This window comes from Mastigoproctus giganteus, chromosome 5 (genome assembly GCF_048544385.1).
Source record: "Mastigoproctus giganteus isolate SK-2022 chromosome 5, ASM4854438v1, whole genome shotgun sequence".
In the NCBI taxonomy this organism is placed as follows: domain Eukaryota; kingdom Metazoa; phylum Arthropoda; class Arachnida; order Uropygi; family Thelyphonidae; genus Mastigoproctus; species Mastigoproctus giganteus.
The window spans coordinates 156,960,494-157,104,672 of NC_143579.1; the positions used below are offsets into that span (position 1 = coordinate 156,960,494).

The 144,179-nt window shown below is 40.9% G+C and overlaps 1 protein-coding gene across 1 annotated transcript; it reads left to right on the plus strand.

The window, feature by feature from the left end:
* The first annotated feature begins 21,079 nt into the window (after window positions 1–21,079).
* On the plus strand, window positions 21,080–95,460 carry LOC150085786 (uncharacterized). Its single transcript, XM_090374250.1, has 3 exons — window positions 21,080–21,207; window positions 85,535–85,745; window positions 93,529–95,460. Exons 1-3 carry the CDS (start codon window positions 21,156–21,158, stop codon window positions 95,075–95,077), a joined length of 1,812 nt encoding a protein of 603 aa, XP_090230376.1. The 5' UTR covers window positions 21,080–21,155; the 3' UTR covers window positions 95,078–95,460.
* Window positions 95,461–144,179: the final 48,719 nt, after the last annotated feature.

Consider the following 144,179-nt stretch of genomic DNA (forward strand, 5'->3'; position numbering starts at 1 on the left):
CTCACAATTCCAACCCAGAGACTTCCGCATCATCAGGCAGCAGAAAATTTGCAAAAACCGCATTCTGCTGAGACGAAAGTATCAGGTCTAACAAGCATGGATACGGATGATTCTATCGGTCAAGAAGAACTGCTTGAAATACATGCAGAAGATGATATGGACGACAGCAATGAATCGGGACGTCCCACTTTTCCCCGAAGAGAAAAACCAAAACCGGACCGTCATAAACAGTCAACATATAAAAAGCAGTCAGATACATCTTCCACGAACAAAACCAAATAATGGAACACATCATTCAATGGAATTGTAGAGGTTTTCGTAGCAACATCGATGATATTAATGAACTAATTCACTGCTTCAATCCGGTAGCTATGTGCCTACAGGAAACCAACTTGACTCCCCAAGTTTCCACCACAGTCAAAAATTACACTATCTACAGACAAGATAGATCTGACACTAATAGTGCTCATGGAGGAGTAGCCATCCTGTTGGACTCAAGAGTTCCTTCCAGATGCATTCCATTGCAAACCTCTTTAGAAGCTGTTGCCACACGCATAGTAATTGGAATCACCGTTACATTGGTCTCAATTTATCTTCCACCAAATCGTCCATATTCTATCCAGGAAATCGAAGATCTCATGTTGCAACTACCAGTTCCCTTCTGTCTACTAGGTGACTTTAATGCTCACCACCCATTATGGGGTTCTTCCAGCTTAGACAGGCGTGGAAAACTTGTTGAAACGTTAATAGATAGACAGGATCTAACGTTGTTAAATACTGGCTCTCCTACCTATGTTCATTTTCCTACCGGATCAACCTCTGCAATAGACCTTTCCATTTGCTCTCCAGTGCTCTATCCAAGTATCCAGTGGGTAACTCTTAACGACCCTCACAACAGCGATCATTTCCCAATAATATGCAAAGTTCAAACTTCCCGTTCATTACCAACAGACAATCCAGTAAAATGGAAATTTCCGAAGGCTGACTGGATAAAATATAGCTCGCTTGTCTCGTTCGACAACCATATCATACAGTGCTCTTCTATCAACCATGTTACTGAACATATAACAAACCAAATATTAACAGCTGCAACTGCTGCAATTCCACAATACCAAGTCAGGAAAAAGCGAAAATTAAACTATTGGTGGAACGAAGAGTGCAACAATGCAAAAAAAGAGAAAAACAAAGCTTGGAATCAATTCCACAAACATCCAACCACTTCCAATCTTATTAATTACAAGCGACTTAGAGCAAGAGCCCGTTATATCAGACGGAAAGCAAAAAAAGAATCTTGGATTAAATCCGCTTCCTCAGTTAATAAAAATACAGACATCAGACTGATCTGGAATAAGATAAAATTGTTAAATGGCAAAATTCCTCCAACATCTACTCCACTAATTAATTGGAATGGACAGGAACTCTCTACTCCTGCAGAAATCGCAAATGCACTAGGATCTGTATTTTCCCAGTTGTCCTCCTCAACTTCTTATGACCAATCGTTTCAAAAAATTAAAGGTGTAACTGAAAAATCCAAACTGAATTTCACTGACAGATGTGCACTAAAATATAATCAACCATTTACCATGGTTGAACTCCAGCATGCTCTTACCAACACAAGAAACAGCGCTGCTGGCCCTGATGGGATATTTTATATAATGCTCAAAAATTTAAATACAAAGTCACAGTCATCACTGCTGTTCTTCCTCAATCGAATATTCACTGAACATACATACCCAAGCTCCTGGCGTCATTCCTACGTTCTGGCTGTCCCAAAACCTGGTAAAGACAATTCTGTTCCTCAAAACTACAGACCAATTTCACTTACCAGCTGTCTGAGCAAAACCCTCGAAAAAATGGTTCACCACCGTCTGACTTGGTATCTTGAGTCCCAAAACTTAATCAATAACAATCAATTTGGTTTCAGAAAAAATCGATCATCATTGGACCTTATGATTAAAGCCGAAGCAAACATCAGAAATGCATTCATCAAAAAGGAGCATCTCGTTATGGTCTGTCTGGATATTGAGAAAGCCTTTGACACCACATGGCGTTTCGGCATTTTAAAGGATCTACATTCTCTTGGCCTGAGAGGAAATTTGCCATATTTCATCAAAAATTTCTTAGAACAAAGATCCTTTCAAGTTCGTTACCAAGGAATTCTCTCTAAAAACTTTGCTCAGGAAGAAGGAGTCCCTCAAGGGTCCGTTCTCAGTGCCACTCTATTTGCAATTAGAATTAATCACTTAACTGAACTTATTCCGAAAACAGTAGACTCATATCTTTATGCCGATGATCTCACAATTTCCTGCCACTCTCAAAACATGAACTACATTGAGAGACAATTGCAGATATCAATAAATCAGATCCAGATTTGGATGACACAAAACGGTTACAGACTATCCAGCCAGAAATCTACTGCCATTCATTTCTGTACCATACGTAAAATGCATCCTGATCCTGAACTCCATTTAGATAACCATCTTATTCCAATAGCAAATAGTATTCGTCTACTTGGCTTAATTTTTGACTGTAAGTTAAACTATCAAAAACACATTGAACATCTCCGGACAGCTTGCCAAAAAAAAATGAACATACTCAGAGCCTTATCAGCAACAACCTGGGGAGCAGATCGCTACACCTTGCTTCACTTATACAGATCCATAATTAGATCTCGTCTGGACTATGGCGCACCTGTCTTTGATTCTGCTAGGGAAAGTGTCTTATCTCGTCTCAACCCTATTCAACATTCAGCTCTAAGAATAGCTCTAGGTGCGTTTAGAACATCTCCAGTGCAAAGTCTCTATGTAGAAGCCTACGAAGCTCCTCTAAACATCAGAAGAAAGATGCTACTATTGAACTACGCCACCAAGATTCAAAGTCAGTCGACGCATCCTAATTGGTCAATATTTAATGATCCGCCACTCACCATGTTTTATAGAAACAAGCCACATGCAACGAGGCCTGCAGGTATTAGGTTAATGGAACTAGCAGAAAATTGGAATATACAACTCAATAAAGTCCACCAAGAACCTACAGATCACGTTCCTCCATGGTCTGTCATCTTGCCGTATTGTGACTATTATTTCCACCAATGGGGAAAACACTCTTTAACGGGTATTAACATCCAGCAGCTCCACACTGCACATTTACAAAGTTATCCTGACTTTGCGAAAATATATACTGACGGCTCAAAGTCTGAGAATGGATCAGGTGCAGCAGTGGTATTCCATGACACTATCACTTCCGTGTCACTTCCGACAGAATGCAGCAGTTACACCACTGAACTATATGCCATAAAACTTGCTCTGGAAAACATTTCCCATCTCTCAATCAAAAAGAGTATAATCTACACAGACTCGCAAAGTGCCCTATTAGCAATGCAAAAGATTTCCCCACCTACTCATCCGCTCCTACAGCTAATCAGATCAGAATTGATTCGTCTCCGAGATCATCGGCAAAATGTTGTCTTCTGCTGGATCCCAGGCCATACTGGAATACCGGGAAACGAAATTGCAGATGATGCTGCCAAGCATCCATCCAGCACATCCCCAATGAATTTTCTGGTCCCGTTCAGGGATTACAAAGTACATATACGTAATATATGTAAGGAACGCTGGAAACTACAATGGCAAACGCACATTCACAACAAACTCCTTGAAATTAAACCTATACCGCAATTATGGGCCTCCAATTTTCGTACAAACAGACAAGAAGAGGTCGTCCTGGCCAGAGCCCGAATAGGCCACACCCATTTGACCCATCTATTTCTGTTATCAGGTAATGACCCTCCACAGTGTTCACATTGCCACAAGCCACTAACAATAAAACACATACTCTTGGAATGCATCTTGTACAACAACTCCCGTCTAATTTCATTCACTTCTCTCTCAAACTTACAGGAATTGTCACTTAGCCACATCATAGGCGAAAACTCAAACATTACAGAATTCTTTCTCTTTCTGAAACGAATAGGTTTATATAACCGTTTCTAACTGCTCCCATAGAAACCAATAAAATTAGTATTAACTACTATGATAGGTGCAATATGGCCTTTGTAGCTTTTGCACCAGAAAAATCCAAGCACAACAACAACAACAATCTCCATCCCGATCCGGAATTACAAATAAACAATATTCCAATCCCGCTTGTAAGTACCATTAAATTCCTTGGAGTGATATTAGATAGCAAGCTGAATTTTCAAGCTCACATCTCTCATTTAAGAAATACATGTCTAAAGCATCTGAATATACTGCGATCAGTCTCGGCTATGTCATGGGGCGCTGATCGGTATACACTATTGCACCTTTATAGAACTTTAATCCGGTCACGGCTAGATTATTGTTGTCCGGTGTATGACTCTGCCAGGAGCACTACTTTACAACGTCTAAATATTGTCCAGCACAGTGCTCTCAGGACTGCGTTGGGCGCTTTTAAGACTTCTCCAATCCAGAGTCTCTATATCGAAGCACACGATCCTCCATTACATCTTCGTAGGAAATCATTATTGCTCCACTATGCTGCTAAGATCCAGAGTCTTCCATCTCACCCCAGTTGGGAGTATCTTTATAATACTCGGTGGGATTTGATATATGACAGCAAGCCAAATGAAAACAGACCTGCTTCACTAAGGATTAAAGAGCTTTCTCAGAGTTGGAATATCAATTTAAGCGATATTTTTCAGAACACAACTGCTCCTGTTCCACCTTGGACATACGTTTCTTCCTCCCACGATACACATTTTTTGGAGTGGGGAAAGAATACTGTACCTTCCTTTAATATCAGGCAGTTGCACTTAGCTCACACTACTCTGAACTCCCATGCCTGTAAAGTCTATACTGACGGATCCAAAACAGCTACTGCGGTTGGTGCAGCTGCAGTTTTTCCTTCTCTAACGGTTACAGCTTCACTACCATTAGTCTGCAGCGTCTTCACAGCCGAATTATATGCCATCAAATTAGCACTCAGTAAAATTATTGAACTTTCCATCTCACCTGTCATAATTTACACTGACTCGCTCAGTGCTGTTTCTGCCATAAGGAAGAATTTTTCATCTTCTCATCCTACCTTGAAACACATTCATTCTCAGCTATTTTTCTGCAGTGTGTCTAATCAATCAATCAGTTTTTGCTGGATCCCTGGCCATTCTGGTATTCCGGGAAATGAAAGTGCGGATCTTGCAGCTAAAAATCCTCATCCAGCTGGCCCAGAACATCTTCAGGTTCCTTACACTGATTATAAGCCTGTTATTCGCAAAGCAAGTTACGACAATTGGTCACAGATCTGGAAAAGTAACACCAACAATAAACTTTACCAGATAAAGCAAGAACCAAAGCTGTGGCTCTCAGGCTTTCGACAAAACAGACGAGAGGAAGTAGTACTGGCAAGACTCAGAATTGGACACACTCATCATACTCATCTGTTCCTGCTACTGGGAGAAGATCCACCCCAGTGTTCATCCTGTGACAGTCAACTTACTGTTAGGCATTTCCTCTTCGATTGTCCCCTATATTCAACCATACGGTCAAACACTTTTCAGTCAGTCTCTAGGTTGAACCTCTCACATGATTTAACTCATATCCTGGGAAATGAAGCAAACATAAATGAACTTGTAATATTTTTAAAACGTATTGGACTATATAGGAGTATTTAATTTAACACCAACAGTGCTATATTTCGACTAAATAAACTATGAACAGACACAATTTGGCCTCAGTAGCCCTTGTGTCGTTAAGCTAAATAACAGCAACAACAACATTTCTGCTGAATTATATGCAATTAAACTAGCTTTAGAAAATCTCTATTCTGACAGTTCCTTAAAATCAGTTATTTACACTGATTCACTCAGCTCAATCATGTCATTATGTAATTCCTCAGATAAAGTTCACCCTGTTCTTGATGAAATCAGAAGCTTATTACTGCAAATTAAAGAACGCAACCAACTGGTCACTTTTTGCTGGATTCCAGCCCATTCCGGTATTTTAGGCAATGAACTGGCTGATAAAGCTGCAAAAAACCCAACTACATTTGATTTAACCAATATCCCTGTTCCAGCATCAGATTATGCACTAACCGTTCATGCTGCTTGCCTATCACAGTGGACAGCACTCTGGCACTCTCAGACTAATAATAAACTCTTTCAGTTTAAACATGATCCAAAAATTTGGCGCTCCAGTATCCGTACATCGAGACAAGAAGAAGTAGTCCTTTCAAGGGCCCCTCGACGTGGGCACCTGTACGTGGTGAGGGGACCTCCCAGTGATGCTGCTGGTTTTCCAGATTAGCATCACTGGGATCTAACGCCCATACCTTGGTTCCAGGGTTACATCTTTGGAATCCGGCGTGTGCAGCCGTGCGCCGCGACCCGTGGAAGCGGAAAGGGGGATCCTGGTGGTTGAGGGGCCCAGCCTTAATACACCACTTTGGCCCCTGCTTCGACGAGACGGGTGGTCCCGGACCGGCTCGACTGGGATCAATCGGCGGGTGGTTTTATACTGCTAGGGTCAACTGCGTTCCGATAAGTCTCCCTCCCTATGGTCCTGGGACGGGATAAAGACTTATTGGTAACGTGGGTATGGTGTTCTAAGCGAACTCGGCGTCCCATTCGTGTACGCAGTACCTGCTAGTTCACGATTCTGCTAGGGAGAGCGCTTTATCTCGCCTCAATCCTATTCAACATTCAGCTCTCAGAACAGCACTAGGTGCGTTCAGAACATCTCCAGTGCAAAGCTTGTATGTTGAAGCTCATGAACCTCCCCTAAATATCAGGAGAAAGATGCTGCTGCTGAATTATGCAACCAAGATCCAAAGCCAGATGACCCATCCTAATTGGCCGATACTCTACAATCCACAGTTTATGACCTTATACAGAAACAAACCACAGACAGTTCGGCCTGCTGGTATTAGGTTAAAACAGCTAGCAGAAGATTGGGATGTACACTTCAATAAAATTTTACGAGATCCTATAGATCCTGATCCTCCATGGTCTGTCATCACACCATCTTGTGACAATTATTTCTACCAGTGGGGTAAACACTCTCTATCAGATATTAATATCCAGCAGCTACACATAGCGCATACTCAACGTTATCCTGACTTCGCTAAAATTTATACAGATGGATCGAAGTCTGAGAGTGGATCAGGCGCAGCAGTAGTACTCCCAGATACTACCATTTCTCTATCTCTCCCAACAGAGTGCAGTAGCTACCCAACTGAATTATATGCCATAAAGCTTGCTATAGAAAGTATTTTCCATATGTCAATTCAAAAGAGCTTAATTTACACAGACTCGCAGAGTTCCTTATCAGCCTTGCAAAACAATTCCCCGTCTACTCACCCTCTATTAAAGCTCATTAGAACAGAGTTGATACGTCTGAGAGAGTGCCAACAAAAGGTTATTTTCTGCTGGATACCTGGTCATACTGGAATACCAGGAAATGAAATTGCGGATGATGCTGCCAAACATCCATCTAGAGCAGCCCCAACAAATTTCTTAATACCGTTTACTGATTATAAAATGAAGATCCGAAGTATATGTAAAGATCGATGGACTCTACAATGGCAAGCACAAATTCATAATAAACTTTTTCAAATTAAACCTGTACCAAAATTATGGGCCTCTAGCCTCATTACTAACAGACAAGAAGAAGTAATCCTAACCAGAGCCAGAATCGGTCATACTCATTTAACTCATTTGTTCCTCCTCTCAGGGAATGACCCTCCTGAGCGTAATCATTGTCATACACCACTTACAGTGAAACACATACTTCTAGAATGTACTCTGTATCATAATGCTCGACTAATGTCATTCAGTTCTCTAGCAAGCTTAAAGGTACCATTGTCACTTAGCCATATCATAGGCGAAAAATCAAACATCGCAGAATTCTTCTCCTTCCTAAAACAAATAGGAATGTATAGCCGTTTCTAATTGCTTCTACATGAAACAAACAGGCAGTATGAACCACTTTTCTAAGTGCAATATGGCCTAAGTAGCCATTGCACTTAAAACCCCATAAACAACAACAACTGCTAGTTCACGAGTGGGCGCCCCCTCGTAGGGCTCCGTGGTGGGTGAGGTACTTAGGCATCAGACATTTTTCTTTACTCTCATGAGTAATTTAAATCCAATTTCTTCTGGGGCCCCAACAAGGCCCCTACCTAACCGATCAGATGAGAATGACACCAATTCTGCCAAAAGAGCCAGAACTGAGGATAAACCACCATCTATAACTCCGCTTTTCCTCATTCTCCATTCCACCGGAGAGCAGTCAATTGGGAAGATGTCACCCTTCTTCATCCAGAAAGGATTAGAAGGGTTGGCAGGATCACCAAAATCCGTTAAACGGCTGCGTTCTGGTGATCTTTTAATCGAAGCTTCAAACACAAAGCAGGCAGAAAGAATGTTAAACGCGACATCCATAGGGGGAATACCGATCAATGTAACACCCCATAAAACTTTGAACTCTTCACGCGGTGTCATTTCAGAGTGGGATCTTCTTCATGTCTCTGAAGAGGAGATCTGCTCTGAACTAAAAGATCAAGGAGTGACAGCTGTAAAGAGAATATCAATGCGGAAGGAAGGGAATCTCGTCCCTACCCGAGTTCTCATCCTAACATTTAACACCCCACGGCCTCCAAGTTCCATCAAGGCAGGGTATTTAAACTGCCCAGTGAGGATCTATATTCCAAACCCACTGAGGTGTTTTAAATGCCAAAAATACGGACACTCACAAACGGCTTGTCGTGGTAACCCTGCCTGTGCTCGATGTGGTGCAAAAGACCACGAGAGCAAGGAATGTTCAGCTTCTAAACCGATCTGTGAAAATTGCCAACAAGATCATCCTGCCTACTCCAGAGCATGCCAGCGGTGGAAGGATGAAAAAGAGATCCAGAAATTGAAAACGGAGCTGAATATCTCCTACCCAGAGGCAAGAAAACGCATTCAACCAATAAATAGCGGGAAACCTTCATATGCCCAGAAGGTTTCTGCGAAGTGCACTATCGGTACGCAGACTGAGATGACTGTACCACCAAGAGAGTCATTCACACCGATTGCCCGCTATTTATTGAGCTCACAAAAGCCCACCAAAAAAACGCAGTCAGCTGCCACTCCTATATCCGTACCTCCCAACGCTCCACCACTACCAAAACCAAGTGGTAAAGAGCCAACAGTAATAACAGAAACAATGGATGTCGAGCACAAGGAGGTACCGGATGAATCAGTTTTGGAACTCTTTGCGGAGGAAGAAATGGACACGGGACAGCGTCCATTCTTCCCCAAAAAAGATAAAGCCAAGACTGATAAAATCAAGCCCTCAGCACTTCGGAAGCCGCCTGATGGACCTACCAAGCCAAAATAATGGCTAAATTCCTACAATGGAATTGTCGTGGATTCCGGCGAAATACTGATGACATCAAGGCCCTCCTGCAAAAGCACGAGCCAGTTTGCTTTTGCTTGCAGGAGACGTATCTAAAAGCAAATGATGATCTCACCATGTATAACATCACAATCTTTCGTAAGGATAGAATTGCGGATGGTCCTGCTCATGGAGGAGTGGCTATCCTTGTGAGTAATCAGACCCCAGTTCAGCCCTTGCTAATTACATCCAGCATAGAGGCTGTTGCAATTCGCCTTACAGTGGGATTTTTATTAACAGTCTGCTCTATTTATTTGCCACCTGGGACTGACATCTCCCAGGAAGACCTTGATGATCTTGTAACGCAGTTGCCACCCCCTTTCTTACTTCTTGGGGATTTTAATGGACATAACACCCTGTGGGGTAGTGCTAACATCAATGGAAGGGGACGGGTCATAGAGCGTATGCTCAATGACAATGCCCTTTCCCTTGTAAATACTGGAAAAAACACCTTCTTCCACGGCCCCGGGTGCCAAGCGTTATAGTGATCAAGCAATTTCCTGAGTGATTATTAGAGCGTTTTCTCAAAGATATAGTTCTGTTTCAGTTATAAAAGTTTTCTTACTTTCCTATTATTAGGCAACTTAGTCTTACAAATCGTAAGCTAGTTTAAGAAAGGAAAAACACCTTTCTTTTTTTCTTTAAATTAACGTACTAACTTTTATACCGCTTGGTCACTCTAGCGGCACTGCTCCTGCCTCCCCGTGGCGGGGCCGGTAACCTGGGAGGAGAAATTCACTCTCCCAGGGCTGAAAGGAGCAAAGATGGATAAAAATATATATCCACCTATAGAGCCATTGAGCTCAAGACGAGACAATATAAATGACAATGATAATGACTTCTCTCAACCCAAGAGGCTGAGAACAACCCCTCAAGAGGAGATACCATCATTCCTCATTCTACACTCTCTCTCAGAGCAGCCTCTGAGTAAGTTATCGCCATTCCTTATCCAAAAATGTATTGAGTCTGTTGCAGGTTCACCGAAAATGGTGAGGCGACTTCAGTCCGGGGATATTCTTGTAGAGACCAGTAAAGCGCAACACTCTGCAAAGTTATTAAAGCAGACTACCTTTGGTGGACAACCAATAAAAGTCACTCCCCATGCCACCCTAAACTCCTCGAAGGGTGTAATTGCAGAATGGGACTTAGTAAATGTATCAGAAGAGGAAATAGTCCAAGAGCTTCAAGAACAAAAAGTAATCCAAGCAAGGAGAATCCTGACTCGGAAAGATGGTATTCTTGTTCCTACAAGGAGTATAATACTCACTTTTAGTTCTCCTATCCTACCAACATCTGTCAAAGCTGGCTATCTTCATTGCCGTGTGCGCCCTTACATCCCGAATCCAATCAGGTGCTATAAGTGCCAAAAATATGGACACTCCCAAACTGCATGTAGAGGTGAGGCAATATGTCCAAATTGTGGATCAAAGGAACATAATCAATCCGAATGCACTGCTACTCCTCATTGCCCAAACTGTAAAGGTAATCACCCAGCTTTTTCCAAAATATGCGAACTATGGAAACAAGGGAAAAAAATCCAAAAATATAAAGTTGAGAATAAAGTCACATACTCAGAGGCAAGAAGACAAATACTCATAACAGAACCAAAGCGTACATATGCCACTGCTGCTAAACAATGTCAGTCAGTAGGTATTCAAACAGATGTTACAGTTCCTCCAAATATATCCATCGCCGATTGGGCACGTTCCTTGCTCTCTGCTTCCAAACAGTGTCCTTCACAGCAAAAAGCTGAACAAGCCAGTAACACCCCAATTACCATTCCAACCGACGTGCCTCAAACAGCCAAACCAAAAGTGGCAGAAACTAAAGTTCTGAACCCACCAGTAGCTACGGGCATGGATGTTGACCAACGCAATGAATCAGATGATGGTATATTAAAACTGCATGCGACTGATGAGATGGATGTCACACGTCCCTACTTTCCAAAAAAAGAGAAAGGGAAATTGGATCGATCTAAGCAAGTTTCAACTAAAAAGCAGTCAGAAACAAAAATAAACAATAAAACCACTTAATGGAAAGATTCCTCCAATGGAATTGTAGAGGCTTTCGCAATACAAAAGACGATTTATATGATCTCATCGACCGGTATGATCTAGCAGGCATAGCCCTACAGGAAACCTACTTAAATGCAAGAGTGTGTCCCACCATTAAAAATTACACCATCTTCAGACGAGATAGGAGAATAGACTCGCCAGCCTGTGGAGGAGTGGCAATTCTTGTTAGAAACAACGTTCCATCGAAACATATTGCTCTTCAGACCCCTTTTGAAGCAGTGGCAGTGCGTATTGAAATTGGCATCACTCTTACAATAGCGACAATATATATCCCTCCTAATTTCTTATTCACTTCAGACGACCTAGAAAATCTAATAGACCAGCTACCATCTCCGTTCTGCTTGCTCGGAGATTTCAATGCACATCATTCGCTGTGGGGATCTCCAACAATTGACAAGAGAGGTAAGCTAATAGAATCCTTTCTTGATGCTTATCAACTCACCATTTTAAATACTGGCGAGCCAACCTACATTCATTTTTCGACTGGATCCATGAGTTCAATAGACCTCTCGATCTGTTCTCCCTCCTTATATACTATTATGGAGTGGTCTGTTCTTAACAATCCAATGAACAGTGATCACCTGCCAATCCTCTGCAAACTCCAAACACGAGCAAACTCCCCTTCCCCACGTCGCTCCATTTGGATATTCCGTAGGGCACACTGGAGTGAATATGCCTCTCATGTTCAATTAGATGATAAAATTATACAATCTCAGACCATAGAAAATGTCACGGAACACATTACTACTCAAATATTACTAGCTGCCACCATTGCAATACCAAAATCTTTACCAGGGAAACGGAAACACAGTAACTACTGGTGGAACCAAGATTGTACGCATGCGAAACGGGAAAAAAACAGATCTTGGAATTTATTTCGTAAATTCCCCACAACTAGTAACCTAATTAACTTCAAAAGACTAAGAGCCAAGTTCCGCAAAATAAGAAGAAATGCAAAGAAAGAAGCCTGGATCAGCTTCTCCTCAAGTATAAATAAGGACACAGTTAGTAGAATCATTTGGAGGAAAATTCAAACGCTCAATGGCAAATATGTCCAGTCCCCAGCTACAATACTAAATTGGGAAGGGAAGGAGTTGTCATCACCAGCAGATATAGCAAATGCCTTAGCTGAATCATTTGCCAGCATATCAGCAATATCCACCTTTAACCCAACCTTTCAAAGAATTAAAGAATCTGCAGAAAAGCGTAAGATTAATTTTTCTACGGCAGTTTCACATCCATACAACCATCCATTCACATTCGCAGAATTAGTAGGGGCACTCAATAAAACACCAAATAGTGCTGCTGGTCCAGATGGGGTCTATTATATAATGTTAAAGCAACTTGACAACAGAGCAAAAACAACATTGTTAAAATATTACAACCGTATTTTCTTAGAAAATACCTACCCACTCTCCTGGCGTCACTCAATTGTTCTAGCCTTCCCGAAGCCAGGAAAGGATCGTACCTTTCCGCATAACTACAGGCCAATATCACTGACTAGTTGTCTAGGAAAAGTCCTTGAAAAAATGGTTCACAGGCGGCTAACGTGGTTCCTGGAAGCAAACAACTTACTAAACAGCAGCCAGTATGGATTTCGAAAGAACCGGTCCACGCTAGATGTGATGATAAAAGCTGAGGCAAACATCCGAAATGCCTTTATAAGGAGAGAACATCTAGTCATGATCAATCTCGATATTGAGAAAGCCTTCGATACCACCTGGCGATATGGTGTACTAAAAGATCTCCATTCTTTCGGCTTGAGAGGTCAGTTACCTCAATTCATACAAAATTTTCTATGCAACAGAACGTTTCAGGTAAGGTATATGAACAATTTATCCAAATCATTTGAACAAGAGGAGGGTGTACCGCAGGGTTCTATTCTAAGTCCAACATTATTTGCAGTAAGAATTACAAACATGACACGGGAAGTACCAAATACAGTAGAATCCTATATGTTTGCCGATGACCTCATTATCTCCTGTCAATCCCAAACTATGAACATCATTGAAAGACAACTTCAAATTTCCATAGCTAAAATAGAATCATGGGCACTGCGGAATGGTTATTCTTTAGCCGAAAAAAAATCCACTGCAATTCACTTTTGTAAAAAACGAAAACTCCACCCGGATCCAGAAATATTTTTAAAAAACAGCCTGATACCTGTCACTAACAATTTTCGTCTGTTGGGGCTACATTTAGATAATAAACTTAATTTTGCTTCCCATATATCTTACCTTCGAACCACGTGTCTTAAAAAACTGAACATCCTAAGAGCCGTTTCCGCCATGTCCTGGGGTGCTGACAGAAGCTCTCTTCTCCATCTCTATAGAGCTTTAATAAGATCACGCTTAGATTATGGATCACCTGTCTATGACTCCGCTAGGAACAGTTCCCTATTACGACTGAACACCATACAGCATAGTGCCCTTAGGATAGCTGTGGGAGCCTTTAGAACATCTCCGATCCACAGCCTGTATATTGAGGCAAATGAACCTCCACTGCACCTAAGGAGAAAATCCTTATTATGTAACTATGCACTAAAGATTAAGAGTATTCCATCACATCCTAGCTGGCAGCACTTGTTCGACCCTAAATACACCATGCTATATCAAAATAAACCTAATGAGAATCGCCCAGCAGGGCTTCGACTGCAAGAGCTCATGATCAGTTGGAACATTAATTTTCATAATGTCTTCCAAGACCTTGGTACTCCCGAACCTCCCTGGACTGAATTCGTACCTCTCTGTGACAATTTCTTTTTAAGATGGGGGAAGACATCCCTGGCTAATACAAATTTTCAACAGCTCCATAAATCGCATTCCTTGGAAAACTCAGCAAAAGTACATATCTATACTGATGGCTCCAAAACGGATACAGCCGTAGGTGCTGCAGCAGTCTCCTCCAACTTCTCAGTAGCTGTTTCTCTTCCCACTGAATGCAGTATTTATACTGCAGAATTATTCGCAATAAAACTGGCTCTAGATAATATAAACAAGTACCATATCAAGGAATCCTTGATATATTCAGACTCCTTAAGCGCTATCACTGCCATTCAATCTACTTTTTGTCCCTCTCACCCCATTCTTAAAGAGATCCGATCTAAGTTATTTCACTATCAAACAGTCAATCAGAAGGTTACCTTCTGCTGGATCCCTGGTCATGTTGGCATCTCAGGCAATGAACATGCGGATGCTGCTGCAAAGCATCCCGACGCTGGATCTTCCAGACAAATAAAAGTTCCCTACACCGATCACAAATTTGTCATTAAAACAACATGCAGGAAACAATGGTCTCTCCTTTGGAAAACTCAAACCAATAATAAATTACTGCAGATAAAAAAAGAGCCACAACTGTGGACATCTAGTTGCAGGAGAAGCAGGCGACAAGAAGTGATTCTAGCAAGGCTCCGCATCGGCCATTCGCACCCAACTCACCTGTTTTTGCTTATGGGAGAGAATCCTCCTCAGTGTTTCTTCTGTCAGTCGCAGCTCACAATAAAACACATCCTCATAGAATGTCCCCAACTTTCAACAGTCAGAAAATCAAGCTTTAGCTCCCTGTCCAACTTAAAGGAACCATTAACGTTATTTGATATTCTTGGCAATGAAGCAAATTTCGAGGAACTGTTTAATTATTTGAAGCACATAAATCTGTATGATAGACTGTGATCAAAGTGACAAACAAATCCTGAATAGGCACAATATGGCCCAAGAGGCCCTTGTGCCAAAAAAACCCCAATACAACAACAACAACAACAACCTTCTTCCACATGCCTACCCGTACGTTCTCTGCCATTGATCTCTCTATCTGCTCCCCTTCTCTACTCCCTTCTCTCACTTGGGAAGTGGAGGAGAATCCATACGGAAGTGATCACTTCCCTGTGCTAACCTTGTTACACAGTGGGAGACCATGTCTTCCTTTTAGGTTACCACGGTGGAAGTTTGATCAGGCTGACTGGAATGCCTTCCAACATCAGCCAAATTTTGACCTCAGTACAGTCAGTCAGGAGCCTATCAGTGACGCAGTAACGTACATCACAGAAATCATTGTCCAAGCAGCTGCAAATTCTGTTCCAAAAACATCTGCCCGGTTTCCACCATATCCCAAACCTTGGTGGAATTCCCAATGCACAGCAGCAAAAAAGGCTCAAAACAAAGCGTGGGGGATATTCCGTCGATATCCTACCACTGTTAATCTAATAGCTTTCAAGTGTGCACGAGCCAAAGCACGCTACATTCGCCGTCAGAGTCAAAAGGAATCATGGATCCGTTTTACATCATCTATTAACCAGACTACCAATTCTAAGGTAGTCTGGGATAAAATCCGGAAAATGAAGGGAAAATATACATCCCACCCTTCTTCAATCCTAGATTATAATGGATGCGCTATTGCAGATCCAACTGCAATAGCCAATGCTCTTGGGGAAACATTCTCTAACATCTCTGCAACATCTTCGTATTCCCCAGAGTTCCTGGTCCTTAAACATAAACAGGAAAAGCAAGCACTTAATTTTAAGACCAAGGGCCTCTATCCCTACAACGGGGCATTCACTATAGAGGAACTAAAAAGAGCCCTCACTCTTTCCAAAGCAAGTGCTGTTGGACCAGATGGCATCCATTATGAAATGGTTAAACATCTTTCACCAAAATCTATGGATTGTCTGCTCCTTCTGTATAACAGAATCTTTACTGAGGGGCGGTTTCCGGATTCCTGGCGAAAGGCAATCGTTCTTGCCTTTCCTAAGCCAGGAAAGGATCCAAAAGTCACCACCAATTATCGTCCTATTGCTCTGACCAGCTGTCTGTGCAAAATCCTGGAGAGAATGGTTAATTCTCGTTTAATATGGTATCTTGAAACAAATGACCTTCTCTCCAACATCCAGTGCGGCTTCCGAAGGAACCGGTCCACCTTGGACCATCTTATTAGATTGGAAGCATCCATCCGGGATGCTTTCCTAAAACGCGAACACTTGGTGTCGGTGTTCTTTGACATGGAAAAAGCGTATGACACAACTTGGAGATTTGGCATATTAAAAGATCTGCATAGCCTAGGCCTTAGGGGGCAACTCCCCATTTTTATTAAAAACTTTTTGGCCAATCGATCTTTCCAAGTTCGTGTGGGATCCTCACTCTCTCGTCCCTTCAGCCAAGAGGAGGGAGTACCACAAGGATCAGTATTAAGTGTCACGCTTTTTGCCATCAAAGTCAATTCCATCACAGAACAACTTCCTCCAAGTGTAAACTGTGCCCTCTATGTTGATGACTTTAGCATATTTTGTCAGTCATGCAACATGAGGGTTATTGAAAGACAACTGCAGAAAGCCATTGATCGTCTTAATTCCTGGGCACTTGCTAATGGCTTCAGGTTCTCGCCGGAGAAGACCTTTTGTGTACACTTTTGTCGCAAGCGTAATCTTCATCCTGAACCTGAATTAAGGCTCGGACAAAATGTTATTCCAGTAGTGTCAGACACAAAATTCTTGGGACTTGTGTTTGATAAAAAGCTGACCTTTCTCGAACATATTCGTCAGCTTCGTACAAAATGCACGAGGGGACTCAATATTCTCCGCTCTCTCTCCTCAACGCGTTGGGGAGCAGATCGATGCACCCTACTGCGGCTTTACCGTGCACTTGTACGACCCAAATTAGACTACGGGTCCCAGGTATACTCCTCAGCTAGAGATAGTGTCCTCCGATGGCTGGACCCTGTCCACCATCAGGCTATCCGTATCGCTACTGGAGCTTTTCGAACATCTCCTGTCCAGAGCTTATACGTCGAAGCAAGCGAACCATCGTTATCCCTTCGACGTAAGCAGTTGTCTTTAAACTATGCTTTAAAGTTGAAATCCCTGCCAGACCATCCTACGTGGGCATCCGTTTTTGAGCCACGATGGGAAAACTTGTACAATACTCGTCAGACTGCCAACCGACCTTTTGGTATTCGTGTCCAAGAGCTAATCAGAGAGTTTAACATCATGGTAGACAAGGTGGCACAAACACCAAAAGAAACTCTTCCACCCTGGCATGCTCATCCCCCACCGTGCGACTTTTCCCTTAAGAAATGGGTAAAGTCTGAGACCTCATCATCTGTCTACCAGCAGCTCTACTCTGCACACCAAGCTGAGCACTCAGACTTCCTGGCTGTTTACACAGACGGCTCGAAGTCTGAATCGTGCGTAGGATCTGCTGCTGTCTTTCCGGACACTATAATATCTCAGCAGATTCCTCCCGAATCCAGCATATACACTGCAGAGCTGTATGCTATAGAGCTAGCCTTGGATCACATTCGAACTTGTCAATTCCAAAGGTCAATAATATATTCCGATTCTTTGAGTGTATTACAGGCTTTATTATCTCTGAGACACAATTCTCATCCAGTTCTTTGTCGGATTCAGCAGAAGAGACATTCTCTTTATGAATGCAAGTTTGATATCCGCTTCTGCTGGATTCCTAGCCACATTGGGATAAAGGGAAATGATTTGGCTGACGCTGCAGCCAAATCAGCAACACCCACTCATAATCGTTGCCTGTTAGTCCCCTATACAGACTACAGGCAAATAATACGCAAAAAGATATATTCCCAATGGCAAGAACTATGGCACAGACAGAGAACAAATAAATTATATCAAATAAAGCCTGTAATAGAAACATGGCAGTCTAGTCTGCGCAGGAATCGGAGCGAGGAAGTTGTTCTTGCCCGACTCCGCATAGGACACAGTCATCTGACACATTCGTTTCTGCTGAGGGCGGATGACCCTCCTATGTGCGAGTCTTGCGACACCATTTTATCAATAAAGCATATTTTAATAGATTGCGTTAATTTTACCCATGTTCGCAATATATATTTTACCGCTTTTACTCATCCGACTGAGCCTTATACACTCAGTCAGATTTTATCAGACAACGACCACGTGTCGGCAGTTTTTAAGTTTATACAAGCTATTAACATATACACACATATATAAATAACAATTTGACGAGGTAACCTTTTTAAAGGTTACCAGAATTTCTTTGTTGATATTTTAATCGTTTCCTGGCGCAATATAACCGTAGTTGTTTTTGCGCCATTAAAACCGAAATCAAATCAAAATCAAACCTTTCAAGGGCAAGAATAGGACATACCCATCTGACCCACCTTCATTTACTCACAGGAGATGATCCACCACAATGTACACATTGTTCTAATAATTTGACTGTAAAACATATTCTTATTGACTGCCCCTATTATAAACAAGCCAGAACTTCATCCTTGATATCATTGGTTAACCTTCATAAACCAGTAACTCTTGAAAATCTCATTGGTGATAAGGCAAATATTTCCGAATTTTTTGACTTTCTCCGGGAAACTGGGCTTTTCAATTATTTCTGATTTCAGATTTTCTTTTGATCTAGGGAAAACTCACGTTTTAATATAATAAGTGAATAGGCACATTATAGCCTTAGCAGCTTATGTGCCATTAAGCCTCCAGAACAACAACAACAACAAAATCCTCACTGTCGTCATTGTTCCGCCCTACTTACAGTGAAACACATTCTCCTCGAGTATCCTTACAATCATGCTGCCCGATTAACAAATTTTAAATCGGTTTTAACTCAAAACAATTCATTAGAGATGAACCATATTCTCAGTGATGGCGCAAATTATTCGATTTATTTAATCTTTTAAAACAAATTCATTTATATGAACTTATCTGACATATGACTGGAACAAAATCATTTGCAGAATTACTGTGACAGGTGCAATTTGGCCTTAGTTGCCCTTGTGCCAATAAACTTCCATTTAAACCAACCAAACCAACCAACGAGAGGAATTTTAATGGGACTTTTCCACAACGTGGCTGAGTTAGTCAAGGACTGCGTGGTGTTTTCTCCCATAAACTCGGATTGTTTTTCCAACAAACAAAAAATCGATCACAAATCACATGCAATTTACAGACATTATACACGGAGAAATATGGCCTTAGTTGCTGATGCTTCTAAAACTCTACTACAAGTACAATTTCTAATTTAATTTGTTGACGATGGTCGTCTTCTCCCAAGAACACATCCATAATACTGTTTCGATCTTTTAAGATATTTTTGAGCTGAGGTTTCCACAGCTATTTAAGAGCATTTTCAACGATATGCGCCATTCTTTTTCAAACTGACTGGGAAAAACTGATCACGAGATGTTTATGGATGAGAAACGAGGCATTGAGAAGACCTTCAGATTTTATTATTTTTGTTGTTGTTTGTTTGCTATGGTTGTTTAACGGCAGAAGAGCTGCTAGGGCCAAGATGTGCTTATCCAGAGATTGCTTCTCCATGAGCCAAGCTAGTTCATAAAGACATAACGAACCAGAATTTATAATATAACTGGATCTGTTTTAATTAGTTGAAAGATCAGAGAGAGCTCCTGTAAGTTCTTTCAATATTGCAGGTTTGCTATGAGAGGATTGTTTTCGTTTGATTTTGTTTTGATTTGGAGTTTATTGGGGCAACAGCACATAGGCTATATATAATGTGCCAAAAATTGTAAATTAATATAAAAAAAAAACTGTAATAAAAATGGTAACACTAAGGCAATGAAAGTGATGTTTTAATTTTTGATCACTACATCGAAAAATGGTTTGTAAGGTATATAAAAATAGAAAATGATCAAAGAGGTATAAATGATATATAAATATATCATTTATACCTTTTGACCGAGTGTAGAGATCCCAGTCAGATGGTTACAAGCGGTTAAAGATACACACCGTTTTATGTCTAAAACGTGGGAATTCGTGGATATGTATAACTGTTAAAAAGGAGTTGCAATCTTCGCATTTCTGCTAATAATAAAATTAATAATAATAACAAATAAATGAAAAAATAGTATCAATAAAAATTAAAGTATGATAATAATAACAACGACAAAACTCCAAAACCCAGCGTTGATTTGAAACGTGCACGCCAATGAGTATTACTGAGATTTTACTAAAATATTATTCAGGTACAGAAACTTGCAAATTTGCACGCGATTCGAGACAGATTGGTGTTAAGTGCGTTTTTATACGTAATAAGTTCGGCGGTTTAAGTCCTTTTTGACCATTACCCAAAACTGATAATGGTACGAGTTTGAACATTGTGTTCAGGTGGAACTATTTATGAAGATAACGCTGGTAGTCAACGTGTGCCCTTTCAGTGAATGTAAAATGGCAAAAACAAAAGCAGCCAGAAACAAACAGTGTAATAAGGTATTGGTGGACCTTGACTGGACAGTTTGTTGTCTGCATCGTGTGCTACGTAATCGCTAATACGGTAGTTAAATAAGATTAACCGAAACCGTTGCTTCAGACGGTACTCAACAATTCTGCATTACCTGTTAGTCAACTAATTACGCTACACGTGCGCATCTTGCAAACAGGTGGCCCCGATAACGGAAAGAGTAATTTGGTCAGCGCAGCGATTTTGTAGTTGCTAGAAAAATCTGTTTTCCTTGAGGAAACTTTCTTGACGGAAGGAGAGGTGATTTCGGAAGGGAGGGTGGAGATTCACTGGGAGGGATAGATAGAGTCGTTCGAGGACGGTTACCTCTCGTTTGACAGGTTCCAAGTTGGGTCGCGTGCTAGACCTATTTAACCGAGGGAACGTAAGGGACCCAGCTAGTCTTTCGCTTAGTGTCAAATAGGATATTTCTTCCTGTCATGATGTGGTGGATGTACGGAGTTATCTGGCTGCTTTGTCACTCCGGTACAGGTGAGGCTTCTTTCATTTCAAATTATCATTCACGACACAGACAGAGAGAGAGAGAATGAATATTACTGACTGACTCATGCCAATGCCATTAGATTGTTTGCTGATGCGATAAAATAATTGTTGACATTTTTAGAAAGACATTCACTCTGAGTTTCTCTTCCATACATTAATACATTTTTCAAAACGCAACTGTTTCGAGTTCGCGGCTTTATATTGTAATTCTCCTTTAATATATTATTTTCTTTAGAAATTAGCATTTTGTTTTCAAGGTTCCCTTAAAAGTAAACAGCGTAATGTCCAGATACTTTGTTATCTTAAGTTTTGTTAAATTCAAATGGCCTACTTATTTTTTTAACGGGTTGAAAGACAAAATAAGTATTTTGGAGGAGGTTTTTTGGCGACAAGTTAATCAATATAATCAATAATATTTCAAAAATGTCGCGTGATCACTGTATGGTGCAATTGAGTGGTATATTCATTGAGTTGTGCGCTGTTTAGTAGGTGGTTATTATTTCTTTAAGAAATCTTTTGGAATATACACCACAATCATATGAACCATTAAAGACAAATACGATATTTTTGTGTTAATATTTTGAATTATTTTTTTTAACAGAGAAATGGAGCTGCGTGATTAACATCACCCCATGCATCTACTTTTTATTACACAGTTTCTTAATAAAGTATAAAACATTAAAGACTATAAAGGGACTTCTTTAGGTGTTCATTCACTAGTTATATCGAGACGTATTCGCCGTACAATTTGACCCCTTCTCATCAACAAACCTAAGGAAGTCTAAAAACTCTTGACGTAAGCAGTCGGCATCTCTAGTTAATGAAAGATACACAGAATGAGAGAGCAGAGGGCAGCCAACGAATAAACTTCTATAGTGAGAAAGTGATTTCCAATTAGGTCACATCCTGGTTTCGATAGCCTGTGTACAAATAAAGAGAGAGAGATAAGCTGCTTTCAACTGTCGTTGTTAATTTCTCAACAACGAAAGCATAGATACCTCACACATGTGAACGGTTCCACTCATTGGTAGTCGTTTGTGCTCAAAGCACAAATCGCACCCCTAAACTGCATCAAGAAAATGCAAAAAAGAAGAGGGGGTGAAGGTCGTGTTTGATCAATGGTTGACGAGAACTAAAGATTTGGCTGGATTGGATACAGATATACGCCTTAATCGAAAATCATTAAACCAAACTATAGTGAGATAACGTCTACGTCCTATTGTCATATTGAAATCTCTAATCAAAAGTAATCAGGCAAGATTTACATCTTATAATCAGGTGAATGGTATTTGGTTGATTTAGTGTGTGTGTGTGTGTATATATTGGGTTGGAGGTTGAGAAGACGAAAGAAGATATTTGTTGACATTGGACTTGAACTTCTGTAGACTGTAATTTTCAGGAAATACGTATGAAGGAAGGTTGTTCCAGAAAACGGCAGTTGAATGAATAAACGAGGAAGATGAGAAGTTGGTTCTGCGGTTTTGAAGTTGGACAGTAAATGGATGTTGGCTGGTAGCGGCACGTGTTCGGACTGTTTTGAAAAAGAGAGCGGGAATTATAGAAGCCAATTCAGAAGAACAGTGCCCATGGAAGTATCTGTAGAAGAGGCATGCAGCAGAAACAGTACGTCTATGAGAAAGCGAGTGGAGAGACTCTGTTAGAGATGAGTCATTAATTAACCTAACTGCCCTCTTCTGAATGGAATCAAGAAGCCTGACAGAGTGAGCAGCTGTTTGGAAGAAAAGTAACGCCTAGAGCGAAAGAGAAAACCAAGTTTTTTTTAGATGCAGAGGAAGCAATATTTGTAATGTGCTTGTGCCGAGAGAGATTAGAAGTCAGGATAATCCCCAAAAGAGATATATCATTTTGCCTAAAAATCGGAGTGTCACCAAAGTTAAGCATAGGAGCAGAAGAATCCTTTTTGAGAGATATAAGACAAGACTGAGTTTTAGAAGGATTGAAATCAACTAAGTTGTCTTTGCCCCACTGGAGAATTACCTGAAGATCGGCATTTAAGGAATTGGTAGCGGATATTCGAGAAGTTGACACATTGAGCAGGGCAAGTTTTCTCAAAATGGAAAGTGGAATGGATTGTGCTATCATCGGCATAACTATGGATAGGATTTCCAGTCAATGGAAGAAGGTCATTAATATTATTCATCGTAACTTTATTGTCGCCAATTTTAGTCAAAATTGGATCACTCTTTCGTGGTGCTTTCCATTTCCTTTAGTTTGTCGTTCTAGAGAATCCAATATTGCATTCCTATAACTTAGAAGTACTCTTCACTTCAATGATAATTTCGCCGGCATTTTTAAGAATAATGATTCTCCTGTATTCGGTATCTGATTAGCACAATAGTTCTAAATAGTCTGTATAATTTCAAATATGGCTTCATAAAAATGTGCATTCGCTGTGTTGGTATGGAATGCAAGTTTATGCTGGAATTATGTGCAGACAATCAATTCCGAGGATTGGAATACGTTATAAGTACATCTCATTACATTGACCTTTCGCCTCTCTCTCTCTCTCTTCTCGTCTCTTCCCTCTGATATGATTATCATAATGAGGGGAAAGAAGTGAAAGAGAAGGTACCTTGGTCATATGATACGATGAAAACATCTTTGTATTTTGATATCTTTAAAATGTAAAATGATTTTGAGATATTAAGTTTACACAATCTTTCCTTCTTGTGTTTGATTGAACGTTAGTTTTCACAGGAAAGAATTAAGTTACTGATCTAGATTTTGTTGTATATACGTATGAAGGTCATGAAACAACTTTGCTAAATATCTGTGAAAAATTAAAAAGATATGTCCGTAAACATTTAGTACTATTATTCGCATAATCAATATTGTGCATGAAAAAAGGCTTTGGAAAGTACGCTGGATCATTTCGTTAATAAAGGCGCTCAGATTGCAACGTCTCATTTCTTTTCGTTTCCCGAAGTGCAGATCTGTGGTTAGTTATTTTTGAGAACGCCTCGATTGATTCTGCTCTACAACTGAAAAACCAAATACAGTCAAAGCAGTAAAATAAAATACGGGTGCTGATTTCGCGATTGTGGAAACATCCATTTGTAACTCGAGCCAAAACAGCAACCAACCGTTGATGTTTTGCCTCAAACATAGCGTGCGAAATGGAAAAAAACTGTGATCGCCTAATGTTCTTTCGCTTACTATAGGGCTTTGATTTGCGATTAACAGTGGAGCTGTTATAATATACGCCTCCCCACCACCTCTCATCCTCCGTTTTGTATCCGCTAGCGAGTTAGAGCTTTAGAGTCAAACAACATTCCTACTACTGGTTTCGGTCGGAACGGAAAGCTTGTAAATGGGTCAAATACATCTTCAGTAAACCATCCCTAGTGCTTTTTACATTCCAAGAGTGCCGTTAGCTATAGTTAAAGGGATGTTTGTATCTGAGGCGGATCTCTAGGGAATTATGTTTCACTTTGTCTTTGTGCTTGTGTAAGCAGAAACTAGTAATAGAAGACTTGTTCTCAGAATAGATATTAAAAGGAGGTTTGCTAATTTTCATAAGTGAAATGTTTACTTTCTTTCGTTACAACCGTATTGCAATAATTAACTGAAGTTGATTGATTAACATCGTAAACATTTTTGCGTTAAACCTTTTGAATTCTGTTTCTTTCTGCTCGTTCATTAAGATACTTCCTCAGGGGATTGCCAACAGCGATGGAAACAAGTTTACAGCACCGATAAAGAAACACGAAACGGTATAAACAGCTCTTTTGCAACTTTCTGCAAAAGAGTATATTACTCAGTCGTCCCTCTTTGCCAGGATAACTTTTGAAGCAACTAGGAACGAAATCCTTAAGGATGAGCTGTGAACAGAGAAAGTTCACAAAACATGCTTTTAAAGACAGTAAAATAAACGAGTCTAAACTTCAGTGAACCAATTGCTTTGTTAACATTTATTAACACTTTAGACTAGTGTTTCGCAACATTTTTTTTTTAACTACTGCCCTCCAAAGGGCTTTTTTTAGACTATTTTTTTCCTAATCGCTCCCATGAAATTTTAAACAAGAAAACACTTGTTTATCCAATGGAATCCCTGAGTCTGATGCTTCTTAGCTAAACGTTCAGTGTTTGGTATGATGTTAGTAAGTTTAATTCTGAGACCTGAATAAATTCTGTTTCATTCCTTTGTTTATATTTTATTTACTGAACTAAAACAACTTTCAACCATATAAGACGTTGGAAAAGAAAAGTATTTTGGCCACTTCAGACCAAATTGTTGGTTAAAGAAGTTTAGTTGATTTTGATCCCCACAAATCGGCCATTCCACCTTTTTCGAATTTATATTTGCATTCTTCGTTAACATTTTAATTCAATGAGTTCTTGAATTACTTTAATAGCAGACCCGGCATCGCATCCAATTGGATCTCACATCCATGGCTTTACTTCAAAAGAAATTAAAGCTGAAAGTCTATTTTTCATTTTACCTTTTAAAGAACACAAAATCTGAATAATTCTTAAGATCATTCTTGGTGAGAGATTCATTTTTTAAAGCTAACTCTTGCAAATATGTCTTTCAAATATTTCTAGTTCTTCAGTGAAGGATTTTAGTACGCGTTTGCACTATATCATCGTCATTAATTTCTCTCGAAGTTGAAGTGATACTTCATTAAGTTTTCGAAAAATCCAAGCCATATAGTGTATGTTGTTTTTGTGTTTGCTGATCTTCTTTGCAAAATCCGTGTCTTCTTCTCTTTCTAAAAAAAACTAATTATCGTATCAAAAAGGTTTACAAATCTTAGTTTCCTTTACAAAGCCTTGACTTCTGTATGTAAAAGAAGCCTCACATATTTTGGAAATTTTCTGGAATGGCGATCATATTTGCAATGTGACTTTATTTTTTTGATAGTTTTAATAACTATACTGAGAGATTAATAAAGAACGGAACTAATATACGCTGTATAATACCCTGTGTCACTGATGGTGACACAGGGTACCAAATTTTCCAATGGTACTTATTTTTCATCAAACACTGTTTTTATAGCAGCAAAAATGGATGCTCCAGTACAAGTGCAAAGTGTGTTAGTTGTCTGACGGTACCAGGGGTTTCCCTATCTCCGCGTTGGGTACTCTGTTTGTGTAGCACAGAACTCTGTGAAGGCTAGAGATTTGAAAGTGTGTGGGGAGTGGAAGGATGCAGTCAGTTTCTATAGATTTTACAAACAACATCGCTTCTTACAATTTACCATCATCGAAATAATGAACGTATGCCCTTAGAAGAGTCTTATTGTCAGCAACTGTGGATTCATCAATCTGAATAGAAAATTTTCTCATTTTTAGTTTGTCAATTAGCTGCTCTTCAATGTTAACTGACTTCTCATCAATTCGTCTTCGAATTGAATCGTTGCTTAATGGCAATGCTTTTAAAATACTGGAAGTATTTTGATGCATCCCTGTTGAAATTCCAAAGCTGTGGCTCTCAGGCTTAAGACGAGACAGACGAGAGGAAGTTGTATTGGCAGGACTCATCATACTCGCCTCTTCCTATTATTGGGAGAAAACCCACCTCACTGCTCATCCTGTCAGATGCAACTTACGGTCCGTCATTTTCTGGTTTATTGTCCCTTATTTTCAACCATCTGATCAAATACTTTATAATCACTCTCCATGTTGAATATATCACCTGATTTATCTCATTTCTTAGGAAATTACAATAAAAGTTCTTCAATATTTATTTATCTAAAACATATTGGCTTGTACAATTGCATATAATTTAATATCTCTAACTATATGTTGCCTGTAAATAAACAACGAACAGACATAATTTGGCTTCAGTGGCCCTTGTGTCGTTAAGCCCAATACCAACACCAACTGTTGAAATTACAGTTTCTAATGCGGGTCTAAATACAGTCTCGGCAACTGTATGAGCACTACCATTTTTGCAATGATTTCTGCAATTCTATAAGACGCAATCATTCCATCGTCATTTGTTTGTGTGTTCTTCTTAAATAAGGAATTAAGTATTACGTTGCTCAAAATTCTGTTTAATATTTTTAAAATATTCGATATGTTTACCAACTTTAGCGGGATGTATCCTTTTTAAGTGATCTAAAAGTCGTGATGGTTTCATAGTCTCATTTGAATAAGAACTATTACACGTAAGATACTTAGGCTGTCTTGAGTCGGATGGGCTTTCAATAAAACCATAAGCTAGATATTCATCCACATACTGTTGACACTTTCTTTTCAGCACTTGACACGATTGATGATGGGTCGAATAACTATATGGTAGTGTTGTGTACTGTTGTTCTTCTGGCCTTTTAGCCGTTGGTCTGTGGCGACGACTCAGCCCTGTGGAGGCAGCCAAGCACCCAGTAGTTTAGAATTTTATTACTCTGGCAGGCCCTGGCACCTGAAATTTCAGTGGCTAGGGCCTATGTTAAAAAAACAAACAAACAAAAAAAAAACGCAATTTTCAGGGACGAAACGCTGATGGGTTTAAAGGCCAAAAGTGGTAATACACATTTTAATTTGGGCAGCTAAATTTTTCATTGCGTGGGCATATATGAAGTTTAGACAGATTAGGGGGGAGACTGAAGACTGGGGGGAAAAGACAGAAATATGGGGCCAATAAAGAAGGCGACCCCAACAAGGTAAATGGGCCCACGCCCCACCAGAGGGAAGAATAGAGGGCAGTGGGGAGAGGACAGGAAAAGTCCCCCTCCCTGCTCAGGAGAGGAGGTAAAGGTACTCCGCAAGAAAGCAGGGCACATATCACTAAGCACATAGGCAGCAGGGCTGCGTTTGTCGAGTGAAGTCACTTCGTGGTGAAGTCGCGCCAGGGACCAAGTCCCATCCTGTAGGTCGGTTGGGTTCTGTCAAGTGGGTCAGTCCCAACGGTGTCTTGTCACAGCCAGTAGTTTGTCTCCTTCCGGGGTTTCTAGGGTATGTTTTCCGGGGCACGCAGCAAGATCAATCAGATGCCGCAGCTGCCATCTGTACAGTAAGTTTGGTTTCTCAATTTCTGATCACGATCTGGGTTCTTCTTGCGAAGTGGTCTAAGAAAATCTGTTAAAGTTTAGATACTCAACCTTTGAATCCAGGACATGGTGTACTTATCGTTGTGGTATGTACCTCAGTCGTTTTTGTTTGTTGTTTGTTTGTTTGTTATTTGGTTTTTAGGAGCATTAGCAACTAAGGCCATATTGCTCCGGGAATATGCGGTGGTTATTCCCTGACCTATGGTCGGTAACCTGGGAGAAGGAATTCCCTCTTCCAGGGCTAAAAGGAGCAGCGATGGATTGCGATGCATATCCACCGCTAGAGTCGACGGGCTCCAGACCTGTTAACTGTGATTCAGAGCATGACTTGAATCGTCCGAAGAGACAGTGGACTGAAAAACACAGTGCAGATATGCCAGCATTTCTAATAATGCACTCATTATCCACACACCCTGTCGGCAAGTTATCGCCGTTTCTAATACAGAAATGCTTAGAATCGGTTGTTGGATCTCCTGAAATGGTGAAGCGTTTCCAATCTGGAGACCTTCTAATTGAAGCTTCCAAGCCAAGCCACTCAGACAAATTGTTAAAATTGACAACATTTAACAGCATTCCAATGTCAGTTACGCCATATAACACTCTGAACACCTCTAAAGGCGTCATCAGCGAATGGGACTTACTTACTGTCTATGAACAAGAAATAATACAAGAGATTAGTGAACAAAAAATTACTCATGCACGGAGAATCATGATTATAAAATATGGCAGACCAGGTCCATCATTTTATCATTCAGTACTCCGACTCTTCCATCTTCTGTTAAAACAGGTTACCTAAATTGCAAGATTCACCCTTACATCCCAAACCCCATTCGCTGCTTTAAATGTCAGAAGTATGGTCATTCTAAAACAGCATGCCGAGGCGATGCTGTGTGTCCTGTTTGTGGTTCCAAGGAACATTCTCAAGAAGACTATACAGCTTCCACTCCTATTTGTCCAAACTGTAAGGAAAACAACCCTGCATTTTCTAAAGCATGTGACCTTTGGAAAGCAGGCAACAAAATCCAGAAATATAAAGTGGAACATAAAGTCACTTACCCTGAAGCAAGAAAGCAAATGCTACTAACCATGCCTAGCCGATCATACGCATCTGTCACCAGAATCAGCCGCTCAGCTGCAACTCAAACAGATGTGTCCATAGAACCAAGCATTTCCTTTGCCACCTGGGCCAAAACTGTGTTATCAATCAATAAGAAACCTACAGTCAACGAAACCAGCAATACGCCGATCAGCATCCCAACTGATGCTATCTCAATCTTGCCCGAAACAACAAAATCAACTACCTTTGATTTTTGTTTTTTTCATCCTCTGATTGAACATCAGTCAGATGTTCAATTAGAGGTGATGACAAAGTACTCGAGTTACATGCTAATGATATCATGGATGCAAGGCGCCCAATCTTTCACAGAAATGAAAAACCATGCAGACAGAAACCTTCTCAGAAAAAACAGTCAGATCAATCTTCCTCAAACAAATCCAAGGAATAAATTCCTACAATGGAACTGTAGAGGATTACGCAGTAATATAGATGACCTCAGTGATTTACTAACTCAAACTAATGCAGTAGGTGTGTGTGCTTACAGGAAACATTTTTATCACCACATGCTTCTGTCAAATTCAAAAATTATACTATGTTTAGGCGAGACAGGGTTTCTAACTCTCCTGCTCGTGGTGGGGTAGCTATACTTGTGAAATCTACAATTCCCTCTAGACATCTCCAACTACAAACCTCCGTAGAGTCTGCGCGGGTAGCACAGTGGTATCGTCACCGTCCTCCCCACACCGGGTGGAAAAGGCCTGGGTTCAAATTCCGTCGATGACGCGAGGAACTTTAATGGGCTTTTTTCACTCCGTGGCTGAGTTAGTCGGTCTCAGGCGTAGATAGCAAGGTTTTTCTCCCCAGTAACTGGGGTTTTTTCGTCCAGCAAATCGACCATAGAACATACGCAATTTACAGACACAAATACGGGTTAATGTATTTAATTACGGGCAACCCTAAAATAATAATTTTTTTTAAACCTCCTTAGAAGTTGTAGCAGGCCGGATAGCAATGGGAATATCGTTATCACTTGCATCCATTTATATATCACCGAATTATCCTTGCCCCCAGACTGAACTGGATAGTCTTATTACACAACTTCCACCTCCTGTCTGTTTACTTGGTGATTTCAATGGTCACCATCCATTGTGGGGATCCTCCACCATGGATAGTAGAGGCAAATTAATCGAAACATTCCTGGATAACCATAACCTGACTCTTAAATTCTGGCTCTCCAACTCATGTTCAACTACCTGCTGGTGCAACATGGATCAAATTCACATCTACAATAAACAAAAAAAAGAAATGCGCATATAGTCTGGAATAAAATAAGAAAAATGACAGGTAAATATAGAAATAGGCCATCACCAATACTGATCTGCAATGGAATTAGTTTGACTGAACCTACCGTTATTGCAAACACATTAGGCGAGACCTTCGCAAAAGTATCAGCGAAAGATTCATACCATCCGGAATTTCTGATCCGAAAAGAAAAAGCAGAAAAGCATAAGATCAAATTTAAATCAAAAGGTAATGAACCCTACAATCAACCATTTACAATAAACGAACTACACGAAGTTTTGCTCACAGCCAAGCCAAGTGCAGTAGGCCCAGACGATATACATTACAACATGATCAAGCACCTTAAAAAGACTGAATTAGAAAATTTATTGAAACTGTATAACAGAATATTCCAAGAAAATGTATTTCCAAACACATGGTGCCATGCAATAGTACTAGCTTTCCCGAAACCTGACAAAGACCTGACAAATCCATGCAACTATCGACCAATAGCCCTCACCAGCTGTTTAGGAAAATTATTAGAAAAAATGATAAACAAGAGACTGATTTGGTATCTAGAGGAAAATAACATCTTCACAAACACGCAATGTGGTTTTAGACATCATAGATCTACTCTGGACCACCTAGTCAGGATAGAAGCCAACATCAGAAATGCATTTATCAGATCACAACATATGGTTACAGTATTTTTTGACATCGAAAAAGCTTACGATACCACTTGGAGATATGGGATCCTGCGAGATATGCACCATGCTGGACTCAGAGGCAATCTCCCTATGTTTATCCAGAACTTCCTTATGAACAGAACCTTCCAAGTCAAAGTACAAACTTCTTTCTCTAAAATCTACCAACAAGAAGAAGGCGTTCCACAGGGCTCAGTCTTGAGTGCCACTTTGTTCGCCATAAAGATTAATTCGATCACAAATCAACTCCCTCCTTCGGTTTCACATGCACTTTACGTTGATGACTTTAGTATCTCTAGTCAGGCACAGAACATGAGAACTATCGAGAGACAATTGCAATGCGCAATCAACAATATAAGTAAGTGGGCACTAGATAACGGTTTCAGACTGTCAACCCCTCGACGTGGGCACCTGTACGTGGTGAGGGGACCTCCCAGTGACGCTACTGGACTTCCAGACTAGCATCACTGGGATCCAACGCCCACAGCCCAGGTTCCAGGCTTACATCAATGGAATCCGGCGTGTTTGCCGTGCGCTGCGACCCGTGGAAATTCGGAAAGGGGGATCCTGGTGGTTGAGGGGCCCAGCTTCAATACACCACTTTGGCCCCTGCTTCGACAAGACGGGTGGTCCTGGAAGGCCCGGCTAGGATCAATCGGCTAGTAGGCTCGCCTGCGAGGGTCAACCGTGACAATGCCACGCCCCTACCCTCATGGTCCGAGGGACAGGATTCAGGCTGGCGGCGGTGCGGGTATAGTGTCTGGGTAGCCCTGGCGTCCCACTCCCGAGCGCATTTATTGCATGCCGGGTAGTGGGCGTCCCTTTGGGCTCCGTGGTGGGTGGGGAGCCCGGGCACTGAACCATATAAAAAACTCTATGAATCCTGATAAACTACCTTCTTCAGGGGCCCCAACCCGGTCCCTATCTGAAACCATTGACAAAGATCCAGATAGCATTATTGCTAATAAGAGGCAGCGAACCGAACTACCATCAGGGCCAGTCCCAAGGTTCCTAATCATGCACTCAACCGGTGAAAAACCGATTGGTAAAATGTCGCCCTTCTTCATACAGAAAGGGTTAGACGGGTTAGCAGGTTCTCCCAAATCAGTTAAGAGGCTCCGTTCTGGAGACCTCTTAATTGAAACTAAAAATGACAGGCAATCCGAACATCTACTCCGAACAACATCAATCGGAGGTATTCCTATAACAGTGACACCACACAGAACACTCAATTCATCTAGAGGTGTCATTTCGGAGTGGGACCTTCTCGACGTATACGAGGAGGAAATCTGCTCCGAATTAAAACCACAGGGAGTCATTGCCGTCAAGAGAATCACTGCGCGAAGGGATGGTAAAATTGTTAAAACCAGGAGCGTTATCCTGACTTTTAACACTCCTAAACCTCCTGATGAGATTAAAGCTGGATACATCAACTGTTCAGTGCGTCCATACGTTCCGAACCCTTTACGGTGCTTTAAGTGCCAGAAGTATGGACATTCTCAAATGGCCTGCCGTGGAGTCCTTGCATGCGCTCGATGCGGTGCAAAGGACCACGAAACAACAGCATGTTCAGCCGCAAAACCCACCTGTATTAACTGTGAGGGCGAACATCCGGCCTACTCACGAGCATGCCAGAGGTGGAAGGAAGAAAAAGAGATTCAACGGCTGAAGGCAGAGCTTAACATATCATACCAGGAGGCAAGGAAATCGGTCAAACCCCTGAATATCAACAAACCTACCTACGCCCAGAAGGTAGCAGGGAGATGTTCCGTCGGAACTCAGACGGACATGACCATTCCTCCAAAGGAGTCTTTCACTCCCATCGCGCGGTATCTATTAAGTTCTCAAAAACCTGCACAAAAGGACCAATCAGCTGCCACTCCTATATCGGTACCTCCTAATGCTCCACAAATTACAAAAGTAGTTATGAAAGAAAAGAATAAGAAAGGGGACGTCCCACCTAGTACCCAAGAAAAGATGGATGTCGAGCAGAAGGAGGTACCCGAAGAGTCAGTCTTGGAACTCTTTGCGGAGGAGGAAATGGACACGGGACAGCGTCCATTCTTCCCCAAAAAGGATAAATCCAAGACTGATAAAAGTAAGCCCTCAGCACCTCGGAAGCCGCCTGATGGACCCACCAAGCCAAAATAATGGCTAAATTCCTACAATGGAATTGTCGTGGATTCCGGCGAAATATAGATGACATCAAGGCCCTCCTGCAAAAGCACGAGCCAGTTTGCTTCTGCTTGCAGGAGACATACCTAAAGGCAAATGATGATCCCACCATGCGCAACATCACAGTTTTTCGGAAGGATAGAATTGCGGACGGCTCTGTACATGGGGGAGTGGCTATCCTTGTGGGTAACCATACCCCAGTGCAGCCCTTGCTAATTACAACCAGCATAGAGGCTGTTGCAATTCGCCTTTCAGTGGGATTCTTATTAACTGTATGCTCTATTTATTTGCCACCTGGGATTGACATCTCCCAGGCAGACCTTGATGATCTTCTAACGCAGTTGCTTCCCCCTTTCTTACTTCTCGGGGATATGAATGGACATAACACCCTGTGGGGTAGTGCTAACATCAACGGAAGGGGACGAGTCATAGAGCGCATGCTCAATGACAATGACCTTTCCCTTCTAAATACTGGAACAAACACCTTTTTCCACATGCCTACCCGTACCTTTTCTGCCATTGATCTCTCTATCTGCTCCCCTTCTCTGCTCCCTTCACTCACTTGGGAAGTGGAGGAGAACCCATACGGAAGTGATCACTTCCCTGTGATAACCTTGTTACACAGTGGGAGACCATGTCTTCCCTTCAGGTTACCACGGTGGAAGTTTGATCAGGCTGACTGGACTGCCTTCCAACATCAGGCAAATTGTGATCTTAGTACAGTCAGTCAAGAGCCTATCAATGATGCAGTTAAGTACATCACAGAAAATATTGTCCAAGCAGCTGCGAATACTGTTCCAAAAACATCTGCCCGGTTTCCACCATTTCCCAAACCCTGGTGGAATTCACAATGCACAGCAGCAAAAAAGGCTCAAAACAAAGCGTGGGGGATATTCCGCCGATATCCTACCACGACCAACCTTATAGCCTTTAAACGTGCACGAGCCAAAGCACGCTACATCCGTCGTCAGAGTCAAAAGGAATCGTGGATCCGTTTTACATCATCTATTAACCAGTCTACCAACTCTAAGGTAGTCTGGGATAAAATCCGGAAAATGAAGGGAAAATACACAGCGCACCCCTCATCGGTCCTTGAATATAATGGATGTACTATTGCAGACTTTACTGCAATAGCGAATGCTCTTGGGGAAACTTTTTCTAAAATCTCCGCAACATCATCTTACTCCCCAGAGTTTCTGGTCCTAAAGCGCAACGCTGAACAGCAGGCCCTTAAATTCACATCGAAGGGATCCCACCCATACAATGGGCCATTTAATATCCATGAGCTGAAAACAGCACTCGCCCGTACCAAGGCTACCGCTGTTGGACCAGATAACATCCATTATGAAATGATCAAACATCTTTCACCAGAATCCATGGACCGTCTGCTCCTCCTGTACAACAGAATCTTCCTCGAGGAGCACTTTCCGGAAACCTGGCGCAAGGCAACTATTCTTGCTTTTGCTAAGCCAGGAAAGGATCCTAAATATCCAAAAAACTATCGTCCTATTGCTCTGACCAGCTGTCTGTGCAAAATATTGGAGAGAATGGTCAATGCTCGGCTCCTATGGTATTTAGAGTCGAATGACCTTCTCTCCCGCTTTCAGTGCGGCTTCCGAAGAAATAGGTCCACATTGGACCACTTAGTTAGACTGGAAACATCTATCCGAGATGCTTTCCTAAAAAGAGAACATTTGGTGTCGGTGTTCTTTGACATGGAAAAAGCGTACGACACAACTTGGAGATTTGGTATTTTAAGAGACCTATACAATCTCGGTCTGAGAGGCCACCTTCCCATTTTTATTAAAAATTTTTTATCCTGCCGTTATTTCCAAGTTCGTGTAGGATCCTCCCTTTCGCGGCCTTTTTGCCAAGAGGAGGGGGTACCACAAGGATCTGTCTTAAGTGTTACGCTTTTTGCCATTAAAATAAATTCTATTTCAGAACAACTTCCTCCAACTGTAAACAGTGCACTCTATGTCGATGACTTCAGCATATTCTCTCAATCATGCAATATGAGGGTTATTGAGAGACAACTGCAACAAGCTATTGACCGTGTTAACATCTGGGCCACGGCCAGTGGTTTCAGGTTCTCACCGGAGAAGACCGTTTGCGTCCATTTTTGTCGCAAACGTAACCTCCACCCTGAGCCTGAATTACGACTTGGACAAAGCACCATCCCAGTCGTATCAGAGGCAAAATTCCTGGGACTCATTTTTGACAAAAAGTTGACATTTGTTCAACACATTCGTCAGCTACGTACGAAGTGTACGAGAGGGCTTAACATCCTCCGCTCTCTCTCTTCTACCTCTTGGGGTGCAGACCGATGCACTCTACTACGTCTGTACCGTGCACTTGTACGCTCAAAATTAGATTATGGGTCTCAGGTGTATGCATCTGCCAGAAATAGCGCCGTTCGTTGGCTTGACCCCATCCATCACCAAGCCATTCGAATCGCTACTGGTGCATTCCGAACATCACCTGTCCAAAGTCTGTATGTCGAAGCAAATGAACCATCGTTGTCGCTTCGACGAATGCAGTTGTCTCTACAATATGCCTTCAAGCTGAAGTCCCTGCCGGACCATCCCACGTGGACATCCGTTTTCGAGCCACGATGGGAAAATCTTTATAACACACGGCGGACCACCAATCGCCCATTCGGCATTCGTGTTCAAGAGCTACTCAATGAGCTTAACATCTCGGTAGACAAGGTCGCTCGATCACCAAAGGAGCCCCTTCCACCCTGGCATGCACAAACACCAGCATGTGACTTCTCGCTCAAACTTGCGACGAAGTCTAATACTCCAGCCTCTGTCTACCTTCAGCTCTATTCACAACACCGTGCAGAACATTCTGACTTCTTGCCAGTTTACACAGACGGCTCGAAGTCAGAATCGTATGTGGGATCTGCTGCTGTCTTTCCAAATAATACCGTATCAGAGCAGATACCCCTTGACTGCAGTATTTACACTGCAGAGCTGCATGCCATAGAGTTAGCTCTAGATCACATAAGAAAACACCGTTACCAACGGAGTATTATATATGCCGACTCAATGAGTGCACTACAGGCTTTATCAGCGATGTCACACACTAATCATCCAACCCTGTCCCGAATCCAGCAGATAATATACAGCCTCTTTGTAAGTGGATTCGATATCCGATTCTGCTGGATTCCCAGTCACATCGGGATTAGAGGAAATGATTTGGCTGACACTGCAGCCAAATCGGCAGCCCTGACGGATAATCTTGACCTGTTAGTCCCCTATACAGACTACAGGCAAGTGATCCGTAGTAACCTACAATCTCAGTGGCAAGATTCGTGGCATCGACTGATTACTACAAACAAACTATGTCGAATTAAGCCTATGATCCATCCATGGCGGTCCAGCTTACGCAGGGATCGCAAAGAGGAAGTTGTTCTTGCTCGGCTCCGCATAGGACACTGTCATCTAACACACGCCTTTTTGCTGAGGGCTGATGACCCTCCTATGTGCGAGCAGTGCGACACCATTTTATCCATCAAACATATTTTATGTGACTGTACCAATTTTAGAAATGCTCGTTATACCGCTTTTAACCATCTGACTGAGCCGTATACACTCAGTCAGATTTTATCCGACAATGACCATGTGTCTGCTATTTTTAGTTTCCTAAAAACAGTAAACCTTTTTACTCGTATTTAAAAAAAAAAAAAAAAAAATCTTATTATTCTAAGGTTTACTATTGTTACTCGTTTACAGATATTTGTCTTTTACAGTTTATACTTGTTTTTATACTCTGACTTAGTGACCTAATTCATTAGGTCACTGAATGTTTTACTAATTTTGCTGACAAAGTTTTGGCGCATTATAGCCTAAGTTGCTGATGCGCCAATAAAACTCAACTAACTAACTAACTAACTCAGACTGTCAACACAAAAAACAATATGTGTACATTTTTGTCGCAAAAGAAATCTCCATCCTGATCCTGAACTGAAATTAGAAGGCAAAAATATACCAACGCAGCCGAAGGCAAAATTTCTCGGATTAATCTTAGATAAGAAACTCACATTCGTGGAGCATATCCGAGAGCTGCGTAAAAGCTGTACAAAACACCTGAACATACTTAAAATCCTTTCGTCAACAGCATGGGGAGCAGACAGATATTCCCTACTAAACCTATACAAAGCACTAATTAGATCAAAATTGGACTATGGAGCCCCAGTGTACGATTCAGCACGGAAAACAGCTCTGAAATGGCTGGATCCAGTCCATCACAATGCACTGCGTATAGCTACTGGCGCTTATCGTACCTCTCCCATATATAGTCTCTATGCTGAAGCCAACGAACCACCTTTAACTCTTAGGCGACAGCAACTCGCATTGTATTATACATTTAAAATAAAATCTATGCATGCACACCCTACTTGGGAGACCCTCTTTGATCCACGATGCAGAAACATATATCAGAATCGCCAACAAGCAAACCGACCCCTAGGCATTAGAATGCAAGACTTTTTGGCAGTACATAACCTTAATATAGACAAAATAGCACACATGCCAGTTCATACTCCTCCACCATGGGATTCGCATATCCCAATATGCGACTTCTCCTTTCAGAAATGGAATAAAAAAGCGATACCTTCAACAATCTTCCAACAGTTACATGCAGAGCACAGAATTCAATTTCCTGACTATATTCCAATATATACAGATGGCTCAAAAACAGACACTTTAGTGGGAGCAGCAGCAGTATTCCCAAATATAACTTTAACACAACAGCTACCGAAAGAGTGCAGTGTATACACAGCAGAATTACACGCAATAAAAATAGCCTTAACTCATGTACAAGATAAACATTATAAGAGAAGCATAATATATACAGACTCCTTGAGTTCCTTACAATCCATGCAAAACATAGGTACATCCAAACACCCAATCCTTTGGCACATTCGGCAAATAATAACTGACTGCGCCAGAAATGAACAGGACACTTTATTCTGCTGGATCCCAGGACATACAGAGATTGCGGGAAACGAAGCAGCAGACAAGTCAGCCAAAGAAGCCGTACTACAGATCGGAGAGGATATATCAGTCCCGTATTCCGATTACAAGCCTGCGATATGGCGTATTTGCCAGTTGAAATGGCAAGAAACTTGGAATCAACAAACCGCAAACAAATTATACCAAATAAAGCCGAATATTGAAAACTGGACTTCTAGCAGTCGAAGGTCGAGAAAAGAAGAAACAGCACTCACCAGGCTAAGAATCGGCCATACCCATTTTACACACTCATTTTTGTTGCGAGCAGAGGACCACCACGATGCCAGACTTGTGACACCGTTCAATCAGTAAAACACATATTAATAGACTGTCCTACATATACAAATGAACGTAAACAAGCTTTCAAAGATATTTATGAGACACAGGACGCCATTTCACTAACAGATCTCTTGAAAAATAAACATGACTGCGCAGATGTTTTCAACTTTTTTAAAGCTATCAATTTATACCACCTCCTGTAAGGAAGTGAATATAAGCAACAGAATGACACAAGAACGTATGAATCAGGTTAAAATGAACAATTGAAATCAAAAGTAAACACCCCTGAAACACATCACACCGTATGAACTGGCGCATTATGACCTGCGTAGTCCATGCGCCATTAAACCTCAATACAAACAAACAAAAACATCAGGTCAAACTGATGACGTAGAAGAGAGTACAGATCGCGGCCGTCCCAATTTTCCTAAAAAAGATAAAATGAAATATGACCGTCAAAAGGAAACCACTCACAAGAAACAGACAGACTCGCCTTCACTCCTCAATCCCCGATAATGCAGAACATTGTTCAATGGAATTGTAGAGGTTTACGCAGCAATACCGATGACATCTATGATTTAATCTCCCGATATGGTCCTACAGCTATTTGCATACAAGAAACTAATCTAACTCCACAAGTAACTCCATCAATCAGAAATTTTATATTTTACAGAAAAGATAGAAACTCCTCATTATCCGCACGTGGAGGCGTCGCGATTCTAGTTGACAGTAAAATACCCTCTAGAAACATTCCGCTCCAAACCCACTTAGAAGCTATTGCTGTACGTGTATCAGTTGGGCAAATTCTAACTCTAGTATCTCTGTACCTTCCACCTAACAAGATGTGCACGTTTAAAGAACTAGAAGACCTTATAAGACAAATACCACCACCGTTTTGTATCCTTGATGATTTCAATGCGCATCATCCATTGTGGGGATCAGACCACATGGACAATAGAGGACACTTGATCGAGACGATACTAGACCAACTGAATCTAACATTATTGAACACTGGTGAAAAACCTTATCCTCACCTTCCCACTGGATAAATGTCAGCAATTGATTTACCTCTCTGTTCCCCCATATTATACCCTAGTATAGAATGGACAGTATTAAACGACCCACACAATAGTGATCACTTTCCAAACATATGCAGAATCCAAACGCTTCAAACATCATATCCTGATAATCGCTCAAAATGGAAATTCTCCAGAGCAGATTGGGAAAAGTTTTCAACCCGTCTTTCTTTTGATAGCCAATTGATCTGACTACAACCCATTGATGATATCACAGAGCATATTACCAGGCAAATACTGACCAATGGGCCCCAGGTGCCAAGCGATTTATTAGTGACTAAGCGATTCCCAGCGATATATAGAGTGATCAAAAAATAAACAAGTTTCTTTAATTTCCTCGTTAAAATCCTATTATTTTTTGTGAAGCAGCTCTTTATCTTACAAACAGTAAGTGAAGACACAGAAAGGAAACTCACCTTTCTTATTTTTTCTCTTATTCTCACTTTTACTAATCTAACTTACACAGCCGCTTGGTCACTAAGAGGCACTGCTCTTGCCTCCACGTGGCGGGGCTGGTAACCTGGGAGAGGAAAGTAACACTCCCAGGGCCAAAAGAGCAAATATGAGTAGTAAATTAACTACTAGTACTATAGGGCTTCAAGAGAAAGCTCTACCAAGTAGTGAAACAGAAAACACCAAATCAAAGAGACAAAAGACAGATATGGACCCACCAAAAATACCAACATTCATTGTCATACATGCGACAGGAGATCAGACATTAGGAAGTATGTCTCCGTTTGTAATCCAGAAAACATTAGAGGGTCTAGTAGGATCTCCCAAGTCAGTTCGACGGCTGAGATCTGGAGACATACTAGTGGAAACAGAAAATCCCAAACACTCCCAGAAATTACTTTCAACAACAATTTTTGGAAGAATGCCAGTAGTTGTAACACCACACAACACACTGAATTCTTCCAGAGGGGTGATTTCAGAGTGGGACCTCTTAAATGTGTCAGAGGAAGAGCTCACAGAAGAATTAAGAAGCCAAGGAGTTACAGGAGTGAAGAGAATTAATATCCGAAGGGATGGAAATATAATTCCAACAAGAACCCTTATCATAACATTTAATACTCCAAAACCTCCAACAACAATCAAAGCAGGATACCTGAACTGCCAAGTACGACAATACATACCAAATCCACTACGTTGTTACAAATGTCAGAAATTTGGACATTCACAAATGGCATGCAGAAACTCAGCAACCTGTGCAAAGTGTGATTCTAAAGAACACGAGACTACAGTTTGCTCTGCCAACATCTTGAAATGTACAAACTGTAAAGGGGAACACCCAGCCTACTCAAAAACGTGTGAAAAATGGAAACAAGAGAAACTAATTCAGAAATACAAAACAGAACACAACACAACGTACCAAGAAGCAAGAAGAATAATACAGCCACGGACTACAAACAAGCCAACATATGCACAAGCAGTAATCCAATATAAATCAGTAGAAGTTCAAACCGAAATTTCCATGATGCCAAAAGAATCATCTACTGGACTGAAGGCACAGAAACAGGAGAAAACAGTGAATACCTCAATTTCTCTTCACACAGAACAGATATCCACAAATCAGCATCACAACGAAAACCGATCTAAACTTATAAACACCAAAGAAGCCGAACAGATGGAAATAGGAAAAATAAACACAACTGAAGAACCAGTATTAGAAATTTTCACAGAAGAAGATATGGACATGGACCGGCCAAACTATCCTAAAAAAGATAAGACAAAGCATAAGAATGCTCCATTTCGGAAGCAACCCGGAAGCCCTAGAAAAACCAAATAATGGATCAGTTCATCCAGTGGAATTGTAGAGGACTACGTGCCAATTACGACGATGTCCAGTATTTAATAACACAACATACGCCAATATGTTTTTGTCTACAAGAGACATACCTTAGACAACAAGACACCCTTTCAGTGAAAAATTATAGACTGTATAGGAAAGACAGATTAAGAGAAAGGTCAACACATGGAGGTGTAGCCATCTTAGTCCATAACCATATCCCAACCGAACACATTCCTTTAAATAGCAGTATAGAAGCGATAGCTGTAAGAATAACACTGAAATTTAGGGTAACCATCTGTTCAATGTACCTTCCACCAAGACCAAATATACCATTTGAGGAAATAGACCAACTAATCTCCCAACTCCCATCACCTTTCTGTATAATGGGAGACATGAATGGGCATAGTCAACTATGGGGAAACACTGATATCAATAGACGAGGACGGATAATAGAAAGAATAATAGACCTTCATAACCTTTCTCTACTCAATAATGGCAAACATACGTATTTTCACTTTCCTAGTCGCACAACCTCAGCAGTAGACCTAACCATATGCACCCCTTCACTCCTACCGGAATTAAAGTGGCAAGTAATAGAAAACCCATACAGCAGTGACCACTACCCAGTAATCACCATACTGACCAGAAACCTTCCTTGCCACCCAAACAGACCACCCCGCTGGAAAATAGAAAAAGGTAACTGGGAAAAATTTAGAGAACTGGCAATATTTAATCCACAAATCATCCAAGAAACATCGGTCGATGATGCTCTAAAGCACGTCACAGATACCTTAATACAAGCAGCCAAACAAACAATACCCACAACCTCGACTCGTTTTCCATTGCACCCAAAATCCTGGTGGGACGAAAATTGCATGAAAACAAGAAGACAACAAAACAAAGCCTGGAATAAGTTCCGGAGATATCCTACAACGGATAATCTGATAAAATTTAAGCAAGCACGAGCACTAGCTAGGTATACACGGAAAAAAGCCAAAAAAACTTCCTGGATCCAGTTTACTTCCTCTATAAATAGAACAACAAACACAAAAATAATATGGAATAAAATAGGAAAAATGAATGGGAAGTATAAAAACCAACCATCACTAGTATTACATTGGAATGGAGAAAGCATTACCGAACCATCAGAGATAGCTAATATACTAGGTGAAACGTTTGCTAAAGTATCGTCAAAACAATCCTACAATACTGAATTTTTGACCTATAAGGAGAAAACGGAAAAAAACAGAATTAATTTTAATACTAAAAGGATTGAACCCTACAACCAACCAATTACAATACACGAATTACGTCAAGCAGTATCACAAACAAAACCAAGTGCAGTTGGATCAGACAACATACACTATGATATGCTTAAACACCTAAAGCAGGCAGAGATAGAAAACCTCCTTCAACTGTACAACCGCATATTTCTAGAAAATCAATATCCTGAACAGTGGCATCATGCAATAGTATTAGCTTTCCAAAAACCCAATAAAGATCAGAAGGACCCAAACAACTATCGTCCGATAGCCCTCACAAGCTGCTTAAGCAAAGTACTAGAGAAGATCATCAACAAAAGATTAGTCTGGTTTTTGGAGACAACCAACTGGTTCACCAATATGCAGTGTGGGTTTAGACACAATCGATCCACACTAGATCACCTTGTACGAATAGAATCAGAGATAAGAGATGCATTTATAACCTCAAAGCATATGGTTACGGTATTTTTTGATATAGAAAAGGCTTATGACACGGCATGGAGACACGGTATATTACAAGATATCCACGATGCAGGACTCAGAGGACATTTACCACTATTCATTCAAAATTTCATGAAAAATAGAACATTTCAAGTTAGAGTACAAAACACCATGTCAAAATCATATAAACAAGAAGAAGGAGTTCCCCAAGGGTCTGTCCTGAGTGCCATACTATTTTCAATAAAAATAAATAGCATCACAAAACAACTACCACCCACAGTGTCATATGCACTATATGTAGATGACTTCAGTATTTCATATCAAGCACAGAACATGGGAACAATAGAAAGACAACTACAATGTGCAATTAACAACGTTAGTCATTGGGCCCAGAAAAACGGGTTTAGAATATCAAAAGAAAAAACAGTCTGCATGCATTTCTGTAGAAAACGAAATTTACATCCTGAACCTGAACTAATATTGCAAGGTAACACAATACCAGTTAAACCAAGTGTAAAATTTCTTGGACTTATTCTAGACAGAAAATTGACCTTTGTAGAACATATAAAAGAACTACGAATAAAATGTATGAAACAACTTAACATTCTTAAAGTCTTAACAACAACATCTTGGGGGGCAGACCGTTATACCCTGCTCAACTTGTATAAAGCACTAGTAAGGTCAAAAATAGATTATGGAGCACCGGTTTATGCATCAGCAAGAAAGAGCGCCCTCAAATGGCTAGATCCGATTCACCATAGTGCAATTCGAATAGCAACAGGAGCTTTCCGCACATCCCCTATATACAGTCTCTATACAGAGGCTAATGAACCACCACTGTTCCTGAGGAGACAACAGTTGTCATTGTTGTATGCTTACAGGATAAGACCCATAAGAGACCATCCGACTTGGACAACTTTATTCTCGCCAAAATGGGAAAACATATATAGAAACCGCAAAAGAGCAAACCAGCCTCTAGGCATCAGACTACAGGAGCTACTGATAACACATGACCTCAAAATAGACAATGTTGCAAACCAAGAAGGATATATAGATCCACCATGGATAAACCATACCTCAGCCTATGGACTCCTCACACCAAACTGGAATAAAAATACTTTGTCAGACAGCAACTTTCAACAATTGCATGCAGCACATAGAATGCAATATCCCAATCACATACCAATATATACAGACGGATCAAAATCAGAGAACCATGTAGGAGCAGCAGCAGTATTCCCAGATATTACATTGTCACGCCAACTTCCAAAAGAATGCAGTGTCTACACTGCAGAATTAGTAGCAATTCAAATAGCCCTGGAGCATTTCAGAACCACCTACCACTTGAGAGCAGTAATATACTGTGATTCATTAAGTGTAATCCAAGTCATACAAAACACAAGCAATATAACCCATCCAGTACTCTGGCAAATTAAAAGGATACTAACAGGCTACACAAATAAAAAACAAGATATACGTTTCTGCTGGATACCAGGACACAAAGGGATAAAAGGAAATGAAGAAGCAGATAGAATTGCAAAATCAACCAATAACCTTCAAGAACAATATTTCACAGTCCCACATAATGACTACAAGCCAATCATTAAAAATCGCTGTCTAACTCAATGGCAAGAACTCTGGCAAAAACAAACATGGAATAAATTATATGAAATAAAACCAAAAGTGGAGCACTGGAAAACGACCATAAGGAAATCAAGGAGAGAAGAAGTAGTTCTGACCAGATTGCGGATAGGCCATACGCATTTAACAAATGGTTATCTATTACGTGCAGAAGAACCCCCAAGATGCCAAGTATGCAATACTATCCAAACAGTTAAACATATACTTATAGAATGTCCAACATATGAAAATGATCGACACCGAATTTTTTCATCATTATATAAAGGAAACCAAAACATCACCCTTGAAGATCTAATAGGTGACAAAGAACACGTGTCAGATATTTTTAGTTTCATACAAACAATCAACATATACCATCTGCTGTAAATAATAGTATAATACCGCAGAAACAGTTAACCTTTCACATTCAAACAAGATTTATATAAAGAGAACATTGTATAATCAATGAACTGGCGCACTATGATCTCCGTTGTCGATGCGCCAATAAACACCAAAACAACAACAACAACAACAACTGACCAATGCCTCCGAAGCAATACCTCAAGCCTCCACATGTAAACACAAAAACCTTAAACACTGGTGGAATGAAGCTTGTACCAATGCCAAAAAGGAAAAAAATAAAGCTTGGAACCTGTTCCGGAAGTTCCCAACTACCAACAACCTAATTCAATATAAAAGGCTAAAGTCAAAAGCTAGACAAATTAGAAGAAAAGCCAAAAAGGAATCATGGATACAGTTTGTCTCCACTATTACAAAGGATACTAGCAGTCGTCTCATCTGGAAAAAGATTCGGCAATTAAATGGGAAATATCCACCACTTCCCTCTCCCATCTTAATCAAAAATGGACAGGAAATTTCTTCTGAAGAAGAAGTAGCTAACACCCTTGCAGAGAATTTCTACCAAACATCTGCCACGTCAACATATGGCAACTCTTTTCTTAAAATCAAAGCTTCGGCTGAAAGGTACAAAATACAATTCCATACTACCCAAATATATTGCCTATAATCAACCGTTTAACCTATTTGAACTGCAAACAGCATTAAATAGATCAACCAACAGTGCAGCTGGACCTGATGGTATATATTATGTAATGCTGAAACATATAAACAGTGCAGCCTTGAATTTACTATTAATGTTCTATAATCGGATATTTCTTGAAGGTACATATCCATCTTCCTGGCATCATTCCATCATTTTAGCCTTTCCTAAACCAGGAAAAGATCACTCACTTCCAGAAAATTACCGACCTATTTCTCTAACCAGCTGCCTAAGTAAAATCCGAGAAAGAATGATACACAGACGGCTTACCTGGGCTCTTGAAACTAAATAACTGATGAACAACAATCAGTTTGGTTTCCGACAAAACAGATCCACCTTAGATCTAATGGTGAAAGCCGAGACTAACATCCGTAATGCTTACATCAAAAATGAACATCTTGTAATGGTAAGTCTCGATATAGAAAAGGCTTTCGACACTACCTGGAGGTATGGAATATTGAGAGAACTTCATTCCATAGGATTGCGAGGGCACTTACCAGAATTCATTAGAAATTTTCCTCAACACAGAACCTTTCAGGTCCGCTATCAATCTGTACTTTCCCGGTCCTACACTCAAGAAGAAGGTATCCCACAAGGATCAGTACTGAGCTCTACCCTTTTCACTTAGACTGAACACCATAACACACAACATCCCAAATACTGTAGAACTATATATGTATGCTGATGATCTAACTATATCTTGCCGTTCACAAAATATTCATACCATTGAAAGACAGCTGCAACTCTCCATAAATAAGTTGGAGACATTGGCATTGCAGAATGGATATTGTTTATCGGAACAAGAAACAATTGCAGTTCACTTTTGCAAAAAACGTAAGCTACACCCAGAACCGGAACTCAGATTAAAAAACCATTTGATCCCTCTCACCAGTAATCTTCGTTTCTTAGGCTTAATATTGGACACCAAACTGAACTTCATTCCACATATCACATACCTCCGAACTGTTTGTCTAAAGAAACTTAATATACTTAGGTCCATTTCTGCTATGACATGGGGAGCTGATAGATACACTCAATTACATTTGTATCGTGCTATTATCAGATCTCGTTTAGACTACGGTGCTATCGTATACGATTCAGCTAGGAAAAGTGCATTAATCAGACTTAATACCATCCAACACAGTGCCCTTCGCACTGCTCTGGGCGCATTTAGAACATCACCTGTTCAGAGTCTGTATGTAGAGGCACACGAACCTCCACTTCACTTTCGAAGGAAAATGTTGCTTCTAAATAATGCAGCTAAAATTCAAAGCCTTCCAGACCATCCCGTTCGACCGTTGCTTTCGAACCCTGAGTGGCAGCATTCTATAACAGTAAACCGACTGAAAATAGACCAACTGGCATTAGACTAAAAGATTTGCTTCACACCTGGAATATTGATTTTGATAACATACTTCAAGAGAGCGATATTCCTAATCCACCCTGGTCTATAAATCTCCCTGACTGTGATACCCACTTTCAGCAATGGGGAAAGAACTCCCTGGCAGATGAAAATATCAAACAACTACATAAAGAACATGCCCTCAACAATATACAAAGCTACCAAATATATACAGATGGCTCAAAAACAGGTTCTGCTGTTGGTGCCGCAGCTGTCTTTCCGTCCTTTACAGTCTCCATATCACTACCAGTTGAATGCAGCAGTTATACTGCTGAGTTATATGCAATCAAACTAGCCATACAGAATATTAGCACCCTCCACAATGCTAGCAGTATAATATACACTGATTCATTGAGTGCAGTGTCTTCTTTGGGCAATCAGTTTTCAATATCACAACCAATCAAAAAACAAATCATTTGCTGTTTAAACCATCTACGAAGCAGGAATCATTCAGTGAAATTCTGCTGGATCCCAGGGCATTCTGGTATCTTAGGCAATGAGAGAGCAGATCAGGCAGCCAAAAAACCAAACAGTACAACACCAGCAAATTACCAAGTACCATATAGAGATTATTTGAAGCATATTAAAAAAGTCTGTATGTTTCAGTGGACAGAAATATGGAAGGCACAAAGTAATAACAAGTTGCTCCAAATCAAAGAAGAGACTTAAATGCAGGAAATGCAAAACGGCAGAAAAAGAAGGAACAGAAAGCCCTGCTCCTCTTTTTTTGATACTGCATTCTTTGACTGACAATCCTTTGAGTAAGCTCTCACCATTCTTAATACAGAAATGTCTTGAGAATGTGGCGGGCCCACCAAAAATGGTTAGAAGATTAAAATCCGGAGACCTTCTAGTGGAGATGAACGAGAATAAACACTCGGAAAAACTATTAAAAATATCGACTTTTGGTGGAATTCCCACAAAGGTTACCCCGCATGCCACCTTAAACTCCTCTAAAGGGGTAATAGCCGAGTGGGATCTCCTTAACGTATCTGAGGAGGAAATCGTTCAGGAATTAGGCGATCAAAATGTAATAAATGCCAAAAGGATAGTCATTAAGAAAGATGGGGTTCTTACTCCTACCCGAACGGTCATTCTTACATTTAAAACACCAATTTTACCAACAACTGTTAAAGCTGGATATTTAAGGTGCAAAATTCGACCTTATATTCCAAACCCAGTCCGGTGTTTTAAATGCCAAAAATTTGGACACTCACAAGCAGTCTGCAGGGGTGTAACCACCTGTGCCTCCTGTGGTTCAAAAGAGCATGTTCACACAGACTGCCCCAATGAAATACAAAGCTGCCCAAACTGTAAGGGGAATCATTCAGCATTTTCAAAGGAGTGCATCCAGTGGCAGACTGAAAAGAATATACAAAAGTACAAAGTGGAACACAAGGTGCCATACCAAGAAGCAAAAAGACATTGTTTAATTTCAAATAAATTGCCATCTTATTCTTCAGTTGTAAAAAAGCAACGATCCATAACAGTACAAACAGATTGTTCAGTTCCGCCAAGCATCTCAATTTCTGATTGGGCCAGGTCAGTCCTCTCTACACCAAAAGAACAGCCTCTCCCACAGCAATCAACTCATTCGGTAAACACACCATTGGCAATACCGCCAGATAAAAATTCTGTACAACAGCCAGTTAATCAAACAAGCCCTGAAAGAAATAATCAAAAAAACAGTACTGATACCATGGACATAGATAGAAATTCACACCGAGATGAACCACTTCTTGAACTTCATGCAGAAGAGGAGGACATGGACGTCACTAGACCAAATTTCCCAAAAAGGGAAAAAAGACTAGACAGGCGCAAACAGACCACATCCCGTAAGCAAGCAGACACACCCGATAATGCATAGAATCATTCAATGGAATTGTCGCGGACTCCGAGCTAACTCAGACGATGTTTATGACTTAATTACCGAATATAAGCCTGCTGTTCTTTGTCTACAGGAAACAAACCTGACCTCTAAAATAACTATGAGCATAAAACATCATATAATGCTTAGAAAGGATAGGAACGACTCTAATACAGCACATGGAGGTGTAGCATTGCTAGTAAACTCCAGAACTCCTTTCAGACCAGTCCCACTGCAAACAACTTTAGAAGCAATTGCTGCTAGAGTTATGGTTAAGATAGCAGTAACAGTTATTTTCATATACCTTTCGCCAAACTATTCATACTCTCTAGCAGATTTGAATGATTTAGTTACTCAGCTGCCACCACCTTTCTGTATCTTGGGTGACTGGAATGGGCATCACCCCCTATGGGGTTCCTCGCACCTTGATAAGAGAGGTCAGTTAATTGAAAAATTTCTTGAAAGGCACAACTTAACATTATTAAACAATGGGACTCACACGTACGTGCACAGCCTAGGTTCCGGGCTTACATCAATGGAATCCGGCGTGTTTGCCGTGCGCTGCGACCCGTGGAAATTCGGAAAGGGGGATCCTGGTGGTTGAGGGGCCCAGCTTCAATACACCACTTTGGCCCCTGCTTCGACAAGACGGGTGGTCCTGGAAGGCCCGGCTAGGATCAATCGGCTAGTAGGTTCGCCTGCGAGGGTCAGCCGTGTCAATGCCACGCCCCTACCCTCATGGTCCGAGGGACAGGATTCAGGCTGGCGGCGGTGCGGGTACAGTGTCTGGGTAGCCCTGGCGTCCCACTCCCGAGCGCATTTATTGCATGCCGGGTAGTGGGCGTCCCTTTGGGCTCCGTGGTGGGTGGGGAGCCCGGGCACTGAACACTTTAATAAACTCCATGAATCCTGATAAACGTATTCCTTCAGGGGCCCCAACCCGGTCCCTATCTGAAAATAATGACGGAGAGGCAGATAGCATTATTGCTACAAAGAGGCAGAGAACCGAAGTACCATCAGGGCCAGTCCCAAGGTTCCTAATTATGCATTCTACCAATGAGACACCAATTGGTAAAATGTCGCCCTTTTTCATACAAAAAGGGTTAGACGGGTTAGCAGGTTCACCCAAATCAGTTAAGAGGCTTCGTTCTGGAGACCTTTTAATTGAAACTAAAAATGACCGGCAATCTGAACATCTACTCCGAACAACATCAATCGGAGGAATCCCTGTAACGGTGACACCACACAGAACACTCAATTCATCGAGAGGTGTCATTTCGGAGTGGGACCTTCTCGACGTCACCGAGGAGGAAATCTGCTCCGAACTAAAACCACAGGGAGTTACTGCCGTCAAGAGAATCACTGCGCGAAGGGATGGGAAAATTGTTAAAACCAGGAGTGTTATCCTGACTTTTAACTCTCCCAAACCTCCTGATGAGATCAAAGCTGGATACATCAACTGTCCAGTACGTCCATACATTCCGAACCCTTTACGGTGTTTTAAATGTCAGAAGTATGGACATTCTCAAATGGCCTGCCGTGGAGTCCTTGCATGCGCTCGATGCGGTGCAAAGGACCACGAAACAACAGCATGTTCAGCCGCAAAACCCACCTGTATTAACTGTGAAGGCGAACACCCGGCCTATTCACGAGCATGCCAGAGGTGCAAAGAAGAAAAAGAAATTCAACGGCTGAAGGCAGAGCTAAATATATCATACCAGGAGGCAAGGAAATCGGTCAAACCCCTGAATATCAACAGACCTACCTACGCCCAGAAGGTAGCAGGGAGATGTTCCGTCGGAACTCAGACGGACATGACCATTCCTCCAAAGGTGTCTTTCACTCCCATCGCGCGGTATTTATTAAGTTCACAAAAACCTGCACAAAAGGACCAGTCAGCTGCCACTCCTATATCGGTACCTCCTAATGCTCCACAAATTACAAAAGTAGATACGAAAGAAAAGAATAAGAAAGGGGAAGTCCCCCCCCCTAGTTCCCAAGAAAAGATGGATGTAGAGCAGAAGGAGGTACCCGATGATTCAGTCTTGGAACTCTTTGCGGAGGAGGAAATGGACACGGGACAGCGTCCATTCTTCCCCAAAAAAGATAAATCCAAGACTGATAAAACTAAGCCCTCAGCACCTCGGAAGCCGCCTGATGGACCCACCAAGCCAAAATAATGGCTAAATTCCTACAATGGAATTGTCGTGGATTCCGGCGAAATATAGATGACATCAAGGCCCTCCTGCAAAAGCACGAACCATTGCTTTTGCCTGCAGGAGACATATCTAAAGGCAAATGATGATCCCACCATGCATAACATCACAGTTTTTCGAAAGGATAGAATTGCGGACGGCTCTGTACATGGGGGAGTGGCTATCCTTGTGGGTAACCAGACCCCAGTGCAGCCCTTACTAATTACAACTAGAATAGAGGCTGTTGCAATTCGCCTTACGGTGGGATTTTTATTAACTGTGTGCTCTATCTATTTGCCACCTGGGACTGACATCTCCCAGGCAGACCTTGATGATCTTCTCACGCAGCTGCCTCCCCCTTTCTTACTTCTCGGGGATTTTAATGGACATAACACCCTGTGGGGTAGTGCTAACGTCAACGGAAGGGGACGAGTCATTGAGCGTATGCTCAATGACAATGACCTTTCCCTTCTAAATACTGGAAAAAACACCTTCTTCCATATGCCTACCCGTACTTTTTCTGCCATTGATCTTTCTATCTGCTCCCCTTCTCTACTCCCTTCACTCACCTGGGAAGTGGAGGAGAATCCATACGGAAGCGATCACTTCCCTGTGATAACCTTGTTACACAGTGGGAGACCATGTCTTCCTTTTAGGTTACCACCGTGGAAGATTGATCAGGCTGACTGGACTGCCTTCCAACAACAGGCAAATTTCGAACTTAGCACAGTCAGTCAAGAGCCGATCAATGACGCAGTACAGTACATCACAGAAATCATCGTCCAAGCAGCTGCTAAAGCTGTCCCAAAAACATCAGCTCGGTTTCCACCATTTCCCAAACCTTGGTGGAATTCACAATGCACAGCAGCAAAAAAGGCTCAAAACAAAGCGTGGGGGATATTTCGCCGATATCCCACCACGAACAACCTTATAGCCTTCAAACGTGCACGAGCCAAAGCACGCTACATCCGTCGTCAGAGTCAAAAGGAATCGTGGATCCGTTTTACATCATCTATTAATCAGTCTACCAACTCGAAGGTAGTCTGGGATAAAATCCGGAAAATGAAGGGAAAATATACATCCCACCCTTCTTCAATCCTAGATTATAATGGATGCGCTATTGCAGATCCAACTGCAATAGCCAATGCTCTTGGGGAAACATTTTTTAAGATCTCTGCAACATCTTCGTATTCCCCAGAGTTCCTGGTCCTTAAACACAAACTGGAAAGGCAAGCACTTAATTTTAAGACCAAGGGCCTCTATCCCTACAACGGGGCATTCACTATAGAGAAACTGAAAAGAGCGCTCACTCTTTCCAAAGCAAGTGCCGTTGGACCAGATGGCATCCATTATGAAATGATTAAAAATCTTCTACCAACATCTATGGATTGTCTGCTCCTTCTGTATAACAGAATCTTTACTGAAGGGCAGTTTCCGGACTCCTGGCGAAAGGCAATCGTTCTTGCCTTTCCTAAGCCAGGAAAGGATCCAAAAGTCACCACCAATTATCGTCCTATTGCTCTGACTAGCTGTTTGTGCAAAATCCTGGAGAGAATGGTCAATTCTCGTTTAATATGGTATTTAGGATCAAATGACCTTCTCTCCAACATCCAGTGCGGCTTCCGACGGAACCGGTCCACTTTGGACCATCTTATTAGAATGGAAGCATCCATCCGGGATGCTTTCCTAAAACGGGAACACTTGGTGTCGGTGTTCTTTGACATGGAAAAAGCGTTTGACACAACTTGGAGATTTGGCATTTTAAAAGACATACATAGCCTAGGCCTAAGAGGGCATCTGCCTTTTTTTATTCAAAACTTTTTAGCCAATCGATCGTTCCAAGTTCGTGTGGGATCCTCACTCTCTCGCTCCTTTAGCCAAGAGGAGGGAGTACCACAAGAATCAGGGCCCCGAGTGCCAAGCGATAGTGTCCAAGCGATTTTCCCAAGTGAGATATAGTGCTCTTTCTCAGTGATTTGGTTATATTTACTTTCTAGTGCTTTTCGCATCCTCATTTCTTTGTAAGTGGTTCTGTACTTAACAGATCCTAAGTAAGAACCCAGAAAGGAAAATTACCTTTCTTTTCTTAGTATATTTATTAATTTTTTGCACTAACAAACTAACCTCTCCAACCGCTTGGCCACTAGGTGGCACCGCTCCTGCCTCCACGTGGCGGGGCCGGAAATCTGGGAGGAAAAGCTCTCACTCCCAGGGCTAAAAGGAGCAACAATGGACTGTGATACATGTCCACCACTAGAGCCAACAGGCTCTCAACATGTTGAGACCCGCAGAATGGAAGACGATTCCAATCTTCCAAAAAGAATGAAAAAGGATAGTAACAAATCAGAACCACCAGCTTTTCTGATTATACATTCCTTATCGACTCAGCCGCTAAGCAGACTCTCTCCCTTTGTCATCCAGAGATGTCTCGAGAATGCAGCAGGTACACCGAAAATGGTGAAAAGGCTCCAATCAGGAGATCTTTTAATTGAGACCACTCAAGCAAGGCATTCAGAATTTTTACTAAAAATGTCATCTATAAGCGGAATACCAATCAAAGTCTCACCACATAACACCTTGAACTCCTCAAAAGGAGTAATAAGTGAGTGGGACTTGTTGAACGTAACCGAAGAGGAGATAGTCATGGAATTACTGGAACAGAAAGTAACTCAAGCAAGAAGAATTATGATAAAGAAGGATGACCAACTTGTTCCCACACGTAATATTATACTGACCTTCAGTACACCGAATTTGCCGACCTCAGTTAAAGCAGGCTACCTAAACTGCCGTATACGCCCATACATTCCAAACCCTCTAAGATGTTTCAAGTGCCAAAAGTTTGGTCACTCCCAGACAACATGCAGAGGCGAAACTACTTGTCCTAACTGCGGATCAAAAAACCATTCACAAACAGAGTGTACTGCAAAGGCCCCGGAATGTCCAAATTGCAAGAATGACCATCCAGCATACTCAAAATCATGCGAACTCTGGAAAATTGAAAAAAGAATACAAAAGTACAAGATCGAGAATAAGGTCACATATCAAGAAGCAAGAAAGCAAATAAAGTCAAATATCGCAAAAACCACGTACGCTTCCGTTACACTAAAATGCCAAGCTGTTTCAACCCAAACTGAGGTATCATTTCCGCCCAATACATCCATTGCAGAATGGGCACGATCTGTGCTATCAACATCTGAACCTACCACCAAACCCGTTCTAGTTGATGAAGTAAGTAATACCCCTATCACAGTTCCGCCTAAAATAAAATCATGTGATAAAATGTCTAATAAATCCCGAAGGCAACAAGCCACAGAATTACAAAAGATAAACTCAAATAGAATGGACTCTGAAAATATAGCTACGCACGATGAAACAGTCCTTGATCTTCATGCAGAAGATGATATGGAGACTGGATTTTCATCAGGTCAAACTGATGATGTAGAAGAGAGTACAGATACCGGACGTCCCAATTTTCCTAGAAAAGATAAAATGAAATATGACCGTCAAAAGCAAACTACTCACAAGAAACAGACAGACTCGCCTTCCCTCCTCAAACCCCGATAATGCAGAACATTGTTCAATGGAATTGTAGAGGTTTACGCAGCAATACCGATGACATCTATAATTTAATCTCCCGATATGGTCCAATAGCCGTTTGTATACAAGAGACTAATCTAACTCCACAAGTAACTCCATCAATCAGAAATTTTACATTTTACAGAAAAGATAGAAACTCCTCACTATCTGCACGTGGAGGCGTCGCCATTCTAGTTGACTGTAAAATACCTTCTAGAAATATTCCGCTTCAAACCCACTTAGAAGCTATTGCTGTACGTGTATCAGTTGGGCAAATTCTAACTCTTGTATCCCTGTACCTTCCACCTAACAAGATGTGCACGTTTAAAGAACTGGAAGACCTTATAAGACAAATACCACCACCTTTTTGTATCCTTGGTGATTTCAATGCTCATCATCCATTGTGGGGATCAGACCACATGGACAATAGAGGACACTTGATCGAGACGATATTGGACCAACTGAATCTAACATTACTGAACACTGGTGAAAATACTTACACTCACCTTCCCTCTGGATCTATGTCAGCAATTGATTTAACTCTCTGTTCCCCCATGTTATATCCCAGTATAGAATGGACAGTATTAAACGACCCACATAATAGTGACCACTTTCCAATCATATGCAGAATCCAAACGCTTCAAACATCATACCCTGATAACCGCTCAAAATGGAAATTCTCCAGAGCAGATTGGGAAAAGTTTTCAAACCGTCTTTCTTTTGATAGCCAGTTGATCAGACTACAACCCATTGATGATGTCACAGAGCATATTACCAGGCAAATACTGACCATTGCCTCTGAAGCAATACCTCAAGCCTCCACATGTAAACACAAAAACCTTAAACACTGGTGGAATGAAGCTTGTACCAATGCCAAAAAGGAAAAAAATAAAGCTTGGAACCTGTTCCGGAAGTTCCCAACTACCAACAACCTAATTCAATATAAAAGGCTAAAGTCAAAAGCTAGACAAATTAGAAAAAAAGCCAAGAAGGAATCATGGATACAGTTTGCCTCCACTATCACAAAGGATACTAACAGTCGTCTAATCTGGAAAAAGATTCGGCAATTAAATGGGAAATATCTACCTCCTCCTTCTCCCATCTTAATCAAAAATGGACAGGAAATTTCTTCTGAAGAAGAAATAGCTAATGCCCTTGCAGAGAATTTCTACAAAACATCTGCCACGTCAGCATATGACAACTCCTTTCTGAAAATCAAAACCTCGGCGGAAAGGTACAAAATAAAATTCCATACTACCCAATATATTGCCTATAATCAACCGTTTAACCTATTTGAACTGCAAACAGCATTAAATAGATCACCCAACAGTGTAGCTGGACCTGATGGTATATATTATGCAATGCTGAAGCATATAAACAGTACGGCATTGAATTTACTATTAATTTTCTATAATCGGATTTTTCTTGAAGGTACATATCCATCTTCCTGGCATCATTCCATCATTTTAGCCTTTCCTAAACCAGGAAAAGATCACTCACTTCCAGAAAATTACCGACCTATTTCTCTAACCAGCTGCCTAAGTAAAATCCTAGAAAGAATGATACACAGACGGCTTACCTGGGTTCTTGAAACCAAAGAACTGATGAACAGCAATCAGTTTGGTTTCCGACAAAACAGATCCACTTTAGATCTAATGGTGAAAGCCGAGACTAACATCCGCAATGCTTACGTCAAAAATGAACATCTTGTAATGGTAAGTCTCGATATAGAAAAGGCTTTCGACACTACCTGGAGGTATGGCATATTGAGAGAACTTCATTCCATAGGATTGCGAGGGCACTTACCAGAATTCATTAGAAATTTTCTTCAGCACAGAACCTTTCAGGTCCGCTATAAATCTGTACTTTCTCGGTCCTACACTCAGGAGGAAGGTGTCCCGCAGGGATCAGTACTGAGTTCTACCCTCTTCTCACTTAGACTGAACACCATAACACACAATATCCCAAATACTGTAGAACTATATATGTATGCTGATGATCTAACTATATCTTGCCGTTCACAAAATATTCATACCATTGAAAGACAGCTGCAACTCTCCATAAATAAGTTGGAGGCATGGACAATGCAGAATGGATATCGATTATCAGATCAAAAAACTATTGCAGTTCACTTTTGCAAAAAACGTAAGCTACACCCGGAACCGGAACTCAGATTAAAAAATCATTTGATCCCTCTCACCAGTAATCTTCGTTTCTTAGGCTTAATATTGGACAACAAACTGAACTTCATTCCACATATCACATACCTCCGAACTGTTTGTCTAAAGAAACTTAATATACTTAGGTCCATTTCTGCTATGACATGGGGAGCAGATAGATACACTCTGTTACATTTGTATCGTGCTATTATCAGATCTCGTTTAGACTACGGTGCTATTGTATATGATTCAGCTAGAAAAAGTGCATTAATCAGACTTAATACCATCCAACACAGTGCCCTTCGCACTGCCCTTGGCGCATTTAGAACATCCCCTGTTCAGAGTCTGTATGTAGAGGCACACGAACCTCCACTTCACCTTCGAAGGAAAATGTTGCTTCTAAATTATGGAGCTAAAATTCAAAGCCTTCCAGACCATCCCGTTAAACCGTTGCTTTCCAATCCTGAGTGGACAGCTTTCTATAACAGTAAACCAACTGAAAATAGACCAACTGGTATTAGATTAAAAGATTTGATTCACACCTGGAATATTGATTTTGATAACGTACTTCAAGAGAGCGATATTGCTGACCCACCCTGGTCTGTAAATCGCGCTCACTGTGATACCCACTTTCAGCAGTGGGGAAAAAACTCTCTGGCTGATGAAAATATCAAACAACTACATAAAGAACATACCCTAAATAATATACAAAGCTACCAAATATATACAGATGGCTCAAAAACAGGTTCTGCCGTTGGTGCCGCAGCTGTCTTTCCGTCCTTTACAGTCTCCATATCACTACCAGTTGAATGCAGCAGTTATACTGCTGAGTTATATGCAATCAAACTAGCCTTACAGAATATTAGCCCTCTCCACAATGCTAGCAGTATAATATACACTGATTCATTGAGTGCGGTGTCTGCTTTGGGCAATCAATTTTCAACATCACAACCAATCAAAAAACAAATCATTTGCTGTTTAAACCATCTACGAAGCAGGAATCATTCAGTGAAATTCTGCTGGATCCCAGGGCATTCTGGTATCTTAGGCAATGAGAGAGCAGATCAGGCAGCCAAAACACCAAGCAGTACAACACCAGCAAATTACCAAGTACCATATAGAGACTATTTGAAGCATATTAAAAAAGTCTGTATGTTTCAGTGGACAGAAATATGGAAGGCACAAAGTAATAACAAGTTGCTCCGAATCAAAGATCAACCAGCCTTATGGATTTCCAGCTTCAGACAAAATAGACAGGAAGAAGTTATACTAGCAAGGCTAAGAATTGGACATACGCACCTAACTCATATGTTTCTACTCATGGGGGATGACCCACCTCGATGCACACATTGTAAACTACCGCTTTCAGTCAGGCATATACTTTTAGATTGTCCTCACTATTCCCATTTCAGAAGTACTTTCCACGCTCATTCACAACTGCAAGAACCACTATCCCTTAACCACATGATTGGCAATAGTGCTAACCTAGCTATACTCTATACCTTTCTGAAGCAAATACATATATATGAATTCCTCTGATGCAAAAATGGAACACATCATATTAATTTAGGATAATAATATAGGACCTGGCACATTTTGGCCTTAGCTGCCCTTGTGCCCTTAAATACCAATACCAATACCAATACCAATACAAGAATCAGTATTAAGTGTCACGCTTTTTGCCATAAAAATAAATTCCATCACAGAACAACTTCCTCCGACTGTAAACAGTGCCCTCTATGTTGATGACTTTAGCATTTTTTGCCAGTCGTGCAACATGAGGGTAATTGAAAGACAACTGCAGAAAGCCATTGATAGTCTGAATTCCTGGGCACTTGCAAATGGCTTCAGGTTCTCGCCGGAGAAGACCGTTTGCGTACACTTTTGTCGCAAGCGTAATCTTCATCCTGAACCCGAATTAAGGCTCGGACAAAATGCTATTCCAGTAGCAGCAAACACAAAATTCTTGGGACTCATATTCGATAAAAAACTAACTTTTTTGGATCACATTCGTGAACTCCGCACCAAGTGCACACGTGGACTTAATATTCTCCGCTCGCTCTCCTTTACATCTTGGGGAGCAGACCGATGTACCATTCTTCGGCTTTACCGTGCACTAGTGCGATCCAAACTAGATTATGGGTCCCAGGTATATTCCTCAGCCCGAGACAGTGTCCTGCGGTGGCTGGACCCCGTCCATCATCAGGCTATACGCATCGCTACTGGAGCATTTCGAACATCTCCTGTCCAGAGCTTATACGTCGAAGCAAACGAACCACCGTTATCACTTCGACGTAAGCAGTTGTCTCTAAAGTACGCCTTAAAACTGAAATCCCTGCCAGACCATCCTACGTGGCCATTCGTTTTTGAGCCACGATGGGAAAATTTATACAATACTCGAAAGACTGCCAATCGTCCTTTTGGTATTCGTATCCAAGAGCTACTCAAAGAACTTGATATCAAGGTAGACAAGGTTGCCCGAACATCAAAGCAACCCTTTCCACCCTGGCATGCTCGTGTCCCGGCATGCGACTTTTCGCTTAGAAACTGGGTAAAGTCGGACACTCCATCATGTGTCTACCTGCAGCTTCATTCAGCACACCGAACTGAATATTCTGACTTCACGCCAGTCTACACAGACGGTTCGAAGTCGGAATCATATGTGGGATCTGCTGCTGTCTTTACAGACAGCACTATATCAGAGCAGATCCCCTCTGAATGCAGCATATTTACTGCAGAGCTGCACGCTGTAGAGTTAGCCTTGGATCATATTAGTAAATACCAATACCAACGGTTCATTTTATATTCTGACTCTCTTAGCATGTTACAGGCTCTAATATCTGTGAGATATAATCCTCATCCAGTTCTGTCTAGCATTCAGCAGAAGATTCACGTTCTCCATGAACGCGAATATGACATCCGCTTCTGCTGGATTCCCAGCCATATTGGGATTAGGGGAAATGATTTGGCTGACGCCGCAGCCAAATCAGCAATTCCCCATAATAACCGCTGCCTGTTAGTCCACTATACAGACTACAGGCAAATAGTACATCAAAAGTTACATTCCCAATGGCAGGACTCGTGGAATAGACAGACTGGAAATAAATTGCATCGTATAAAGCCTGTAATTGAACCGTGGCAGTCTAGTCTGCGCAGGAATCGTAAGGAGGAAGTTGTTCTTGCCCGGACCCGCATAGGACATTGTCATTCGACACATTCTTTTTTGCTGAGGGCGGATGACCCTCCTATGTGTGAGTCTTGTGGCACAGTTTTATCAATCAGACACATTTTAGTCGAATGTTCAGATTTTAGCAATATCCGTCCTACCGCTTTTAACCATCTGACTGAGCCTTATACACTCAGTCAGATTTTATCTGACAATGACAACGTGTCTGCTGTTTTTATCTTTTTAAAATTAATAAATATTTTTACTCATATATAAAATTTTTACATTTTTCTTTTATATATTTGTTATACATTTTGACATAGTGACCTAACTAATTAGGTCACTGAAAGTTTAAAAATTTTTCGTTTATAAATGACCTGGTCTTGGCGCATTATAGCCTTAGTAGCTGATGCGCCAATAAAACCAAAAAAACCCAAAAAAAAAAAAAAAACGTACGTGCATCTTTCCTCAAGGTCAACTTCTGCAATTGATCTTTCAATATGCTCGCCAAACCTCCTTCCTCTTATTGATTGGACGGTCACTGATAACCTGCGAAATAGTGACCACTTTCCAGTAATATGCACACTATCGGCTAACTCTCCTCCTCAAACTGAGATAAAAACTGTTTGGAAATTTGACAAAGCTAACTGGAAGAAATATCAAGAGCTGGCACATCTAGATATTCAGACTATTGAGACTCTCACCATTGACTCTGCCGTAACTTACATAACTCAGCAAATGATAGCAGCTGCAGAAACCAGTATACCCAGATCATCCATGAAAACTCGCTCCCACCCAAAAATATGGTGGAATGAAGCCTGTAGCAATGCGAAAAAAGAGAAGAATAGATACTGGAACTTATTTCGTAAATACCCAACCACAGCTAATCTCATGCAGTTCAAGAAAGCTAGAGCTAAATCTCGTCACATACAACGAATAAGCAAAAAAGAGACATGGTCTAAATATGCCTCCTCTATAAACAGGACCACAAATATCAGAACTGTTTGGACTAAAGTTCGAAGAATTAATGGAAAATATCCACCTATAACCACTCCGATAATATATCTAAAAGGCAAAGAAATCTGCAATCCTCTCGATATTTCTAATACATTGGGTGAAACCTTTGAAAAAATCTCCTCTGTAACCGCATTTGAGCCAAGTTTCCAGGCACATAAAATACAAGCAGAAAGATATAATCTCAATTTCAGTACTTCACGACAGCATCCATATAATGTAGGCCCCGGGTGCCAAGCGTTCCGTGGCCAAGCGATTTGTAGTGCATTTCTAAAAGCGATTTCTGCAAAGAGTATTTGAGCAAACAGATTCTATTTTTGTTTCAAAAACCGTTTTCTTGATTTCTTTGTATATCCAAGTAGCACTTTCACTCTACAAGAAGTAGGGAAAGGCCCAGAAAGGGAATCCACCTTTCTGTTTTTTTTTCTATAAATACTAATTACTAACCCAACCGCTTGGTCACCTCGTGGCACTGCTCCTGCCTCCCCGTGGCGGGGCCGGTAACCTGGGTGGAAAAGATAATCCCCCAGGGCCAAAAGGAGCCATCATGGATTCTACAAATTTTCCACCCTTAGAGCCTTCAAGCTCAAGACCAGAATATGGTAACGAAGACAAGGAAAATAGCCAACCCAAAAGGCTTCGAACAGAAACACACTGTTCAGATATTCCCAATTTTTTGGTGATGCACTCTCTGTCTACCCAGCCTGTGGGTAAGTTATCTCCGTTCGTGATTCAAAGACATCTAGAATCTATTGCAGGATCACCAAAAATGGTAAAGCGACTCCAATCCGGAGATCTCCTGATTGAAACAGCCACCACAAAACATTCGGAGTGGCTATTAAAGACAACGACATTTGGTGGGTTGCCAGTATCTGTTACTCCCCACAATACCTTAAATTCATCAAAGGGTGTCATCACAGAATGGGACTTAATTACTGTGTCTGAGGAAGAATTAGTACAAGAACTTAGCAACCAAAAGGTAATCAGCGCTAAAAGAATAATGACAAAAAAAGATGGAAATCTCATTCCAACTCGTTCCATCATTTTAACTTTTAGTACTCCTGATTTGCCATCCTCAGTAAAAGCTGGATATTTAAACTGCCGAATTCGTCCATACATCCCAAATCCTCTTCGCTGTTTTAAATGCCAGAAATATGGCCATTCACAGCAGGCATGCAGAGGTGACGCCATCTGCCCTATTTGTGGAGCAAAGGATCATACGCAGGCAGATTGTCCAGCCGCAATTCCCATCTGCCCCAACTGCAAAGGCAATCACCCCGCATTTTCTAAAACATGTGAAATGTGGAAAACAGGTAGGAATATCCAAAAATATAAAGTAGAACACAAAGTCACATATCCTGAGGCACGCAGACAAATAATGCTGACCATGCCAAGTCCATCTTATGCCTCTCGAACCCGAAGTTTTCATACAACTGCAATTCAAACAGATGTGTCGATACCGCCCAACGTCTCGCTAGCTAATTGGGTTAAAGCAACCATATCAACCACAGGAAAAGAAAATTCTAAAACGAAAACCAGCAATGCCACCAACACCCCAAGCTTACGCCTCATTGAGTTAATGCAGAGTTGGAATGTTCAGATTTTCAACAGGCAACATTTAATGAATTACTCCCAACCGCCATGGATTCCGCCTCCTCAGTTATATTTCGATACTTATCTTGACAAATGGGGAAAGAATCGTCTACCAACACTCAATATGAAGCAACTCCATGCAAGCCATATTCAGAAATACGTTGATTTTTTGCCCATATATACTGATGGCTCCAAATCACATTCAGCCGTTGGAGCAGCGGCAGTATTTCCCTCTACTATCATCTCAGCTGCCCTTCCACCTGAGTACAGCAGCTTCTCCGCAGAACTTCATGCAATAAAATTAGCTTTAGAAAACCTGAATCTCAACCCATCTGTAAAATATGTTGTATACACAGACTCTCTCAGCTCAATAACTGCAATGCAAAACTCCTCCTACAAGGCTCATCCTGTGTTAAATCAAATCGGAAGACTCCTATTACAAATTGAAGAACGTCATCAATCAGTGACCTTTTGCTGGATCCCAGCACATTCGGGGATAAAGGGTAACGAACTTGCTGATGAAAATGCTAAAAATCCGTCAACCTTTGATTTAACCTCCAGTCCGGTTCCAGCCTCTGACTACTGTCACATCATACGAACAGCAGGTTTCGCGAAGTGGAAAGAGCTATGGCACACACAAAAGAATAATAAACTCTATCAGTTGAAACAGGATCCAAAGCATTGGCGCTCTAGCACCAAAACAGTGCGAAGAGAAGAAGTGGTTCTTGCACGGGCACGTATTGGACACACATATCTGACCCACCTCCATCTGCTCAGAGGCGAAGATCCTCCTCAATGTCCATACTGTTCAGAAAATTTAACAGTAAAACATATTCTGATAGACTGCCCTCAATATCAACAGGACAGAACATCCGTCCTCTGTTCCCTGAGAAATCTACGAGAACCAATGACATTGCAACATATTATTGGAGATGATGCAAACATCAACGAGTTTTTCTCTTATCTGAAAATAATTGGACTTTATGATAAATTCTAAAGTATCTCTGTAAACGCAACCAAGCTGTTATGCCTAAATTATGTTTTTAGCTATGCTTAAATTTTGTGTTTAGCATTTTCATGTGAATAGGCGCATTATAGCCACAGCAGCTTATGCGCCATTAAACCCCCATAACACACACACCCAACACCCCAATTAGTATCCCAAATGATACTGAGACAGTCTCAAATGACACAGAAAAATTCCCAATTGAGACTCGGACAGTTCTGCATAACAAAGAAAAACTTAAAACTGCTAAAGATAAGAATAAACCTGAATCATCAGCCAGTAGTATGGAAGTAGATGTAAACCCAGATCATGAAGAACCCATACTAGAACTTCATGCAAATGACACGATGGATACTGGACGCCCTACTTTCCCGAAAAAAGACCGAAAAAAATCCTCTTCAAACAAAAAACAGTCAGATGATTCATCCTCAACTAAACCAAAATGAACCACAACATCTTACAATGGAATTGCAGAGGCTTTCGTTCCAACACAGACGATATTCAATACCTAATTAACCAATATTCTCCGGTTGCCTTTTGTTTACAGGAAACTTACCTAACCACACAAATTTCTCCTTCGATAAAGAACTATTGGATTTATCGAAGAGATCGAAATACTGCTAACGCTGCCCATGGTGGTGTGGCAATACTAGTAAATTCAAAGATCCCATCTAAACATATCCCACTCCAAACTGAAATAGAAGCTGTTGCTGTTCGTATAACTCTCCATGGTACAGTAACACTAGTCTCAGTCTATCTACCACCAAACTGTACTTGCTCTTTAAAAGATCTCGAAGACCTCTTTATACAGATACCTCCACCTTTCTGTATATTAGGGGACTTTAACGGGCACCACCCATTATGGGGCTCTACTAAATTGGATAGACGAGGTAGACTAATTGAAAGTTTTTTGGAGGCACTAAATGTCACTGTACTCAATACAGGTGCACCGACACACGTACAGCTCCCAGCAGGACACACCTCAGCAATAGATCTCTCAATTTGTTCACCAGTACTAGCCCCAACCATAGAGTGGTATGTAATAAACGATCCCATGGGCAGTGACCATTTTCCAATAGTATGCAACTTTCTGAAAGCAAAGACTCCTTCATTTCAACCCAGCAGAAAGTGGAAATTTGTCCGAGCAGACTGGGCAAAATTTCAGTCATCAATTGACCTTGATGAGGAAAAAATCCGCCTCCAGCATATTGATGATGTGACAGAATACATCACGTCGCATCTTCTAAATGTGGCTAAAGACACGATACCACTATCAAATCCGCCGGGCCGAAAGCACTATAATTACTGGTGGAATGACAAATGCACCACAGCAAAGAGAGCAAAAAATAAAGCCTGGAATTTGTTTCGGCAGTGCCCAAGCACAGTCAATCTCATTAATTATAAGAAATTAAGGGCAAAAGCACGCTTTATACAAAAGCAAGCAAAGAAAGAATCCTGGACCCGGTTTGCATCCACTTTTCACAGAAATACTGATCCCAAAATAATTTGGAAAAGAATTAGACAGCTGTCTGGTAAGTTTCCTACCATACCTTCTCCAATCCTCTCCTGGAATGGGCAAGATATATCTAATCCTGTAGATATAGCCAATGCTTTGGGCAATATTTTTGCAGAAATCTCAGCAACATCAGCATATACTAGCTCATTCCAAAGAATTAAAAACACTAAAGAAAAGCATGGTATTAATTTTGAAACTTCAAACCTTCTCCCATATAATAAACCTCTGCAATATTCTGAACTATTACATGTCATTAGAACAGCCCGCAATGGTGCTGCTGGACCAGATGGGATTTATTATGTCATGTTACAACATCTTAATGACAAAGCTTTGCGCCTCCTCCTAGTCTTTTACAATCGTATATTTTTAGAAAATGTTTTTCCAGTTTCTTGGCATCACTCTACAGTTTTCGCATTCCTAAAACCTGGAAAAGATCCATCCAACCCATATAGCTATAGACCCATATCTCTCTCAAGCTGCCTCAGTAAAATCCTTGAGAAAATTATCCACAGAAGACTCATCTGGATCATCGAGTCGGAAGAGCTAATGAGCGGTAGTCAATATGGCTTTCGTCAAAACAGGTCATGCTTAGACCTTATGGTCAAGGCTGAATTTGCCATCCGTAATGCTTTTGTCAAACATGAACATCTAGTAATGGTTTCAATAGACACAGAGAAGGCATTTGATACCACCTGGAGGCATGGTATACTTAGTGATCTGTACTTTCTCGGACTACGTGGCAACCTTCCTGTGTTTATTAAGAACTTTCTACATACTAGATCATTTCAAGTTCGATACCAACATGCCCTCTCTTCAACTTTCATTCAAGAAGAAGGTGTTCCACAGGGATCAGTATTGAGTGCCACTCTTTTTGCTATTAGAATTGATTCCATCACCAAACAGCTTCCAAACACAATTGAGACATATCTATATGCAGATGACCTTTCCATCTCCTGCCATTCCCAAAACATGAGATCTATTGAAAGACAGCTTCAAATTTCACTAAATAAAATACAACAATGGGCCAGCCTCAACGGCTACCGACTCTCTCAGCAGAAAACAACTGCAATTCATTTTTGCAGACAACGAAAACTTCATCCGGATCCTGAACTTCAAATTTCCAATGTCTCCATCCCAATCGCTACTAACATCAGATTTCTAGGATTAATCCTTGACCACAAATTAAATTTCCTAGATCATATTAAAAATGTACGGACTTCCTGTCTGAAAAAGATAAACATACTCAGAGCGTTATCTGCCCGAACGTGGGGTGCAGATCGTACCTCCCTGCTTCGGTTGTACAAGGCATTAATCAGATCCCGTCTCGATTATGGTGCTCCAATCTATGATTCTGCCAGAAAGAGTGCATTACGCTGGCTTGATCCTATTCAACACAGTGCTTTGAGAATTGCAATTGGTGCGTTCAGAACGTCGCCAGCACATAGTCTCTACATAGAAGCTCACGAGCCCCCACTAACTTTACGCAGGAAAACACTGTTGTTGAAATATGCTGTCAAGATACAAAGTTGTGCCTCTCATCCCGTTCAGTCATACCTTTTAAACCCACCATTAGAAAACCTATACAGAAACAAACCCAGCATAGTTAAACCAGTTGGTCTTCGCCTTCTTGAAGTGGTGCAGGTTTGGAATATTTCCATCCGGAAAGTACAGCAGATACCAACCTTTGCTCAACCACCATGGGCTCCTCCTCCTCTTCCAACATGTGACACTTACCTCTGCCAATGGAGAAAGAATACTTTGCAAGCAACAAACTTCAAACAAATTCATGATTATCACATTCAAAGATATATTGATTTCTACCAAATTTATACAGATGGCTCTAAATCTAATTCAAATGTTGGAGCAGCTGCAGTGTTTCCAAATGCAGTTGTATCAGTATCCCTTCCATCAGATTTTAGTATATTTTCTGCTGAATTGTATGCAATAAAACTTGCTTTAGAAAATCTCTGTTCCGACTGTTCTTTAAAATCTGTTATTTATACTGATTCCCTCAGCTCAATCATGTCACTAAGTAATTGCGAAGATAAAGTTCACCCTGTTCTAGATGAAATCAGAAGCTTGTTACTACAAATCAAAAAACGTCAACAACGGGTTGCTTTTTGTTGGATACCCGCCCATTCCGGTATTTTAGGCAATGAACTGGCTGATAAAGCTGCAAAAAATCCAACTACCTTTGATTTAACCAATATCCCTGTTCCAGCATCAGATTGTGTACTAACCGTTCATGCTGCTTGCCTATCACAATGGACAGCACTCTGGCACTCTCAGACTAATAATAAACTCTTTCAGTTTAAACAAGATCCGAAAATTTGGCGTTCCAGTGTTCGTACATCGAGACGAGAAGAAGTAGTCCTTTCAAGGGCAAGAATAGGTCATACTCATCCGACACATCTTTATTTACTCACAGGAGGTGATCCACCACAGTGTACACATTGCTCTAACATCTTGACTGTTAGACATATTCTAATTGACTGCCCCTACTATAAACAACACAGAGCTACATCCTTGATCTCACTGATAAATAATAGTAAACCAATAACTCTTGAAAATCTCATTGGTGATAAAGCAAATATTTCTGAATTTTTTGACTTCCTCAAGCAAACTGGACTTTTTAATAATTTCTGATTTAAAATTTTCTTTTGATTTTATGGAAATTCCTCATCTCCTAAAATAATAAGTGAATAGGCACATTATAGCCATAGATGCTTATGTGCCATTAAGCCTCCATAACAACAACAACAACAACCATATAATGTACCCCTTACCATGGCAGAGTTACGTTGCGCACTTGCAAGATCTAAAAATAGTGCTGCTGGCCCTGGTGGAGTGTACTATGCCATGATATATCACTTGAGTGAAGAATCCCTTTCTGCTCTGCTAAAACTGTATAATAGAATCTTTGGCGAAGATTACTACCCTACCAGTTGGCGTCATTCTATTGTATTAGCTTTCCCAAACCAGCAAATTACCGACCGATAGCATTAACTAGTTGTATAGGAAAAGCATTAGAAAAAATAATTAATGCCAGATTGACATGGTTCCTAGAGACTGAATGCATTCTAAGTCAAAATCAATATGGATTTCGAAGAACTAGATCAACACTTGATCTTATGGTCAAAGCTGAAGGAAACATCCGAAATGCATTTCTCAGGAACGAACACCTAGTGATGATATGTCTTGACATCGAAAAAGCTTTTGATACAACCTGGCGGTATGGAATTCTTCACGATCTCTATGAATCCGGTATTCGTGGTCATCTTCCAAAATTTATCCAGAACTTTTTGAGCAATAGGACCTTTCAGGTACGATTTCACTCTGCTCTCTCACAAACATTTGTGCAAGAAGAGGGGGTCCCTCAGGGTTCTGTGCTTAGTGCCACGCTCTTTTCTCTCAGGATTAATTCCATTACCAAATGTATTCCCGACACAGTTGAAACTTATCTGTATGCCGACGATCTGGCAATCTCAAGCCACTCACAAAACATGCGTTTCATTGAAAGGCAGCTTCAAGGTACAATTAACAAGCTTGTTCAGTGGGCCAAAAACAATGGATACAGACTTTAAAAACAAAAAACAACAGCAATTCATTTTTGCCGTAAACGGAATTTACATCCAGATCCCGATTTACATCTTGATTCTCATCCAATTTCTTTTCAACAGAGTATTAGCTTTCTTGGACTAATTCTGGATAGAAAACTTAGTTTCTTAGAGCATATTAAACACATTCGTACAACCTGTCTAAAGAAGCTGAATCTCCTCAGGGCAATTTCCGCTATGTCATGGGGTGCAGATCGGTACATGCTGCTGCACTTGTACCGGTCGCTCATAAGATCCAAACTAGACTATGGGTCACCTGCATATGCCTCAGCTAGAGAAAGTGTATTAAAATGGCTCGACCCAGTACATCACAATGCTCTCCGAATTGCACTGGGAGCTTTCCGTACATCGCCAGTTCAGAGTCTCTATACGGAAGCACATGAACCACCCCTATTTCTTCGTCGGCAAGCTTTGTTATTAAGTTATGCAGCAAAAATCAGAAGTTTCCCACATCATCCTATAAAGCAGTATTTATTCACCCCAAAATGGCATAATTTGTACCAGAATAAACCTTTGCAGAATAAACCATGTGGCATTAGATTACAAAGCATAACTACGTGCTGGGAACTAAATAAGAATGACATAACTCTAGATATTAGCACGGCTATGCCACCATGGCAAATACCCTTGGCCAATATTGACCAACATTTCCAACAATGGGGAAAGAATGCACTTCCAAATTTCAGTTTTCAGCAGATCCATGCAACTCACTCTTTTCAGTTCTCTAGTTTTACCCAAATTTACACTGATGGTTCTAAGACAGATAGTAAAGTTGGAGCAGCTGCAGTTCTACCAAACAATACAATATCCCAGCAGCTTCCTTTGGAGTACAGTATTTACACCGCAGAACTGTACGCTATCCTGATGGCTCTAGACAATGTAAAACAGTCATTATATCCTCAAACTATTATCTACACCGATTCCTTAAGTGCTGTATCTGCTCTTCAGTGTAAATTTCCTTCCAGTCATCCGTTTCTACAACAAATTCAAACCAAGTTAATGCAGCTTCTTGCAAATAGGCAAAAATTAATTTTCTGTTGGATACCTGGGCACTCTGGAATCAGAGGAAACGAACAAGCGGATCTTGCAGCCAAGAACGCCAGTCACATAAAATCAGACATGCAGATACCTTACACAGATTTAAAACGCATCATACATACCAATGTTAGAAAAAAATGGCTATCCATTTGGCAGGGAGAAAAAAACAATAAGCTTTTTCAGATTAAAAACGATCACAAGAAATGGCTATCAAGCCTAAGGGGCAATAGAAAGGAAGAAGTAGTACTTGCTAGAATTCGAATAGGACATACTCACCTAACTCATAGTTATTTACTAACTCAGGAAGACCCTCCACTATGCAGCAACTGTCAAACTCAACTCACAGTAAACCACTTGATCATTGAATGCCCATTATATCTGAGAGAACGAAAATGTTTTTACCTTCCTCAAATTCTCGGAGACCGACAAGATATTAATGATGTTTTTACCTTCCTCAAATTGATAAACAAATATCACCTGATCTGAATCCTTTTATTTAATATAACAATCATGTACCAAATAAGATTGAAATAGGTGAATTATGGCCTTAGTAGCCCTTGCACCAATAAATCCAACAAACAACAACAACAACAAATCAAAGAAAAACCAGCGTTATTGATTTCCAGCTTCAGACAAAATAGACAGGAAGAAGTTGTACTAGCAAGACTAAGGATAGGACACACGCACCTAACCCATATGTTTCTACTCATGGGGGATGACCCACCTCGATGCACGCATTGTACACTACCGCTTACAGTCAAGCATATGCTTTTAGATTGTACTCACTATTCCCATTTCAGAAGTACTTTCCATTCTCAATCACAACTGCAAGAACCGTTATCTCTTAACCACATGATTGGCAATAGTGCTAACCTAGCTACACTCTATACCTTTCTGAAGCAAATACATATATATGAATTCCTCTAATGCCAAAATGGAACACAACACATTATATTACTTTAGGATAATAATATAGGATCTGGCACATTTTGGCCTTAGCTGCCCTTGTGCCCTTAAACTCCAATACCAATACCTCTCCCATATATAGTCTCTATGCTGAAGCCAACGAACCACCTTTAACTCTTAGGCGACAGCAACTCGCATTGTATTATACATTTAAAATAAAATCTATGCATGGACACCCTACTTGGGAGACCCTCTTTGATCCACGATGCAGAAACATATATCAGAATCGCCAACAAGCAAACCGACCCCTGGGAATTAGAATGCAAGACTTTTTGGCAGTACATAACCTTAATATAGACAAAATAACACACATGCCAGTTCATACTCCTCCACCATGGGATTCGCATATCACAATATGCGACTTCTCCTTTTAGAAATGGAATAAAAAAGCGATACCTTCAACAATCTTCCAACAGTTACATGCAGAGCACAGAATTCAATTTCCTGACTATATTCCAATATACACAGATGGTTCAAAAACAGACACTTTAGTGGGAGCAGCAGTGTATTCTCAAATATAACTTCAGTGTATTCCCAAATATAACTTCAACACAACAGCTACCGAAAGAGTGCAGTGTATACACAGCAGAATTATACGCAATAAAAATAGCCTTAACTCATGTACAAGATAAGCATTATACGAGAAGTTTAATATATACAGATTCCTTGAGTTCCCTACAATCCATGCAAAACATAGGTACATCCAAACACCCAATCCTTTGGCACATACGGCAAATACTATCTGACTGCGCCAGAAATGAACAGGATACTTTTTTTTCTGCTGGATCCCAGGACATACAGGGATTGCGGGAAACGAAGCAGCAAACAAGTCAGCCAAAGAAGCCGTACTACAGATCGGAGAGGATATATCAGTCCCGATTACAAGCCTGCGATATGGCGTATTTGCCAGTTGCAATGGCAAGAAACTTGGAATCACAAACTGCAAACAAATTATACCAAATAAAGCCGAATATTGAAAACTGGATTTCTAGCAGTCGAAGGTCGAGAAAAGAAGAAACAACACTCACCAGGCTAAGATTCGGGCATACCCATCTTACACACTCATTTTTGTTGCGAGCAGAGGAACCACCACGATGCCAGACTTGTGACACCGTTCAATCAGTTCAACACATATTAATAGACTGTCCTACATATACAAATGAACGTAAACAAGCCTTCAAAGATATTTATGAGACACATGACGCCATTTCACTAACAGATCTCTTGAAAAATAAACATGACTGCGCAGATGTTTTCAACTTTCTTAAAGCTATCAATTTATACCACCTCCTCTAAGGAAGTGAATATAAGCAACAGACTAACACAACAACGTATGAATCAGGTTAAAATGAACAATTGAAATCGAAAGTAAACACCCCTGAAACACATCACACCGTATGAACTGGCGCATTATGACCCGCGTAGTCCATGCGCCATTAAACCTCAATACAAACCAAACCAAACCTGCTGGTGCTACTAAAAGAAGAAATCCGCCATAGACCTATTCATCTGTTCAGCATCTCTTTTTCCAAGCATGGAATGGTTAGTGCTAAATGATCCATTCCACAGTGACCATTTCCCTATCATCAGTTCAATTGAAACACAGGTCGTGTCATATCCTAAAGGCCGTACTTCTTGGAACTTCCAAAAAGCAGACTGGAAAACCTATTCCAGTTGCGTCATGCTTGAAAAGCAATATGTACAGCAACAAAATCTTGGTGACGTAACTGACCACATTATCAGCCATGTATTATCTGCAGCAAAACTTTCTATTCAAAAATCTAACCAGCTCAAGAGCGTAAACCAAAATCAGTGGTGGAATGAAGACTGCTCCAAAGAAAAGCGTGATAAAAACCGAGCTTGGAACCACTTTCGTAAATTCCCAACTACCGCCAACCTAATTGTTTACAAAAAAACTCAGAGCTAAAGTGAGACAAATTAGAAAAAAAGCAAAACATGAATCCTGGATTAACTTCGCCTCATCCATTAACAAAAATACTGACAATGGAATTATTTGGAAAAAAAAAATAAAAGCACCCAATGGGAAATTTCTACCGCTGCAATCACCAATAATACAATGGAATGGGCAGGAATTATCTTCCCCTACTGATATTGCAAATTCGCTATCAGAGTCTTTTTATAACATTTCTGCCTCATCCTTTTATGTGACATCCTTTCAACGCATTACAACTAATGAAGAACGTCAAAAATTGAATTTTCAAACTAGACTCTTACTTCCTTATAACCAGCCTTTTACTCTAGTTGAGCTCAAGGAATGCTTAAGCAAATCGTCAAATGGTGCAGCAGGACCAGACGGTATTCACTACAGTATGCTGCAGCATCTATATGAAGCTGACCTTGGCATATTATTACTATTCTATAACCGTATCTTTTCAGAAAATCTTTTCAGAATCCTCTGTCCTGGCGGCATTCCTATATCTGTGCTGTTTCAAAACCAGGCAGAGATCCCACTCTGGTCCAGAACTACAGCCCGATATCATTAACAAGCTGTTTAGGCAAAATATTTGAAAGGATGGTGCATAAGAGGCTCACCTGGTTTCTAGATTCTCAGAATCTTCTTCTGACCACCAATAGAGCTTCCGTGAAAACAGATCTACCCTAGATTTACTTGTAAAACTTGAATGCAACGTACGAAATGTCTTCGTCATGAAACAGCACCTAGTAATGGTCAACCTAGATATTCACAAAGCATTCAATACCACCTGGCGTCATGGCATTATTAAAGATATGGATCAGTTGGGGCTGAGAGGCTATCTTTCTCAAATCAATCATCCAGAACTTTTTAAAATTACGCACCTTTCAAGTCCGATATCAAAACGTGCTGTCAGCATCTCACATTCAAGAAGAGGGTGTCCCGCAGGGTTCAATACTGAGTGCTACCCTATTTGCGATTCGAGTCGACAAAATATTGGAAGATCTTCCAAAAACCATTTAAATTTATATGTATGCAGATGACCTCACTATATCCTGCCAATCACAAAGTACGAATACTATCGAAAGACAGTTGCAAATTGCTTTATTCAAAATAGAAGCCTGGACCTTATGCAATGGGTATCGTCTTGCTGAACAGAAATCCACCACTACTCACTTCTACAAACTACGATCACTTCATCCTGATCCTGAGCTAAAGATCAATAACATATCAATACCTCTTGCTCACACTGTCTGTTTACTTGGCCTGGTGCTAGATAGGAAACTAAACTTTCAAGCAAATGTGACCTACCTTCGGACCATCTGTTTGAAGGAATTGAATATCCTCCCGTGCGTGTCATCTATGTCATGGGGCGCTGATCGACATACTCTGATCCATCTTTATCGAGCTCTCATCAGGTCCCGTTTAGACTATGGCTCCCCAGTGTATGACTCTGCTAGGAAAACTATTTTACAGCGATTGAACACGATCCAGCACAGTGCTCTGAGAGTTTCTCTAGGGGCTTTCAGAACCTCCCCAGTTCAGAGCTTTTACACTGAAGCCCATGAACCTCCCTTTCATCTTCGGAGGAAAACGTAGCTTTTAATGTATGCCGCAAAAATCCGCAGTCTTTCCTCTCACCCGAATTAGAGATGTCTGTACAATACCGAATGGGAGTCATTTTTCAACAGTAAATCAAATGAAAACAGACCTGCTGCACTTAGACTTAAAGAACTAATTCAAACATGGAACATAGAAATCAGCAATATATATCAGGACATAACACCGCCTGATCCACCGTGGACAAATATCCGTGCAATTTATGATGACTATTTCCAACAGTGGGGAAAGAAAACCTTGTCTCATTTCAATATCGCACAATTACATGAAACTCATTCTGCTTCTAATTCACAGGCCTGTAAGATCTATACTAATGGATCAAAAACTGAGACCCAAGTAGGCGCTGCGGCAATCTTCCCTTCATTCACTACTTCTATCTCATTACCTGTAGAATGCAGTATCTTCACTGCAGGGCTTTATGCTATTAACTTGGCCCTAGATCACATTACTCAACTTCTGATTTCTTCTGCCTTAATATACACTGACTCCCTCAGTGCTGCCTCTGCCATAAATAGCAATACCACCTCCTCTCACCCTGTTATCAAACAAATCCATTCCAAATTACTTGTGTGCAATGAGTCAAACCAAACTGTGACATTCTGCTGGATACCAGGGCATTCTGGTATAGCAGGAAATGAAAGAGCAAATCTTGCAGCCAAACAACTAGATACCTCTATTTTACAGAATTGTCAAGTTCCGTATTCCGATTTCAAACATATCATCCGTAAAGCATGTTACAATAGCTGGTCACTGATCTGGAGAGGTTATCCAGGAAACAAACTATACCAAATAAAACCAGAACCAAAGCTGTGGCTCTCCAGTTTCCGGAAAAATAGACGAGAAGAAACAATTTTAGGAAGGCTTAGGATTGGGCATACTCTCCTCACTCATCTGTATCTGTTAACTAATGACAGCGCTCCCCAGTGTACATCATGCCAAGTTCAACTGATCATTTTTATCACTTAAGGAACAGAGTTCCAACCGAACTGCTAAATTTTCAACTTGACACCACAAACGGCACCAGACAGGAAAGACAACGGAAAAGTCAACGTCTACAAGAAATATGGCAACATGACTGAGACACTACAACAAAAGGGGCCATCACAAAACGATTCCTTTCATCTGCAAGTTCAACTCACCCAGAACCTCCACCCTGGTTTTCGCCTGGCCTCCATGTGACCTTTATCATCACCGGCCATGGATCCTTCCAACAAAAACTGACCACCATGGGAATCGAGAAAGATCCACGTTGCCACTGCGGCGAAGAGGAGTCCTGGGGGCACTTTATGTATGAGTGCCCCAGTTACGACAACATTAGGCTTAAATTCCTCACCACAATACAGAGAAACCCTCACAATCAAGAATTCACTCTGCTACTCGAGGAAGATACCAATAAGGCATTAACCACATACGCGCAGGAAACATTTGCACTTAGGCGAGCTAAGATTGCAGAACTCAGAGCCCAAGAACTAAACCGGACCGGCGTGGGATAACTCTTCATCCCCCCGGAACAACGCAGACATAATCATGCAAACCGTAATAGGGTAGGATCTATTGCAGGCACCATCCAAAGTGCGGGTTGTTGGCACTCCTCGGAGTGTGGGATTTAAAAGTCATCGCAAACCCGAAATGGGTAGGATATACTGCTGGCACCGATCTAGGTGCGGGATTGCTGACACTGACCACAGTGCGGGATCTACAGGCACTATGCCATTGGCAATTACACAGGGGCGCCTGTTCCCTGTGACTTTTAAACCCACTCCCTTGCCTAAATTAGGGTGGATTTATTCTTCCCTGTCAACCCACCCAAATTCATTGTCCCTCTAATTCTTTCTTCTTCTATGCCCCTCTCTCTCTCTCTTTTTTTTTTTTTTTAATCTGTTACTTTATTTACTTTTTTATTTATTTTTTTTTCTTATTTTTTTTTTTTTTTATTTTGGTCTCCGTCAGGAAGCTCAGGCAACCATGGCGGAGGCCAGCCAGAGCAAAATGGGCAGCCTGGTTCACCTCCAAGTGGTGGTGGCGGGCAACGTGGGGTTCCCTTACGGGCCCTGCGGCTAAGCAGCCAGAGACAGAGCAACAGAACACAGCACTACTCTGTCACAAACCAGACACCACACTTTTTCTGGCTTTTACAGAGATTCTGTAAATTCTTCACCAAGTACCATGGTGCAGATGTGGGAAACCACCGGTGGCGCCTTCTACAAAAACACTATGCCACTATGATCATTCGCCATTTGCTAGTGGACTGTCCCCACTTTCAAACCATCCGCTTGGACACTTTAAGTCAATTTCTAACACGCAATCATCAATAAATTTAATGCAGATTCTGGGAGATGTTCCTAATAAAAAGTAACTATTTACTTTCCTAAATCGAATAGGAATATATCATAAAATATAGTTATTGTTGTTTCGTATTCACCATTAGAAAGACACAATATCGCCCCAGCAGCCTATGTGTCGTTAAACTCAACAACAACAACCACAGGATCAAGCTCTGCTTTTGACCTGTCCATATGCTCCTCATCCATTTATCCTAGCCTTGAGTGGACAGTACTAACTAACCTTCACAACAGTGATCACTTTCCCATAATTTGCAAAATACAGACAGATATAAACTACACCTCCAATCAACAAATTACGTGGAATTTCCACCGAGCAAACTGGGAACAGTTTTCTAGTACCATCCAATTTGATAGCCATCTGATACTTACTACATCTATTAATAATGCCACTAGACATATAGTAGAAGAACTACTTGGAGCTGCTGCCGCTGCAATACCGAAACCAAATATTACCAAGCAAATATATAATGGTTGGTGGATAAGAGATTGCTTTCTTGCCAAAAGAAAACAAAATAAAAGGCCCCGGGTGCCAAGCGTTCCGTGGCCAAGCGATTTGTAGTGCATTTCTAAAAGCGATTTCTGCAAAGAGTATTTGAGCAAACAGATTCTATTTTTGTTTCAAAAACCGTTTTCTTAATTTCTTTGTATATCCGAGTAGCACTTTCACTCTACAAGAAGTAGGGAAAGGCCCAGAAAGGGAATCCACCTTTCTGTTTTTTTCTATAAATACTAATTACTAACCCAGCCGCTTGGTCACCTCGTGGCACTGCTCCTGCCTCCCCGTGGCGGGGCCGGTAACCTGGGTGGAAAAGATAATCCCCCAGGGCCAAAAGGAGCCATCATGGATTCCACAAATTTTCCACCCTTAGAGCCTTCAAGCTCAAGACCAGAATATGGTAATGAAGACAAGGAAAATAGCCAACCCAAAAGGCTTCGAACAGAAACACACTGTTCAGATATTCCCAATTTTTTGGTGATGCACTCTCTGTCTACCCTGCCTGTGGGTAAGTTATCTCCGTTCGTGATTCAAAGACATCTAGAATCTATTGCAGGATCACCAAAAATGGTAAAGCGACTCCAATCCGGAGATCTCCTGATTGAAACAGCCACCACAAAACATTCGGAGTGGCTATTAAAGACAACGACATTTGGTGGGTTGCCAGTATCTGTTACTCCCCACAATACCTTAAATTCATCAAAGGGTGTCATCACAGAATGGGACTTAATTACTGTGTCAGAGGATGAATTAGTACAAGAACTTAGCAACCAAAAGGTAATCAGCGCTAAAAGAATAATGACAAAAAAAGATGGAAATCTCATTCCAACTCGTTCCATCATTTTAACTTTTAGTACTCCTGATTTGCCATCCTCAGTAAAAGCTGGATATTTAAACTGCCGAATTCGTCCATATATCCCAAATCCTCTTCGCTGTTTTAAATGCCAGAAATATGGCCACTCACAGCAGGCATGCAGAGGTGACCCCATCTGTCCTATTTGTGGAGCAAAGGATCATACGCAGGCAGATTGTCCAGCCGCAATTCCCATTTGCCCCAACTGCAAAGGCAATCATCCCGCATTTTCTAAAACATGTGAAATGTGGAAAACGGGTAGGAATATCCAAAAATATAAAGTAGAACACAAAGTCACATATCCTGAGGCACGCAGACAAATAATGCTGACCATGCCAAGTCCATCGTATGCCTCTCGAACCCGAAGTTTTCATACAACTGCAATTCAAACAGATGTGTCGATACCGCCCAACGTCTCGCTAGCTAATTGGGTTAAAGCAACCATATCAACCACAGGAAAAGAAAATTCTAAAACGAAAACCAGCAATGCCACCAACACCCCAATTAGTATCCCAAATGATACTGAGACAGTCTCAAATGACACAGAAAAATTCCCAATTGAGACTCGGACAGTTCCACATAACAAAGAAAAACTTAAAACTGCTAAAGATAAGAATAAACCTGAATCATCAGCCAGTAGTAGTATGGAAGTAGATGTAAACCCAGATCATGAAGAACCCATACTAGAACTTCACGCAAATGACACGATGGATACTGGACGCCCTACTTTCCCGAAAAAAGACCGAAAAAAATCCTCTTCAAACAAAAAACAGTCAGATGATTCATCCTCAACTAAACCAAAATGAACCACAACATCTTACAATGGAATTGCAGAGGCTTTCGTTCCAACACAGACGATATACAATACCTAATTAACCAATATTCTCCGGTTGCCTTTTGTTTACAGGAAACTTACCTAACCACACAAATTTCTCCTTCGATAAAGAACTATTGCATTTATCGAAGAGATCGAAATACTGCTAACGCTGCCCATGGTGGTGTGGCAATACTAGTAAATTCAAAGATCCCATCTAAACATATCCCACTCCAAACTGAAATAGAAGCTGTTGCTGTTCGTATAACTCTCCATGGTACAATAACACTAGTCTCAGTCTATCTACCACCAAACTGTACTTGCTCTTTAAAAGATCTTGAAGACCTCTTTATACAGATACCTCCACCTTTCTGTATATTAGGGGACTTTAACGGGCACCACCCATTATGGGGCTCTACTAAATTGGATAGACGAGGTAGACTAATTGAAAGTTTTTTGGAGACACTAAATCTCACTGTACTCAATACAGGTGCACCGACACACGTACAGCTCCCAGCAGGACACACCTCAGCAATAGATCTCTCAATTTGTTCACCAATACTAGTCCCAACCATAGAGTGGTATGTAATAAACGATCCCATGGGCAGTGACCATTTCCCAATAGTATGCAACTTTCTGAAAGCAAAGACTCCTTCATTTCAACCCAGCAGAAAGTGGAAATTTGTCCGAGCAGACTGGGCAAAATTTCAGTCATCAATTGACCTTGATGAGGAAAAAATCCGCCTCCAGCATATTGATGATGTGACAGAATACATCACGTCGCATCTTCTAAATGTGGCTAAAGACACGATACCACTATCAAATCCGCCGGGCCGAAAGCACTATAATTACTGGTGGAATGACAAATGCACCACAGCAAAGAGAGCAAAAAATAAAGCCTGGAATTTGTTTCGGCAGTGCCCAAGCACAGTCAATCTCATTAATTATAAGAAATTAAGGGCAAAAGCACGCTTTATACAAAAGCAAGCAAAGAAAGAATCCTGGACCCGGTTTGCATCCACTTTTCACAGAAATACTGATCCCAAAATAATATGGAAAAGAATTAGACAGCTGTCTGGTAAGTTTCCTACCATACCTTCTCCAATCCTCTCCTGGAATGGGCAAGATATATCTAATCCTGTAGATATAGCCAATGCTTTGGGCAATATTTTTGCAGAAATCTCAGCAACATCAGCATATACTAGCTCATTCCAAAGAATTAAAAACACTAAAGAAAAGCATGGTATTAATTTTGAAACTTCAAACCTTCTCCCATATAATAAACCTCTGCAATATTCTGAACTATTACATGTCATTAGAACAGCCCGCAATGGTGCTGCTGGACCAGATGGGATTTATTATGTCATGTTACAACATCTTAATGACAAAGCTTTGCGCCTCCTCCTAGTCTTTTACAATCGTATATTTTTAGAAAATGTTTTTCCGGTTTCTTGGCATCACTCTACAGTTTTAGCATTCCTAAAACCTGGAAAAGATCCATCCAACCCATATAGCTATAGACCCATATCTCTCTCAAGCTGCCTCAGTAAAATCCTTGAGAAAATTATCCACAGAAGACTCATCTGGATCATCGAGTCGGAAGAGCTAATGAGCGGTAGTCAATATGGCTTTCGTCAAAACAGGTCATGCTTAGACCTTATGGTCAAGGCTGAATTTGCCATCCGTAATGCTTTTGTCAAACATGAACATCTAGTAATGGTTTCAATAGACATAGAGAAGGCATTTGATACCACCTGGAGGCATGGTATACTTAGTGATCTGTACTTTCTCGGACTACGTGGCAACCTTCCTGTGTTTATTAAGAACTTTCTACATACTAGATCATTTCAAGTTCGATACCAACATGCCCTCTCTTCAACTTTCATTCAAGAAGAAGGTGTTCCACAGGGATCAGTATTGAGTGCCACTCTTTTTGCTATTAGAATTGATTCCATCACCAAACAGCTTCCAAACACAATTGAGACATATCTATATGCAGATGACCTTTCCATCTCCTGCCATTCCCAAAACATGAGATCTATTGAAAGACAGCTTCAAATTTCACTAAATAAAATACAACAATGGGCCAGCCTCAACGGCTACCGACTCTCTCAGAAGAAAACAACTGCAATTCATTTTTGCAGACAACGAAAACTTCATCCGGATCCTGAACTTCAAATTTCCAATGTATCCATCCCAATCGCTACTAACATCAGATTTCTAGGATTAATCCTTGACCACAAATTAAATTTCCTAGATCATATTAAAAATGTACGGACTTCCTGTCTGAAAAAGATAAACATACTCAGAGCGTTATCTGCCCGAACGTGGGGTGCAGATCGTACCTCCCTGCTTCGGTTGTACAAGGCATTAATCAGATCCCGTCTCGATTATGGTGCTCCAATCTATGATTCTGCCAGAAAGAGTGCATTACGCTGGCTTGATCCTATTCAACACAGTGCTTTGAGAATTGCAATTGGTGCATTCAGAACGTCGCCAGCACATAGTCTCTACATAGAAGCTCACGAGCCCCCACTAAGTCTACGCAGGAAAACACTGTTGTTGAAATATGCTGTCAAGATACAAAGTTGTGCCTCTCATCCCGTTCAGTCATACCTTTTAAACCCACCATTAGAAAACCTATACAGAAACAAACCCAGCATAGTTAAACCAGTTGGTCTTCGCCTTCTTGAACTGGTGCAGGTTTGGAATATTTCCATCCGGAAAGTACAGCAGATACCAACCTTTGCTCAACCACCATGGGCTCCTCCTCCTCTTCCAACATGTGACACTTACCTCTGCCAATGGAGAAAGAATACTTTGCAAGCAACAAACTTCAAACAAATTCATGATGTTCACATTCAAAGATATATTGATTTCTACCAAATTTATACAGATGGCTCTAAATCTAATTCAAATGTTGGAGCAGCTGCAGTGTTTCCAAATACAGTTGTATCAGTATCCCTTCCATCAGATTTTAGTATATTTTCTGCTGAATTGTATGCAATAAAACTTGCTTTAGAAAATCTCTATTCCGACTGTTCTTTAAAATCTGTTATTTATACTGATTCCCTCAGCTCAATCATGTCACTAAGTAATTGCGAAGATAAAGTTCACCCTGTTCTAGATGAAATCAGAAGCTTGTTACTACAAATCAAAAAACGTCAACAACTGGTTGCTTTTTGTTGGATACCCGCCCATTCCGGTATTTTAGGCAATGAACTGGCTGATAAAGCTGCAAAAAATCCAACTACCTTTGATTTAACCAACATCCCTGTTCCAGCATCAGATTGTGTACTAACCGTTCATGCTGCTTGCCTATCACAATGGACAGCACTCTGGCACTCTCAGACTAATAATAAACTCTTTCAGTTTAAACAAGATCCGAAAATTTGGCGTTCCAGTGTTCGTACATCGAGACGAGAAGAAGTAGTCCTTTCAAGGGCAAGAATAGGTCATACTCATCTGACACATCTTTATTTACTCACAGGAGGTGATCCACCACAGTGTACACATTGCTCTAACATCTTGACTGTTAGACATATTCTAATTGACTGCCCCTACTATAAACAACACAGAGCTTCATCCTTGATCTCACTGATAAATAAACGTAAACCAATAACTCTTGAAAATCTCATTGGTGATAAAGCAAATATTTCTGAATTTTTTGACTTCCTCAAGCAAACTGGACTTTTTAATAATTTCTGATTTAAAATTTTCTTTTGAATTTATGGAAATTCCTCATCTCCTAAAATAATAAGTGAATAGGCACATTATAGCCATAGATGCTTATGTGCCATTAAGCCTCCATAACAACAACAACAACAACAAAATAAAGCTTGGAAAATTTTTCGCCGAAATGCCACAATGGAGAACCTTATAAATTATAAACGTCTGAAAGTTGAAGCACACCGAATTCGTAGAATAGCTAAACAGGATGCGTGGATTCGGTTCACTTCTACCATCTGCAGAAACACTGACTCTAGAATAATCTGGAGAAACATCCGTATCCTCAGTGGAATTTTCCAACAAACTTCGGCCCCAATCCTGTCTTGGAAAGGAATGGATATTTCTTCTCCGGCTGATATTGCAGAGACACTAGCTGAAACATTCGCTGCCACTTCATCCTCTGTCTTATGAAGCCTCATTTAGACGCACAAAAATGTCTGTAGAAAAATATAAAATTAAAATTAACTTCAATACAAACCAATCACATTCCTATAACCTTCCATTCACTATTACTGAACTCAATGACGCTCTCTAGAATTCTCGAAATAGTTCTGCTCGGGCAGATGGCATTTACTACATAATGCTTCGCCTCAAAATTTACATTATTAAAATTTGACAACAGAATCTTCGAAGAGAATGTTTACCCTGTTACGTGACATCAGTCAATAGTGGTAGCAATTGCAAAACAGGGGAAAGATGCTGCTTCCTCCCCCAATAGTTATCGTCCTATATCCTTGACCAGCTGTTTAGGAAAGATACTAGAAAAGATGATTCATATGAGAAAATGTCTGGATTATTGAAGATAAAGATGCTATAACACACCACTAATTTGGTTTCCGCCGTAACAGGTCTACAACTGATGTCCAGTCAAAGCTCACATCGAAACACTTTTGTCAAAAAACAGCACATGGTAATGATAACTTTTGATATTACCAAAGCATTCGACATAACCTGGATATATGGAATCCTCCAAGATTTATACAAACTTGGAATGAGGGCTAACCTGCCTGGATTCATTCAGAATTTTCTTCACCTCAGGACCTTTCAAGTTAGATTCCAGAATGTTTCACATTCTGGAATCTTACTTGAAATTTTGGGATCGATTTTAAGTGCTACACGTTTTGCATTACATGCCAGTAGCATTTCTCGAGACATCCCAGCTACGGTGCAAACTTGTGTATGCAGATGATCTTGCTATTTTCTGTCAACCAACAAACATGGCTACCATTGAAAGACAATTACAGTTAGCAATAGCCAAAATTAAACTTGAGCAAAATGCAATGGCAATCAATTAACTGAGAGGAAAGCAGCAGCAATACACTTCTATAAATTACGATCGCTTCATCCGGAACCTGTATTAAAACCGAAAGGCAGAGAAATATCGATGAACAACTCCATAAGACTATTGGGTTTGATTTTAGACACCAAACTTAATTTTCATACGCATCTAACTTACCTGCGAACTACGTACTTTCAGAAATTAAACATCCTTCGCGCAGTATTCTCAACTTCTTGTGGTGCTGACAGGCAGTCAATGCTGAATTTATATCGTGCTCTAATCCGGTCACGATTAAAGCATCTTACGGTCTCTGAACACCATCCAACACTTTGCCCTGCGATCTGCATTAGGTGCCTACAGAATCTCGCAAGTACAGAGCTTGTACATAGAAGCACATGATCCTCCGCTTTATCTTAGAAGACCAACGCCTACTCTGCCAATACGCTGCCAAAATAAGAAGCTTTCCAACACATCCCTGTTGGGTATACCTCAACGATCCTCTTTGGCCTACACTCTACGAATTCAAGCCTAATGAACCTAGGCCTGCTGGGATACGTCTTCAAGTAATAATAGAGAGCTCAATCGTATAGGAATAATCATTGAGCCTTTCGAGGTGCAACAGGGCCTGAATTAATTTTTATGAACGATAATGTTCTTAGGCATAGGGTTCAGTTAGCCTACGATTTCCTTCCAAATGATGAGATTGTTTAGATGGAACAGTCAGCCAGATCTTTTGATCTGAATCGATTGAGCATATTGGGGTATGCTTTACAGAGAAGAATTGAAACGCATGACCTCCAAGTGTTTTCATGAGGCGAGTCCCACTCTTTAAGAGGAGTGGGATTTATTACTACAAGGCCTTTTCGTCACCCTTGTAATCACCATGAGAACTAATTGTGGGAGTCGGTTGGTTTTCGGGTTGATCGTTCTCCTTATTGTGCAGGACTGACATCCCGGTTTTTTTGTAGTTATGATTAGTGAAAAACAGGCATGTTTCTCTTCAAGGTGAGTATAATTAAATGTTCTAATAATTTTCCACCAAAGATTTGATAGAATTCCATCAAATACATTTTTTATTTATATTTCCGATTTTATAGCTGTAGTTAATTTTTGGACGCCAGTATAGAACCTTAACTGAATGGTCACATTAAAGTACCCATTAAGCAAGGATCTGCCTGAATCTGGATAATAATCGGAACTACAGTAATATCTTCGTACTTTCTAAACTCCTTAATTGAAGGTGTCCACAAAGAAGAAAATTATTTATTTAGTAATTTGCATATGAACGAAATTCTGAAGTAAAGCATGCACGTTCCCTTTTGATCTTGTGTTTCTTCCTCTTCCCTGCAGATGGCCAAGTGTCTTCCTCAAGTCTTGTAGCTACCTTTAACTCTGCTGGTATCACAGGGAATGTCGAGTTTTTTCCGGTAGATGAAGCTGTCACAGTAAGAGCGTTGGTGAGGAGTGATGTCACCGGAGATAAATTTCAGTGGAAAATCTATGAATTTCCTTCGCTTCTAACATCCACTACACCCTGCAAAAGCGAACTGATTGGTAGAATGTAAGTAACCAATAGTACTCAGAATATTTCCTCCAATATTTGTTTTCTAATTTAAACTTTCTAAATATATAAGAAGAAAACGACCCTTCCCTCAAATTATTGTGCAAAGAAATTTTTGAAATTTCTTTGCACAATAACATAAAGAACGTGCGACCGTTGATCATTATCCACACGAGAACACCGCGTCCACCGTAAGTGTCCCTTTCTCTGATGTTGGAGGGATGGTACCCCATTCCTCGTTGTCTCCATATATAATAACGTCTACAACCTTTTTGTAATCTAAACTGGACTAATCAGGGAATAGAACCGTACCCCATTTGTCAGGGCTCCAAGTCACATGTTCATGACTAAGTTTAGATGAGGTCTATGGTGGTTTGGGTTTAATTGAATACGAATCACTGGTTTCTTGCGTAGAGTCCATTTGAATTGAGCCTTCTTAACACAGTCCTATTAGAAATGGTTTTTTAACCTGTGGCCTCAGCAACTTCAAGAGACAGTTGATGACAAGACGTCGTAGGGTTCCATCTTTCTGTTAGATCCAGACAGTGGTCTATTCGGGTTGATGTAGTCCTCGTACGAACTTGGCCAAGTCTTCTGGTAATGGTTCCTCTCTCCTGAAACTGCTTCCATAAAAAAAAACTAAAACTAAACTATTATATTAGGGTCACCTAGAAAGTAACTTTCAATTTTACGCCTGAGACCGGCTAACTCAGCTATGGAATGAAAAAAGCCCATAAAAGTTCCTCGCCTTTTCAACGTGATTCGAACCCGGCCTTTTGCACCCGGTGTAGGGAGGACTGTGACGATACCAGTGTGCTACCTGTGCAGACGCCCTCCTAGCGTAGACGAGCAACGTGGTGTCCCATTAGGGGTCTCCGCTGTTAAATGCCGGAGGAACAACAAACCAAGATAACCCAACATTATGTAGATCAACACCAAAACTCATTATCTCTGGCATTTATGTAATTTGTACTACGATACAGAGTTGGGTTGCCGCCTCCATAGTGGGCAGGAGCAGCAGCAGTGCGTAGCACACGCTTCTTGATTAGACCGGGGTTCGAGCCCGTCACCACCAAATATGGAGGATGTGGAAAGGTCAGGGAATGACCACCACCGCATATCCCCGGAGCAATATGGCCTTTGTTGCTAATGCTCCTAAAAACCAAACAACAACAACAGAGTTGGGTTAATTCCTGGTGCCCTAGCACAAGAAACACTGCGCACTATAGACTGTATCCAGCCAGGTGACGATGGTAGTTTAATATGGGACATATTTTGGTGGCAAAACCTAATACCCCTAGCGCATATGGGCTAACGTCCAGACGGCTCTGCCAGGAGAAGTTCTTGGCAACGGCTATGCAGCATACTGATTTGAGAACTGCTCTTGTAGCTTTTAGGACTTCTCCAATACAAATCCTATATATTTATGCGCTTGATCCAAACGCTGTTATACGTGTGGTACTGCAAAAGTGTTATCATTGGATTCCTGAATTAGCCATAGTGATTTATGGTTCTCATGATCTGTCCTTCCCCCTTTCGTAAGTGTTCTCACTCTATATTTGCAGAAAGTTTACTCCTGTTACGTAGCATCACCCCTTGGATCATTGTCGATTCTAATTTCTCTCACTGTGCCGTTTCTCTTTATATTGTAGCACGCATTCTGTTGCGATTGTTTATTCTCTTTGGCTGTTGCATATTTTAGGATAGACAGGATTGGAGAAGGGTTCGGGGATCATGAGAGAAACTGTTGTTAGGCTGACAGCCTTACAACATTTTTCTCCTCAATAGATGCTTCCTTCCCCTCCATGCGAAGGCTGCGTTTTCATTCCGTTTAGCTTTTATTCGGCTCTCTTTTTCTTTTCTTTTTTTTTTGGCTGAACCACCTCATACTCGGAAATCTGTTTCGAATGGATTGGTTTAGCTACTTGTTTGGTCATGCATTAGCAAACAGGATGTCTGCATGCGTTTCATAACCCACTGATTCATTTCAGTATACTTTTGTTCTACCTGGGAGGATGGGTATTGACACATTCGTCATTTCCTTGAATGACATACTGTTTTCTAGGCTATTTTTTTGTTTGTTTACGAATTGTTTCAGGCTATCTTTTGTAGTTCTCTTTGATAATGGTAATGGCTTATGGAAACGTCGTACTTTTGACATCTGAGTTGATGTCAAAAGTACGATGATCAGTATTAGTTTATAGCTGTACCTTTCTTTGATGCCGCAGAGCTGCTTTCGGGATGAAAGATGCATGTTTCGAGGTCAAAGAAGAATATACCGTGATGGTCGACATATCTCTAAGCTACATGTCCATGATACCTATTGAGATAAGCGGCATACTGGCCTCCTGGGGAAAAGTTGCTCGCATTAAGCACCACTGTTTATCTGTCCTGATACTGGTGACAATTCAGTTATACTGTACTACGTATTGAGCACAACGTTTCCATAAATTGTCTCCAGTTTCGATTGGGTTGCCTGTTTGTTGGTTGAAAAATCCGAGTTTCTGAGCGATAAAACCATGTCATCTTCGCTTCCAGACTGGAAAAAACTGAAAAAAAAAACCATAAAAAATCCTGCCATCACTGCAGGATTCGAACCAAATTCTTTTTCACAGAGTGTGAAAGAACGGGGATCGTACTCATTGTGCTAGATGTTAAAATTTACAGTTGAAGACCAGGTGACGCGATTCAGTCTCGCTGTTCCAACTTCTTATCCTTTAAAGTAAAGTTTGTTTGTTTAAGGGTTTTATGGCGCATCAACAATTAAACCAATAAGGTTGATGCGCCATAAAACTCTTTAATGGCGCATCAACCTCAAAACCCTTAAAATTGACAAGATGGCAGCCATTCTGTCATCTTGCCAATTTTGTCACTAAAATTAGCAAATAAAATTTTAAAAAATAATAATTATAAACTTTAAAATATGAATATAAAAGTTAGGAAAATATGCTTTATAAAAATTGAACAGTGTAGTAATATTGGTAATAGTTCACGTTGTTCTGTACATCAAATTCTATCGTTGATGCAAATTCTTTTCTCTTTCTGTTCTTCAGAAAGTGAAGTTACGTTAATGAAATTAGGAACTAAAGAAAACAAGTGCTTGAGAACTAGGTTAACGCAGTGGCCATTCATCAAATTCTTAGACAGATGCAGAAGTGCTAATTAATGTGTATATGCAAATAAGAAGTTAATAATTATCCATAAAATGCACATTAAATTCAAGCCGATCAGGACAATCACACTGAAATCCGTGTCCTGAAGCCAGAAAAGGTGTTTTGCATTTGAAAACTAGCGTTTAACACTGAGTAATTTTCCCCTTTTGTTATTCTTTCTTTTTAGGTTTCAGTATTCAATTAAACTTCACAGAGTTTCAGTTTCATTTCCAAGTGAATGTTTTAGTTTTGTCGAATTTAAGTCGTGAGATTAACTTCTTGCAAATTTTGAATAAAAACACGAAATGACGTGTTTTTATTCAAAAAAATGTGACTTTTATAGCTTATAGAAGTGGGCTGCCTTGCCTACTTTAGTGGATGCCATAGACTTTGTTTATAAGCACATCTACTACATTAAGAGTCGAGTAAAGTCTTTTATATGCTATTAAAAGTACGACCCAAAGTCCAAATCTCCGAAACCTAAATAAAAATGCTATATTGGACACTAAATACGGGTAAACGACAAACTAAAATACTTTAGTGTGCGAGAAGAAGCGTCCGTCTTCTTACTTATCGCGAGAGAAATTAGGAGGGAAGCCTCCGCCCCCTCTTTTTCCATCCCCTTTCGTTCCTCCCGGTGTTTCGGTAAACACCGAGTGAGCTCTTGTCTAGTCAAGAGGACTAGGGACAGCTGTTGAAGCAAGATCGCCAATATCCAGGCTGGGAAGAAGGTTATTAATGGCAGCTCTGGGAAGTAAACGGCTATCAGTAATACAGTGGCGAAGTCTAAAATATTAGCAGAACGAGGAGACACATCTGTGTCGTAGCAGACAGCAGGATAAACAAGTCTGGAATCCCTCCGTTTCCGCTGCTGTAGATTTTAAATTAAACGTTAGTAATCAGCGATGAGTTTCGTAATCTAGGGTTGTTTTAGATTCTCGGTCTGTTTATGAAACACTCCTTCCACATAAGACGTCCGTTTTTTTTCCTTCTCCTTTTTTTTTTCTTTCATTCGCTTCTCTAAACTTCTCCCCCCATCTTCAAAGCAATCGGTGTAAAGAATACATGTATCAAATAACGAGCTGGGGAGCCAATGGAGAACTGAAAAACGAACAGACAAATAGAAGTTAATTTCCAAGCAGACTTTCCGCTTTTGATCCAACGATGAAATAATTACTGTACTTACCATTCCGCCTTCGAGAAATACTTCTGAGAAACTTCTTTTTTTTTTTCCTTAGAATAGTATCGAAGGATTGTGACAAGCAATCGATTATATCAGAGCTATAATAAGCTGCCTATTTCAAGACACGCCAGTTTTTTTGTAGCGTGCTGTTTTATAAATCGTTTTGGACAATTTCAACTTAGTTAATGCCTTAAAGCAATACCATTTTAACCGTAGAAGTTTCTGATGAAGAATGTCATTAACAAGACGTATGCAGTAGAAGGAGACTGCGTTCCTGAAGCCCCTGTTGTCAACAGTATGTTTGACCATCATCGTCTAGCTTTATCTGCTTAGAGATCATTAAAAGTACCACCTTGCATAATTGGTCTTCGGTGGTTCAGAGCATGTCTCTCGTCGCCCATTTGGAAAATTCCAGGTACGCATCCTGTTGATGATTCGAGGAACATTTTGAGGCTTTTCCAAGCAGGTCAGTGTCCGGTCTGAAGAAAGTATGTTAGGTGACCTCCTACCCAAATTCAATGTTGCACCAATTCCAGTAACGTTCCTTATTTTAGTCCACTTTTTGAAAATGTCTAATTTGAAATTTGTGCTGTACAGTTGACGTCTTTTTGTGTCACTTATTAAGCAAACTTAATAAAACTCCTTCTCAATAACCTTTAAATGACACAGTTTCCATTTATGAAAAGTGAAGGCTTGGGAAATAAAAGAAAAGATGGGCACACTGGGTGATAAACTCAAAGAAAAGCTAATTTGGTGGGCGGTAGCTAAAGATAACACTAAATTCTTTCCAGTCTTTCAAGATAAATTGTTTTTTGCTAGTATCACGGTGTATTTCAGGCTCCCTTTTTATTGTGTGTCAAACTGGCTGGTGGCGCTCAGAAAACGTCATCTTAGGTGTTTTCCTCATACTCCTCACGTTCACATTCTCTTTTGCTTATGCAATGAATGTATGTCTTCAGAAAACAGGTTAGTTGACCCACTTCCTGTTTCGCGAGACGGGAACCTAAAAATAAGGAAAACATCCGAAACGAGGGGAAAAAAACGCCGAGAGGAAGGTGAAACAAGTCTTCAAGAGAATCCGTGCCTTTCTTTAACTGAATAGTTTAAGGGTGGGAATGTTTTAAACACTCCTGAAAGAAAGACATGATAAATGCACAGTGTCTGTGTTGAATGCCATCGGGTGGTTTTTATCCTTCTTATGGCCAAGGATTATGGAGGAGTTTAATTTGTCAGACAGCGCAGTAAGAATTAACAGTACTTATTCTCAGATAACTGTTAAAGGCAACAGAAAATATTTTATGCATTTTGTTTTATTATAATTTCACAGATGCTTTTCAAAAGCATCTATTTAATACTGTGCAAAAGCATCTCTGCAAATATACTTATCTAAAATGGAAGAAGAGTGTGTGTGTGTGTGTGTTAAGGCACCAAGACAACTAGGGACATGAGGCGCCAGTATATCGTGTCTGTTCTTCGTTCGGTTTTCCTATTTGTTGGATGAAAATTGAGTTATCGAGGTATTAAATCAATCCTTGCCCGAGACCAAAATAATCGGCCAGTGTGTTAAAAAAAAAAAGAGTTCTCAAATTCTTACTGTCTCAACGCTAGGAATGGAATTTTTAATAATTCCAACGGTCTTCTTCACGCGACGTGGAAGGGCGTTGATCGTAACCACCGTGCCCGCCTTGAGGACCCTGGAAAAGCCCTGAAAGGGTGTACTAACTCTAAATGGACTCATGATGATACCACGGTGCTGAAGAAATTGCATCATTTTTTAGGTTGTTTGTCCTTATACTAGCAGCTAATATTTTAGAAAAAGCTGAAAGGACATAAATAAGCAATAACAATACACATATGAAACTGTTAATTGCAGAAAAAAAATTACTTTTATGCCTTATGGATAAATATACAGGGTTGTTAAAATTAAAGTATCCCTATGTAGAGGGTTCTGAAGCGAGTTCTAAGGCTCGTACTGGAGAGAAATTTGGGCAACAGGTACCATAAAGAATGCGCTCGCCATTTATTGGAAAAAAAAATTAGTTACAAAATTTGTCACTATATGGCGCTGTGGCAATACAAATCACTTGAACAGCGCTACAATTGTTCAATGTGTCCTCCATTTTGGTCAACAACAGTTTCACTTCGAAAACAGTATTTGCTACAGCAGAATATAACATGTCAACTGGAATGGCCGGCACATGACGTCTAATGCTGTCCTTCAGATCTGCCAGAATTTGACAACCTTCCCGATACAAGCTTTTTTCTTGGGCAACGTGCTACTAATCCCGATGAGAAAAGGTGCCTACTCACGGTAGCAGACGTGCTTTTACTCCTGTATCTTCCTCCCAAGCTGTTTTGAGATCTTCCGATGGGGGATCTTCTGTTTCTGACACACAGACGGACCAGAAATCTGCCCTGAGCTGCTGAAGTTATTCGTGGACGTTCATTTCCTTTCTTTCTGTTTAGACCAGTTTCTGATAATTTTCATAATAAACATGCCACTGTTGACTGATTTACAGTGAATCCTTTTAGCTCTGTCATGCGGAGAATGTCCCTCTGCATTCAAAGCAGCAGCAATACGTTTCCTAAGTGGAAAAGTATTGCTGTTTTCACAATTATATTTTCACAAATATAATTGTGAAAACAGCCATTACGATAGCACAAAATACTGGGCTCGTGGCATATGCACTGTATTTATACTGCCGCTAGGATGATTGCAGTCATGTGTGGCACGAGACATTGTCTACGAGAGAGAAATGATGCAACTACAAAACATATATGATTGATTGCTAAATTTCACAGAAATTCGGTGAATTTTGCGAGTGGTGCAATAATTTGAACCCCACTGTATATATTCACTGTAGTGTCTAATTGAATAATTGCTTATTTTAATTAATTAACTAATAAGTGTAGGCAAAAAATGAAAGGTAGCACGAGCGAGAGAATATTTATTTCAATGAAAGGATTATGTACATAGTTGATATTACCTGTGGCTAGGAAAAGTTCTCTTTAACGTCTGAACACTATCAGTAAAGTTTTTAACTTTACTGATAGTAAAACAGTAAAGTTTATCTTCCCACCCATTCTCCAAACAGACCAACAAGCGTTGAACACAGCATGTGTGAAATGATAGTCATCACAAAAGTACTACACAGTGCATCAGGACATGAATTGCTTTTGTGAAAATCAATAAAGAAACCCTCCCCCCCAACTCCCACTTCGAATGACACAAATGGGAAACTAATTCGCTATTTTCCAATCGCTCTTATTGGTGGCAGTTTTCTATTTGCTAAATTAGAGCTAACTCATAATTGCTCACGTTTACAAAAAATAATTTCTAGTATTAAGAAAATTGCTGTCAATAAAGGATTTAAGTATAACGCAGCTACTCAGGTACTGCAGCATTAATTCATTTTTAATAATCTAATTCATTTTTTTTTGTTTTCAGGATCAACGACATGTCATCTGAACACGGCAACTTGGAATCTGGGCGTGACCTCATCGTATCCGATAAAAGAAGTGCCACAAATTTAAATTCAATTCTTGAGAGAAGTCTAGTTCTCAAAAGTGTCGTGACTGGCCGTACATCTTGCACAACCATTCGTTCTACCAGCAAGGTTCGTACGTATCGCGCACAATTCCACACGCCTGTTGGAGGAGAAGTGATATTGCGAAAGAGCAGCGCCGGAACTTCAGTTGGATCCCATCTGTATTACGTCAGTGGAACACGTCGTGATTCCCTGCACAGGTGGGCCATACTGCAGGATAACACTGCTGGGACAGCTGATGAAGTCGTATTAAACGAATTAACTCAGTGCAGAGATGTCATAGATTTATTGACAGTTCTGGCAACCCCCACGACAGAAATGGCCGTCGGCAATGCTCCAAATCTCATTGTCAGCCGCTCGTTCACCGTATTTTCTGAAGTACCAGATCTAGAGGCATCAGACGGTACACTTTATATTGTTCTCTACAGTGACAAAAATCTCAAAGAAATCTTGGCATGCGCTCAGCTGCAGTTCATTAAACCAAAAAGAGCAGTCGCGAGATTCAAAAGACACGCTTCTGGAGAAATAGCTTTTGTCCAGGAGTCTCCCTACGACCCTACTCTTGTCACCATAGATTTAGATCATCTCAATCAAGAGGCTTACAGCTTTGGAGTTGATGAATTACCCCTCCTTTATCGAGGAGACGATGCAGTCGTGTGTCCCAACATTCGAGGCGTTATATATAACCCTCTAAAAGTGCCTCCAGATAGCGTTCCAGATCCTGGGAAAGGTACCTTCGATTATTATGCAGCTGGTGATTTAAGTGGTAAGTTCGGAACTCTGCATAACCGCAAAAAGCATTTCTTGCAAATAAGCGATCCTCAACTAGCATTGTTTGGGGGAAACAGCATATCTGGTCGTGCCGTGGTGATCTATTATCCCAACGGTAAGCCAATGGCGTGCTCCAATATCGAAGCAAACAGCATTCCCATAAAAACTGCATTTACAACTTTTGATGAACCACTCCAAGGTCAGATTATTCTACGCCAAGAAAAGGACGATCCCGCTGGAGACACGTCAATTTATGTGGAACTTTCTTATCCCGAAGACACTCTTCTACAAAAGACTTTTCACCACCGTTGGGCAGTGCACACTAAAGGAGTTCGCACGCCTAGACAACGGTACAGCACAGAAGAGTGTGGCGAAGCAGGACCAATCTATAACCCTTACAACGTATCTACTGATGATGTCTATCCTTGTCACTGCTCCGATAGTACTCCTCAACGCTGTCAGGTTGGTGATATCTCAAACGTCCTCGGCACTCTTGACGTGCCTCCTTTTAAATTCCACCAAGGACAGCCTCAAATCGCACGCTATTTTTTCACAACCAGAATGCTGCCTCTGTCTGGGCCTTTGAGTGTTGTGGGAAAGTCGTTAGTATTAAAAAAGCCTGATTTCAGTCAAGACTGGTTGATCTGCTCCAATATTATCGAACACAGCGCTTCGTAGGGAGCTTCTTGGCAGAAATCAAACCTCAGAGTAACGCATAATCAGTGAATGCTTTTTTTTCTGAGTATCTCAGAGTTATCATCCCATAGAACGTATCTGTCAGATGTTATCTGACACCTAGTGATTAGAATGAGAGGTGCTCCCTCGCAACTTACTTTTGTCGTGAAAAGATTCTGAAGGGGTAGTAATATCAAGAACGTCCAGAAACATCAGATGAGGTTCTTTCTTTAGTCTTTGGCAAGTGGATCCAGAAACACGCATATCACAGTAAGCTGGTACAATTGCATGTAATCCACAAGTGATTTCGTGTTATCTGGAGATAATGTTAGAAGAGTGTTAAGATGAATGTGTAATTCAATTATTAATAACACATTTCAGTGGCACAGGCTGTTTTGCTCAATATTTATTCCAGTTTTCTTGAACGCAAAAACCTAAGTGTAAATTTTTATTTATCAAGAAGGTTCGCGTAATTCTTTATTACTTTTGGTTCTTAAATTATTTGGAAAATGCAGGAGTAACATATATATATATACACTCACTTGCCAAAAAGTAAATTACCATTTCGCAGTTGGTTACGGTATGCAAATGCAAATTGTCACATAATATGATACGATCGCTTCTTTAGTATTAGATAAATACTGTACGGTTTCCTAGGGCTCTTAGTCATGGGCAAATAATCTTTCCAATTTTCAGAAGAGTGGAAATGTTAGAGTAGGTTGAGCAGGAGCCACAACCAAGAAAAGAAATGAAATCAGTGGTGTATCGAAAGCAACCATTTCAAAAGTATGCAATGAAGGGAGGATTTTCTTCTTCCGTTGATTATATACTGGAGAAGCAGTTCTAAAAGGAAGAAATCTGGCAGAAAGTTGGTACTCCAAGAACGAGACAGACCGCAGGAATTTAAAGCGAATGCATCAGAATAGAAGGCAAATGACGGAAAAGTTCTATTTAGGCAAAGAAAAAAGATCCATTTTCAACTAAACTATGCAGCGGGAGGGGGTTGAAGATCTGGGAACTTGTTAGTTGTTTGCTTGTATGCAAGCCACTTCTTTCTGTATAAAATTGAAAGATTGGACTGGAGTGGTGCTGCAACACAACTGGCCTGTGGAACAGTATAAAAAAGGATCATATGGTCTGGGAAGTCTGAAATTACTTTATTTTGCTCATGGTAAAGCGACAGCGTGGCGTAAAACTCATGAAGACATGAATCCAAACTGCATCGTGTCTGCCACTCAAGCAACTGGAGGTGGTATCATGGTATAGGGTATGTTCTATTGGTACACTCATAATGACAGGGTCCGCTCATGCCGTTAGACGGTCGTGCCGGACTCACCAATGCAATGCTTCATTTTTACAGGGATTGCGAACGATGGATTCTTTCAAGACGACAATGCAACTATCCACCATGCAAAAGTTTGATGGGTAGAGAAACATTCCCGTCATCCACCCTGACCTCTTACTTCTACACATCTGAATCCAATTGAGAATATCAGGTATATGTTGGACAGGGCAATTCCGCTTCGCATTTCTCTATCGACCAAGATACACCAGCTGGCAAATATCCTGATGGAAGAATGGCTAAATCTAGATCTGTATTCCTTCAGACACCTATAGATCAGTGTCCTACCTGTAATTCCTGCAAAAGGCGGCTCTACCAGATATTGAATAAAGGTTTCTAATTTCTAATTTTGAGGGCAATGAATGTATAAATATTAAATACGCAATAAAATGAATAAAATAAACTCTACGCAATATTGGCGTAATTCAAAGATAACAAAAGTAGTAAAGTAAATTAATGACGCCGAAGAAATAAAACAATAACGCCCTTGATGACTAAAAATTAAAATACGAATTTTGCCAGCTACAGAGATGAAGAGGGCATAAGTACGAGTAAGCCTTGATCCACTCGTATGTAACAAACAGGAAAAAAAAGGATGGAAATGGACGAAAGCATGAATCGAATACTCTTCAGAAAACTGGACTGATAAGCAGCATTTAAGTTATGTATATGCACACACAATGTATCTTTCATATACATTACCCTACCAAGAATATTCAGATGTCCTTCCCAGCGAATGGTGCAGTACTGCATACTAGACCGATAACGCCAAAGAACGTCAGACATCATTTACAGTGAGGCCTAGCCCCAATAGCCTTTGGATCATCGAATAGTGGATACAGAGTATAGTATGGTAGTGTGTTGTACATTGGAAACATTGGAAGAGATCCAATCGAAAACTGCAGATCTGCTCATATCCTAGTGAGAATTTTTTTCGATAGAGATCAACAAGCTCAACTTCTTAAGAATTGTCAGAAATCCAGTTGAAATTGGTCTTTTACGGCCATGTTCCTAGCTCTTTGAGGATTAGCAATGATCTTGTAAATTAACCAGTCCTCTGTAAAAATTCTCTCACTAGGAACTTTCTTTGGTACAAGGATCTTACATATGAAGACCAATGTGAACAGTAGCTATCAAACAACTATTAATACCCTTCATAATGTTTCTTGGTTATGTTCACTGTCAGAATAAATCAGATAATTCACAGAGGAACAAACCAATAAAACTCAGAATCTTGATAACTTATATTAAATCTAAAGACACGGATACTCAGGCATCCTTAGCTTGAGGAGAAACGTTGGATGAACAATTAGCTTTTATCCTTGGCGAACTTTAAAAGAACAAACTTCTCGATTAACTATTTTCCTGGCGCATTAAAATTAGAACACAAATTAAAATATCATTTAAATAATTAAAAATTATAATTAAAACGATTAAAATTAACGTAATAGCTTTGAGTAAATTACACATTAATATGAAAAGATGCAATAGCTGCTAAAATCCAACGAATCAATATATTTACTTAAATTATTAAATCTCAGAGAATAAAATATGACTGCAAAAGTGAAGAAATAAACCATCAGACATCTGGTATTTTAAATGGATGGAAGGATGTCCAATTATCAAACAATTGTTTTTCTGTGGCCACCACCAATATAAAATTGAGGCCAGGCCATCTCTGTTTATATTTTACATTATTAAAAATAGAATAATTAAAAGTATGTTGGCCCAAATAAGAAATGAAAATTTTAATTAGATAGCACTAATACAGGAAATCATAGAGAAACTAAGCAAAAAAGAAAAGCTGACCTGTATATAATTACATGATAAAGAACATCAGTTACGCATCGTAATCATAATACACTAAAATAGCAAAAAGATAACTACTGTACAAGCGAAACAATACTAATTAAGAATAATAAATAAATTAGTCTAAAATAGCGAGTGTTCTAGCATGTCAAAACACATAATTTTAATAAAGAGGTGTAGTTCGCTTGCTTACTTAATAGAAAACAAAAATTAATAGATAAAATTTAGTAGATAAATTAATCGTTCTAAACGAGCCAAATATAAAATTTCATTAAAATCCATCTGCTAAGACCCGAGTTATTACATGTGGACGGACGAACAAACAAATAGTAATTGTCGGATTTCTGTTAGTCCGATTTTAATGAAATTTGGAATGTATCGAGATTTTTATTTTTCTTTCTAAAAGACTCAAATATAAACTTTTATGAAAATCAATCTGTTAGAAGTCCAGTTATGTTGTTACATGTGGACGGATGGACACAGTGAAGACAATAGGCGCATTACTCATATATACTACTATCGCGACTTAAAATGAGCAAACAGCAACGACTCTTACTTCATGGTGAGATTAAACATATATCGCACAATGGGGTCTTAAGTGGTAATAAAATTAGTTTTTGAGCTGAATACTTATTTTAGATAAGTAATTTCTATCGTATAATGCAGAAGACACAATTACAAAAATTAGCGGTCACTAGTTTAAATAAATAAAAGAAAGAAAATCGAAATAAATAAATAAAACAAAAAGATAGGAAAATGAAGGTCAACGGACTCTCAACGAGGTTTTTTGACTTAGTGTTTATCTGGAATAATCATAATAGGCAAGGATATAAAATTACATTTGTCACATAACAAAATGCTAACTTAAAATGTTAGAACATCAATCTAATAAGTAGTCTGAAATTGTGGGGGTGGGTGAATAAATAGATATCAACATACACTAAATGTTGTTGTTAATTTGACAAGCTCTCGCCAATGTAACAGTGGTTATATCACGGTCCTCCCACACTGGGTGGAAAAGACCAGAGTTCGAATCCCGTCGATTATTATTGCACGAGGAATTATTATTGGCCTTTATCATAAAGCGGTTGAGTTATTTGGCTTCAGTCGAGGGTTGCGTGGGTTTATTCTCCAGAAAACCCAGGCTTGTCGTCCTGACAACAAACCACCCGAAAAATACACGCACGTACGGATACAAGGTACTAACGGGTACAGGTCAATTAATTGAACAACAGCTTTGTGCAAAACAATTTGATGCATCATAGTTTTGTGTATGGCAATTTGGTGAAAGACAATTGGTGGCTACGACAATGTGGTTGATCACTAGAGATCAGAAATTAACAAAATCGATTAAGGTTTAAGAAACAAGAGAATTTTCGCAACTTAAAAAGGAGGCATGCAGAAATTTGGAAAAAAGAAAAAATATATTTTTTATCCATTTATCATCTATTGACAGGTTGGAAAGTGAGTACGCCTAATTAAATAGGACCCCGTGCATATTGTAATACGTTAAATCCAAGTAAGATTATTTATTATTTTTTTTATAACATACCTACCCAGTTTAATCCTATGCTTTTCCAGGAGCATGAATTGGTTGAGAGTTAGAGAAGCTTTCCACCTACCTTCAACCCATCCCTGGTACTAGCCTACTCACTTCTTTCAATTAAGGCCCCGAGTGCCAAGCGTTTCTAGTGATCAGGCGATATCTCTGCGATTATAAAGCGATTTCTAAAGTGATAGTGATACACGTTTATAGAGTTTAAAGAAAATTCTCTATTGTACATATATATATATAGTTGCTGAAAAGTACCAGCACAAAGAATCCTAAGAAAGGAAAGACACCTTTCTTTTATTTATTTTCTAGTTTACTAACTACTAATCAACTTCCGCTTGGTCACTAGGTGGCACCGCTCCTGCCTCCCCGTGGCGGGGCCGGAAACCTGGGAGGAAAAGCTCTCACTCCCAGGGCTAAAAGGAGCAAACATGAATGATCCAAACATCATAACCACAGATCCCAAAGATCCGACTCCTTTGAGTCGGAAAAATGAGGATAATGAGACAAATGTTACCAAAAGACAAAAAAAGGAGATAACATCGCTTCATGCACCTACCTTTCTAGTCCTCCACTCAACATCAGAACAGCCATTGGGAAAACTGTCGCCATTTGTAATACAAAAATGCCTAGAAAGTGTAGCTGGAACACCAAAAAATGTCAAGAGACTGAAATCAGGCGACATTTTAGTCGAGACAGCCAGTGCCAAACATGCAGAAAGACTGCTTCAGATGAGAACTTTTGGAGGGATCCCAGTAGCAGTCTCTCCCCATAACAGCCTAAACACATCAAAAGGAGTAATTTCTGAATGGGACCTTATTAGTGTCTCAGAAGAAGAAATTAAAAATGAGCTAGAAGATCAAGGCGTCATTGCGGTGAGAAGGATTAATGTTACTAGAGATGGTATACTTACTCCAACTAGAAATTTGATACTGACCTTTAACACTCCCAAACCACCTACATCGGTAAAGGCCGGGTACCTAAATTGTAACATCAGACCATACATTCCGAATCCTCTCCGCTGCTTTAAATGCCAAAAGTATGGTCATTCACAAATGGCATGCCGTGGAGTCCCTATCTGTTCCAACTGTGGATCTCAAGATCATACCAATCAGAACTGTCCAGCCGAGCAACCAAAGTGTCCAAATTGTAAGGGGGATCATTCCGCCTATTCTAAGAACTGCGAATTCTGGAAAAGAGAAAAGCAGATTCAACGATATAAAGTAGAACACTCCGTAACATACCAAGAAGCTAAGAGAACTGTACTCCCGACTATTTTAAACAGACCTTCCTATGCACAGGTCTTAAAGAAATGGCGTACAATAGAGACGCAAACAGATTTCACGATTCCCCCAAAGAAGTCTATTTCAGACTGGGCACGAGGTCTACTTCTCACATCCCAGCCAAAACAAAAAGAGAAAGTCACAAACACACCACTATCTGTACCTCCGAATGCAAAACACACAGAAACAAAAGCCACAGAAAAACGTAATGTCATAAGCCAGAAGCCAACAGAACAAATGGATACAGAATTGACCAATCAAGCAGAGGAATCAGTACTAGAGATTTTTGCGGAAGAAGAGATGGATACCGGCAAACCATATTTTCCAAAGGAAAAACATAAACTTGAAAAGCTTAAAGCAACAGCTAAGAAACAGTCTGACACTTTCTCGAAAACCAAATAATGGGGATTATAATCCAATGGAACTGCAGAGGTTTCCGCACTAATATACATGATATATATGATCTGATTGCACAGCATACCCCGCTGTGTCTTTGCCTGCAAGAAACGTATCTCAGACCTCAAGACTCTCCCACAGTAAAGAACTATATCACATACCGTAAAGACAGAGTAACAGGTGGCACGACCCATGGTGGTGTGACAATTTTGGTAAAATCACACATTCCTTCCCAAGTTCTTCCACTAAACACAACCCTTGAGGCGGTTGCAGTACGCATAGCCATTAAATCTCTCATAACCATTATAACAATTTACGTTCCCCCAAACCAAGAATTACAACAACAAGACTTGGAAGATATATTAACTCAGTTACCTCCACCCTACTGTATACTGGGAGACCTCAATGGACACAGTCCTATGTGGGGAAACACAGCCATAGACCGGAGAGGAAAACAGATCGAAAAATGGATAGAACAGAATGACTTAACCCTGTTGAATGATGGCACACATACATACATGCATCTTCCATCGGGAAACAGCACAGCTATTGACCTATCATTATGCTCTCCAACATTATTTCCAATACTTGATTGGTCTGTACACAGAGATCCTCTCAGCAGCGATCACTATCCAATAATCATTTCCATGATATCAGGAACCACATGTCAGTCACGTAGAAATCCCAAATGGAAAGTAAATGAAGCAGATTGGGAACAGTATAAATCCATTGTAAAATTAGATGCAGATATTATCAAGCAAAAGCCTTTAGATGCAGCAGTACAATATGTAACAAATAAACTAATCCAAGCTGCTGAGCAGACTATTCCAAAAACATCACCACACCTTCCAAGACATCCAAAACCATGGTGGAATGAAGAATGTTCACACGCTAAAAGAGAGAGAATTAAAACCTGGAATAATTTCCGAAGATGTCCCACTACAGAGAACCTAGTATTATTCAAAAAGGCACGAGCGCGAGCCAGGTACGTTAGAAGAGCCAGTAGCAAAGCATCCTGGATAAAATTTGCATCCACTTTAACAAGTCCCACACCATCTCAAACTGTCTGGAATAAAATCAGAAAAATGAATGGCAGATACCAGATTAATCCACCCCCAATCCTAAACTGGAATGGACAAATCACCGCACAGCCTTCAGAAATAGCCAATGCACTGGGTGAAACCTTTGCCAAAACATCAGCAACCACATCATATACTCCTAATTTTCAAACATACAAGGCAAGAATAGAAAAACACAAACTGAATTTTTCCACAAGAAATGACGAACAGTACAACCTTCCGTTAACTTTCCATGAATTAAAAACAGCTCTGTCGCAGACAAAGCAAAGCGCTGTAGGACCAGACCAAATTCACTACATGATGATAAAGGAACTTGACCACCAATCCCAAATGGCATTACTTGAACTGTTCAACAAAATCTTTCTAGAAAACCAGTTTCCACATAGTTGGCATCATGCAATAATTCTGGCCTTCCCAAAACCGGGAAAGGATCTTTCCAATCCACGCAACTACCGTCCAATTGCTTTAACAAGTTGCCTAGGCAAAGTTATGGAAAAAATCATCAACGCTCGTTTAATGTGGTATCTGAACAGTAATAATCTTCTCGACCCGGCACAGCATGGTTTCAGGAAAAATCGCTCAACACTAGACCTACTTATAAAACTAGAAAACAGTATACGGAATGCCTTCATCCGCAAGGAACATCACGTCATGATCTGCTTTGATATAGAAAAAGCTTACGATACGGCATGGCGTTATGGAATCCTACAAAACCTACACCTCCTTGGTTTACGTGGACATCTTCCTAAATATATCCAAAATTTCTTGCAACACAGGACATTCCAAGTTAGGCTGCAGACAATCCTTTCAAAGGTTTTCATCCAAGAAGAAGGAGTGCCTCAGGGGTCTGTGCTTAGCACTACCCTGTTCGCTATTAAAATAAATACAATAACCGAGCACATTCCAAGAATCGTTGACGCTGCTTTATACGTTGACGATTTCAGCATTTCCTATCACTCTCAGAATATGCGAAGTATAGAACGTCAACTACAAGGAACAATAAACAAAATAAGCAAATGGGCTCAAACAAATGGCTTCCGGATTTCCACACAAAAAACTGCGTGTATACACTTCTGTAGAAAACGAAACCTACACCCTGATCCCGAATTGAAACTTGACGGACATATTATCCCAGTAATACCAAGCATAAGATTCTTAGGACTTCTTTTGGATAAGAAACTAACATTCCTTGATCACATTAAACAACTCAGGCTTTCTTGCTTAAAGAAATTAAACATTCTCAAAGTTCTTTCCGCAACAACTTGGGGAGCAGATCGATATACACTTCTCAAACTTTATCGATCTATAGTTCGTGCTAAACTAGATTATGGAGCAGCTGTTTACGACTCGGCTAAACCAAGTGCTTTGAGATGGTTAGACCCCATACACCACAGTGCACTCCGTATAGCACTCGGCGCTTTTCGAACTTCACCTGTACAAAGCCTTTATGCAGAAGCCCATGAACCTTCATTACAGCTTAGACGACAGAACTTGTTATTGCACTATGCCGTCAAGACAAAATCTATCAGTGATCATCCAAATAGAGACTTTCTGATTTCATATAACTGGGAAAACATATACCAAGCCCATCCACGGATGAATCGACCTGCCAACATCCGTCTGAAAGATTTACTGCTAAGCCGAGAGCTTGATTATGACAACGTGGCTACTGCAATTGCACAGACCATTCCACCATGGTGCATAGTTCAACCCATATATGATATGTATTTTCAAACCTGGGGGAAAAACACTCTATCCAGAAAAAACTACCAGCAGTTATATGCAGCATACAAAGAACAATATCCAAATCACACTTTCATATATACAGATGGGTCTAAATCAGAGACTTGTGCAGGAGCTGCAATTCATTTTGAGGATCGTACCTTCATCCAACAACTCCCAAAAGAATGCAGTATTTTTACTGCTGAATTACAAGCCATTTCAATGGCTATAAACCACATCAAACATAAACAGATAGCAAACAGCATTATTTTCACGGACTCGCTTAGCTCTGTTACTGCCTTGCAGAACGCAAATACCAAAGGACATCCAATCCTACAACATATCCAATTTTCAGTATCAAAGGTATTACAAAGAAAGCACAATATCAGATTCTGCTGGATCCCAGGCCACACAGGAATAACTGGAAACGAAAGAGCAAACAAAGCAGCAAAAGAAGCTTCCACATCTGATTATGCCTTTCATACAATGCCATATACAGATTACAAATCCTTGATCCACCAAAGCAGTATAAAACAATGGCAAAAACACTGGCTAGATCAGACTAACAACAAACTTCGCCTAATAAAAGAAACACTTCGACCATGGTCTACTAGCTTCCGATCGAATAGACAGGAAGAAGTGATCCTCGCTCGATTGCGAATCGGGCATACACATATGACACACTGTTACCTACTCAGAGGTGAAGATCCCCCTCAATGCCAAAACTGTCAAGTTCCGCTGACTATACATCACTTCATGGTGAACTGCCCAAAATTTCATAGAGAACGTCAAAGAGCCTTTCAATCAATAATGAATAAACAAAACAATCTCATGCTTAAAACAATTTTAGATGACCGGCCAAATATAACCGAAGTTTTCTCCTTCCTCAAGTTAACTGGATACTTTCAAAACATATAAAATTAAAAGTACACCTTTTATAGAGAAACTACACAATATATATAGCAAAGTCTTGGTTCTGCCATAAACCACAAGTAAAGTGAAAAAATGCTGATATACAAAACTCTCCTACCTAGGCTAGGCGCATTATAGCCTAAGCTGCTCTTGCGCCAATAGCTTTCAAATAACAAACAAACAAACATCTTTCAATTAAAACTATAGCGCAGGTTGAAAACCGAACGTCAGAAGATTCATATTATCCAGCCGGCATCCATTAATGATCTCCATGTTTGGTCTCTGGAACAATTCTCCCCCCGTGCCACCATCCATGTGCATATCTTAAAGAATGCAACTTACAGAAGTGAAAATAAAGTGCGAACAAAGTTCTGTTATATTCCGTTGTCCCTTTTTTTAATCGGATCTCCTAAACGAATGTGCATTAAAAAACGAGGGTGGGTATTACGCTTCATCTAAAATACCATACACCGAACTCTCGTACAACGAATTGACGTGATTTCGAATGGATAAACACCTCATAGCCTTAAGTTGCTTTGGGGTTTAACACAAATAACCTAACCTTAAGGTTGACAAAATTAAGAATGAATAAATTGAAATTTTTAAGTACAAAGAATAAGATAATATGCGAATAGAATAAAATATAAAGCAATCAAAATCAAGAAAGTAAAATGTAATATATTGTACACGTAAATTTAATAGGATGGTTCTCTCCTAGATGCAGCGCTGGCCATTCAGCCTAGCACAGAATACACAGATAAGAGTGTCCTAGAAAGTTCCAGGTTCCAGGAATTACTTCGTAAGTAAGCTAAAATCAACTTATCAATTATTTTGCTGTTGTCCTCTTCAAAGTAATTCTGCTGGGTAGCTTTCCACGAAGCTACTCTCTTCTGCCATGATTGGAAGCATTTCTGGAACTGGTTTACCGACATACATTTCGATGCCCTCGATGTACACCGTTGAACTTCCTCCAATGATCAAAAATCCTTCCCTTCAGCGAAGTTTGATTCCTGGGAATAGAAAGAAGGCGTAGCCAAAGCGGGGAAATAAAAATATCTTTGTGCCATGCGAAAAATCCGTTTTTCTGTTAACAAGTGCTTCATCGACAACTCTCTGGTTCACGCTGCATTATTGGTGAAGTAATATCTGATGGCTATCAGGTACAAATGATAAAATGAGTGGTTAGCGAAGCTGTAATAAATGAAGGATAACTTATAGCTCGGCTGAGGCTAAATAAATAGTACCAGAGACATTTTGAATACGAGATTTTATTACAACAGTAATTTTATGCTTGCAGACTTTGCGGACCTAACCATACACTCTTAAAATGGCAAGGGTCATCAAGATTTTAATAATGCAAAGTGTATTTGAAACATACTCTCTTTATTAAAACAGTTGTGTTGAAAAGCATCAAGCTAAATACACTGCTGTGTAGTGATGTCTGAAGGTATGTGGATTTCAGCTCCAGTAGATCTTAGAAGTTAACGGCCAAGACAAGGGAGATGGGGCCCCGAGTGCCAAGCGAGTGACTAAAGCGATTCTATAGTGATTTGAAAGCGATTTTTCTTAAAAGAGCGATTGATTGTAGTTGAACGTTAGTTTCTAATTTCCAAAGTTATATAATTTTGCTCTTCTAAAGTAAAGAAGTCAGCTTACTCAACAGAAAGGAAAGCCACCTTTCTTCTTGTATATAAAACTAATCTATTAACGCACTAACACTAACAACCTTATCGCTTGGTCACTGGTGGCACCGCTCCTGCCTCCACGTGGCGGGGCTGGAAGCCTGGGAGGAGAAATCCACTCTCCCGGGACTAAAAGGAGCAACTATGGACAACACAAAACAGTCCTACTATGGATCTCTTGATCCAGATTCAAGTAGACATGACGACCATGATAATTTGAATAAATCCCATGCTAAGAGACAAAAAAAAGAAGGGACAGATTTTTCTGCTCCTCTCTTCTTAATATTACATTCCTCCACAGACCAACCATTGAGTAAACTCTCCCCATTTTTGATTCAGAAATGTCTCGAAAATGTGGCTGGGCCTCCAAAAATGGTTCGGCGACTAAGATCTGGAGACCTATTAGTGGAGATGAGTGAATACAGACATGCTGAAAGACTCTTGAAAATATCTACCTTTGGTGGAATTCCCACAAAGGTTACCCCACATGCCACCTTGAACTCCTCTAAAGGGGTAATATCTGAATGGGATCTTCTAAATGTATCAGAGGATGAACTTGTCTCCGAATTAAGTAACCAAAATGTAGTCCAGGCAAAAAGAATTGTCATCAAAAAAGATGGAGAGCCTGTCCCTACACGAACAGTCATATTGACATTTAAGTCACCAAATCTCCCCGCAACTATAAAAGCTGGATATCTCAGATGCCATGTTCGACCGTACATTCCCAACCCAGTTCGGTGCTTTAAGTGCCAAAAATTCGGTCATTCGCAAACTGTGTGCAGAGGTATAGTCACTTGTGCTTCTTGTGGTTCAAAAGAACACACACATACGGACTGTAATAATGAAACCCAAAACTGTCCTAACTGCCAGGGAAATCATTCTGCCTTCTCTAAGGATTGTATCCAATGGAAAAGAGAGAAGAACATTCAGAGATATAAAATAGAGAACAAAGTGTCATATCAAGAGGCAAAGAAACACTTTGCAATCCCTACTAAATCATCTACATACGCCTCAGTTACTCAACAGCTACGCACAATATCAACTCAGACTGACTGCTCCGTCCCTCCAAATATCTCTATATCTGGTTGGGCGAAATCAATACTTACTTCATTAAAAGAACAATCTCCATCCAAATATGCAACCCAAGAAGTAAATAGTCCGGTAACAATACCTCCAGATAAGAATCCTAATCAGCAACCGAAAATACAAACTAAGAGCTCTGAAAGAACTGATACGCACACATTCAGATCTGATACCATGGACACTGATGAAAAAGCGGATGAAGATGACACATTTCTTGAAATTCATCCAGAAGGTGACATTGACACAAGCAGACCAGTCTTCTCAAAGAAGGATAAAGGAAAAATTGACAGGCGTAAGCAAACTACCTCACGGAAGTTAGCAGACACTAGCTAAAACCAAACAATGGATACAATTATTCAATGGAATTGTCGTGGGCTCCGTGCTAATTTTGACGATTTTTACGATCTCCTATCTGAATACAAGCCTGTTGCCGTATGCATTCAAGAAACAAATCTCACAAATGCAATATCTATGAAAATTAAGAATTACAATATGTATAGAAAAGATAGAAACTCATCTAATTTAGCTCATGGAGGAGTAGCACTCATAGTGAACTCTTCGAGTGCCCTCTAGACCTATCCCCCTGCAAACATCTTTAGAGGCTATTGCTGTCCGTGTCACTTTCGGAATCACAATAACATTAGTTTCATTGTATCTATCACCAAATCATACATGCACCTTTGCTGATTTAGATAATTTAGTAATGCAAATACCTGCCCCCTTTTGTATTATGGGTGACTGGAATGGCCATCACCCGCTATGGGGTTCTCAACATCTTGACTCCAGAGGACAGATAATTGAAAAAATTTTAGACAAACATAACCTGACAATTTTAAACACTGGTGCTCACACATATGTGCATTTACCATCTGGCTCAACCTCCGCTATTGATCTTTCTATATGCTCTCCAGTGATATTTCCTCTCATAGACTGGACCGTTACTAATAACCCTCGCGGTAGCGATCACTTTCCTATCATCTGTACTTTCTGTATAAGTTCTACTCCTCAGAGTAACATTAGGACAACCTGGAAATTTGCTAAGGCGAACTGGATTAAATACCAAGAAATAGCTCACTTAGATGCTATCTGCATAGCAACCCACACAATTGACTCTGCAGTAAGCTACATTACAGATACAATAATGAAAGCATCCGAGACTGCTATACCAAAATCATCATCCAAAATCCGGCTTCATCCAAAAATGTGGTGGAACGAAGCATGCAACAGCGCTAAAAAAGAAAGGAACAAATATTGGAATATTTTTCGAAAACATCCAACCACAGCTAACCTCCTACAGTTTAAGAGAGTCAGAGCTAAAGCTCGTCATATAAGACGGGAGAGTAAAAAAGAAGCATGGGCGCATTATGCCTCCACCATAAACAGATCCACGGATACTTCCACAATATGGAAAAAAATCAAAAGAATTAATGGTAAATACTCGCAGACAACTTCTCCTATTCTACTTGTAAAAGGGAAAGAAATCTCTGAACCTACAGAAATTGCCAATGCCTTAGGTACTACGTTTGAAACGCTTTCAGCTGTTGCCACATATGAACCTGCATTTCAATTGCTAAAATCCCAGACAGAAAAATACAAACTAAATTTTAATACTGCCATCCTTCATTCTTATAATCTGCCTCTGACCATGAATGAATTGCGTAATGCACTTGCACGGGTGAAAAACAGTGCTCCAGGTCCCGACGGAATTTATTACACCATGATCTGTCATCTAAGTGAGGAATCATTAACTGTACTCTTACAACTGTATAACAGAATTTTCTTAGAGGAGTATTATCCTGCTAGCTGGTGCCATTCTTATGTGCTAGCTTTCCCGAAACCGGGAAAAGACCACACAGATCCCAAAAATTACCGTCCTATCTCTCTAACCAGTTGTCTGGGAAAAACATTGGAAAAAATAATTAACGCCAGACTGACATGGTTATTAGAGACTCAAAACATTTTAAGCCCAAGTCAGTATGGTTTCCGGAGAAAAAGATGTACGCTTGATCTCATTATCAAGGCCGAAACAAATATCCGGAATGCGTTCTTGAGAAATGAACACCTAGTTATGGTATGTGTTGACATCGAAAAGGCCTTCGATACAACTTGGCGATATGGGATTCTTCAGGACTTGCATAAATTTGGACTTCGGGGTCATCTCCCAAAATTTATTAAGAACTTTCTAGGCAATAGATCCTTTCAAGTCCGTTTCCACTCTTCATTATCTCGAGCATATGTACAAGAAGAGGGAGTTCCCCAGGGATCAGTGTTGAGCACCACACTCTTTGCCATTAGGATTGATTCTATTACCAAGTGCATACCTAACACAGTTGACGCATACTTGTACGCTGACGATCTTGCCATGTCATGTCATTCTCAAAATATGAGACTTATTGAAAGACAACTACAAAGCACCATTAACAAAATAGTCTCTTGGGCCAAAAATAATGGATATCGGCTTTCTAAACCAAAAACGACTGCTGTACACTTCTGTCACAAACGTTCTTTACATCCGGATCCAGACCTTCATTTGGATTCTCATTGTATTACTTTCCAACCTAGTATTAGATTTCTTGGTGTAATATTTGATAAAAAATTAAACTTCCTGGAACATATAAAACATATTCGTACAAGTTGTCTTAGAAAACTAAATCTTCTCAGAGTAATTTCTTCTATGTCATGGGGTGCAGATCGGTACGTGCTGTTACATCTATACCGCTCACTAATCAGATCCCGGTTAGACTATGGGTCTCCTGCATATGACTCAGCCAGGCCAAGTGTATTGAAATGGCTTGACCCTGTACATCACAGTGCATTAAGAGTTGCACTGGGGGCTTTTCGCACATCACCAATCTTAAGCCTGTATACCGAAGCCTATGAACCACCGTTACACCTTAGGCGTGAAACTCTACTACTAAATTATGCAGCCAAAATCAGCAGTCTCCCACATCATCCCATGTGGCAATACCTCTTCACGCCAAAATGGAGAGAAATCTATCAAACTAAACGGCGTTACAACAAACCATCTGGCATTAGGCTTGAAGCTTTGATCACAAGCTGGGGCCTGAAGTTTTCTAACACCCTCCAGGATACTAGCATGGAAACGCAGCCATGGTTTTCCATGGCTCCAGTAAATATTGATAGACATTTTCAGCAATGGGGAAAGAATAGCTTCTCCGAAATCAACATTAGACAAATACATATGGCTCACTCTACAGAGTTTAGCAGCTTCATTCAGCTATACACAGATGGATCCAAAACTGGTAATAAAGTTGGCACAGCTGTAGTACTACCAAATGCCACCATCTCCAGACAGCTCCCACCAGAATGCAGTAATTATACCTCAGAGTTATATGGTATTCTACTAGCCCTAGAGAATATAAACGAAGCCTCGTACGCTAAATCCATCATTTATACGGACTCGTTGAGTGCTGTTAATGCTCTACAGTGTAAATCCTTCCCTAGTCATCCTCTGATACAGAAAATTTTAGCACAGTTATTAGCACTTCATGGACGTGGACAGCTCGTAATATTTTGCTGGATCCCTGGACACGTTGGAATCGTAGGAAACGAGCAGGCAGATTTAGCCGCTAAAATTGTTACAAATGAGATACCATCAAATTTCAGGACTCCATATATTGATCAAAAGTCCTTTATCAAACAGACATATAAAGAAGTGTGGACACGCTTGTGGAAAGATCAGAAAAATAATAAACTTTTTGAAATCAAGAGAGAACCTAAACAGTGGCAATCCAGCATGAGACGAAACAGAAAGGAAGAAACTATTTTAGCCAGATTACGCATTGGTCATACTTTCCTCACTCATAGCTATCTACTAACAAACAGTGACCCTCCACAATGCAGTAATTGTTTATGCCCACTAACAGTAAAGCATATCATCATCGAATGCCCGCAATATCAAAAAGAACGGAAAACAGCTTTTTCCTCTAATTTCCATGATTACAATCATTTAACACTGCAGTGTGTCCTAGGAGATCGAGAGAACATAGATGACATTTTTCTTTTTCTAAAATTTATTCATAAATATCACCTTATCTGAACTGCTATCTCCTGTAAGAAAAACGAAGGAAATATCAGACAGTAATTAGTGCATTATAGCCTAAGTTGCTGATGCACCAATAACTCTAACAAACAACAACAACAAGGGAGATGGGACATTTACTGGATTGCAATGAGGTCGCTAGTGTTGATCGTGCAGTCAGTCTTAGTGTTTGGATTATTTTAGCCATATCGGTGGTCCTGAATGTGAAAGTGGTTTACTCTGACAATCTGATGCAATAAAGCGTCACTGCATTGTGCTTGAAAATTGCGTTGAATCCAGGTTTGCTGTTTTTGGGGTGGGGCGTGAACCTTGTAATCCTCGTCAGAGTTCGACTAACTTCGACACTGAGTTAAAAAAAAAAAAAAAAGTACATAATTCGTTCTTTATGGGATTCGAACTGAAGCCTTTCCCAGACGGTTTGAAAGGACAGTGATGGTGACTACTGTGCTGATCGCAGCAATTATAATCGCTGTCTCTCCACACCGTGTGGTTGTGGTTGAGAATTCAACTCCTTCAAGTTCCCATTAAATGTCTCGATGAGAACTTGAAGGAATTGATGGGTTTCGGAAGAGAGAGAGAGTGTGTGTGCCATGTTTTTCCACTCTGAAGTAGGATTTCATCCCAAAAAGCATAAACTAAGCATAGAGTACAGGCAATTTACAGATAATATGTGGACATCTTATGATTTTGTTTCCGTCAGTGCAAATTGAAAACAACAAAATATCAAATATATAAATAACAAAAACCGACCGAAATTACTTATGATCTTACATGTTCCAATAGCGAATAGGTTGAAAAGAAACTAATCAACACGACCTTGACCAACATTGATTTTCTTATCCTGACTTAGATACTATATTCCCTTGACAGTGGTAGTGTAGCGGCCGACGCCCATATTTCAGTAGAAAGAATGACTAAATAGATCATTGAAAGAATGTATCTCACATAATGAACATGCCATACGCATACACGAGCTGCTATTTAGAAAAACAGTGGAGACGAAAGCCTGGAGTGACTCTATTGTATATGTTAACAGAGTCTTAATTTTCTCTTTGAATAAAACCCTGGCTACTTTGGATGCTCAATTATAGGGAGGAAGTTTACTGAGAACTGAGTGCAATGCTGGCTTCATGGGGCAGGGAGTGGGTAGAGAGAGAGAGAGAGAGAGAGAGAGAGAGAGAGATCATTTGGACTAAATAAGCCGAGTCAATGTATAACTCAATGTGAACCAGGACCATCTATTTCAAAAGGAGTTTCTTACAGTTAGTTGTGTAATATCCGACAGGTTGTTCCCGATGATGATTCCAGTAAGAATTTTTGAAATTTTCAGTGTGTGTGATGATGATGCATACCATCTATAATTGTAGCAATAAAAGAAGTAAGCAAATAGATTACAATTGATTACAATGGAAAGAAAGCAAAGGAGAATATTATTATTTAACAATTAGAATTAAACTCCTTTTAACATAGAACTCTCTTTCGCAGGTGTCACTTAATAATTTATTTGTTTTGACCATTATTGTGATACAAGAAAACCTTTTATAAAACCTTTGATACCTATGAAAAAATTACATTCATAAATAAGTAGTGTTTTATTTTGTATTTTTCTTATTTGATCTTCTGTTTACTGATGGCCATTTGTATGCTTTCGTTTAACGAGTACGAGAATTTTCCAAATTAATTTTCAAAACAGGTTCAACGTTGGAGAAAAACTGTTAGCAGAAACCGGTTATCATCCAAATATTGCTTTCAGAGAGGTGTGGACGCTTCATTTAATCGAGTAAATACCACTATTGCAAATACACGCAAATATGTAGTTGATTCAATTGACTTAACTGTGTACCTGTCTGTTGGGTTAAAATGCAAATGGAAATAATTAAGGGGGAAAAGTGCGTCAGCTACTGAAAGATTAAACTGGCTTCGAAGAAAGCTTTGGTGTATACCTACAAAAAAGGGTCGCCTGAAAGCTACTACAAATTCAATAAAACATACTGACAACAAACTAAACTACAATAGGAAGGAAAAATGGAGGCAATCCATAAAAATACTTTGGCGTGGCGTGTAATTGATTTTCCTTTCTGTATTTTTAGAGTAATTACCCACATGCACAGTGACTTACTTTAATCCTACAGTTTCCAAAGGATGCAAACATTGCGTGACGAGTTACTCTACTCCATAGTTATTAGACTATGTTAATGTTATGGATAATCCTTTAATTCCGAGGTGAAATGACAATAAAAAAGATCAGAAACCTAAAATATCGGAACTTACCTCCCAACTGCTTGGGTATTAATCGATGAGATTGATTAAAGGAGTGGTGACATTAAAACTGCCTAAAATTTAAACTGCACAGAGAAAATTGCACCTTTATCAATGCTTGGCATATGGGTTTCACTATATAAGATTGCGGCACTAGATGGCGTCAGTCTCTGTCTCAGCCATCAAGTCGACCTTGGTGGCAGGTCCGATGAAGCGACTGTCGCGATTTTTTCCCTCTCGATTTTTTTTTTTTTTTTGGCAAAATTTGAACTCTGGTCTATCCAACTGACGGTCTAGTGTCGTAACCACTGTTGGAGTTGCACAAGCATATTTGAATCAGAAAAGACTGGATGCAGATGCTAAACAATTGCACATCAATGCCACACAGTTTTCTAAACAGCTCAATGGCTGCATCTTATAGAGAATACCCCCTTTTATTATTATTAAATGACAGAGCCATGGTAGCCTTTTTGAATCACGCCTTTCCAAATAAAGAGGTGGAAGTAGTAGAGTAATACACGCAATTATGCATTGAACATCAATCGCTTTATCTTGAATAAATCCTTAAGCTCTGCCCCTCGACGTGGGCACCTGTACGTGGTGAGGGGACCTCCCAGTGATGCTGCTGGACTTCCAGACTAGCATCACTGGGATCTAACGCCCATACCTTGGTTCCAGGGTTACATCGTTGGAATCCGGCGTGTTTGCCGTGCGCTGCGACCCGTGGAAACTCGGAAAGGGGGATCCTGGTGGTTGAGGGGCCCAGCTTCAATACACCACTTTGGCCCCTGCTTCGACAAGACGGGTGGTCCTGGAAGGCCCGGCTAGGATCAATCGGCTAGTAGGTTCGCCTGCGAGGGTCAACCGTGTCAATGCCACGCCCCTACCCTCATGGTCCGAGGGACAGGATTCAGGCTGGCGGCGGTGCGGGTATAGTGTCTGGGTAGCCCTGGCGTCCCACTCCCGAGCGCATTTATTGCATGCCGGGTAGTGGGCGTCCCTTTGGGCTCCGTGGTGGGTGGGGAGCCCGGGCACTGAAAAATTTATAAATCTCTATGAATCCTGATAAACATACTCCTTCAGGGGCCCCAACCCGGTCCCTATCAGAAAACATTGACACAGATACAGAGAGCAGTATTGCTAAAAAGAGGCAGCGAACCGAAGTAACATCAGGGCCAATCCCTCGGTTCTTAATCATGCACTCAACAAGTGAAAAACCGATTGGAAAAATGTCACCCTTCTTTATCCAAAAAGGGTTGGATGGGTTAGCAGGTTCACCTAAGTCAGTTAAGAGGCTCCGTTCTGGAGACCTCTTAATTGAAACTAAAAATGACAGGCAATCAGAACACCTACTCCGAACAACATCAATCGGAGGAATCCCTATAACAGTGACACCACACAGAACACTCAATTCATCTAGAGGTGTCATTTCGGAGTGGGACCTTCTCGACGTATACGAGGAGGAAATCTGCTCCGAATTAAAACCACAGGGAGTCATTGCCGTCAAGAGAATCACTGCGCGAAGGGATGGAAAAATTGTTAAAACCAGGAGCGTTATCCTGACTTTTAACACTCCTAAACCTCCTGATGAGATTAAAGCTGGATATATCAACTGTTCAGTGCGTCCATACATACCAAATCCTTTACGGTGTTTTAAATGCCAAAAGTATGGACATTCCCAAATGGCCTGCCGTGGAGTCCTTGCATGCGCTCGATGCGGTGCAAAGGACCACGAAACATCAGCATGTTCAGCCGCAAAACCCACCTGTATTAATTGTGAGGGCGAACACCCGGCCTACTCACGAGCATGCCAGAGGTGGAAAGAAGAAAAAGAGATTCAACGGCTGAAGGCAGAGCTTAACATATCATACCAGGAGGCAAGGAAATCGGTCAAACCCCTGAATATCAACAAACCTACCTACGCCCAGAAGGTAGCAGGGAGATGTTCCGTCGGAACTCAGACGGACATGACCATTCCTCCAAAGGAGTCTTTCACTCCCATCGCGCGGTATCTCTTAAGCTCTCAAAAACCTGCACAAAAGGACCAATCAGCTGCCACTCCTATATCGGTACCTCCTAATGCTCCACAAGTTCCAAAGGTAATTATGAAAGAAAAGAATACGAAAGGGGAAGTCCCTCCTAGTATCCAAGAAAAGATGGATGTCGAGCAGAAGGAGGTACCCGAAGATTCAGTCTTGGAACTCTTTGCGGAGGAGGAAATGGACACGGGACAGCGTCCATTCTTCCCCAAAAAAGATAAATCCAAGACTGATAAAAGTAAGCCCTCAGCACCTCGGAAGCCGCCTGATGGACCCACCAAGCCAAAATAATGGCTAAATTCCTACAATGGAATTGTCGTGGATTCCGGCGAAATATTGATGACATCAAGGCCCTCCTGCAAAAGCACGAGCCAGTTTGCTTTTGCTTGCAGGAGACATATCTAAAGGCAAATGATGATCCCACGATGCATAACACCACAATTTATCGTAAGGACAGAATTGCGGATGGCTCTGTGCATGGGGGAGTGGCTATCCTTGTGGGTAACCATACCCCAGTGCAGCCCTTGCTAATTACAACCAGCATAGAGGCTGTTGCAATTCGCCTTTCAGTGGGATTCTTATTAACTGTATGCTCTATTTATTTGCCACCTGGGACTGACATCTCCCAGGCAGACCTTGATGATCTTCTAACGCAGCTGCCTCCCCCTTTCTTACTTCTTGGGGATTTTAATGGACATAACACCCTGTGGGGTAGTGCTAACATCAATGGAAGGGGACGAGTCATAGAACATATGCTCAATGACAATGACCTTTCCCTTCTAAATACTGGAACAAACACCTTTTTCCACATGCCTACCCGTACTTTTTCTGCCATTGATCTCTCTATCTGCTCCCCTTCTCTACTCCCTTCACTCACCTGGGAAGTGGAGGAGAGTCCATACGGTAGTGATCACTTCCCCGTGATAACCTTGCTACACAGTGGGAGACCATGTCTTCCCTTCAGGCTACCACGGTGGAAGATTGATCAGGCTGACTGGACTGCCTTCCAACAACAGGCAAATTTTGATCTTAGTACAGTCAGTAAAGAGCCTATCAATGATGCAGTTAAGTACATCACAGAAAATATTGTCCAAGCAGCTGCTAATGCTGTCCCAAAAACATCAGCCCGGTTTCCACCATTTCCTAAACCTTGGTGGAATTCACAATGCACAGCAGCAAAAAAGGCTCAAAACAAAGCGTGGGGGATATTTCGCCGATATCCTACCACGAACAACCTTATAGCCTTCAAACGTGCACGAGCCAAAGCACGTAACATCCGTCGTCAGAGTCAAAAGGAATCGTGGATCCGTTTTACATCATCTATTAACCAGTCTACCAACTCTAAGGTAGTCTGGGATAAAATCCGGAAAATGAAGGGAAAATATACATCCCACCCTTCTTCAATCCTAGATTATAATGGATGCGCTATTGCAGATCCAACTGCAATAGCTAATTCTCTTGGGGAAACATTCTCCAAGATCTCTGCAACATCTTCGTATTCCCCAGAGTTTCTGGTCCTGAAATATAAAATCGAAAAACAGGCACTTAGCTTTAAATATAAGAGTATTTATCCCTACAACGGGGATTTCACTATTTTCGAACTGAAAAGTGCCCTCGCTCTTTCCAAAGCAAGTGCCGTTGGACCAGATGGCATCCATTATGAAATGATTAAACATCTTTCATCAAAATCTATGGATTGTCTGCTCCTTCTGTATAACAGAATTTTTACTGAAGGGCAATTTCCGGACTCCTGGCGAAAGGCTATCGTTCTTGCCTTTCCTAAGCCAGGAAAGGATCCAAACGTCACCACCAACTATCGTCCTATTGCTCTGACTAGCTGTCTGTGCAAAATCCTGGAGAGAATGGTTAATTCTCGTTTAATTTGGTATCTTGAATCAAACGACCTTCTCTCCAACATTCAGTGCGGCTTCCGAAGGAACCGGTCCACTTTGGACCATCTTATTAGAATGGAAGCATCCATCCGGGATGCTTTCCTAAAACGCGAACACTTGGTGTCGGTGTTCTTTGACTTGGAAAAAGCGTATGACACAACTTGGAGATTTGGCATTTTAAAAGATTTACATAACCTAGGCCTTAGAGGGCATCTCCCCTTTTTTATTCAAAACTTTCTCGCCAAACGATCGTTCCAAGTTCGGGTGGGATCCTCACTCTCTCGCTCCTTTAACCAAGAGGAGGGAGTACCACAAGGATCAGTATTAAGTGTCACGCTTTTTGCCATCAAAATAAATTCCATCACAGAACAACTTCCTCCAACTGTAAACAGTGCCCTCTATGTTGATGACTTTAGCATTTTTTGCCAGTCATGCAACATGAGGGTTATTGAAAGACAACTGCAGAAAGCCATCAATAGTCTGAATTCGTGGGCACTTGCTAATGGCTTCAGGTTCTCGCCGGAGAAGACCGTTTGCGTACACTTTTGTCGCAAGCGTAATCTTCATCCTGAACCTGAGTTAAGGCTCGGACAAAATGCTATTCCAGTAGCAGCGAACACAAAATTCTTGGGACTCATATTCGATAAAAAATTGACCTTTTTGGATCACATTCGCCAACTCCGCACAAAGTGCACAAAAGCCCTTAATATGCTCCGCTCGCTGTCCTTCTTATCCTGGGGTGCAGACCGATGCACCCTTTTACGGCTTTACCGTGCACTTGTGCGATCCAAATTAGATTATGGGTCCCAAGTATATTCTTCAGCCAGAGACAGTGTACTTCGATGGCTGGATCCTGTCCATCATCAGGCTATACGTATTGCTACTGGAGCATTTCGAACATCTCCTGTCCAGAGTTTATACGTCGAAGCAAACGAACCACCGTTATCGTTTCGACGTAAGCAGTTGTCTTTAAAGTACGCTTTTAAACTGAAATCCCTGCCAGACCATCCTACGTGGCCCTTCGTTTTTGAGCCACGATGGGAAAACTTGTACAACACCCGTAAGACTGCCAATCGTCCTTTTGGTATTCGTGTCCAAGAGCTACTCAACGAACTCAATATCAAGGTAGACAAGGTTGCCCAAACATCCAAGCAACCCTTTCCACCCTGGCATGCTCGTGTCCCGGCATGCGACTTGTCGCTTAGAAACTGGGGAAAGTCGGACACTCCATCATGCGTCTACCTGCAGCTCCATTCAGCACACCGAACTGAATATTCCGACTTCGCGCCAGTCTACACAGACGGTTCGAAGTCAGAATCATATGTGGGATCTGCTGCTGTCTTCACAGACAGCACTATCTCAGAGCAGATTCCCTCTGAATGCAGCATATTTACTGCAGAGCTGCACGCTGTAGAGTTAGCCTTGGATCATATTAGTAAATGCCAATACCAACGGTTCATTTTATATTCCGACTCTCTTAGCATGTTACAGGCTGTAATATCTGTGAGGTATAATCCCCATCCAGTTCTGTCTAGCATTCAGCAGAAGATTCACGTTCTCCATGATCGTGAATATGACATCCGCTTCTGCTGGATTCCGAGCCACATTGGGATTAGGGGAAATGATTTGGCTGACGCCGCAGCCAAATCAGCAATTCCCAATAATAACCGTTGCCTGTTAGTCCCTTATACAGACTACAGGCAAATAATACATCAAAACATACATTCCCAATGGCAGGACTCGTGGAATAGACAGACTGCGAATAAATTATATTGTATAAAGCCTGTAATTGAACCGTGGCAGTCTTGTCTGCGCAGGAACCGTAAGGAGGAAGTTGTTCTAGCTCGTCTCCGCATCGGACACAGTCATCTTACACATTCTTTTCTGCTGAGGGCAGATGACTGTCCTATGTGCGAGCAATGCGACACCATTTTATCTATTAATCACATTTTAACTGTATGTCCACGTTTTAGACATGAACGTGATTTATACTTTACCGTTTTTAGTCATCTGGCTGAGCCTTATACACTCAGTCAGATTTTATCTGACAATGACCATGTGTCTGCTGTTTTTAGCTTTTTAAAATCAATAAACATTTTTACTGCCATATAAAATTTACATTTTATTGTCCTTTTCCATTGATTTATCTTTTATACTTTTGTTATTATTTATTTTGACATGGTGACCTAACTAGTTAGGTCACTGAAAGGTTCAATTTTTATTAATGACATGGTCTTGGCGCATTATAGCCCTAGTAGCTAATGCGCCAATAAAACCAAAACCAAAACCAAACCAAACCTTAAGCTCTGTGGCCTCATCTATGCGCAGAAATTGAACGAAATATAGTTTTAGATCATTCTTAACTAAGTTTGAGATTGGACCGCGTATCAGAAGGTCTTCAAACCTTCCCTGAATTTCGTCTTTGGGAATAACATCTCTACATAGCTTGATAGCCCATTTTCCTTTGTTTTTCTGATTGTTTATAAAGTCTTTGACGTTAGAACAGAACGCAGTTCTGTGACTATACATCTACTCTGCTACTTTTGGCTTAATGCACCAATTAGGCAGTCGTATTGAGTTACAAATTTCAGCAATTTAATTTTCTTTTTTTCATAGAATTTATTTATTTATTTTTCTAATTAATAGGTAATGTAATACTAGCGGAGAAACATTACTTTAACTGTAAAAGTGTACACACAGTGTAGTTTCTTTCCTCGATGAACCCATACTTCTTTTTCTTTATTAACATTATCACATCAATCTTTCCACGTGCCCGAAGTTCCCTCCAGTGGACGAGAGAGAGAGAGCAATCATTTCCTTATTAACTGTATGCGCTGCTGGAAGTGTGGTTTAGGATGCTAAGCGCATCCGAATAGAATAAAGGAACAGAGAATAAGAAAGAAGTCAAAGTACAGTAAATGGGATGCAGGTTAAAGGATGTTGGAAAGTGTCAGCCTCTTAAAGAAACAATAACAATCCGAAACCGGCAAAGTTACTTCAAAGTTTAGCTATTTAAAAGTAAAGATCTCATCAGACACCCTTACGACCATGAGATTAAGACATTGAATACTTAAGTGACTCACAAAACTGGAAATTCAGTGCTGATGTGGCAGCAGGCACGAAAATCGCGTGGCCTCAAGACGCTTGTTTTGTTTTTCTTTGGCGCGTTGTTCGCATCATCAGCCGTAAATTAATACTCCCAGTTAGAGAGTTATCGAGCAGATTATAACGATTCTCCACACTATGGACAACTATATTAATCCTTAATGCGAAGCTCGATGAGCCCACGTTTTTAAAAGTACGTGAGTTGCCAGGGAAACGGGCCACACCTGTCCCCCGTTGATGGCACAAATAATGTACTAACTATCGTTTCCAGATCCTAAAACGATGTCAGTCGTTATACGCTAATCCATAAGGATGAAGGTGAGCGTGATTTATCTTTAAATAGGCGTTAAAGGCCCAATCAAATTTAATAACCGCCATTATAAAAGTATTCATCTCCCAGAGTGCAGCGCCAGCTGGCCATTTTAATTGGAGATGGTGGTGCGATCGCTAAGATGACAGGCTCGTTAGGCAGCGCGATTCCTTAAGTAAATAAAGAACTTTCTCAAAGAGAGTACTTGATTTCCTTGTAAGGAGTTACGAAACTCGACACGCGCGCGCGCGCAGAAACACGCTCACAAACTCGCATACAAAAAAGAATTTGCGGCTGTCTGTCTGATGGACAGCAAACGGACGAAATCAATTCCTTTAGTTTTTCTTTCTTTCTTTCTGGAAATAACTTTAATCACTCTTTCTCTATTCCCATATGTCTTCTACGCTTATTTTTGTTTCTTTCTTACGTCACCCTCAACAGCTATTCTGAATTTTTCTAGATTTTCCAACTGAAATGAGATTCCTAAATTCCTAAGTTTTGTTTTTTGTCAGCGTTAACTAAGCGTTCAAGGGCACCTGCATAACTATGCAGCGTCCAGTTTAGCCCCCACGTTAACCTTCAGGATTGCAGATATCGTAAACTACCAGTCGCCAAGGTTTTTACTAGCATTAGGTGGAGGCAAACTACTCTGTTCATTTGCACTTCTCCTTGTGTCCAATTTTCTCAGTTTAGAAAATCCTGATGCCCCGTGCCCTTCTGCTTTGTTTACGAGAAAAATCAACCACTGCTTCTTTCAATCGTGAGAAAATCTGCTTGTTTCAATCAAGTTCTTAAAAAGAATCTACTTTGATCCTCTGTTTATTCTACCATTCCTGGTTTCGTGATTCTATAAATAATATCGGCTATTTTAAATGACAACCACAAGAGGCTTTAGATTAAGTCCTGAATATATTTTACCCCTCTTAAACATCATGGCGATACTGGGTTGCATGAGCAGTCCGGTAAAAGTCAGTGGTCACATTGCAAATCGACAACTGAAAAATTTAATCGGAAGAATCTTTAAAGTGGAGGGAAATCAGATAATACACGGTACTCATAAAGTATAAAGATCTGAATTTTTATTGTATTCCTGTTGTGTTTACAGCAGCAATCATGTTTTGTTCACTCAGATATTGATTTAAATTTCTTTTTGTAATTTTAATTTCATTTTAAGTCGCGTTCACGAATGTGCAAAGCACCTGCTGTTTTTACATCTGCGGTTGTGAGAATTACAAGATCAGTGTGGGATTTAAAAGACTAATGTTGTACTATAATGAAAGGACAGAATTTATGAGATACCTGGTTCCTGGGCAACGCGATGCTGTCACTCCCTCTCGCTAGTGGACGAACCCACCGCTTGACAAGTATATAGGTACGTGACATCACTGCATTCACTTAGACGGTAATTCGACGTCAGTTGGATAAACGTCGTGAGTGAACGGACTTTGGAAGAGTGATGATAGTGGGTGCCTGAAGCATGGGTCACATTGCGGAGGTGGTACAGAAATTGCACTATCCCCGTTCGACAGTATCAAGAGTGTATCGGGAATACGCCATTTCCGGAATAACATGTCATCATGGACAGTGCTGTGGACGGAGAAAGGTGGTGGATGAACGTGGTCGTCGACGTCTGTCTCACATTGTTTCAGCCAACAATGCGAGACAGACGTTGGTACAAATCACCGCCAGCTTCAACGAGGGAGATGCCAGAAACGTCTCCACCAACCCCATCAGGCGATCATTAGCCGCAATAGGTTATGGGAGCCGCCGACTCACCAGAGTCCCATTGCTAACACCACAACAGAGGAAAAAGTCTCAACTAGGCAAAATAACATCAGCACTGGACCTTCGATGACTGGAGACGGGTCTCCTGGTCCGATGAGTCCCGTTTCCAGTTATTTCCAGCGGACGGGAGGTTGTGCATCTACGGAAACTGCACTAGCTATGCACCCATCATATCAACAAGGAACTGTTCAGGCAGGTGGACGGTCGGTAATGATCTGAGGCGTGTTCAACTGGCACACTTTTGAACCTCTTGTACATCTAGAAGCATCTCTGAACGGTCCAGGTTACGTGTCCATCCTTGCAGACCATCTGCATCCCTTCATGGTCATCGTGCAACCACAGAGCAATGGACTCTTCCAGCAGAACGATGCGCTCTCCAGAGAGCTATGGTGACTAGAACATATTTTGAAGAGCATTCCGCAGATTTTATTACAATGGAATGGCTTCCCTGTTCACCAAACATGAACCTTGTGGAGCATCTTTGGGATGCTGTGGAAAGGTCCGTTCGAGCTTTGGATCCTCCACCCCAGGAGGAATGCAAAGGAATTATGGACAGCAGTGCAGCAAGCATAGATGGAAATACCTGTGGAACACTTTCGTGAACTAGTGGACTCAAATGTTTCGCGGTGTGACTGCTCTTATTCCGGTGAAAAGTGGGCCTATTCATCACCAGCTAGGTATCCCATGATTTTTGTCCACTCAGTGTAAATATATACATGCAACTGTTTAGTGTAGCCGCGGCACCTGGAACAGAGTTCGACTCAGCGAGTTAACATCGTATTGCTTACAGAATGCTGTAGTTGGCCAAATGTAGATCCCATGTGGTTTTTACGTGCCACCTTAACCAGGCAGCAGCAAAACGGTACCCATCCTTTGCACGAGGAGGTGGGCTGTATTAACTTAATTGCCCAAAAAGGGGCATCCCGCACCAACCGAAGAAAGTACTAAAAAAAAAATAAATACCTCACTGAAGGCTCCGTGAATTTCAGTACTACTAAGGATAATCCTAAAAGGCAAGCAGGATGCAAGACGAAAGCATCCATTCACAGTGATGCGTCGTTGAAACTCGTCATGGAAGTTGTCAGTAGCTGCCTTTTTGTGTTGGAAACGTCAACAGAAAACTGTTGAAAATGATTGAAATTGGAGACAGTGTCAATCAAAAACGTTTGCATTGTCAGAATTTTTAAAATCACAATAATAACGGCAGTGGAAGACAACGTGCGCCCAGTCTTCACGCTGCTTACAAAGGCAAGTGTCTTTATTTTTTAAACAGAACTGAACAAGTTTCGATTTGATGGAACCGTGCCCAGTGATGATAAAAGACGTTTAGATATTAGGAGAGAACCAAGATGAAATTTGCGGATCAGAAGCTAACAGTACATTATCGATGAAATTTTATGTGATTCCGGCCTTGACTGATGTGGTCCAAAGGTCTTGCCAGATGTAAGTTCCGACCAGATACGCCTGCTTAAAATCATTTAAAGAGTTTGCAGCAAATTCATCGGCAATTCACGCTTAGGATGATAACAAAACGATCTGAATATAAGATGAAGATCTAACGGCAATGTCCCACCTATTACTTGTAGGACATCGTTACAAACTATCCTGCAGACACGTAGCATACATAGTAGCATTGACCGCTGAAGAAAATACAGTTTAGGTCGAAACTTCACAGGTTTTACGCGCTCAAACCACATAGGAGAACCATAAGTGACAATTGGAAGAAATGCAGCTTTGTAGCACAGCAGTGTATTCCAAACTGGGATCTGTAGACCAATTCCAGGGGGTCTGCAAAACTGCGATCGACCACATATATATATATATATATATATATATATATATATATATACAAATGATCGACCGTCATATATATACATTGTGTTGCCGCTTTATTAGGTACACCCCTGCTGTGCATACAAATGTTTTGTCTCACAACGTTGTTGTGTGATTTGTCCCACAAGTCACATGGCCACAGTTGTGGATATAAATGCAGCACAACAACCTTTCTCGTATCAGTTAAGCGTACAAACCGTAGCAAGAATGGATGGGGAAAAGGAGTGATCTAACGGACTTCGAACTTGGCATGGTAGTAGGTGCAAGACATGATGGACAAAGCATCTCTGAAACGGCTGTTCTCCTGAACTTTTCACACACCACAGTTTCAAGGGTGTATCGAGAATGGTGCAACGAACAGAAAACATCCTCTCAATGGAACTCCTGTGGAAGAAAATCGCTTGTTGATGAGAGAGGTCAGAGGAGGATGGCTAGAATTGTGGAAGCAAACACGGACACATCGCGTACCTTTGTTATCAATGAAGAACAAGAGAGCACGCCTCCTGTGGGCACAGCAACACCAGCACTGGACTATCGAGGATTGGAAAACAGTTGCTTGGTCTGACGAGTCGAAGTTCCTGATGCATCATATTGATGGAAGGTTCAGAATTTGGCGAAAACAACATGAATCCATGGACCAGTCATGTCTGACGGCTACTGTGCAATGTTATGGTGTGGAGAATGTTTTCTTGGCGCACGTTGTGTCAATTGATACCATAGATTCACGTCTGAACGCCACATCGTACCTAAAAATCGTTGCTGATCAAGTGCATCCGTTCATGTTGACAGTTTATCCTCAGTCAGATGGTTACTTCCAGCAGGATAATGCGCCGGTGCACAAAGCCCGAATCACTATGGAATGGTTCCAGGAACATGACAATGATTTTTCTTTGCTGCAGTGGCCCGCTCAGTACACAGATCTCAATCCTATTGAAGATCTTTGGGATGAGCTGGAAAGGGCTGTTCCCTGCAGGCCTACACCTCCGTCGAATCTGAATAAACTGCGTGACACACTTATGTCTGCATGGTACTCCATTCCTGTACAACGTTTTCAGCATCTTGTTCAATCCAAGCCTAGACGATTCAGGCTGTTTTGAAGACTAAAGGAGGCTCAACACGCTACTAGGTAGGTGTGCCTAATAAAGTGGCAACACAGTGTATATATATATACATACAGTACAGCAACTATCCGACGTGACATTGATCGAACAAGACGTCGGAAGCGTTCGGGAGGTATGGCCAACCTAGCTGTGTGTAAAGCGGTCAGTAATGCAGGTATGGAGGTGATTGGTGTATCCAGACGCCTGATATGCCTTTCCATAGTGTCCCACAATTGCTCTATGTGATTGATATCGGTGAAGTTCGGAGGCCAATCGATATGCTGGAAGTCAGAACTGTGTTCCTCAAACCATTCCTGCACAACAAGTGCCCGATGGCTCGGCGCATTGTCATCTTGGAAGACACCATCGCCATTCGGGAAAGCGGCGTGTACACAGTCAGCAAGCAGTTGACGATAGCGGAGACCACTCATTCGTTGTTCCACATGCACCACAAATCCAAGTTCCTGCCAGTTAAACATGCCCCACACCATACAACCGCTTCCACCGACCTGCACTTTTCATACCATGTATGAAGGATGAAGAGCGTCACATTGTTGACGCCAAATCCTTACACGACCATCCACGGTGTGGAGTAAATAACGTGACTCATCCGGCCAGCACACCTTCTTCCAGTCTTCTAACGTCCAACTTGCATTCTTTTTGCACCAGGCGAGTCTTTTACGCCGATGAACCATGGTTAGGAGAGAATGCCGTAGGGATCATCTGCAGGTATAGCCCATACGTGCGAGCGTGCGACGCATGGTCATGCCAGATATTTTTCCGGGTTGACCCATGTTATATTGGGTAGTCAACTCTTCAACAGTGCTGCGCCTGTTCGCCTGTCGGACCCGGACCCGGCGCTCACCGAACCCGGAGTCGTCGGACCCGGCACTCACCTCTAACATCAACCTTTCGCTGACCTTTGCAGTTTTGCCGTCTGGTCGTTGTTTGATCATTTTGACGCCAGTCCTGGTACACTTTAACTACGACGGCTCTCGAAAATCCCACCAGTTCAGCCGTTTGGGAAATCGAGGCACCAGCTCGTCGAGCACCCACAATCTATCCTTTATTCAAGTCCGATAAATCCTTCGTTTTACCATCACGCTCGCAATTTTACTACCTACTGAACCACTGACACCTTATCTATGCTACGTAGGTCAATTAACTCCGTTACCCTCGTGCCTCACGTGGTCAACGGGTCGCATTCAGTTTTCATAGGGTGATTAAAATTCAGTGGTGATTCAGTGTATATAGAGGTCCGTAAACTTTTTTTGATGTTTGAAAGGGTCCGTAGATCTCAATAATTTGGGAACCACTGTAGCAGAGCAAGGGCGTCTTCATGTCCAACTGCAGTCAGATTTAAAGATTCTCATTATGACCATAGAAAATTTCTTGACCTTCTCATGATGATTGTTGGTATGTAGGGTGAAGTCTAGTCGGTCATCTAGAATAGCACCAAGATATTTCAAATTACGGACGTAGGGTATTTTTTTGCCATGAATCTTAATACTAGGAGGGCTTTTCGGATTAAACTGATGGTTAAATGACATCATCTTGATTTTCGCCTGACATATTGTAAGCTTGTTGTGTTTAGTCCAAGCAATTATGTCCAGAGGGACTGTAGTCACCCTGGTTTCAAACTGAGATCTTGAACATCCAGAAGAAATAAGAACCAAGTCGTCCGCCTAGGCAACTGGGTGGGTGAACTCAAATTTCCTGATAAGCCATCTGTTTAAAATAATGTTCCAAACCAGAGGTGCCAGGACAGATCCTTGAGGGCATCCACCTACTAATTGTCTGATTTTTAGATGATACTTGGAAAAACCTCTCTCTGAAGTAAATCTGAATGACCTGATAAAGCTGCAACGAACACTTAACAGCACGCAGAGCTTCGAATACGCTTTCCCACCACATGGATTCGAACGCACATTCAAAATAATAAAGACAGCAAAATGGTAATTCGAATCCAAGTTCTTAACATGTTTCTTTAAAAGAAAAATATGCTCAATGTTAAACAACTACCGCCACCTGCCTGGATAGTGGCACAATGCACGATGGGTCGATGGACTCGTGTTGCTTACGCTACAAAGGAAGCCATCCGTCGGAGTGTTCAGGGGATATTCATGTGTTGTTGTGGCTGACTCAAGGGTTCTCCCCCATTAGCCCTGAATATCCCCAATTAGTCACTATTGTACTTCTTGTGTTGAAGCTTACGCCCAAACCGGCCATTTGTATGTAGTGTGTTGGGCGTGTATGTTATGATGTGTTCTGTTGTTATGTTTTCGGCCGGTACCTGGCTCTTAGGAGGTGTGAAGCAGTAACACTTGGTCACTACGTCCCACTCCCATCCCCGCCACGTGATGGCGGCCAGGATCTACTATCTCCTGCTGGGCACGCCCAGGGCATAAGACCTGAGAGTGCCTGAAAAAAGAATGAAGTGGAAAAGGAGGAATACGGAGGGAGAAGGTTGGGAGCTCGGGAGATAAATTGATAGAATAGAGGGGGATCAAAAGAGAGACTCCAATAATTAGAAGTGAGAAGAGGTAAAGCAATAATAAAGTAGGAAGAAGTGGACTAACTTCTCTAACCATGGGAACCTGTTCCATGGAAAATATCATCCCATCATATTCGAAGTCTTTCTTCATATGGACACCCTTTTGCCGATCTCACCAGGCGAGTTACCCATCTCTGGACTCTTTCAAGAAGAACAACGTCTTTCTTTAGGTGCGGTCTCCATACTTGAAAACAGTATTCCAAAGTATTCCAAGTGTGGTCTAACAATAGCCTTATACAATGGGATTGTGACGTACTTATCTCTACTAGCGATTGTTCTATAATTCATCGATAGTACACCAAGGGCCTTCCTTGCAACCAGTCTACAATGCTCGGACAACTTCATGTCTGACCGTATCGTAATACCCAAGTCCCTTTCCTCCACTACCGGCTTTAGTTCAATAAAGTAAACTAAATAAGGAGGGAGGGGTCTCTTGGGTTGTCTGCTGTGGAACCCCATACATCTGAGTGTGTGGTGCATCGTCAAATCCATGGATTTGTCTAATGTTCGAAATGCAGTGAATCCCTTGACCATTACTGGCCTTGTGGTCCTCCTTCGAGAAGATGGGGCATAATGGCCAATCTATTTGTTATAGTACATTTTAGCTTTTTCTAAATTAGTTTAGGAGCATTCCTTCTGCAATATTCTTTATCTTGATTCTCTGCCCATCCCTTTTTTGTTTTATTGTGTATTTTACTTTCACTCTACTGGTTTTCTGTGCTACTGGCATCTGTTTCATTTATTTTTATTTTAATTAATTATAAGCAGAGTGAGGTGGAATATGCATTAAAGCAGCAACTGATGTTTGCGATACTGATTTTCTGTCTATTATAATCAGTTAAAGTTTTCAATATATATATTGTACACACTGTGTTTTATGGCTACAAGCAATTGTACAGTGTTTTAGCTAAAAGAACGCGAGATTATATAAGTAATTATGATAGCAATAGACACTCCCTGCCCAATATTACACTATTAGCCCAGAATGTGGAAAATTTTAGTTGATGGAATCTGGATCAAGAAAAAGACTTGAACAAGGAACTTGTGCAAAAGTCTCCCCTATTCACATGAAAGAACAAAGGAAGTAATTACGCACCTGTATGCTTATCTTCTGTTATAACATGATACATTGATTTATTAAGGAAAGATTTTGTCAGCCGTAACGAAGGAAATATAATTTTGACATGGTGTACTTAGATTCCACGTGAAAGACTGACCCAGGGAAACACAATGGATGTAATCACCGTTTCTCTCACACAGAGTGGAAAAGGCCTTCGAATTCCGTCAGTGGCACGAAGAATTTTTATGGATATTTTCACCAAGTAGCTGAGTTAGTCCGTCTTAGGTGAGGGTTGCCTGGTGTTTTCTCCAGGAAACTTGGGATTTTCGACTGGCAAGCAGTAAACCGACCAAAGAACACACGCGGTTACTGTATATTGACGATACAGCATATTGGTGCCTCATAACCTTAGTTGCTTTGCACCTTAATACACATACACATCATGCTAACCTCGCCTGAAACTTAGCCAAGTTGTGAAGAACACCATAAAAATTACTTTCGTCGTTGACGGAATTCGAACTCAGTTCTCTTCCACCAGATGTGGGGAGGATGATTATTATGCTAACTGTGCTACCCACGAGGGCACGTTGAAGGTAATGGAAAATGAAAATGACCTAGGGGCCATTGTACAGCCCGACGTGAAGTTCTCTGTGCAGTGTACACAGGCTGCTAAGACAATCCATGAGATTCTGTCAATGATGTACAGGAATTTTGTCAGTAGGAACAAGGAGGGAATTATCCTGTTGTATAAGACAAAAAAATGCTGAGGCAGCATTTTAAGTCTAGCACACATGTGTGGAAGCCTCATTTTAAGAAAAATATTTATCTGTCGGAATGGGTGGGTGAGAGAAGAGCAAGCAGATGTACTTAGGGGCACAAAAAGATACACAAAAGGGTATAAAAGGTTATTATTTAAGAAGGAAGACTTAAATGATAAAATGATAAAAAAAAACACAATTTTGCAGATTTTGTGGATTAGAATACTTAATACTAGAATGGACAAATTGTGTTTCAGAGCAATCTTTCACCTTATCGTAGATAATTGTGTAGTGTTGAAGATAACTGTAATGAATGGAGAGTCCATAAACTCTGAAAAATAAAAGTTTTATTAATTATTTATTTTAGTTTAAAAACATTTTATTATAAAATAATTTTCTTTTATTATTAATTATTTATTTTAGTTTAAAAATATTTTATTATAAAATAATTTTCTTTTATTATTAATAGTTTTATTAATTAAAATGAAAGTTCCTCGCTTTTGAGCCGAAACTTAATCGATTAATCAATGTACCCTGCCCTGTTGAGCTTTTAAATGAATAAAAGAATTTCAAGTAATTTAAAAGCTCGACAGAACAGCGAACATCGTTATTAATGTCCGCTAGGTGGACTCTATGGTAGTAAGTGGGCAAAGGTTTATTATGCAATTACAGTAGTTTTATAGAAAAATCACGAAATTATTGTATCCGGTTGTGTTGCCTCCTTTAGAAACTAGATGGCAGCACCGCTGCAAAACTTATGAGAGATATTGGCCTGTTATTCAGAACCACAACCGTCAACAATACTTAGTTAGCCGAATGACATTATGGTCGACCCACATTTTGTTGTACGGATTAGTTTTCAATAAATAAATAAAAAAACCCATTCCTCTGAAAGTGAAATCGTGCTGAGCTTTGCCATGCAAGACTTTTTAACTTATTCAAACTTATTTAGAAGTTAATTTAAATTATTGTTCCTGGCTATGTCAAGAAATGATTCAAAATATGTTTTGTCTGTTTAAAAAGCAATCTCGTTTATTAGAACAGTGCGTGTGGTTTTAATAAGTGAGTCACTTCGAAAGGTGATGCATCGAATAAACGCAGGGGGTGAATTAGATGAACGGTTGAAAGGAGTTCAGAAAATTGAGGTGCCAAGCAGATTCAAGGGTTGATGAATAAAAACGAGATCATGTGGTTGAAGGATTTATGGAGTTCTTTGTTTCGCAATATGATTTAATCTTATTTGTAAAACACATTTTCAGATCTTACTGCCATATACATTGAATGGCCAATGTACCAGGAGCACCCCCCCCCCCCCCAAGGAAAAACAAAAGGTTCCACCTATCGAAAAAGACCATCGGTACTCTTTTGAATAAATGGCAACGAATATTGCTAGTTGTTTGTTTATTGTTGGCAATATAAAGCAACGTGATCTAATAGATTTAGAATAAGGGATGTGGGTAAGAAGTCTGAAGAAGAGGCGCCATACCTCTGCAACAACCGCCATGATAAAGTGTTCATGCGCAACTGTATAAGAAGCTTACTGGGAATTGCCCATAGCGAGATACACCAGTGCAAAACGTCCATTCAGCTCCCATACAATACTCACGATTGATCCGGATCATACAGGGATCATGATGACTAAAATAAACATGTCAGTATTATCTTTAACTACTGAAATGGTTATTAACAATCGGACAATGTACAGTGTATCATGTCAAGCGGCACAGATGGTCTCCCCCAAATCAGCGTAGTAACTTTGAGACGCAATACAAACTGGGAAAAGCCCAGATAGTGTGGAGTAGTGAGTGCTTGTGACAGGCTAGTGTTAGGTTATGATGTTCGTCTGGCCTCATGGCCTAAGGACCCGTGGAACACCACGGTCCACTAGTTACCGTCCATCGCAGCAGGGAGACGGACCAGATTAGTAGGGAGTGAAAGCTCTGGTGGAAATAACCCTGGCGTCGCCTGAGCTTGCCAGGGAAGGCCCAATATCTTTATTGGATTGGAGTGCGGGTGGTGACAGCTTTAGTGTGAAATATAGTTGAAGGCAAAGACAGTTTATGACAGAGAAACTTCCATTAGGAGATGAAGTATAAGGGATAGGACGGCACCCCCGGCAGGGGGACTGGTAAGGGAAGATTAAAGTGTTTGTAGTGGTAGCATCCACCGGCGAAGTACTTTGTTAGGGTAGTGGGGGAATATAGATGCATAGGGATAGGGGCTCCTTATGATGTGTACTCGCTGTCAGCCGAGGCCAAGTGGGGTCCAATTAATCCCACACTGGTGCAGACCACCTGACAGTGTCAGTGTCCCACGCTAAGCTGCCTTCGAAGAGGAATCAGTGTGACATCAGCAGTATTAACAATCAGACATAGTGCTTCTTGTTTGTCAGCACCGGGATTTCTCTTACAAACCGCGAAGTATGCTTTATGACGCAATACAAACTCTGTAAATGTCAGAGATAGTGCAAATATTTGTGCTAGTTTGCGTACTGTAGTATGGGGTTATTTTGGTCTGTTGTTCCTCTGGCATTTAGCCGCCAGGGCCCCTAGTGGGACCCCGCGTTTCCGTCCACCACCTCGGGGAGGCAGCCGGGTCCATTAGAAGAAAGTCTCCGGCGGTGCGAACCCTGGGCTGTGCCTAGAAGGGGAAGACGTGAAACTGTGTGACAGTGGAGGGGGGGAGGGAGCAGAGCAAGAAGGGTAGGGTGGAAGATAGAAAGGCAGGAAGTAGGAAGTTAAAGGAATAGAGGGGCAACCCTGTGGAAGATGCCCATTATCCACACGGGGGGGGAAGACAAGAAAAGTAAAAGATTTGTAGTGGTAGGGTCCACCAGGCGAAAAATAGAGCATGAGGTGAAAATAAAGTATAGGGCTAGGATGCCCAATGTTGGACGGAGATCGCACTGAGGACAGTGGTTCTCTGTGAATTATCACAGACTAGCTGTGGCCGGTGTTAGCTTATCCCAGGCCAAGCCACAAATGAGAGAGAACGACGTCAGCATTGTAGGGAGGTCCCCCCCCCCACTGCAGTCTTATTTGGATGGGGGGGACTGCTAGAACAACACACACTAACCATTTATTCCACTCAATATACGGCTATCATACTAACAATTACATTTTTTTTTTACTACTTAATTAGGGACAGATTGGTTTCTAACAGTACACAAGGCTCATTTACCTTGTTTCATCCATCATCACACATTCAGACAGGACACGTGCCACCTAAACGAAAACATCTAAATCTCACAGTTTACTCGTGACCAGTCTTTATACTCTCATTTGTACTGTTTAACGCGGAGAACATAAAATTTTTATATAAATTCAGGGTAAAACACTCAACATGTATTTGAAACTCTCATTCAATCTTCATTTATGCACATTCAACTCATTCATAACAGTATCCCGAATAAGACTATCAAACACACTTTATGATGATTTTTCCCTCCAGGTTAAGCCTTAAAGATAAGAGGACATCTCCCTATTTTCATCTGGAACTTTTTACAGCACATAACTTTACAAGTACGAATACAAACTACACTCTCAAAAGTTTTCCTGCAAGAAGAAGGAGTACCACAAGGATCAGTCCTCACTGCCACCCTGTTTGCAATAAAAATAAACTCGTTAACCCAACAGATACCATCTACCATAAATACAGCTCTTTATGTAGATGATTTCAGTATCTCTTTCCAATTCCAAAACAAGAGAACAATAGAACGCCAGTTACAAGGTGCAATAAACAAGGTCAGCAATTGGGCTCACGTTCTCCACACAAAAAAAAACAAAAAAAAAAAAAACAATAGGCGTGCACTTCTGTAGAAAAAGAAACCTTCATTCAGATCCGGAATTAAAACTTAATGGACAGTTAATCCCAATCAAGCCAAACATAAAATTCCTTGGACTTATTCTTGGTATAAAACAACTAAGAACAAACTGCCTCAAGAAACTAAACATTTTGAGAGTCTTGTCCGCAACGACCTGGGGTGTAGATAGAGTTACTCTGTTGGGATTATACAGGGCCCTCATAAGATCACGACTAGGCTACGAAGCTCCAGTGTACAACTCAGCCAAACCGAGTGCCCTGAGATGGCTAGATCCAGTGCATCACAGCGCTTTACGTACAGTATTAGGAGCATATCGCACATCACCGGTCCAGAGCCTATATGCAGAGGCTCATGAACCACCTCTACAACTCCGGAGACAAAACTTGCTGTTATACTACGCTGCAAAGATAAAATCAATACCTGACTACCTCGACATGGACAATCCTACAAGAACGAAGTTTGGAAAACTTATACAGAGCACATCCAAATGCCAACAGACCAGCAGGCATATATTTAAAAGACCTAATCCAGCAGCGTTATTTAAACCTCAATCAGATATCAGGTCCCGAGTGCCAAGCGATAGTTCCCAAGCGATTTTCTAGGGCGATTTTCTAGCGTTTCTCCTAGGGCGAGTACAAGTGTTTTCATAAACCCTCCAGCGCTCGCAACGTTACTGCTGACCTCTCGCAACGTCACTGCTTCAACGCTAGCAACATTACAGCTAACCCCGCTTGCAACGTTACTGCTCTCCTCTTGTGCTGATCGCTTGGTCACTGGTTGGCACCGCTCCTGCCTCCACGTGGCGGGGCCGGTAATCTGGGAGAAGGAATTCCCTCTTCCAGGGCTAAAAGGAGCAACGATGGATTGCAATGAATATCCATCTCTGGAGCCCACAGGCGGCAAAGTTGTTAACTCTGTCTCAGAACATGAGTCGAATCGTCCGAACAGACTTCGGACGGAAAAACAGATTTCAGATATGCCAGCATTTCTTATAATGCACTCATTGTCCACACAACCTGTCGGCAAGCTATCGCCTTTTCTGATAAAGAAATGTTTAGAATCGGTTGTTGGATCCCCTAAAATGGTGAAGCGTCTCCAATATGGAGACATTTTAATTGAAACTTCAAAAACATCTCATTCAGAAAAATTGTTAAATTTAACAATATTGCAGTGTCAGTTACGCTCCATAACACCCTGAACACGTCTAAAGGCGTTATCAGTGAATGGGACTTACTAACTGTCTCTGAAGAAGAAACAGTACAAGAGCTTAGCGGACAAATGGTGACACATGCTCGAAGAATAATGAACAAAAGAGATGGCAACCTACTACCAACTAGGTCCATTATTTTGACGTTCAGCACTCCGAATCTTCCATCTTCTGTCAAAGAAGGTTACTTAAACTGCAATATTCGACCTTACATCCCGAATCCCATTCGCTGCTTTAAGTGCCAGAAGTACGGCCATGCACAGACTGCATGCAGAGGCGATGCTGTGTGTCCTATTTGTGGCTCTAAGGAGCATTCCCAAGGAGAGTGTACAGTTTCCACTCCTACTTGCCCAAACTGCATTTTCTAAAGCATGTGAAATCTGGAAAACAGGAAAAAAAATCCAGAAATATAAAGTGGAGCATAAAGTCACATATCCTGAAGCAAGAAAGCAAGTGCTGTTAACCATGCCTAGCAGATCATGCGCATCAGTAACCAGAAGTAGCCGCTCAGTTGCAACACAAACAGATGTCTCCCTAGAACCAAGCAGTTCTTTTTCCACCTGGGCCAAAACTGCGCTAACATCCAAAAAGAAACTTACAGTCAACGAGACCAGCAATACACCAATTAGTATCCCAACTGATGCTATCTCATCATTGCCGAAACGGCAAAATCAGCAAATGTTGAAGACCACGAAAAAGTGAAACAATGCAATAGGAAAATGGAAATTGATATTCAACCAGAGGATGAAGAATCAGTTTTAGAATTGTATGCTAATGATACCATAGAAACAGGACGCCTAACCTTTTCAAGGAATGAAAAATCAAAACAAAGCAGACTGAAGCCTTCTCAGAAAAAAACAGTGAGATCAATCTTCCTCAATCAAATCCAAACAATGAATAAATTCTTACAATGGAACTTTAGAGGATTACGCAGTAATTTTGATGACCTGAGTGATTTATTTTTTCAAACAAATGCAGTAGGTGTATGCTTAACAGGAAATATTTCTATCACCAAAAGTCTCTCTCAGATTCAAAAATTACACCATGTTTAGACGAAACAGAGATTTTGATGGTCCTGCTCGTGGAGGGGTAGCTGTTCTTGCAAAATATATTATACCGTCAAGACATCTCCAGCTACAAACCTCCTTAGAAGTTGTAGTAGTTCGGATGGCAATGGGAATATCATTAACGCTTGCATCCATTTATATCTCGCCCAATTATGCTTGATCCCAGACTGAACTTGACAATCTAATCGCACAACTGCCGCCTCCTGTCTGCTTATTCGGTGATTTCAACTGCCACCATCCATTGTGGGGATCTTCCACCATGGATAGGAGAGGCCAAATAATTGAAACATTCCTGGATAACCATAACCTGACTCTGCTGAATTCTGGCTCTTCAACTCATGTACAACTACCTACAGGTACTACCTCAGCCATAGACTTATCCATCTGTTCAGCATCTCTTTTTGCAAGCATGGAATGGTTAGTGCTGTATGATCCATTCCACAGTGACCATTTTCCTATTATCAGTTCAATTGAAACCCAGGTCGTGTCATGTCCTAAAGGCCGTACTTCTTGCAATTTTTATAAATCAGACTGGGTAAACTACTCAATCTGTGTCCTACTCGACACACAATATGTTCAACAACAACAACATATTGATGACGTAACTGACCACATTACGAGCCAAATCTTATCTGCAGCAGAAATTTCCATTCCAAAATCAGACCAATGCAAGCGTGTACACAAAAACCAGTGGTGAAATGCGGATTGCTCTAAAGCGAAAGTAGGAAAAAACCGTGCTTGGAACCAGTTCCGCAAATGCCCAATTACTGCCAATCTAATTTTATACAAAAAACTCAGAGCAAAAGCAAGGCAAATTAGAAAGGAAGCAAAACGTGACTCCTGGATCAACTTCGCATCAACTATTAACAAAAATACCGACACTCGAATTATATGTAAAAAAATACAAGCTCTCAATGGAAAATTCCATCCGCAGCAATCCCCGATAATACAATGGAATGGACAGGACCTATCCTCTTCTACTGACATTGCAAATGTTTTAGCAAAATCTTTCTATAACATTTCCGCCTCCTCTTCTTATGTCACCTCCTTTCCCCCTCGACGTGGGCACCTGTACATGGTGAGGGTTCCTCCCAGTGATGCTGCTGGTTTTCCAGATTAGCATCACTGGGATCCAACGCCCATACCTTGGTTCCAGGGTTATATCGTTGGAATCCGGCGTGTGCAGCAGTGCGCCGCGACTCGTGGAATTCGGAAAGGGGATCCTGGTGGTTGAGGGGCCCAGCCTTAATACACCACTTTGGCCCCTGCTTCGACAAGACGGGTGGTCTCGGACCGGCCCGACTGGGATCAATCGGCGGGTGGTTCTTACTGCTAGGGTCAACTGCGTTCCAATAAGTCTCCCTCCCTTTGGTCCTGGGATGGGATCAAGGCTTATTGGAAACGTGGGTATGGTGCCTCTAAGCTAACTTGGCGTCCCATTCGTGTAGGCAGTACCTGCTAATTCACGAGTGGGCGTTCCCTCGTAGGGCTCCGTGGTGGGTGAGGTACTTATGGCATCGGAAATTTTTATTTTACTCCTATGAGTATTATAAATCCTAATTCTTCTGGGGCCCCAACAAGGCCCCTACCTAATCGAGACGATGACGCAGAAAACACCTCTGCAAAAAGAGCCAGGACTGAGGATACACCACCACCATCAGTGACACCGCTTTTCCTCATTCTCCATTCCACCGGAGAACAGTCCATTGGAAAGATGTCACCCTTCTTTATCCAGAAAGGATTAGAAGTGTTGGCAGGTTCACCAAAATCCGTTAAACGACTGCGTTCTAGCGACCTTTTGGTTGAAGCTTCCAGCACAAAACAAGCTGTAAATATCTTGAACTCTACATCCATAGGGGGAACATCTATCACCGTAACCCCCCACAAAACTCTGAATTCGTCACGTGGGACCTTCTTCATGTTTCTGAAGAAGAGATCTGCTCTGAATTAAAAGACAAAGGAGTGACAGCTGTCAAGAGAATATCGATGCGGAAGGATGGGAATCTCGTCCCTACGCGAGTTCTTATCCTCACGTTTAACACCCCACGGCCTCCAAGTTCCATCAAGGCAGGCTATCTAAACTGCCCAGTGAGGATTTATATCCTAACCCCACTGCGGTGTTTTAGATGCCAAAAATACGGCCATTAACAAACATCTTGTCGTGGTAACCCTGCCTGTGCTCGATGTGGTGTTAAAGGCAACGAAAGCAAGGAATATTCAGCTCCAAAACCGATCTGTGTCAATTGCCAAGGAGAGCACCCCACCTACTCTAGAGCATGCCAGCGATGGAAGGATGAAAAAGAGATCCAAAAGTTAAAAACAGAGCTGAATATCTCCTACCCAGAGGCCAGAAAACGTATCCAACCAATAAATAGCGGGAACCCTTCATATGCCCAGACGGTTTCTGCTAAGTACACTATCGGTACACAAACTGAGATGACCATACCACCAAGAGAGTCATTCACTCCAATTGCACGCTATTTATTGAGTTCACACAAGTCCACCAAAAAAACACAGTCAGCTGCCACTCCTATATCCGTACCTCCTAGTGCTCCACCACTACCAAAACCAAGTGGTAAAGAGCCTCCAGTAATAAGAGAAACAATGGATGTAAAGAACAATGAGGTACCGGATGAATCAGTCTTGGAATTCTTTGCGGAGGAAGAAATGGACACGGGACTGCGTCCACACTTCCCCAAAAAAGGTAAATCCAAGACTGACAAAAGCAAGCCCTCAGCATCTCGGAAGCCACCTGATGGACCCACCAAGCCAAAATAATGTCTAAATTCCTAGAATGGAATTGTCGTGGATTCCGACGAAATACTGATGACATCAAGGCCCTCCTGCAAAAGCACGAGCCAGTTTGCTTTTGCTTGCAGGAGACTTATCTAAAGTCAAATGATGACCCCACTATGCATAACATCACAATTTTTCGTAAGGACAGAATTTCGGATGGTCCTGCTCATGGAGGAGTGGCTATCCTTGTAGGAAACCAGACCGCAGTTCAGGCCTTGGTACTTACAACCAGCACAGAGCTTGTTGCAATTCGCCTTACAGTGGGATTTCTATTAACCGTCTGTTCAATTTATTTGCCACCTGTGACTGACATCTCCCAGGAAGACCTTGATGACTTTGTAACGCAGTTGCCTCCCCCTTTCTTACTTCTCGGGGATTTTAATGGACATAACACCCTGTGTGGTAGTGCTAGCATTAATAGAAGGGGACGAGTCATAGAGCATATGCTAAATGACAATGACCTCTCCCTTCTAAATGTGGGAACCAACACATTCTTCCACATGCCTACCCGTTTTCTGCCATTGATCTTTCTATCTCCTCCCCTTCTCTACTCCCTTCACTGTCTTGGGAAGTGGAGGAAAACCCATATGGAAGTGATCACTTCCCTGTGATAAGCTGCTTATACAGTGGGAGACAGTGTCTTCCCTCCAGGTTACCATGGTGTAAGACTGGTCAGGCTGACTGGAATGCCTTCTAACATCAGGAAAATTTTGACCTCAGTACCGTCAGTCAGGAGCCTATCAATGATCCAGTAACGTACATCACAGAAAATATCGTCCAAGCAGCTGCCAATACCACACCGAAAACATATGCCCGGTTTCCACCTTTTCCCAAGCCATGGTGGAATTCACAATGCACAACAGCAAAAAAGGCTCAAAACAAAGCTTGGGGGATATTCCGCCGATATCCTACCACTGTTAATCTAATAGCCTTCAAACGTGCGCGAGCTAAAGCATGCTACATCCGCCGTCAGAGTCAAAAGGAATCATGTATCCGTTTTACGTCATCTATTAACCAGTCTACCAACACTAAGGTAGTCGGGGATAAAATCCGAAAAATGAAGGGAAAATGCCGTCATACCTATATTTGTGCTATTTTAAAACCTGGTAAAGATCCTTTCATAGTTGAGAATTACAGAACAATATTGTTGACAAACTCTTTGGGCAAAATCTTTAAAAAGGATGGTTCATAAGAGGCTCATCTGGGTTCTAGACTCCCAAAACGTTCTTTCCGATTACCAATATGGCTTCCGTAAAAACAGATCTACCCTAGATTTACTACTCAAAATTTAATCTAACATACGTAACGCTTTTGTGATGAGACAACATGTGGTGAGGGTGAACCTAGATATTCAGAAAGCATTTGATACCACTTGGCGTCATGGTATTATTAAGATATCCATCAGTTGGGGCTGAGAGGCTACCTTCTACAATTCATCCAGAACTTTTTAATGTTATGCACATTTCAAGTCCGATATCAAAACGTGCTATCAGCAACTCACATTCAAGAAGATGGTGTTCCACAGGGTTCCATACTGAGTGCTACCCTATTTGCGATTCGGGTCAACAACATATTGGAAGAACTTCCAAAAACCATTCAAATATACATGTATGCAGATGACCTCACCATATCCTGCCAGTCACAAAGTATGAATACTGTTGAACGACAGTTACAAATTGCTCTTTCCAGAATAGAATCGTGGACTTTACGTAATGGATACCGCTTAGCTGAGCAGAAATCCACCACTACTCATTTTTACAAATTACGCTCACTACATCCCGATCCTGAGCTACAGATCAATAACATTTCAATTCCTCTTGTTCACACTGTCCGTGTTCTTGGCCTCGTACTGGATAAGAAACTGAACTTTCAAGCACATGTGGCTTATCTTAGAACTATCTGTTTGAAAAAGTTGAATATTCTCCGGTGTGTGTCATCTATGTCATGGGGTGCTGATCGACATACCCTGATTCATCTTTATCGAGCTGTCATCAGATCCCGCTTAGACTATGGCTCTCCAGAGTATGACTCTGATAGAAGAACTACTTTAGAGCGATTGAATACGATCCAGCACAGTGCGCTGAGAGTTTCTCTAGGGGCTTTCAGAACCTCCCCAGTTCAGAGCCTTTATATCGAAGCCCATGAACGACCTTTACATCTTCGGAGGAAAACATTACTTTTGATGTTTGCCGCAAAAATTCGCAGTCTTCCCTCCCACCCTAGTTGGAAATGTCTGTATAATACCGAATGGGAGTCATTTTACAACAGTAAGCCAAATGAAAACCGACCTGCTGCACTTAGACTTAGAGAACTCACTCAAGCATGGAATATAGACATCAGCAATATATTTCGGGACATGACACCCCCCGATCCGCCTTGGACAAATATTTCTGTTAATTACGACGACTATTTTCAACAGTGGGGTAAGAACACTTTGTCCCCCTCCAATATCGCTCAATTACATGAAACTCACTCTTCTAACTCAGAGGCGCTCCCCAATGTACATCATGTCAAGTACAACTGACCATTCGCCATTTGTTAGTGGACTGTCCCCACTTTCAGAATATTCGCTTAAACACCTTTAAATCAATAGCTAATACACAGTCATCAATAAATTTATTACAGATTTTGGGAGATGATTCTAATGAAAAAGAACTATTCACTTTCCTAAATCGTATACGAATATATCATAAAATTTAGTTATTACGTTAAAGCTAATATTTCATATTCACCATTAGAAAGACACAATATGGCCATAGCAGCCTATGTGTCGTCAAACCCAACAACAACCTGATATAAATTTCTCCTAATGTTCCATATCCACTGTGGGATACCATTCAAACTATATGCGATCTCCATATGAATAATTGTAACAAGGATTCTGTGCCTAAACAAAACTTCCAGCAATTACACGCAGCATACAGAGACCAACATTGCAATTCTACCCTGATATATACACAGATGGATCCATCTGTGTATATATACACAGATGGATCCAAAACAGAAACCAAAGTAGGAACAGCAGCCAAGTTCCCGAATACCATCGTCTCCCAACTATTCCCAACCGAGTGAAGCATTTATGCTGCCGGACTGGAGGCTATACAACTAGCCATGAACCATATATGGCTAACCAACATCGCCAACAGTATCATTTTCACAGATTCTTTAAATGTCCTGAAAGCCGTGAAGAATAACAGAAATACCCATTCGATCGTATGGCAAATACAAAACATACTAACAAAACTAGTTAGCAAAAAACTAGAAAAACTAAAGCAAAACATAAGTTTCTGTTTGGGTCCCGGACATGTACGAATAGATGGCAATGAACAGGCAAAACAAGCGGAAAGTCCGATCAATAATACCATAAAAATAACATATCTAGACTACAAAATTACAATCCGAAATTCGCTTAATAATATGTTATTAAAAGCGCACGTAGAAATTTTAATGGAGAGCATAAGGAATAAATTTTAAGGAGTATTAATATAAGAAGACACATACATCAATAGTACATTGAAATTCAAATGAATTTCTTCTTCTTCTTCTTGGTCCTTAGCTGGCAGCTGGGGGAGGCGGTTGGCCACGCAACCAGTATGCTGCTGTAGGTGCCGCAGGGTTTCGGACTTGCTCTGTGATGTTCTTCCATACTTTACGATCCATGGCGTCAGTCCTGGCCTGGTTAAGGTCGAGACGTCGGCTCTTCAAGTCATTTTCCACTTGCTTGGCCCACGTTTTCCTAGGCGCGGTCCGTTGGATGCTCCATTGGGTGGGTCGTTGTCTCCAAAGGAGTGTGGATGGTATTCTGTTCATGCCCATTCTACATACGTGGCCAAACCATCTAAGCCTTCGGTTCTGGATTTGGTCGGCAATGGTTGGTTGCTGTTGGCATCTGGTGCGGATGGTATCATTAGTGATGCGGTCACGAAGTGAGATGCCCAAAATCTGCCGCAGGCATCGCATTTGGAATACCTCAAGTTTATTTAAATCTAGCTTGAGACAAATCCATGTTTCTGATCCGTAAAGGAGAATGGGCAGGATCAAAGTCAGGAAGAGTCGGATTTTAGTCTTTGAGGAAATGTTGGTCCTTCTCCACAGACACCATTTGAGGGAGGCGAAAATGAATTTAGTAACCTGTAGCTGGGCGGGAAACATTCTAGCAGGCCATACACATTGGAGTTCAACTCATAATCGGGTGGGTAGTTGTCAAGTAGGGGGGTGCCTCACTTTAAGCAGTTGAAGAATTGTTTCTTCTGCTAGTCTCAAAACCCTTTCCAGCAAAACTCAGAGAAGGCCATGTAATGTATGCCATCAGAATGAGCAATTGCTCGTCTCCGAGGTTTATAGGTCCTATTTTGCTGATTAATATATATCTGTGGGGGTTGACAATTGGGGCAGTCATATAAGACATGGGCTCAATCCTCATCAGCACCACAGGTGTATGTAGGGTCTTGTGTGAGGCCCAATTGACAGTTTTGCATTCAGGGAACCATGCCCTGTTAGCAAAAACGTGGTGCATAAGCCTGGTGCAAACCAGGGCGATCGTTTGGTTGAGATCAGGGTTGCCTATGGCAGGAACCTCCCAATCACTTCCGAT

Excerpts from the sequence above, each read along its gene's own strand:
- LOC150085786 (XM_090374250.1), top strand. The coding sequence starts at position 21,156 with ATGATGTGGTGGATGTACGGAGTTATCTGGCTGCTTTGTCACTCCGGT. Across the intron at positions 21,208-85,534 it reads GCTTTGTCACTCCGGTACAG|ATGGCCAAGTGTCTTCCTCA; the intron begins GTGAGGCTTCTT and ends TCTTCCCTGCAG. Across the intron at positions 85,746-93,528 it reads AGCGAACTGATTGGTAGAAT|GATCAACGACATGTCATCTG; the intron begins GTAAGTAACCAA and ends TTTTGTTTTCAG.